The sequence below is a fragment of the Gymnodraco acuticeps genome, unplaced genomic scaffold, assembly GCF_902827175.1.
Source record: "Gymnodraco acuticeps unplaced genomic scaffold, fGymAcu1.1, whole genome shotgun sequence".
Lineage (NCBI taxonomy): Eukaryota > Metazoa > Chordata > Actinopteri > Perciformes > Bathydraconidae > Gymnodraco > Gymnodraco acuticeps.
In genome coordinates this window covers 52,324-164,426 of record NW_022991954.1, presented here as the reverse complement: position 1 = coordinate 164,426, position 112,103 = coordinate 52,324, and the positions used below count along the sequence as shown (strand labels likewise).

At 40.8% G+C, this 112,103-nt stretch overlaps 1 protein-coding gene across 1 annotated transcript; it reads left to right on the top strand.

Annotated features, from left to right (window-relative positions):
- Positions 1–16,585: 16,585 nt before the first annotated feature.
- slc49a4 (solute carrier family 49 member 4) lies at positions 16,586–82,564 on the top strand. The gene is made up of 7 exons (XM_034200647.1): positions 16,586–16,855; positions 18,118–18,247; positions 32,843–32,951; positions 46,524–46,591; positions 59,173–59,297; positions 67,040–67,222; positions 81,089–82,564. The coding sequence occupies exons 1-7, from the start codon at positions 16,633–16,635 to the stop codon at positions 81,202–81,204; spliced, it is 954 nt and encodes a 317-aa protein (XP_034056538.1). The 5' UTR covers positions 16,586–16,632; the 3' UTR covers positions 81,205–82,564.
- The last annotated feature ends 29,539 nt before the right edge of the window (positions 82,565–112,103 follow it).

Here is a 112,103-nt window from a genome sequence, read left to right as displayed (position 1 = left end):
CTCAGTTCGTACGTGCTTCTTGGCCGTTGGCTGAAGTCTTTGTGGTGTGTTCCAGTGCGACACATGGCCAAGACGCAGAGACGCGAGGCGACACAACAGTCGTGTTCCGTCGAGACGTGTTCTTTGGTGTCAGATTGGTTTAGAGGCCCCTTTTAGATGTGTTGCTTGCTATTATTGTTAAAAGTAGGAGGAAGAACATCAGTAAACAGGAATTGGTTAGTAATGCTCCGTTTCATAGGAGTGTCATGCTGTATTTAGCTTTACTGATTCCCATCAAGGTCCTGTTATTTATATAGAACTGCAACTGGATAGAAAGACAGCTCAAGTCTGTCTGAATAATTTACTTATTCCTCCTTGTTCTTTCCACACAAGAGAGCACTTTGACAGCCCATCATTGGAAAACTCCCCCCAAAAATCCCATTATTCTCAGAGTCTGATTCCCAGTTTGACTCATGAGCTCAGAGAAGGTCACTCAACTATAATGGGCTTCCTAAAAATGTAATTTCATTGAATATTATTTGAGCGGTAATCTGTCTAATGATTACCTTTGGCCTCCACAATGAGGCGGTCAAATATCAATACATAGAGGAAATTGTATTTTCGCAGAAATTAGTAGCTTTTTATTTCAAGGATTTGAGGATCTATAAAAAAAAACACATTTGGGGCTTTCAAAGAGCAGAAAAATCAATTTTGGTTTCTCTATTTATTTCCCTCTGTGTCTCTTGAGGCAGCAGAGGGAGAAGTTGGGGTGCAGTGATACAAGCTCAGTGAAATAAAAACCATCCTTTTTAAAGTTCATTGGGAAGAAGAGGTGATTCCCTTATGATAGTGCCTAAGCTGGAAAAAAAGTACAATCTGCTGTGAAATGTCAAGAGTTTCAGCTGGATCTGTGGTTTTATCATTCAGTATTATATGTTCCTCAAATCCCTTAATAACAGCTTCAAAGGCTCTTTACACAACATTAAATTAAAGACGCCCTATTCTCCCTTTCCTGTTGTGTGTTATATATGTTTTTGTGAATGGAAATAGTCTTCATAGGCTAAAATCCAGAGTAAGTTTCTCTCCCACACCCTTGACTGAAACGCCTCCATTCGACTCCTTTGTTTACTTCTGTAAAGTGACATCACTATGTAACACTCACAAATCTCTGAGCTGGTTGACCAATCACAACAGAGCCGGCCAGCTAACCAATCAGAGCAGACTGGGCTCTGGTTTCAGACAGAGGGTGAAAAGAGGTGCTGCAGCACAGGCAGTATGAGAGAAATAAAGAGCTTTTTGAACATTAAAGCATGGAGACATGGAGAGACACTACATACTGATATACACCTGAACATCAGCAGGAGAGGACTCTTTAAAGTAGAGACACTACATACTGATATACACCTGAACATCAGCAGGAGAGGACTCTTTAAAGTAGAGACACTACATACTGATATACACCCTGAACATCAGCAGGAGAGGACTCTTTAAAGTAGAGACACTACATACTGATATACACCCGAACATCAGCAGGAGAGGACTCTTTAAAGTAGAGACACTACATACTGATATACACCTGAACATCAGCAGGAGAGGACTCTTTAAAAGTAGAGACACTACATACTGATATACACCTGAACATCAGCAGGAGAGGACTCCTTAAAGTAGAGACACCTACATACTGATATACACCTGAACATCAGCAGGAGAGGACTCTTTAAAGTAGAGACCTACATACTGATATACACCTGAACATCAGCAGGAGAGGACTCTTTAAAGTAGAGACACTACATACTGATATACACCCTGAACATCAGCAGGAAGAGGACTCTTTAAAGTAGAGACACTACATACTGATATACACCTGAACATCAGCAGGAGAGGACTCTTTAAAGTAGAGACACTACATACTGATATACACCTGAACATCAGCAGGAGAGGACTCTTTAAAGTAGAGACACTACATACTGATATACACCCTGAACATCAGCAGGAGAGGACTCTTTAAAGTAGAGACACTACATACTGATATACACCTGAACATCAGCAGGAGAGGACTCTTTAAAGTAGAGACACTACATACTGATAAAGTAGAGACACTACATACTGATATACACCTGAACATCAGCAGGAGAGGACTCTTTAAAGTAGAGACACTACATACTGATATACACCTGAACATCAGCAGGAGAGGACTCTTTAAAGTAGAGACAACTACATACTGATATACACCTGAACATCAGCAGGAGAGGACTCTTTAAAGTAGAGACACTACATACTGATATACACCTGAACATCAGCAGTAGAGGACTCTTTAAAGTAGAGACACTACATACTGATATACACCTGAACATCAGCAGGAGAGGACTCTTTAAAGTAGAGACACTACATACTGATATACACCTGAACATCAGCAGGAGAGCACTCTTTAAAGTAGAGACACTACATACTGATATGCACCTGAACATCAGCAGGAGAGGACTCTTTAAAGTAATACACTACATACTGATATACACCTGAACATCAGCAGGAGGAGGACTCTTTAAAGTAGAGACCACTACATACTGATATACACCTGAACATCAGCAGGAGAGGACTCTTTAAAGTAAGACACTACATACTGATATACACCTGAACATCAGCAGGAGAGGACTCTTTAAAGTAGAGACACTACATACTGATATACACCTGAACATCAGCAGGAGAGGACTCTTTAAAGTAGAGACACTACATACTGATATACACCTGAACATCAGCAGGAGAGGACTCTTTAAAGTAGAGACACTACATACTGATATACACCTGAACATCAGCAGGAGAGGACTCTTTAAAGTAGAGACACTACATACTGATATACACCTCGAACATCAGCAGGAGAGGACTCTTTAAAGTAGAGACACTACATACTGATATACACCTGAACATCAGCAGGAGAGGACTCTTTAAAGTAAGACACTACATACTGATATACCACCCTGGAACTCCAGCAGGAGAGGACTCTTTAAAGTAACACTATACTGATATACACCTGAACATCAGCAGGAGATGACTCTTTAAAGTAGAGACACTACATACTGATATACACTGAACATCAGCAGGAGAGGACTCTTTAAAGTAGAGACACTACATACTGATATACCACCTGAACATCAGCAGGATAGGACTCTTTAAGTAGAGACATTACTACTGACATACACACCTGAACATCAGCAGGAGTGTACTCTTTAAAGTTAGAGTACACTAACAATACTGATATACACCTGAACATCAGCAGGAGAGGACTCTTTAAAAGTAGAGACACTACACACTGATATACACCTGAACATCAAGCAGGAGAGGACTCTTTAAAAGTAGAGACACTACATACTGGTATATACACCTGAACATCAGCAGGAGAGGGACTCTTTAAAACGTAGAAGACACTATATAACTGATTATACACCTGGAAACATCATGCAGGAGAGGACCTCTTTAAAGTAGAAGACACATATATACTGATATACGACCTGAACATCAGCAGGAGAGGACTCTTTAAAGTAGAGACACTACATACTGATATACACCTGAACATCAGCAGGAGAGGACTCCTTAAAGTAGAGACACTACATACTGTACTGCTTACACCCTGAACATCAATGCGGAGTAGAGGACTCTTTTAAAGTAGAGACAAACTACATACTGATATACACCTGAACATCAGCAGGAGAGGACTCTTTAAAGTAGAGACATCTACTACTGATATACACCTGAACATCAGCAGGAGAGGACTCTTTAAAGTAGAGACACTACATACTGATATACACCTGAACATCAGCAGGAGAGGACTCTTTAAAGTAGATGACACTACATACTGATATACACCTGAACATCAGCAGGAGAGGACTCTTTAAAGTAGAGACACTACATACTGATATACACCTGAACATCAGCAGGAGAGGACTCTTTAAAGTAGAGACACTACATACTGATATACACCTGAACATCAGCAGGAGAGGACTCTTTAAAGTAGAGACACTACATACTGATATACACCTGAACATCAGCAGGAGAGGACTCTTTAAAGTAGAGACACTACATACTGATATACACCTGAACATCAGCAGGAGAGGACTCTTTAAAGTAGAGACACTACATACTGATATACACCTGAACATCAGCAGGAGAGCACTCTTTAAAGTAGAGACACTACATACTGATATACACCTGAACATCAGCAGGAGAGGACTCTTTAAAGTAGAGACACTACATACGATATACACCTGAACATCAGCAGGAGAGGACTCTTTAAAGTAGACACTACATACTGATATACACCTGAACATCAGCAGGAGAGGACTCTTTAAAGTAGAGACACTACATACTGATATACACCTGAACATCAGCAGGAGAGGACTCTTTAAAGTAGAGACACAACATACTGATATACACCTGAACATCAGCAGGAGAGGACTCTTTAAAGTAGAGACACTACATACTGATATACACCTGAACATCAGCAGGAGAGGACTCTTTAAGTAGAGACACTACATACTGATATACACCTGAACAATCAGCAGGAGAGGACTCTTTAAAGTAGAGACACTACATACTGATATACACCTGAACATCAGCAGGAGAGGACTCTTTAAAGTAGGAGACACTACTATACTGATATACAACTGAACATCAGCAGGAGAGGACTCTCTTTTAAAGTATAGGACATATTAATACTGATATACACCTGAACATCAGCAGGAGAGGACTCTTTAAAGTAGAGACACTACATACTGATATACACCCTGAACATCAGCAGGAGATGACTCTTTAAAGTAGAGACACTACATACTGACTGCTACACCTGAACATCAGCAGGAGAGAGGACTCTTTAAAGTAGAGACACTACATACTGATATACACCTGAACATCAGCAGGAGATGGACTCTTTAAAGTAGAGACACTACATACTGATATACACCTGAACATCAGCAGGAGATGACTCTTTAAAGTAGAGACACTACATACTGATATACACCTGGACATCAGCAGGAGAGGACTCTTTAAAGTAGAGGACACTACATACTGATATACACCTGAACATCAGCCGGAGAGGACTCTTTAAAGTAGAGAACACTACATACTGATATACACCTGAACATCAGCAGGAGATGACTCTTTAAAGTATAGACACTACATACTGATATACACCTGAACATCAGCAGGAGAGGACTCTTTAAAGTAGAGACACTACATACTGATATACACCTGAAAAGGAGCAGAATAGGGCCCCTTTAAGAGTGAAATGCTTTTACATGAGTCCACTTCTACACACGCAGAGAAGCATGTCGACTAAACATGTTTTCTACGTGACATCTTGGACTTTTAACCTTGTATCGATCACTGCATTACATAACAAAAGCGCATCTGTTGTGTAACAGTGATAACAAGGCCTTCCTTTTATTCTGTACCAAGCTTTATATCACTCATCCTCTAGTTGTTATTGCGGTCTAGATCTTGAGGACGTTATATTTCACTGTACCTGTTCTGCGAAGTTAACCACACTCACAAACTTGGAGCCTTATTTTATTTTATGGTCTGTCAGGAATTATAGGTGTCGTTGAAGTTTTATTTTTATCTGTAAATCAAAACATAAATCCTTTAGGGGACGGACTATTTGTTTTATCTTTCACGGCCCCTTAAAAATGTACTCAGGCTATTTCATGTCGTCCTTTCGAAAAAGTTGGTCGTACATTTTAGCATCTGAGGTCAATATATCCTGACTTTTAGGGCTGTCGTAAGAGCCAAAAATACTGATCATACACTTACGATCCCTACCCAATATGATTTTTTAATCTTCCCTGACTGGTAGATGTCAGTTTTAAACTTCCTATTCCAAAGGTTTAACTTCTAGCTATGATAACTACCATCAGGGTTTATTTTCTCAGACAAGATTCCCCGAAGTCACTGCATTATACAACAGTTTTCACAAGTTAACTGATATTATATGTACATTTTATTCGTTTCCAATCGAATAATAACCTATAATTGATGGCAGTACAACATCAACTGGTGCTTTGTTAAAGCCCATGCACCTAAGCTTCATAACACCTGAACCTGTGAATGAACGATCCTGACGTGTTATATTTTCTACAGACTGTCTGTCAAGAACACACTGCACAAAATCTATAAGCTCATTTTGGTAAGATCCCCCCAGTGAAGAACAATTGTTTCTATATACAAAAAATGCACTTGAATTTTGGTTCAATTCCCCTCTTCAGACAATGGTTAATAAATAGGAAATGTTCCTGTGGTGTAAGGTATGTTAAGAGTTTCTTTTACAACCCCAATCTGCTCTGAAGTCCATCTGTTCTGCACCGGTTTCAAATTACGGCAACACTTTATATTAAGGTACACAAATTCACCATCAACTAGTTGTTAATTAACATGCATATGAGCAGTATATTGGCTCTTTATTAGTCCTTATAAAACACTTAGTAATGCCGTATTCTACATGACCATATTCTACAAGTAATAGGCCATTAGTTGAGAGTTTTTCCTCAATAACCCTCTAATTAGTGCTTATTTATTGCAAGTAAGGAAGTTGCTGTACATGAGTTTTGGTCTGAATATGCTCTGCTCAGACACAATTTACACTTATAGTTTCATGTCTTGTTACATAAGAATAGATCATATTAAGTGTTATTATGGGAGAACTACTATTCTTGTGGTACTGCTGCCTTATTAGGCCCATATTGAGCAGCGCATATTAAGACCAAAACTCATGTACAACAACTTCCTTACTTGCAATAAATAAGCACTTGAATTTGTGTACCTTAATATAAAGTGTTACCCAAATTACAAATATTGAACATGATCTGATATCTAGTTGTTGGTGTGGAAACCCAGAGGACACTAAAATGTGGGGTCTCTCTTCTGTTACGACTTGAACATTTTTAATGTTTGCCAGCATCATTGCAACGCTACTTGACATTTGTTGGATGAACCTACCCAAAACAGAGCACTCTTATAAACACGGTTGCCAACAATTGCCAGAGGCTTTTACTATAAAAGGGAAATAGAATCAAACAGAAACAGGGCTGCGAAAACACAAAAATGCAGGACTGTTGAGCGGTCAGCTGACATACACCTCAGCATAATTGAAGCCTCAGTCTAGTACAGAAACAAGTAACATCATCATGTGCTAATTCCATAAAATCCAGCCATACAAAAGCATCAGTTATTGGCGTCTGTCAAAGTTTAAGGTAGCCCAGGTGAGGCCTGTCTGCTGTTTTCCCCTTGGATGATGAGGACAACCTTTCACAGCCCTGACCTTCAGCTCAGTATTCACGGTGGACTGATCTCAACAAGATAACATGAATCACACGGCAAATGTTAGATCTGACACAGTTCAGCCTCATTTGCATCTTAAATGTAATAGGTCGAAACCCCTTGAAGCCATGTTCTAATGCAGGGGTGTCAAACTCAAACACACAGTGGGCCAAAATAAAAAAATGGGTACTAGTGGAGGGCCGGACTGGTTCAATGTTTATTGCAGAACTTATTGAAATGAACTTCTTGTACATATTAAACCTGGAACTAACAAAGCTTCAATGATTGCCTATAAAAACAACATTAAATAATCAGCTGCATTCATTTCTTATGGCTCTATCTGCAGCTTTTCCAGAGTCATTTCTTATGAGTACATTTCCCCACAGGCCAACAACAGCTTCAACAAAACTATTCCCCTCAAAGAGAAAACCAAACATGCCCTGTTGTCCTGAGAGAGAGAGTGCAGAAGGAAACATCCATTAAACTCAGTGTGCTGCTCTGTGATGCTAGCTCAGATACGTGGCATCTCATCTTGGGTGCAAGGTCATCAATGTTTGGGCTCAGGCTCTGAGCGGAGGAGACCCTCAGGATGGAGTGAAGGTGTGCGTGCAATATACCGGAGGGCCAGATCTAATAGGAATTAGAAATGATCCTGCGGGCCGAAATTAAATCCACCACGGGCCTGATTTGGCCCCCGGGCCTTGAGTTTGACTCATGTGTTCTAATGGATGCCATGGAGGATAATCCCAGTAAAGGACAGGCTGATGGGATCGTGTAGCTCCGTGGAGCACCAGGAGATGTCACTCTTTGCTTTGCAGTAGTGGAGATAAAACAGACCTGACTCAGATCTGCTTTGTTTGGTGACCTGTGTTTTATGCTGGCTCATGAACAGGATATTAAGTCATATTATGAGTACGCTTAAGATCAGGGGTGTCCAAACAGTTTTCACTGAGGGCCACATAAAAAAAATATAGGAAGGGCTCGGCCAATCACTAGAGGTGAGGTGTATTGCCTCATAAGTTACGTTATGAATTAGCGAATTCAATGAAATGTAGGTACATTCTGCTTGATAATTGAATATGCTTAAAGAAAAAAACACAATAGCTTTCCATAGGGTTTGATTTATGTTGAATGTTTTGTTGTTTTTGTTATGCAAATAAGTTATTGGGCTTTTTCTTATCAACTAAGATTTGTTGAAAAAAAACAACTTGAATTGACAGAATTGATTTGAAAAGTGCGATTGATAACACATGAATAACACTGTTATATTAAGATGTACAATATAAGGCAAGCACAAGTTTCACGTGTGGGCTATGTTCAATTATACTTTTAGAATTTGTTGCAGGCCAATTAAAATGAACCGTAGTTTGGACACGCCTGCTTTAGATAATGATGATATGATGAGTTCAAGGGCATTGCAAGAGCCATCAAACACGGCATTTGACAAAGTTTCCCCGGTTTAGAAGTTCCCTCGACAGCCTCCTGCAGATCTGCGATTGTTGCTTTCATGTTTGAAAGGCGCCTTAACTTCATTTTCTTTTTAAGACACAAGATCTTTTTTTTGTTGCAGGGAAATCAAAGAAATGTTGTGTAAGTTCCTCGACTTTTATAACAAAGTTCGGCTGTGTATCTCCCACAGTTGCTATTCTGAAGAAGTGTTTGTTTGGTGAAGTTCACATAAGGAGAGAAACGCTGTGATTACACCTCGCTGTGATTAGGTCGGCACTTGAATCAAAGATATGACATGTTTTTACCCTGCTCATTCCCTTGTGTTTGCGCGCTTTCACTCGCCGTTTTCTCTGTTCTGTATTTAAATACGTTGATAAATATCATCTGGTGTGATTGGTAAGTGTCCATCAGTGGGATCTCAGACTCACTCAGACACTGATTGGAAAAGTCCCGTCATGAGACAAACACTGAATTGTTTGGCCTTTTTGAGATGGAAACATTTTGTCTGTTGTCCTCGGTCAGATTAGTGTGACAGGGTTCATCAATACTGATGAAATAAATCATCCCGTTTGCCGTCACCACTCGTCCTCGTGGTACTCTCCATCGGTCCTCATCACCTGTCACATTAAAGGCGATCTTCATAGCCGGAGAGCACAGACAGAAACACTCGGGACTGAACTTCAATCAAGTACTGAACAAACTTTGTAATGCAGAGTTTTCAAAAGTTCTGAAAGTTCAATCAAAGTGCTTATAATATGAGTTAGATGTTCAGATATATAACCTCTAATATCACTTTTAAACAAGGTTGTACTGCAGCGTTTTGTGTTGAGGGAGCACGAAAGGATTTAAGGAGATGGCTTCTTTTGTTGCCAGGTTTTTCTTAAATCGAAAGAGAAGAATGTTTAGAAAATTGCCAACTAGATGTAGTTGGAGATAGAGACACTTCTACAAAGAAAGAAGGAGTAGGGTGAATAAAAAGTAAGAGCAACAGAGTATTTAGGAGCTGATGGTGTGTTAGTTATTCTCTGGACACTACAGTTTGTACGCTGCCGTGACACTTCAGGGGGTCCGCGGGGTCTTAAAAAGTATTAAAAGTTGATAAATCAATTTAGCGAAAATTAAGGCTATTAAAAAGTATTAACGGGCATTTTCCAAGGTATTACATTCTGTAGCTTGTTTCCAATAAGTATATAAATGGTCCAAAGAGGTTGTATTCTACAGTCTGCCTGAATGTAATCATTGCGTAGTTGTGTAGTATGATTCTGTGTAGTTTATTTATGGCATCCCGTTGGGTTTGACGTCATCTGAACAGGACATCGCACGCTCACTGCTTGATAGCGCGAAGCTCCGTTTACGCCGGTTGTTAAACAACATCGTTATGGGGAAATGCAAGTCTGCGTCCAAATGGTTGGAAGATAAGGAGGAAGGACAATCAATACTGTATAGTCAATGTGAGGTAAAGTGTGTCGCCAAGGTAACCGGTTAGAACTCCAAGTGGCGATGAGGTCTTAGAATGTATGGTAAGGGTCTTAAAAAAGGTTTGACATTGGACTTCAGGATTCCTGCATATACCCTGTTCTTTATCCTTGAACCAAAGCGACAGTGGAAAGCAAAGGTAAAGAGTTAGAGGGCAGATAAATGTTAGCACACACAGACAGTTAGACAAACTGGTATTAGTCTGCTTTAAGCCGGAAGAGTTTTATTTTTAAATGTAGTTCGGGATATTGAACATTCACACTTTTGTGTTAATGAACAAAGCTCATTGTAGAGACAATTGTCATCTGATTTCTGTCAAGATTTGATTAACCTATTCCCTGATCGCATAGTTATTGAAATAAGAATAACTATTAGCAGTTTTGGGTTGTATTTTATTCAGACAAATTCATGTATGGCTTTTTTAAACATTTACAACTCCAATTTTCTTCTAGAAAAATACTTTCCTACTTCTCACAGTGTGGTAGCAGTTTTGTATTTGTGCGCTATCATGTCAGCACAGTATTGAGTCCTGTCTGAATATAGCTGTCATTGCCACACAGGTGGATTTTCTAAATTGTCACAACGATGGTTTGACATTGATAGAGGCCAGAAGCCTGACGGTGAGTGTCAGTGAGTCTCAAATCAGTTTCATAAAGCCAGTTTTTCTTTTTTACTTAGGCCTTGTATAATATTTCTTGGTTTAATATTGTAGGGGAGTTGTCGCATGCCCTTGGATCTGAACATATTATTACATTTGTACTGATTGGTGTTATTCAGTCTTACAAATTGGTGTTAACTCGGTCCTGAAGTTAAGTTTGAATAACGTTACAAACATCCAGTCTTCTCCCTCCAGCCTGCCCACACTTATGTTGAATAAGAATCAGCTGAAGTTTTTAAGCTGTCAAATTTCAAATCTTAATGTAGAAAAACCACGGTATAAAATACTAAATACTTTAACCAAGAATCCCTGTTTGTCCTGCTTCACCCTTTTCATTTTCTCCCGTCACCACCCAGTGGTGGAAGAAGTATTCAGATGCTTTTGTAAAAGTACCTGTGGGGGAAACTTCTGAAGCAATTGGAGTCAGGACTAAAAGAGAGACACGAGGAGAGCTGGAGCTTTGATGGAGTCAGGACTCAGAGAGACACGATGGAGAGCTGGAGCTTTGATGGAGTCAGGACTCAGAGAGACACGAGGAGAGCTGGAGCTTTGATGGAGTCAGGACTCAGAGAGACACGATGAGAGCTGGAGCTTTGATGGAGTCAGGACTCAGAGAGACACGATGAGAGCTGGAGCTTTGATGGCAAACACTGACGGTTTATTTCGAGTTTCGGCCGGAGAATTCACAAGACATGTCACGGAATTGAGATTGTGGTCTGACCACACGGTTGAGATGCCACAATCAATGCTTTAGTAAAAGTACCTATTGTGGGGGAAACTTCTGAAGCAATTGGAGTCAGGACTCAGAGAGACACGAGGAGAGCTGGAGCTCTGATGGAGTCAGGACTCAGAGAGAGACACGAGGAGAGCTGGAGCTTTGATGGAGTCAGGACTCAGAGAGACACGAGGAGAGCTGGAGCTTTGATGGAGTCAGGACTCAGAGAGACACGAGGAGAGCTGGAGCTTTGATGGAGTCAGGACTCAGAGAGACACGAGGAGAGCTGGAGCTTTGATGGAGTCAGGACTCAGAGAGACACGAGGAGAGCTGGAGCTTTGATGGAGTCAGGACTCAGAGAGACACGAGGAGAGCTGGAGTTCTGATGGAGTCAGGACTCAGAGAGACACGAGGAGAGCTGGAGCTTTGATGGAGTCAGGACTCAGAGAGAGACGAGGAGAGCTGGAGCTTTGATGGAGTCAGGACTCAGAGAGACACGAGGAGAGCTGGAGCTTTGATGGAGTCAGGACTCAGAGAGACGAGGAGAGCTGGAGCTCTGATGGAGTCAGGACTCAGAGAGACACGAGGAGAGCTGGAGCTTTGATGGAGTCAGGACTCAGAGAGACACGAGGAGAGCTGGAGCTTTGATGGAGTCAGGACTCAGAGAGACACGAGGAGAGCTGGAGCTTTGATGGAGTCAGGACTCAGAGAGAGACGAGGAGAGCTGGAGCTTTGATGGCAAACACTGACGGTTTATTTGGAGCTTCAGCCGAAGAATTCACAAGACATGTCACGGGCCACGATCTGACCACACGGTTGAGATGCCACAATCAAATCTGAAGAACCCTCCTGTAGCTCCAGGTTTTAACTAGTTCAGAGTGTAATAATCAACATTCTTCAATAGATAGACTAAACAGCTGAGGACACTGAATCACATTTGTTGTCGCTTATGGCTCGGGGTCATGTACACCCCGAGAAGGATGTGTTCCAGGTGTCCCCACAACAATAACTATCTCTGACAGAGAGTTGCCCGGTCACAAGCTGGCAACAACAATGCGCCCAAGCTGCCCCTCCTTAAGAGAGATAGCAGCAATACTCAGGCCGTAGACCTGTGCCGTGGGAAAGGAGTCAGTGAAAAGAGAAAATGATGAACTGTGTCGACCATTGAATACCTACCTAAGCAAATGATCCCCCAACACCTATACATTATTGTCAAATTACTTTATTACAAGTAAAAGTCCTGCATTCAAAAAAGTACTATAATAAGTATTATCAGCTAAATGGTCTTGAAGTATAAAAAGTCAAAGCAATCATTGTGCAGGAAAATGTCCTTTAGATGTGTATATAATTATATTTATACATGTGACATTTCTAGATGATATCGTTGCATCACTTAGCATTTCACTGTTGTAGACAAACACAGTTCTGATTGACTTTGTGTCAAATGTTTTAATATCTTGAGTCTTTTGTGACTTTTTTGTTTATTTTACAATAATGAACAGAAGCAGACATCCTGGGTAAAAATAAATGCTTACTATGTTGTAGAAAATATGATGCATAATATACATACATACAAAACGTACTTGCACACACATCTATACAATCGTATACACATGTATCTCCTTAGATGCTCCAACAGTATGTGTAACATTATTTCCATTTTGAATGCCGTGTAGTCTCCTGAGCTCACAGACACTCAGCCGTGTCTCAGACAGGCCGTCTTGGAGGGATATTTTAAAGAACATCTGTCTCACACCGCTCAGTCTGAAGCTGCACAAGTGCGACTGTACTTTGACACGTGCTGGACTCTGTCTGTTTCTACCATCATCAGAAATAATTACACCTCATTTTCATTCCTTAGCATGTCATTATCTCATCAGATATTATTAAATGCTTCATTACTCTGTTTTTACGCCGACTTTGTTGTTTAACATCTGATACAGTGTGTTAGTAATAGGCAAGGCAAGGCAATTTCATTTATATAGCACTTTTCAGCACGTGGCGATTCAACGTGCTTTACAGATTCAAAGCAAACGACATTTAAGAACAAATACAGCACAAATACATTATTAAAAAGGCATTTAAAAACAGGCATAATAAGCAAAGGTAATGAAATAAATAAAATAAATAAACACAGCAGGTACAGAATACATGACTGAAAGGCATACTGTAGTGTGAGTATGGGCAGCTCAATTAAAAGCAGCGGCAAATAGGTGTGTTTTTAGTCGGGATTTAAAAATAGGAAGTGTTTCGGCGGACGTGCACGATTTGATAAAAGCTGCTTTTAGTGGTTATCCTCGGAACAGAGAGCAGACCCGACCCAGAAGACCTGAGACTCCTGGATGCTTCATAGTGATGGAGTAGGTCGTCTATATACCTCGGTCCTAAGCCATTTAGTGATTAAAACTAGCAGTAGTATTTTAAAATCAATTATTTGGCCGACTGGAAGCCGGTGTAATGATCTCAGAACCGGAGTGATGTGATCCACTTTTCTAGTGTCAGTGAGGACTCGAGCAGCGGCGTTCTGAATCAGCTGCAGCTTTCTGATAGAGTATTTAGTGAGCCCTGTGAATACACTATTGCAGTAGTCGAGTCTACTGAAAATAAAAGCATGGACAAGTTTTTCTAAATCCTGTTGCGACATTAGTTTTTCAATCCTTGATATATTCTTCAGGTGATAGTATGCAGACCTAATGACTGTTGTAATGTGACTGTTGAAACTCAGGTCTGAGTCCATCACTACACCCAGATTTCTTGCTTTGTGAGTTACTTTGTAGTCTGCCGACTGAAGCTCTGTGATTACTTTTAATCGGTCCTTCTTTGCTCCAAAAACAATTATCTCAGTTTTTTGTTTGTTTAATTGGAGAAAGTTCTGAGTCATCGTCAATGATGTGCTCAATGCACTTGCTCAGTGTTCTAATCGGAGAGTAGCCTCCCGGTGTAATTTTAAAATAAATCTGGGTATCGTCTGCATAGATGTGATAGCTTAGATCGCCCTTTTTAATAATTTCAGCCAGAGGTAGCATATAAATATTAAAAAGCAAAGGTCCTAAGATGGAGCCTTGAGGAACCCCGCATGACATATTTATCAGGGTTGATTTGTAATTGCCTGTTGAGACAAAGTTTGTTCTGTCCTTCAAGTAGGAGCTAAACCAGTTTAGAGCTGTTGCTGAAACTCCCACCCAGTTTTCAAGACGGTCTAACAATATGTTGTGGTCAACAGTATCAAAGGCAGCGCTGAGATCTAATAATACTAACACTGATATTCTGCCACTGTCTGTGTTCAAATGTTCACCTCAAGTGAAGTCTCAGTGCTGTGGTTAGGTCGAAAGCCCGACTGAAACACATCAAAACCGCCAGTTAAAAACATTAAATTACTATAGGAACCACACAACTTTTACTTTTCTGTAAAATGTGCCACAAACTTATGATTACTGATTGTATTAGTCTACATCCTCTTGAGGTCACAAGGTCACAGCACCATGTTCAGGTGGAAGATTTATTTTTGGTTGAATGCCATCGCCCATTAAATCTGTTTAAATCCCATGGCTGGATGCCAAAATGCAACAGAATTAGTTTTGAGTTTTATTATGACTATGCCATTACATAAAAGGCATTTTAGTTCTTTAAAAAGAGAGTGACCTCGAGTTGTTTTGTGTGATTTATACATCTACATATTTCCAAAGAGCACCTTAAACTAAACTTGTTCTGAGTGCAGAGAGTCCTCCTACCCAGACAATGTTTTAACTCCTGATTAGGTTGTTTTCTGAACCTTTTAAAGGCGTCACAGTCCTCCACCTGAGTGTCGTGCAACGTCCCTGCAACAGCTGGCAGCAGAAATCTCATCTATGTTCAGGGACATCGTTGAGTTAAATATCATATGGGATCAGATTTCCATTAATTTACTTATAGTAGATTTTCAAGGTCACTGCGGATGCACACAATTCAGACTCAACCTTCCAGAGACAGAAAACGTCATGACAGAAGCTGAAAGCAGCCGAGCTGAGAGAAATAGATTTGCCACATCTGGGTAGCTGTTAGACTTTAATGAGATAGATACACCTAAGTACCTTCAGTGTCTGGTGTCACCATTATAATAACCTTATTGTTATTCTTTAACATGCGGAAATGTATTTGGAGTGTGAACCCTCATTACACCATTATAATAACGGACATCGAGTGGTGCAAGGATGAGTTTTAAAACCCAGAAATGAGTCAGCATTTTACCACTTTTGGTTCCATGTCTCCCAAATCAACGGTTTTCTGAATTTGCTTTTGGTTAGATGCCTGAAATAGATCTGTGATTAACACAAGCTGAAGATATTAACGTTTTGTTCAACAACATAAAATACATCAGTAAATACCCCACTCAATATACAGTACGTCTTAAAAAAAATCAGTTGCTAACAAGTGTAAATGAGACTATTGAACGTCATCGCTCCGCACATTAGCCACCTTTAGCTTAGCTTTGGAAGTCATGTGATTGTGACTTTTATACTTCTGGTGATTTCGTTTTTAGCTTAAAAAGAGGTTTTAATATGTGGAGATTATCTTGCTGGACGTAACGTGCAAGTATCACAAAAACGTTTGTTTGGCACACATCTTATTTCTGCAATATTCCAAAATCCAATGAAAAAATTCCATTGCTTTTAGTCAAGGGACCCAGGGCAATTCTAACTGCTAATGCTAACTACAACATAAGTCGTCACTGCCACACTTTATTGGCTGTCCATTATGCAGGAGATATGTTTTTAAAATTTTAAATGTTCTTATATTTTGATTGAAGACACATAAGACATGTGGTACATTGATAGGAACCTGAGTTACAAATGTTCCACAGTTCAAAGCTACTAGTGTTCAGCAGTCTCTACTACTGTCCATCAGACTAAAGAAATGTTTTTAATATAACAACACTACTTTCCAACAACCTGGTGATGTTCTTCCTTTTTGTTTTGCTGTTTCTGGTAAATTAAAATGATTTCCTCCTCCCTCCTGTAACAGGTTGATACACGGGGGCCAGTTGCTGAATGGTTTGGCTGGCCCTACCATAATGAGCGCCGGCCCCTTCCTCTCCACCACATGGTTCGCCCCGGACCAGAGAGCCACAGCGACGGCCGTGGCCTCCCTCTTCTCCTACCTGGGGGGCGCTGCTTCCTTTATAATCGGACCTCTGGTGGTCCCGGCCCCCAACAACACCCAGACGTTCACCTCTACGGTATCAGTGGGTGACGAGAACTTCATCCGAGAAAGAATCCAGATGGTTATGTATGCAGGTACTAATGGAAAGCGAGAACTTCAGAGCAGTGGCGGTTCTAGACCAATTTTACTGGGGGGGCCAGTTATTTCATGAGGGGCACAATAAAAGCAGGTTAAAAAGACAAAGACAGTATAAAGTAATTGTGTAAAATAAACATAAAATACAGTCAATAGGCGCTTTCACACCAAGTACTTTGCCGTACTTAGTTCATGAGAACTTAGTTCATGAGAACTCTTTAGTTCTCATGAACTAAGTACAGATCGCGTTCACACCGGAATAAGTCCCTGAGGGAGGATTAGGCAAATGAAGCCGCTGACGTCACTTCTTCTTCTTCTGCTTTGGGTTTACTGGCAGGCCGCAAACAACTTCACGGCGTATACTGCCACCCGAAGTCCCCGGCCGGAAGTCCCCGGAGCTGGGGACTGGCTTCAGTAGAAGCTGCAGTTTTTTTCATTTAGAGTATTTGTTTTAGTAACTTTTTAATTAAAAAACATAAACAGTATTTGCTTTTATAAGGTAATGAACAGTTTAATCTCCACTGTACATTCGGGTCTCTGATTTGATTTAGTTCCAATAAATCGTAATATCGTAACCTTTTTTTTTGATGGGGGCCACAGGGGGGGTCCCTTGTCAGTGTTACAAGGGCACTGGCCCCTGCTGCCCCCCCTGTAGAACCGCCCCTGCTTCATAGGGCACGAAGGATCGATAGCACGTCATTTCTACATCATGTCAGCCCCGTCTAGGGACATAAAACATAAAAACAATCAGGCCGGGGGATCCAAAAATGTTGCACAAATGCCAAAAAAGCCCAATTACACTGTTCATAACCGCCCGCTGTAAAATTAGATCGCTGCGACTGTTATGCTTAACTGACTCAGAAAATTAAAAGCCCGCCGAAAGGAGAAACAAGCGCGTTGTAATAGATTGAGGCTGCAGCTTTTTGTTCAACCCAAGGTAGTATAATTATTAAGTTTCAAAAGGACAAAGCAGACACCCGTGTGTGCAACTAAAGTTTTAGAGGTCATCGAAAGAAAGATCAAAACGTCAGATTGATGTGAGGGAAAGAATAACCAATCAAAGTTTGAGAGGTTAAGAAATGGCAATGGAGCTTTTACAAAACAACCAAATAGTAAAAAAGTGTTATTAACCAGTGCTTGTCTAAGTTTCATGAGTCTTTTAGATGTAACAGTGACTATTTTAAAAGGTGAAATGAGTCTGACTGTCTTATATTTGTAATAACAAGAATGTATTTTATCTTTTGTCCCTGTTCTCCGGCAGAGTTAGCAGTGATTGCTTTGCTCTTCGTGGCCGTCCTGATTTATTTCCCGGCCCGTCCACCCGTCCCTCCCAGTGTGGCGGCTGCGAGCCAGAGACTCAGTTACAGGAGCAGCATCTGCAGACTTCTGAGGTACAACCACACACACACACACACACACACACACACACACACAACACACACACAACACACACACACACACACACACACACACACACACACACACACACACACACACACACACACACACACACACACACCTGGTGAAGGACACACAGCACACACACAGTTTTCACCTCTTTAAGACTCCAGGCTGAAAGAGTACCTAGATCCTATTTTGAGCCATTTTCTCACAACATTTCTTGATGTAAGGAAACATGCCACAAGACAACTCCTAAAATCCTTTTGTGTTTAAAGAGGACATATTATGCTAATTTTTCAGGTTTCATATTTGTATTTTGTGCCTCTACTATTTTGAGCCCTGTCTGCTCTGATTGGTTAGCTAGCCGACTCTGCTGTGATTGGGCAACCGCATAGAGATGTCCCGCCTCTTAGGCTATGTTACAGCAGTAAACAAAGGAGTCCAATGGTGGAATTTCAGGCAGGGGGGGAGTGTGTGGGAGAGAAACTCCCTCTGGAGGAAACTTTATGATTTTAGCCTTTGCAGACCATTTACATGCACAAAAACCCCAAAGCATAACAAGGCCTCTTCAAAAACCGTAGTCCACAAACCAATCATATACGTCACGGTGACTACCTCCTCTCTTTATACACAATCTATGGTTGGCACTATTATTTCCATACATTATTCAGTATGCCTTACTTGACGTGTCCATGATTACATTTGGGTTGTAGACGTGTGAAGCAAGTGAGGACTGCATTTGAAAATAATTCTCAGATGCTGTTTTGTTTTACGACCTTAGACTAAGGGAGCAGATTTGTCTTATTTGCTGAGGCATTGCGTGCTGCTTGTCTCTGAAAGTTGAAGTGACAGAGTCTTGCGCTGGAGAAGGATGAGGAATCTTAATGAAGGGGGTCTGCCACTCACCATCTGCTTGGGTTGTTATCAAAGAAACCCCAGCCTCTCCCTCTAGATTAATTACTAAGCTATAATACACTGGTTGCTTCTGAAATCAACATCATCTTCTGCATCGGGGTCAACCTTCAGTGTATTCTTAAAGCGGCACTCATGCATGCGGTTACAGAAAGAAAGTCTATGATGACAAGGTCTTAAATCCCACTAGGGATGCATTTATTGATGTTTCACAATCACCACCTTTGTTTATTTCCTCTCCGGGAAAGGCATAAGGGAAGAGCTTAGAGAGGAGGTAGAGACGGAGATTGAATCACTCTCCAGAGATACCCTGAAGACTGCAGCCTGTCACCAGGGGCGTCTATTTGTCAAAACAAGTTCACAACTAGAAGGCCTATTTTACTAGTGTGCCAAATAATAAAATATTAACCTGTGTTTCTTATCAAATATAGGCAGTGGCCTTTCTAGACCAATTCTTCTGGGGGGCTAGTTAAGGGGGACGCATTAAATGTGGGACAGAAAGACAATATTTAGGATGTCAACGCTTTTAGGTTAGTATAAAGTCCTAGTGCACAAAAGAACAACCTAAGAGACCATGATTTCATTATTGTGTCAGTAACTTAGTTAAAAAGTTATTAAAAACCAAACAAAACACATTTTTGTTGACTTCAGCTTAAAGCACACTGTCTGTTGAACACTATCACAATTGATTTAATCAGACCCTTCTTTCGGAGGGTGTTCAAAGGAGGATCCAAGTAAGTAAGTAAGTAACAGGGTTCTTACGGTCATTAAAAACCTGGAAAAGTCATGGAAATTCAAAATGCAAATTCCAGGCCCTGGAAAAGTTATGGAAAACAACATGTTTCAACTTTGGTTACATTTCCATGGACAAGTCATATAAATGTAACCGAAGTTGCATCAAATATCATTTATATTTGAGCTAATCGCCGAAATAGTAATACTATAATGATAATAATGAATACTGTATCGTATAGTAATGAAACGTAAAATGGCATTTAACTGTCGAGGTGTTTTGCTGGTGAGAGATGTTTACAATCACGCCCTCTAGTCTACAGTGGCTTTAGGAGCTAGTAAGCCTACTATTTGATTTGTTTTAGATAGGCACAACATGTTTCATATGCAGACCTTATTTTCCAGCTCACCATGTTAAAATAAAAATGTTTCAGTGGTACCGCTGAGAAAGAGTAATTTTTTTGGTCATGGAAAATTAGGTAAAGGTCCTGGAGAAGTCATTGAAAAGTCATTAAAAATCATTGGTGAAAAAGTGTATGAACCCTGAAGTAAGTAACATTTATTTATAAAGCGCTTTTCACAGACAAAGTGCTTGACAAAGCCTTAAAACATCATACGAATAAAGACGTGCTAAAAACACAATACATTGTGAAACACACAATAGAAACACAATATACAATAAGATAGAATAAAAGCACACAAGTTACCCAAACGCCTGCCCAAACAGGAATGTCTTTAAATGACATTTAAAAGAGTCTACAAGCCTAGTCCAAGACCTTGCGTAAGCCTACCTTATGCAATGAGAAGATTGTTCACATATCGCTCTTGTGTCTTCCCATAACACCGTTGAAACAAGCATCCCACATTTATTATCCATACTTTAGTCCTGGTTGCAGGTTTTTCTCAAGATAAATTACTTTGTAAGCTCGTCTTACCATTGTTTAGTTTTATATTTGTAGCTGCTCCACCGTTAGATGCTGACCCGTGTTGGAGCTAACATTCACGTCTCTTCTGTCCTTCTTCCACACTGCCACCACATTTATCCACATTATATAAATGAATCTGAATGTAGGGGACATCATAGGCTATTTCTTTTTTGTAATATATTTCCTATTGACGTTTGGCAGCAAACAATTACACAGTGTTTTTTCAAGACATAGCAATTGTACATCTTCAGTTTGTCTGTCCGAAATGCCTTAATACAATATAGTAAAAAGTACAAACAATACGAACATTAGGGAGTGATCCTAACCCTAACCCTAAAAATAAAATCTCGCCTACACAGTACATTTCTCTGAGTAAAATGTACTCAAATTGAAGAACATTTTACTCTAAAAATATTACATTTGGTCCCAACCTATATAGAGTAAAATGTACTCTTTGTTCAGAGTTGTATTTTTAGAGTTCATTTTACTCTATTATGTGCTTACATTTGACTCTGCTTAATGGTTATTTACTCTATGTAGTGTATATTAAAACAACTCTACTGCCATTTTACTCATAATAGAAGGTCATTTTACTCCCAATCGAATGTCATTTTACTCCACATAGAAGGTAATTTTACTCAGAATAGAATACATGAGCCATAATGATCTTTATATTAAAAAAGGTCAATAAACCAAAGTGCTTAAGGAACATGAGTGGGCTTGTGTGAAGCTGACAATTGAGCGGCCCGACGACCAAGCAAGGAGGCAGAGGCAGAGAGTTCAAATACAACCCGGTGTGGGCATTTATTCATCGCTGTGGTTCATGATACAAAGCCTCAATATGACTGTCTCACGTGAACACAGTCACTCACCAGCAACAAGGACCTCACACACACTAACAGGAAAACAGAACCTAAATACACACAGGACTAATCAAACCAACAAGACACAGGTGAGGAGGGAGGAGAAACACAGGGCACCAGGTGAACACAATCACCAGCAACAGACAAGACGGGAGGGGGAACACTTTTCAAACTACAACAGGAAACAGAGACAGACCGTGACAAATAGATGCATAAATGACATAGATTCACATGCTTCCTGTGCAATGTTTTAGCGTGGAACAAAGTAATATACTTCGCCAATAATGAAGCTATATAATCCGTAACGGAGACCGAGATCTACGGCTCCAGAGATCACCTCCGTTACAGCGGGTCATGGTTTAACTCCAATAGAATTTACTCTGCATTTTTGATCGCACTCTAGAAGCTATGAGTAATAAATACACTCCAAAATGATTAAATATCACTATTTCAGAGCAAAATAGTAATTACTCTGGAAAAAATACTCACCAATATTTCCTGTGTATGAGGTTTTACGAAATCAGTCCACTTTCTCCATCGTATCATTGGCTATTTCAAAGAGTGATGGGCACATGTCCCCACTGTAATTGCCCTTCACTCGTTCCACCAGGGCAGTCTTGGTCCAGCAGCCACTGTTTGCCTTGCTTGTGGAGGAATGTTGCCTATGGCAGTGGCCGCAGATTAAAGGGGAAGGACACTCTGGGTGAGGGTAGCCGGGGAGTTGGCCTTGTTGGCTACACTCGGTCCCCTGCAGAATGAAATATCTTCACTGCAGTGCCATGCGGTCCACAGTCCTCTGAGCAGCGCAGTGAGGCTTAACTCCCTGTAAGAGCTCCCTTGGAGAGATGACAGGAACCGGGCTGATAGCAACCCAATGCATGGTTCTGGACAGATGTACACGCACACACACACACACCACACACTACACACACACACACCACACACACACACCACACACACACACACACACACACACACACACACACACACACACACACACACACACCACACACACACACAACACACACACACACACACACACACACACACACACACACACACACACAGACCGGCCAACTTAACTAGGCCATGCAGCTGGGAGGGTTTCTGTTCCACCAGTGATAGGCAGCTTTCCAGTGAGGCTGTATCTCAATCCAGCAGCATCTAGACTTATAGATATCCTGCAGGGACGGAGCAAACAGAAAACTGATTTCCGAGTCTAATGTTTCCATATGCACTCATGCAGGTAGCAGACAAACCCTTTAGAAACAAAGGAATACAACTTTAAAGAGCCATGCATTTATATTTAATACTGAAAGATTGAATGGCTCGGTTAAAGGGGCCCCATTATGCTAATGTTCAGGTGTATATCAGTATGTAGTGTCTCTACTTTAAAGAGTCCTCTCCTGCTGATGTTCAGGTGTATATCAGTGTGTAGTGTCTCTACTTTAAAGAGTCCTCTCCTGCTAATGTTCAGGTGTATATCAGTATGTAGTGTCTCTACTTTAAAGAGTCCTCTCCTGCTGATTTTCAGGTGTATATCAGTATGTAGTGTCTCTACTTTAAAGAGTCCTCTCCTGCTGATGTTCAGGTGTATATCAGTATGTAGTGTCTCTACTTTAAAGAGTCCTCTCCTGATGATGTTCAGGTGTATATCAGTATGTAGTGTCTCTACTTTAAAGAGTCCTCTCCTGCTGATGTTCAGGTGTATATCAGTATGTAGTGTCTCTACTTTAAAGAGTTCTCTCCTGCTGATGTTCAGGTGTATATCAGTATGTAGTGTCTCTACTTTAAATAGTCCTCTCCTGCTGATGTTCAGGTGTATATCAGTATGTAGTGTCTCTACTTTAAAGAGTCCTCTCCTGCTGATGTTCAGGTGTATATCAGTATGTAGTGTCTCTACTTTAAAGAGTCATCTCCTGCTGATGTTCAGGTGTATATCAGTATGTAGTGTCTCTACTTTAAATAGTCCTCTCCTGCTGATGTTCAGGTGTATATCAGTGTGTAGTGTCTCTACTTTAAAGAGTCCTCTCCTGCTGATGTTCAGGTGTATATCAGTGTGTAGTGTCTCTACTTTAAAGAGTCCTCTCCTGCTGATGTTCAGGTGTATATCAGTATGTAGTGTCTCTACTTTAAAGAGTCCTCTCCTGCTGATGTTCAGGTGTATACAGTGCTGGAATTGGGCCGGTACTCACCGGTACGCAGTACCGGCACTTCTGGTTCTGACCCATGGAGTACCGGCACTTCTTGCTCAGTACCGGCATGCTGGCGGTACTCCGGTACTCATGCACCGTGCCAGTACTCAACACTCTCCCGCCGTTCTTATTATACATCCATATATATATATACAGCCGCCCGGTACTCAGTAGATGCGTCATGAGGTGCCGAACGGACATTCTCATCGCTCTAACCGCTGGAGTTTCACAGCGGCTGTCAGCTGTTTACTCCTGTCATTCAAACAGAACGTGCTGGAGAGGGGGCGGGGCTTATCTTCTCCATGTAAATACTGTGGTGGAAACGACTATGTCAAAATTAACCTATTTGACCGTGATTTAATAGTAATACACGTTTCAAAATAATAATAATAATAATAATAATGCCGAAGTAACAACATACTGAAAACTGTTAGTAAAACCATGTTTTAATGCTTTACAATTTACATACCTAGATGCACGTGTGTTGTGTTTATGCAGTGCAACTCCCACCCAGTGGGTGGCTATGTAGAGTGATAGAACAGAGCAGGCACGCCCCCGAGAGAAGGAAAGCAAGTCACGTCACAAATTAGCATTTCTAAAATGTTAGCATGGATTAATAAAAGTGCAAAAAGACAGCGGTTGTCGCCGGAAGAAACTTCAAATACAGAGAATGCTGTGCCCGTGTTGGAAATTGTGTCTGATGGGGAGCTTTCTTTGGTTGATCCTCCTGCTCCAAGTTCTAGTGCATTAGCATTAGCACTAGCTCCGCCGCCTCCTCCAGAGCCTCTAACGTTAGCTGCTGCTGGCGCAACTGCCACCACCAACACCGGGCAAAGCGATGCACCTGACTGCTGGACAACGGACCAGGTGCAATATTTTTGCAAGACCAATGCATGGCTCCTTCTTAAAGATAAGAAGCTAGGATGTCGGATATGCAGAGATGTCAAATCTTTGGGAATACACACTGGACAAGGACTGAAACTGTCAACTGAATGGGGTGAGTGTGCAGTGTCTCATTTCGGTGTTGACAAGGGCAAACAACAAGCTAGCCTGATAAACAAAATCAAAGAACATAAAGAATCACAAGCCCATGTAAAAGCTGCTGACATCCTTACATCTGCTTCACGTGAAACTATTCAACATCAAGTGCAGTCTATGCATAAATCTGAATTAGACACCACTATCAGAGTTTTTCGAACGGCATATAAAATTGGCAAACATAGCCGGCCATTCACAGACATGCCAATTGATTTGAATGTACAGAAACTGAATGGGCTGAACGTGGGCAGGGTTTTGCACTCCAATAAAACCTGTGGCGAAATCATCGACCACATAGCTCATGAGCTGAAGAAAAAAATGGCAAAAGACATTACAGAAAACCAAAGAAAACTCTGTGTTTTGGTCGATGAATCTACCACTATTAGTGGTAAAACGGTGCTTGTTGTGTGTCTACGCTCAGCATTAGCTGATGCTGAGCCCGAAACGTTTTTTTGGGAGCTGATCGAGTTGGATGGAACAACGGCTGATGACATCACAAAGGCATTAATGGAGTGTCTTGGAAGAGATTTTAACGAGGACTTTTTAGGTCAGTGTTTCGTTTCTTTTGCATGTGATGGGGCTTCAGTCATGCTAGGGAAGAGAACAGGCGTTGCTACCCAGTTGTGTAGTAAATTCCCAAGCCTGTTTGTGTGACACTGCTCCAATCATCGTCTAGAGCTGGCAGTTGGGGATGTGGTCAAGGAGGTCTCAGGGCTCAATCATTTCCAGATCTTTTTTGACAAACTCTATTCCTTGTTCCATGCCTCCCCCAAAAATCAGAGGCAGTTAGCGCAGTGTGCGCAAGCAGTCGGACAGCGTCTCCTGGTGATAGGGCGTGTTTTGTCCATCCGCTGGGTGGCTTCAAGTGAAAGGAGCGTCAGAGCAGTCTGGGAAAACATGATCACTTCACAAATGCTGCAAACGACACGAGCAGGGATTCCAGAGACAGAGCAAAGTACAAGGGCCTGGATGATGTGCTCACATCTGCAACGTTTGTCAGCAATCTGGGACTGATGTACGATGCGCTCACAGAGCTCAGCGACCTCTCTCGGCAACTCCAAAAAAGAGAGATGACACTGCCTACAGCAGATAGGCTCTTAACTCGAGAAATACGAGTTTTTGAATCCATGGTCACCATGCCTGGCCCACACATGACTACAGTTCATACAGCTATAGCTGAGAAGTCCTTCAAGGGTGTTGCCCTGCGTGAGAATGGCAGGCTTGTACAGATTCATGCAGGTCAGTTTTTCCGCAGTATGGTAGAGAATCTGAGACACAGAATGACTTCCACAACCTCCTCTCATGTCAGCACAAGAGAAATCCCATTACATGGCCGGGAGGCCCGGGACAATCAGCTAATCCAGGACATGAAAGTTATCCATCCTGGAAGTTGGCCTGAAGAGGAGTTAGACGTACAGTATGGGGACGTAGAGGTGCTACGTTTGTGCGAAGTGCTGAAAGTGGACAGAAGAGAGACTGTTCAGGGCTTTCGCGAATACAAGGAAACCAGGGCATCCCGTACACCTGCTGCCATGGAGCCTCTACTGAAAGCAGTCCGAACCATCGCTGTCTCCACTAGTGAGTGTGAGCGGGCATTCAGCTGCATGAACGATATCCTTACTGCAAAAAGGAATGCTCTCTCTGTCAGCCGACTGTCCAGCCTGGTTTTCATTAAATGTAATGGACCATCACTAGGACAGTTCAATCCGGAACAGTATGTGAGGTCCTGGCTGGCAAAGGGAAGGAGAAGTGCTGATGAAAGAGCCTGTCCAGCTCCAGCCCCTAATACTGATGTCCCCAAGGCCTTCTGGAGCCTTTTCTAACAATGTGAAGTATATTGCAAAGCAGCTCACCCAGTGAGAAGACTTTTGGCATAATGTGCCGATTTGTACAGATCCTGGAGATAGAAGGACTTCAGACCAACCAGGGAGTTATCTGATCAACTTGGTGTTCAATGTAACTCTTTACCATGGCTCAGACTTTGTTACTTGCAGTTACAGTTTCTCATTTTAGATTGTGCAAATTTTGCATTTGTTTTTACATGTTCTTTGTTCATGCTCTTTATCATTTTTCTGAGTTGGAAAGTTAGATTGCATCATAGTTTACTTTATACATATTTGTATTCTTCAGTGGTGAAGTATATTGCAAAGCAGCTCAGCCATGTGAGAAGACTTTTGGCACTTTTTCGTTTTTCGTTTTCTGAGTTGGAAAGTTAGATTGCATTCAAAATGTACAGGAATACTTAATTTTGTTAAAGCTTTTTATAAAAAATGCTTCTGACCAGAGCTTTGTTTCCGTGTCATTAATGTTGAACACCACCAGAGGGGCTCTCACCTGAAAGGTCTCTGCTTCATGTGTCTTCAGCAGAAGATCTAGACTTTGATTGCTATATTTTCAGTTAATATTGACCTTACTGAGCTTTAGCCATATCCGCTGCCTATCATAAAAAATGTTAAGTACAGTGAACCTTTCTAAAATATACAGTAGTAAAGAGACAAACCCACCAGCATTATAGTAGCCAAATTCTTGTTTGTGGGCTGTATATATAAAATTGACTTGAAAAAGTTGCTGATTTTAGAGTACTGGCACCTTTTTCATTCCAATTCAAGCACTGGGTGTATATCAGTATGTAGTGTCTCTACTTTAAAGAGTCCTCTCCTGATGATGTTCAGGTGTATATCAGTATGTAGTGTCTCTACTTTAAAGAGTCCTCTCCTGCTGATGTTCAGGTGTATATCAGTATGTAGTGTCTCTACTTTAAAGAGTTCTCTCCTGCTGATGTTCAGGTGTATATCAGTATGTAGTGTCTCTACTTTAAATAGTCCTCTCCTGCTGATGTTCAGGTGTATATCAGTATGTAGTGTCTCTACTTTAAAGAGTCCTCTCCTGCTGATGTTCAGGTGTATATCAGTATGTAGTGTCTCTACTTTAAAGAGTCCTCTCCTGCTGATGTTCAGGTGTATATCAGTGTGTAGTGTCTCTACTTTAAAGAGTCCTCTCCTGCTGATGTTCAGGTGTATATCAGTGTGTAGTGTCTCTACTTTAAAGAGTCCTCTCCTGCTGATGTTCAGGTGTATATCAGTATGTAGTGTCTCTACTTTAAAGAGTCATCTCCTGCTGATGTCCAGGTGTATATCAGTATGTAGTGTCTCTACTTTAAAGAGTCCTCTCCTGCTGATGTTCAGGTGTATATCAGTATGTAGTGTCTCTACTTTAAAGAGTCCTCTCCTGCTGATGTCCAGGTGTATATCAGTATGTAGTGTCTCTACTTTAAAGAGTCCTCTCCTGCTGATGTTCAGGTGTATATCAGTATGTAGTGTCTCTACTTTAAAGAGTCCTCTCCTGCTGATGTTCAGGTGTATATCAGTGTGTAGTGTCTCTACTTTAAAGAGTCCTCTCCTGCTGATGTTCAGGTGTATATCAGTGTGTAGTGTCTCTACTTTAAAGAGTCCTCTCCTGCTGATGTTCAGTTCTATATCAGTATGTAGTGTCTCTACTTTAAAGAGTGCTCTCCTGCTGATGTTCAGTTCTATATCAGTATGTAGTGTCTCTACTTTAAAGAGTCCTCTCCTGCTGATGTTCAGTTCTATATCAGTATGTAGTGTCTCTACTTTAAAGAGTCCTCTCCTGCTGATGTTCAGGTGTATATCAGTATGTAGTGTCTCTACTTTAAAGAGTCCTCTCCTGCTGATGTTCAGGTGTATATCACTATGTAGTGTCTCTACTTTAAAGAGTCCTCTCCTGCTGATGTTCAGGTGTATATCAGTATGTAGTGTCTCTACTTTAAAGAGTCCTCTCCTGCTGATGTTCAGTTCTATATCAGTATGTAGTGTCTCTACTTTAAAGAGTCCTCTCCTGCTGATGTTCAGGTGTATATCAGTATGTAGTGTCTCTACTTTAAAGAGTGCTCTCCTGCTGATGTCCAGGTGTATATCAGTATGTAGTGTCTCTACTTTAAAGAGTCTTCTCCTGCTGATGTTCAGGTGTATATCAGTGTGTAGTGTCTCTACTTTAAAGAGTCCTCTCCTGCTGATGTTCAGGTGTATATCAGTATGTAGTGTCTCTACTTTAAAGAGTCCTCTCCTGCTGATGTTCAGGTGTATATCAGTATGTAGTGTCTCTACTTTAAAGAGTCCTCTCCTGCTGATGTTCAGGTGTATATCAGTATGTAGTGTCTCTACTTTAAAGAGTCCTCTCCTGCTGATGTTCAGGTGTATATCAGTATGTAGTGTCTCTACTTTAAAGAGTCCTCTCCTGCTAATGTTCAGGTGTATATCAGTACGTAGTGTCTCTACTTTAAAGAGTCCATTCCTATATAACACACTACAGGAAAGGGAAAACCCCAAAAAGCATCATAGGGTCTCTTTAATTTTAAGTCTCATTGCATTTATCAGTTCCCTTAACTGATTCAAATTTAAATACTAACATAAATCCACTGTGTGCTGCGATCGTGTTTTAATTATCTCAGACTTTGAAGCCTTTAGTGTATTAATAATCACCACCAGTCACAGACAGACAGGTACAATTAAGGGATGCATGGATCCAGATTTGTCTTTTACAAAACAATACCTCGACATTCCTGATCATATCCCAGTGCTCTTTGTTCAAATGCCTCACTGAATTAACCACATTTTATTACATCACATGTCATTTATCCAAAGCAACTTACATACACTTTAATACCGGACACTATGGGGACAATTTAGGGTTAAGTATCTTCCCCAAGGTCACTTTGACATGTCGACTGCAGAGGCTGGGGATCGAACCATTGACTCTCTGATTGGTAGACGCCCATTAACTGTTATCTTTCTTTTTTTCTTGCTTGTAAAGCGCTTTGAGCTCCAGGAAAAGCGCTATATATGTAGTATTATTATTATTATTACTTGCTGTGTGACTAAAAATGAGATTTCTTCCATGATCTAATAAATGCAGCATAAATAATTTGTAATGACATTGATGAGTAAACTGTATTTAAAGTGGATTGGTCACATGTGGATGATACCTGATCTGCTTAAAAATATCAGTATGGAGCCATCGGATTGAACCAGTTTGCATCCAGGAGCTGACACTATGCTTACATTCTGTAGCCTCATCAATTACATGAGGTGGAAGCCAACTAGTCAGTTACTCTGCCTGATACACGTGTTTCTGTTCATCCATTTAGACTGTCAGAGTCTGAGCATAGATACTGGTTAATGATGTTCAGCATCATGTGTGCTTCCAGCTGTTCACATCTGCCTCCTCAGCAGCAGTGTAATTAGAGCCTGAATGTCTTTGCACGAGGTGTAAAAGTTAGCATTGTATTCTGATCACAGTGCGTGGGAATGCTCAACAGCCCAAAGCCTGAGTATTGATGATCCCTAGCCCCCTCACACTCACTGTAGATAGATAGATTCAACTTATTGTCATTACAGGTACCATGTAACGAAACGGTTTCTCTGCATTTGACCCATCCTAGTGTTAGGAGCAGTGGGCTGCCATTATGAACGGCGCCCGGGGAGCAGTGTAGGGAACGGTGCCTTGCTCAGGGACACCTCGGTAGCACTTGGTCTTTCCGGGACTTGAACTGGTGGCCTTCCAGTTGCCAAGCCAAGTCCCTATTGACTTCGCCACCACCGCCCCTGTAGCTCTGAAAGTTGTCGTCTTGATGCATTGATCTCCGACCGGGTCTGCCAAGGACAAATGGCACTTAGCTGATGACACCGCCAGCTCTGGGGCTTCTTCGGAAATATTTTATTACCATCAGGAGAGGAAAGGGAAAACACATTTCCTCTCACTTACAAGTCTGCTAGCTCACATTTGGTTATCTAAATAAGCACCCGGACTCTGCAAAAGGTGCATGGATATTGATTTCTTGCTGTTATGGCAAGGTTAATGAAAAGGGTGCAGGGAGGAGGGCGAAGAGGGTGCTCCATCACGGTTCTTTTTATGACGGTCCCTCGATACTCTCCCCAAGGCCAAGTAGCTTCAGACTGCTTAGTACAAGACAGCAGTGTTTGTTTTTCTGCCGACTCAAAGCAGTCTGCGGATAAAAGAGATTCATTGTTAGAAGTGAACCAGTGTCAGGAAAGGGAAAAGGGTGTGCATGTTTACAGCAACAGGGCTTTGTGTCTGGGGACACGTTCCCTGTGTAGTCTGCAACACAAAGACTGTCTGTAGGTGTGTGTGTGTGAACTTTATCAGTGTGTGTGTTGAGCGTTTGAAGACATAGCGGGGATGCAGGATGCCCAAGGTGTTCTCCAGATGTCCCTCATGATACTGCTCAGGATGCCGCCTGCATTATAATGACCAAGAATATAAATCTAGGGTCCATAAGAAGAAAATGGAGCAGGAAAACAAAACGATCCATGAATCTGTCGCCTGCTGTGCCAGCCGCGGCTCATTTGTCAGTCGCCCAATGATTCTAATCCTATTGTTTGGGTCGAGGAGGTGCCACTGATTTAAATCAACATGCCACCTCATTGGGCGAAGGTGATAATCGCGGGTGTTCCAAGTGATTGTAATTGGGTTGCATGTGATTGGAGGGGTGCCATAGATATGGATATGCATACATAACGAGGCATATGTCTCTTTCTCTTTGTGTCTCCTGTTGATCAGAGCATACTGTGAGACATCAGCTGACAGCTCGGATCAGACCCTGCAGCACACGATCTGCAGCCTGAAGCTGTTCATTACAGCCGCGAGGGGATGCTTATTTTTATCACCTGTTCGTACAGTTTCATTTCACCTGATAACTTCATAAGCAATACACTTAGCTAGTGTTGAGAAGATGTGCTGATTTATCAATGGGCCAATGGAAAGGAAAGTAGAACTACCTTAAGATAAGAACGACTTACTGCTTTAACCTTTATGATGTTGTTGTAAATGAATAATGTTGCGTTTTACTCATTACAGTAAGTTGGTCTAGGGCAGAGGTCTGCAACCTTTACTATCAAAAGAGCCACTTTCCCCCTCTGCCACCAAATAAGGTTTTTTTTCTGGAGCCCCAAAACATATTTGATAACACAGCTGTTGTTAAGTGAGGACAACATTGGCTGACTGAAATGTCTCCTCTAAAGCGAATCTGCATGGTATTTCCTACCTGATGCCCCTAAACAAAAATTATATTTGCAGGATATTCAATCATTTTAACCCTATCTATTTTAAACTGAAAAGATAACAGACCTTAATCTGACCAACACATGTGCACCAAGCAAATCTAAATGTTCAAATTCTGTTACGCTTAGACTCAAAGTAGTTTTAAAACTACTGACCCGACCCATTATAAGTCTGGACTGATCACTACTACTTCTACTCTAGTATAAGTAGTCTACTTCTTCTAAACAAACTTCTCCGTGTTAAATACCAAACAAGAAACTGTGTCAATTAATCATTGATGTGCGGTAAACAATGTATTGGTTCCCTGTGGAGCTTGATTTGTATACTTGAGAAGTCAAGATATTTTTACCCAGAGGACAGCAATGGGACCAACCTGCCTACACAATGATCCCAACAGTCTTTTTCACAGTGTGTGTGGATAATAAATAAACCAGAGGGGAACAACACAACAAACCAAAATAACTAGGTCCAGCTATCAACTACAGTTTGTCCTACACTTTACAGACATTCAGGAATAGTTCTTGTTTATCTCATCAAAGATGCTTTTTTATTATTTTATCTTAAGTTGTCCTTATTGTCTGTTTAAACAATCAGGATACATTTAGGTACTGTAAGAAAGACAGGCATCGTTTTGGCTTCAAGTGCGTTGACAAACTGTGAATACAATAACTTATTTGTATGTCGTTGGCTTTGGGTTTTCATCTAGTGATTCATAGGCACACCTGTTCAAAGCACTCATTCATATGGGAGAACCAGAACACAGACAATTGACTTGTAAGACTCTTTATGTGAATTGAATTTTAAATCTGTGTCTCCTTTAGTAACGTGCGCTTCCTGATGATAGCGCTGGCCTATGCTGTCCCCACAGGAGTGATCGCCGGCTGGATCGGAGTCCTGGACATGGTGCTTACACCCGCTAAAATCAGCCAGGTAAGCAGCAAACACACACACACGCACGCACACACACACATACCATGTATACATCACTTCAGGGGACATTACATTGACTTACATGCATTTCCTGGAGACTTATCCTAACCTTAACCATAACCAACACATGCCTAACCCTAACCCTTAATCTAACCCTAACCAAGTCTTCACCCTAAAATTAATGATTCCCCTCATGGGGACCTCCATTTTGTCCCCGTAAGGGAGGCGAGTCCCCACACGTGACTGTGTAAACAGATTAAGATCCCCACAAGTATAGTAATGCTATGCTAGGCCACACACACACACACACACACACACACACACACACACACACACACACACACACACACACACACACACACACACACACACACACACACACACACACACACACACACACACACACACACACACACACACGGCCAGTCCACGCCTTTACTTGAAAAGTTTACCAACTTATTTTTTGTGTCACAGCTCTCAATCAGATGTATTTGTCTTTTTAATAATTCAAAAGACAAATACATCTGATTGACAAAGAGAATTATTTATAACCTTTATCTTTTTAATATGTCCATTTTAATAAGTAGGCACTTTTGGTTTGGGGACCATTGTTTTTTGTACACATTTTGCAAAAAACTAATCCGTACAGGCAATTTCCAAAAACCCTACGATCAAAGAGTTTGAAGTTGATTGAATCGTGAGCACTTATTCTCTGGTCTTCAATTTGTTTACCCTTCAGGTGGTTGATTTGCATGACAGAGAAACAGAAGCTCCTCTTGAATATCTGCATTACACTGTGCCAGGATTTCACCGACCTTTCTACAAGTACAGTGGGGCAAAAAAGTATTTAGTCAGCCATCAATTGTGCAAGTTCTCCCACTTAAAAAGATGAGAGGCCTGTAATTTTCATCCTAGGTATACCTCAACTATGAGAGACAGAATGAAAAATCCAGAAAATCACATTGTCTGATTTTTTTAAAGAATTTATTTGCAAATTATGGTGGAAAATAAGTATTTGGTCAATAACAAAAGTTCATCTCAATACTTTGTTATATACCCTTTGTTGGCAATGACAGAGGTCAAACGTTTTCTGTAAGTCTTCACAAGGTTTTCACACACTGTTGCTGGTATTTTGGCCCATTCCTCCATGCAGATCTCCTCTAGAGCAGTGATGTTTTGGGGCTGTCGCTGGGCAACACAGACTTTCAACTCCCTCCAAAGATTTTCTATGGGGTTGAGATCTGGAAACTGGCTAGGCCACTCCAGGACCTTGAAATGCTTCTTACGAAGCCACTCCTTCGTTGCCCGGGCGGTGTGTTTGGGATCATTGTCATGCTGAAAGACCCAGCCACGTTTCATCTTCAATGCCCTTGCTGATGAAAGGAGGTTGTCACTCAAAATCTCACGATACATGGCCCCATTCATTCTTTCCTTTACACGGATCAGTCGTCCTGGTCCCTTTGCAGAAAAACAGCCCCAAAGCATGATGTTTCCACCCCCATGTTTCGCAGTAGGTGTTCTTTGGATGCAACTCAGCATTCTTTCTCCTCCAAACACGTCTAGTTGAGTTTTTACCAAAAAGTTCTATTTTGGTTTCATCTGACCATATGACATTCTCCCAATCCTCTTCTGGATCATCTAAATGCTCTCTAGCAAACTTCAGACGGGCCTGGACATGTACTGGCTTAAGCAGGGGGACACGTCTGGCACTGCAGGATTTGAGTCCCTGACGGCGTAGTGTGTTACTGATGGTAGCCTTTGTTACTTTGGTCCCAGCTCTCTGCAGGTCATTTGTAAGAGAATATTTTAATCTGATCTGTTTATAGAATCTCTTATTATTCCTTAGAGTCTGTGATACTGCAAACATCTGCTTGTAGTCACTCAAAGACTCCTCTGTAGGTTGAGGTCACAGGTCAAACGCTTCTCCTATATCCGTGGGGGGTTTGAGACCTGGCAGGATCTCTTTGAGACAAGCAGACCATTGTCTCGCATCGGCTATTGATTATACGCGGGCTTTCTGGAAGCCCGCCTCTCCTCATGTTGGTTAGATGTTTTGTGTCTTTTGGTTCAGAGATCGCTGGTGAAACACGGGACGGTGTGCAACTAAGTGATCTCCCCGGCCGTATGTAATTAATGTACTGTGATCAATAAACTCTCGGTGCTTTTGGCTAACAACGGTTCCAGACTCCTTCATTCTACCTCAACATTGCAACAACAGAAGTTTACCTTCACATCATTGACTAGGTCCCCCCGTGTGGTTCTGGGATTTTTGCTCACCGTTCTTGTGATCATTTTGACCCCACGGGGTGAGATCTTGCGTGGAGCCCCAGATCGAGGGAGATTATCAGTGGTCTTGTATGTCTTCCATTTTCTAATAATTGCTCCCACAGCTGATTTCTTCACACCAAGCTGCTTACCTATTGCAGATTCAGTCTTCCCAGCCTGGTGCAGGTCTACCATTTTGTTTCTGGTGTCCTTTGACAGCTCTTTGGTCTTGGCCATAGTGGAGTTTGGAGTGTGACTGTTTGAGGTTGTGGACAGGTGTCTTTTATACTGATAACGAGTTCAAACAGGTGCCATTAATACAGTTAACGAGTGGAGGACAGAGGAGGCTCTTAAAGAAGAAGTTACAGGTCTGTGAGAGCCAGAAATCTTGTTTGTTTGTAGGTGACCAAATACTTATTTGACAGAGGAATTTACCAATTAATTCATTAAAAATCCTGCAATGTGATTTCCTGGATTCTTTCTCCCCATTCTGTCTCTCATCGTTGAAGTGTACCTAGGATGAAAATTGCAGGCCTCTCATCTTTTTAAGTGGGAGAACTTGCACAATTGGTGGCTGACTAAATACTTTTTTGCCCGACTGTATATCCCTCTCCCAAGAGAACAAATCGCTTTCTCTTCTGGCTGCATCTTGAAGTACCTTTCAGAAATGTCTTTTGTCTCCTGCCTGATATTATCCATCTGGCGCTCTTTAATGCCAGCGCATATAAATACAGGATAGCTATTTAAAGTAGAGCCGATATACTGGAGATGTTGAGGTATAATTAACCCCAAGGCTCCTGTACTAACATGAGAAGTATATTACTGTTAAGAAAGGCCTCCAGATAGCTTAACTGTACTATTAAAAGAGTCCTCTCCTGCCGATGTCCAGGCGTATATCAGTATGTAGTGTCTCTACTTTAAAGAGTCCTCTCCTGCTGATGTTCAGGTGTATATCAGTATTTAATGTCTCTACTTTAAAGAGTCCTCTCCTGCCGATGTCCAGGTGTATATCAGTATTTAGTGTCTCTACTTTAAAGAGTCCTCTCCTGCTGATGTTCAGGTGTATATCAGTATGTAGTGTATCTACTTTAAAGAGTCCTCTCCTGCTGATGTTCAGGTGTATATCAGTATGTAGTGTCTCTACTTTAAAGAGTCCTCTCCTGCTGATGTTCAGGTGTATATCAGTATGTAGTGTCTCTCCATGTCTCCATGCTTTAATGTTCAAAAAGCTCTTTATTTTTCTCATACTGTCTGTGCTTTAGCACCTCTTTGCACCCTCTGTCTGAAACCACAGCCCAGTCTGCTCTGAAAGGTTAGCTCTGTTGTTATTGGTCAACCGCTTAGAGATGTCCCGCCCCTTAGTCTATCACGTACGATGTGTTGGAGCGCTAGCCAATAGAAACGCGAGTGTTACATAGTGATGTCTAAAGGAAAGGGAAGACCCAAAAAAGCTTGATAGAACACCTTTAACCTGTAAGAAATTTAGTTTAAAAACATTAATAGAAACATTTTCAATATTTTCTAAATGCTGCCTCTCATTTATTTAGAGCATGTGGCTAGACAAGTAGAGTGTGGTTCAGGTTAGAGAAAAAGCTCCATATACTTTTACATCTCCCTGGTCTCGACAAAGCAGAGTGTCAGAAGATAAAGGCTGCATCAGGCAGGAGAGGAGATCACACCTCCATCTTCATACCTGAGCGAGGACACGCGCATGCCAACTTGTTCTTAGATTTCATTTGTTCTTGAAAGATTTTGTGCTAGTTAAGAAGAAAGTGTGTTATAAATAATAAGGTGAGTTACAGGATATCCCCGGGGTAGAACACTTTGAGCTTAAAAATAAAACAGGATGGATGTGTTTCTAAACATAGGAGGAGGTGGAGGAGGAGGAGGAGGACTAAAGCAGCAAAAGATTTCTAACAAATGTTCTGAAGGCGTGGAGATGTTCTTTTTTAAAGTTAAACTGAGGTAAAGCAAATGCTGAACAGCCACATGCTCTAAAGAAATGAGAGGCAGCATTTAAAAATTATTGAAAATGTTTCTATTAATGTTTTAAGCAAAAGTATGGCCATATCTTACAGCAGTGGTTCTCAAACTTTTTTCAATAATGTACCCCCTTTGAAAAAAAGATTCAGCCAAGTACCCCCTGATCAGCGCAAAAACAATTTGTTAAGGAAAAAATGCCTATATAAAGAGGTACAGTAGGCCTACAGTGCTGCACCATCATTTATTAAAGCAACAACCTTGTAACTGAGAAACACTTAAATTGTTTACAATCCATCTCTAATTTCCTGGCAAACCAATTTTAACATCATGCAATAACACTAAGACGACATTAATTGCATTGAACTGATCTTTTTAATAAGTTGTACAATGTAGTGAGAACCATGGGCTCGAGCTTCACTGAGGATCTTTGTCATTCTGACAGCGAGGCAAACTGCAGTTATTACACTTGGCGTTTTGAAGTATGTGTAACTCTGTTCATATAAAACTCACACTGCTCAAACTTCTTTACTTTTCCTAAAATTGGTATATCTATTTATTTATTTATTTTGGGGCGTGGAAAAAATATATATATATACTGTATGAGCATTTTATGAGCATGGGATTTTGACCCCTCATTAAACATATGCATAATGCTGCTATACTTGCGGCCACACGCCGTTGCCAAGCAACGCTTATTGTTTAGGTGTCCTTTGATAAGCAGGCAGTCATATAATTAGCTAGAACTAGCTAGATCTGATAGATTTGGACATAGACGCGAGTGAAGTCTAACCCGACGCGAGAGAGAGATCAGAGATCAGATCAGCTGCTGCTGACGGAGAACACGCAGCTCTGCATGATCACAGCTCCGCCGCTGTGACGGACCGTTGAGTGGAGCAAAATTAAATACACTAAGAGTTAGACCTAACACACTTAGCTAGTTTATCTACTCTGGAACTAGCTATACTAGTTATACATATCGTATGTATTCTTTACTGTCGGGTCACTCATTACAGGTTCAGCGAGCTGCACGAGACTGACGGGCTGTCAGGAGAGGGAGAGGAAAAGAGAGCACCCCGTTTATTTTTCCCATTTTATTATCCAGAGTTTCTGTAAACCTTTGAATAAAGTAGTTAATCTACTATTAGCAGTTTGTTTAAATGCATTACTTATGTTGTTTTTTTCATTAACATAAAATAAATCTCAAGTACCCCCTGCAGTACTCCAACGTACCCCTAGGGGTCTGCGTACCCCCATTTGAGAACCACTGTCTTACAGGTTAAAGGTGTTCTATCAAGCTTTTTTTACATACTGATATACACCTGAACATCAGCAGGAGAGGACTCTTTAAAGTAGAGACACTACATACTGATATACACCTGAACATCAGCAGGAGAGGACTCTTTAAAGTAGAGACACTACATACTGATATACACCTGGACATCAGCAGGAGAGGACTCTTTAAAGTAGAGACACTACATACTGATATACACCTGAACATCAGCAGGAGAGGACTCTTTAAAGTAGAGACACTACATACTGATATACACCTGAACATCAGCAGGAGAGGACTCTTTAAAGTAGAGACACTACATACTGATATACACCTGAACATCAGCAGGAGAGGACTCTTTAAAGTAGAGACACTACATACTGATATACACCTGAACATCAGCAGGAGAGGACTCTTTAAAGTAGAGACACTACATACTGATATACACCTGAACATCAGCAGGAGAGGACTTTTTAAAGTAGAGACACTACAAACTGATATACACCTGAACATCAGCAGGAGAGGACTCTTTAAAGTGGAGACTCTTCATACTGATATACACCTGGACATCAGCAGGAGAGGACTCTTTAAAGTGGAGACTCTACATACTAATATGAACCTGAAAAAGAGCTGAATATGGCCCCTTTAAGCCCATTATGAACCCGCAGACCCAAATCACTTGTTTGCTATCTTCTGTAAGCTTCAGGCAGATCCGAAATCATAACAGAAAGATGTGATCCAGGGAGATAAATAAGCACTTTAGACAAACAAAAGATGGTACGTTTATATTTTTGCCTCCTTCTGTCTCCAAACCTCCATGCATTTTAGTTGCACAATTATTTTTGTTTTTGCTCTGTTCCCTCGTTCTATTATCTTTTTTCCTCAGCCTTGAAAAATGTGACTGACTGTTTCTCTGGTTAATTAAAAGTATGCGGCAAAAGCCTCAGGGCACAATGCAGTGATGGCAAAATAGCAATTTCATACTTTGTTCCTCGTGCTTTCCAATAATTTGTTCATTTTGCTGCAAATTGGTGGTTACATGCAGGTGTTCTCACAAACTGGTGTGTATACCCTGGTTCTACTTTATTTTGCAATGTATATTAAGTTATACATTGTCCTGCTTACAATGCTGTTCTTTGTGTGTAGTAGGGCTGCACAAAGTGGTACAAATTACAATTAAGGACAGAATGATCATTACTCCGATCAGCGAAAGTGAGCACACTAATAACTTTAAAACGAAAAAGTATTTATCGGCTTTTATGTGTGTCCAGAAACATTCCCAAGGTGTCATCATTTTAATCTCCTTCAAACTAGAAACATAGCATTATACAATCTCAACCATTGCATTGACCCACCTCTAATCTGGACACTTGTCTATTTTCCAATGTCTCAATAACTTGGAAGCTGTTATTAAACCAACCATAATAACATAATTGTATTTTATTTGAATATGTGGTATTTGAGATCTGTCTCTTAAAGGACACAAAACAGGAATCAACGGGATTACTGAGCCAGAGCAACTACTCAGAACTTCTACTACTTAATAGTGTGTTTTTGTAAGAGAATGGGGGGGGGGGGGTTTCGACAGGTGTTTTTTCGGTTTATTGAAGGGATTCATGTTTTATTTATTTTTTACTTTTATTGTCATTACATAGTACAGGTACTAGTAACTAAACGGTTTCTCTGCATTTTACCCATCCTAGTGTTAGGAGCAGCATTGTGTTTGTTACTTTCGTTGCAGTTGTTTTAAGTGTCATTTGTCTTGGCTTCCTATTTTGTATGGACATGCTTTTGAAGGAGAGTTAGCGCTGTTGACAGGAAGTTCTTGTTGCTATGGAAACAACGTGACGGAGAAAAGTAATATCTAGCCTACATAGAAAGACGGAGAAAGCAAACGATAAAGTTTATGGTTAAGTGTTAGCACCCCCCTAAGAGGCACAAGCTCTTACGTTGATATTGGAGATTCCAATCAATTCAATTTGGGTTAGGGTTAAAAAAAAAAAAAAACGAATGACGAAATTGAAAACCGAATACTAGGCCAACGACCGAATATTCGGATATTCGGGTACAGCCCTAATGCACATAAGCTACAGTGTAGAAATGGCAATGAAAATCTTATGACCCAAGCTCCTTGTACATTAAGACTAAATTAAATAGTGTACTTCTTGTGTTCCAGTTCACTGCTCAACGAATTTCATCACAATGCTGATGTTTCAAGACTGTTAAATATGCACCTGGGGTGTTTAACTTCTTGCAAAGATTGGTTCAGTTGATGAAAGTCAGAGAGGAAGAGGCAAAGATCAGATGGAAGAGAAACAGTAGGAGATAAGCTTGTGATCTTACTGAAGCTAGGTTTAGGTTTTGGGTGGTGCTGAACATTTTAAAAGTTGAGCGTGACTACTTATTGGACTTTCTTACGTGGTCATTGATTTTCAGCTAGTTTCAATGTGTCTGTCTTCATAAATTCAAGTCCTGTATGAGTATACATTTACTTTTAGAAACAAGCAAAACATTACTGTGAGAGTTCAACATGGATTCATGATCTGTAACAAGACCCATAAGATCCCTAAAGAGACAGTTTGAAGCCTTGGGTCGAGTCAACATACTGTCTCTGTCTTCAAAATGTCAGGAAAATGCAAATGTAGGGAACAGGGTGTATCAAGCTGTGTTCTAAAGCAAGCGTGAGAGGAATGCAACCATTGGTGGATGTCAGAGCCTAAAGCTATACCCCCAAATCAACTTTTAAAAGGGGCAAGGCAAACACCTGGGAAGGACACTAGGTGAGGAAAGATTATATTTGATGATACTTGATGTTGACATGGTACTTCAAAGGAGTGACCTTGCTTGAAACTTCTTAAAGCAGAGGTCAGGGATTGTGCCTCGATGTTCATACTTAATATTCAGGCAATGTGAATTTTATATTTGCTGTGTTTTTTAAATAACAAATGGACGAGTGCTCCCTGTTGAATGCAATCTATATGAGTGAGAGCTGTGTTTTTATACTTGGCAGGAAGTCGAGCTTTTGGCTGAACCTTTTTGTCAATGCTGTTTTTGATTTTCATGTGAATCATCCGTAGTTTAAAGCAGAGGAGTAGAGAGTGCACTCGTGATGCCTTCAGGTTTTCATTTCTGCTTTTCGCCGGTGATTTAGTCCTCTTGGCGCCTGGCTTGCACTGGGCGTCGTGTGACAGAGTATAAAGTCGTTTGGATGAAATACAGCAGCTACAAGTCCGATGCTAAATGACTCTGCCAGGTTCATATTCCCCTCTGGAGTTGCAGAGTGAGCTGCTGCCCCAAGTGAAAGAGTTTACCTCCACCCAGATAGTGTTGAAGTGAGAATAACACTGCCCTTCTCCAGGCCTTTCCCCATTGACTTCAGCCCTGCAGACATATTGGCTGCCACTTGGCCAGAAAAATAAATAAAAACAACTTAATTGAGCAGTTTTCTTTGACAGAAGCACATCTCAGTGATTGCTTTGCCAACCTTGTTTCAATTTTCCACCTGAGATTGTGCATTATTCTCAAATGCAGGCAGTCATTTTTCCTGCAGTTATTATGTTTTGACGGCGTCCGCGAAAACTGGGTCTGTGATAAGTAGGATGTGGGAATTGGGGTGAGACCAGGACAGAAGTCAGACAAACAGAAACAAAGATGGTGAAAGTAGAAACACTCAGGTGTGTAATTGTTGGTTTAGATTTGACTTGGAACTGGGATTGTTAAAGATAGTGTTAACAGGGATTTAATGCAAGTGTGACTCAGGAAACAGGTGCCATGCTGTGCTAAAATGTTTCCTTAATTAAAGGGGCCCTTTTACGCAAATGTTCAGGTGTATATCAGTATGTAGTGTCTCTACTTTAAAGAGTCCTCTCCTGCTGATGTTCAGGTGTATATCAGTATGTAGTGTCTCTACTTTAAAGAGTCCTCTCCTGCTGATATTCAGGTGTATATCAGTATGTAGTGTCTCTACTTTAAAGAGTCCTCTCCTGCTGATGTTCAGGTGTATATCAGTATGTAGTGTCTCTACTTTAAAGAGTCCTCTCCTGCTGATGTTCAGGTGTATATCTGTATGTAGTGTCTCTACTTTAAAGAGTCCTCTCCTGCTGATGTTCAGGTGTATATCTGTATGTAGTGTCTCTACTTTAAAGAGTCCTCTCCTGCTGATGTTCAGGTGTATATCTGTATATAGTGTCTCTACTTTAAAGAGTCCTCTCCTGCTGATGTTCAGGTGTATATCAGTATGTAGTGTCTCTACTTTAAAGAGTCCTCTCCTGCTGATGTTCAGGTGTATATCAGTGTGTAGTGTCTCTACTTTAAAGAGTCCTCTCCTGCTGATGTTCAGGTGTATATCAGTATGTAGTGTATCTACTTTAAAGAGTCCTCTCCTGCTGATGTTCAGGTGTATATCAGTATGTAGTGTCTCTACTTTAAAGAGTCCTCTCCTGCTGATGTTCAGGTATATATCAGTATGTAGAGTCTCTACTTTAAAGAGTCCTCTCCTGCTGATGTTCAGGTATATATCAGTATGTAGAGTCTCTACTTTAAAGAGTCCTCTCCTGCTGATGTTCAGGTGTATATCAGTATGTAGTGTCTCTACTTTAAAGAGTCCTCTCCTGCTGATGTTCAGGTGTATATCAGTATGTAGTGTCTCTACATGTCTCCATGCTTTAACGTTCAAAAAGCTCTTTATTTTTCTCATACTGCCTGTGCTGCAGCACCTCTTTTCACCCTCTGTCTGAAACCAGAGCCCAGTCTGCTCTGATTGGTCAACAGCCTAGAGATATCCCGCCCTTAGTGTTACATAGGAACTTCTGGATTGTAGCCTTTGCAGACCATTTACATGCACACAAATCTATATAACAAGAAAGGGAAAACCCCAAGAAGCCATTTAGCATCCACAGAACTTATTTTAGTTTGATCACTGCTTTCCTATTCCTTACAAAGTCACTTGTGAATTTCTTAAATACTGTCGAACTTACTCACAATGCATCCTCTGTCTTCACATGAAGCACTTCAGAGCATTTTCTGGGATAACATGAAGTGCGTTGGTGTAACAATACCATGAACAACCAAAGCTTAAGATAAGGACATTTGAATATTGGCTTGATCTGCACAGCAATACATTGAGAGAGGAAGACATAATAGCTAAAAAACACATTAACGTGTCAAGAGTATTGAGTCCTGGCTTCCCTTCACCAGTCATCTGTAAGCTTATTGACACAATCGCAATACAGCAGATATGATTACGCTTCAAATCTGGCCTCTTTTTAGGGTTCCAAGGCACAATGCGGCTTTCACACCAGCGCTTTTCCCTTTCTAGCTCCGAGCGGGAGCTTTTCTGGTTCAGCTCCGGTTTCCCTTTTCTGCTCCCGCTCTGTTCACACCGCCCAGCACCCGACTGGTGCTGCCGCTGCTGCGTCATGACGTCACCGTTTACATCGTTGATTTGCTCCCCAACGGCATTACGGCGCTCACAACAACAACAACGGGGAACTGCGTCGGGTCGATGATCGTGTTGCTTTTAATCACACGAAGCCAGATTAAATTGAATAACGACTTCTCCAACCTTATACTTTTCTCCAGAGTGCCGTGGTTCATTGTTTATTCATGTGTTTCTGGTTCATTGTTTATTCATGTGTTTCTGCAGCATTTACCGACCGCTGCAGTGTTGGCTGCTCTTCTACGGGAGTTTATTCTCCCGTTAGCTCCCGGTTAGCTCACACTGCTGCGGCCGCTCTAAAGTATTCACTGTCGGACTCACACAAGCAGCTGATACATATCCCCAGTTCCCCTTAGCCTAAGTGAATGTGTGTCAGTCTGAATTGACGCTGTTTGGTATCACAACGCTGTTATGAAAGTTCCTCTGGTATACAATGGGTGATGTTAGCATAGCAACCGAAGCTAAACTGACTACTTGCTATTGCTATCCTATTGTGGCATAAACCGTTTTCTACAGGCACATTTTACCGGCGTATTTTTATTATGATTCTACTTGTGATAGTCGGACACGACAACCTGTGCAGCCCATGTATTGATTCCATCCGATAGCTGCTATAATACAAAACAACACGTCTGCCTCTCTCCACAATGATCAATAATAATGAACGGATGGTCAAAGTAAGGTACAAATAAACAGAATCACACGAAGCCTGGTTAGTGTTGCCTGACTTTATAAAGTGTGTTTATAAGCACTCTGCTTGTAGGCAGGCATGACAGTCGACCCATGTTCAGGGGAGGTGGGTTTAGTTTCCTGCACGCCTCGACGTAAGAGAGACGTAAGCAACGCCACCTCTTAGCTCCGAAGCTCTTGCCTCTAGACCGACAATTTTTTGGAGCTGGAAGTGAACCCGATTCCGGAGCTAAGAGCCGGCGCCGCTGCGGTGTGAACAGGAAAAACCGGCGCTTTTCAGGCTCCAGCTCCAGCTCCGAGCCGGAGCTGAAAAAGCGCTGGTGTGAAAGGGGCATAAGAATGCTGCAGTTAATTAACTTACCACCCACACATCAAACACAGTCATTTGCATCCAGGAATTGAAATGGCTTGGCAAGCAATTTGCTAAATTGGTGCACAAATTGACGTGACATTATACGCCTTAGAAACCCTGGCACTGGTGCTGCTCAACCTTCATGGATAATAAGCAGCAAGTACAGGTAAAATTAGGTTGTGGGTAAAATGTTTGTGAATCAATCGTTTTTTTTCCTCCTGGCCATTCACTTCACCAAGCTGCCAAACTGAAAACATAATGACATTCATCACTTACTAATGGCGCATTTCCACTGCAGGGCCTCGCTCGGCTTAGTACGGCTAGGCCTCGTTAGGCCTGGCTCACTTTATGCTGTGTTTCCATTACAGTTTAGTAGCTGGGGCAGTAACTATAGTAACGCAGTGTAGGCAGAGCCGTGACGTCATCTTCAATGCGAACCACAAAACTAACATCAGCCGTTAGCTCTTAGCACTCAGAGCTCACAGCTCCTCATATCAGTTCAGAAACTAGACAAAAGTACAAACCACAGACTGTCTGTGTCATGGAGAATACAGTCGCTGGTTTATTTATGTCTGTATAGGCCGTTGTTGTGAGTGTGGACGGTCGGAGCATATACAACGTTAGCTTAGCCGATCTCCATTCAGAAAATACGGGCAGGCAGCACGATACAGAAACATTTTTCATGGTTTTTACTAACCGGTATCAGTATGTTGGTACTTCGGCATCATTTTGAAACGTGTATTACAATTAAATCACGGTTAAATATGTTCATCTTGTTGTAGTTGTAGCTCCCTTGTCAGCGATTCTCTCTCTAGTTTAGCATACTCAGCCCGACTCAGCCTGGTTGTTGAGAACCTCGATTTTATGGAGCCAGAAAAACTGTGAAATAGTACCCACTAGCCGGTACTACGCCTAGTGGAAACGCAACCAAAAACAGCCCGGGCACGTCACGCTTAAACCGCGCTCCGTGCTGTAGTGGAAATGCGCCATAAGCCACTAGACATTTTTACAATTAATAACTTTGGTAGTCCACTTTTCATTTCTCTATTTCCTTATAGAGTTTCATGACAGGTCGATGCAGAGCATGATTAAACAAAATGCTTCAGATCCTACTTGAGATTCTGCTCCCTCGCCGTCTCATCCTCCATCTGGTTGGATTTGGTTGAATGTGAGTTATTGCCTCGGGGAGATTGATGGGAACCAAACACCTTCACTGGCACTCGAAGACATTCTCGCCTGGGTCCTACACACTGATTGGTTGTGTGTCCATGTGTGTGTTTGTATGCACATGTGCGACACTCTACCTCATATTGATTCTGCTGCGGTCCCTTATCCATATCGTCCTTTCTCTTGACATTAAGGCCAATTGTATGCGTTGGCTTTCCTCGGTGTGAATAAGAAAGGACAACACACTTACACAGCTGTTCTCATAGTTTCACCGCTGATTGACAGACTGCTCTTGTTTTCTTTCCAGCTGTGTTGTCTCAGTACGCATGTTGAACACTGAATAACCTTCTCTTCTCCTTTCTTCTTCCACTCTTCCCCGCCCTCCTGCTTTTCTTATCTGACACACAGGTGGACGCCGGTTGGATTGGTTTCTGGTCGACTGTCGGAGGATGCGTGTTTGGAGTGGCAATGGCCAGGTGAGCAACTGCACAGCTACTTGTTTGTACTGTATTATGTCACAAGGCATGATCATTGAAGATGTTTTTCGAGTGAAAAGACGGTAAAAGGGTGATATTGTCCATGCAAGTCAAGACTACAAAAATCCAATGTTGACTTTTCAAATGACAACACTTTGGTCTGTATGCCAGAGTAGGAAAGTCTGAAACAACAAACGGCCAAAGGAAAATGCACTAAATTCAGGTAAAAAAGGACCTTATTTTTAAGACAGTAGTCTGTTTATTTAAATGTGGAAGTGCTATACAATTACTATCCTGATATAACCGTGCACCCCTTATCTAGAAAAAAAAACCATTACTGTAAAACAAGTTGTTTACCATCTTCCACAACAAACTCCTCTGACCGGGGTAACCTTTATGCAGCTTTCTCACTGAGTTGATTATGTGACAATCCCATTGTGTGGCTGTTGAATACTGGGGATATATGTACAATTAAAGGTTCTTCTGGCGTGACATACCACAAAAGACTAGTGTCTTTTTGTCCATCCTTTTTTCTGTTTGAAAGCCTTGGCTGTGCTTCTGTTACCACACCAACAAGATTAAGAGCTAGTGAATTTTCCTCACACTATTTTAGCTCTGAACACACGACCTGCACACATATTGTACTTCAGTTTCCCCACTGGCAATAGGAAAGCTGTATGGTTTATATTATTACTATCTGCACTGTCCCTTGGAGAACGCAGACCTTCTTTAAAGGGGACCTATCATGCAAAATGCACTTTTTGATGTCTTTTATACATCAACATGTGTCCCCGGTGTGTCAGGGAACTCACGCAGCGTCAGAACATAAAACCCTCTCTCTTTTCCTCCGTACCCAAATCTCTAAAAACGGGGAACAACGGAGCTGATCCAGATTTGCGTCCGATATGACGTAATATCTGAAATGTGGACCCACGGCCCAATCAGAAACGTTGCTATCAGAAACAATGCCCGACTGTTTTGGACGTAATATGGTCGGTGTTTACATTAGCATCGCTAACACTCAGAGCTAACCTGTACTGGAGAGCATGTGTGTGAAGAAGCAGGAAGTAAAAAGGAACTCACCTTGTGGTATAACCGGCAAGAGAGAAAGCCTTTGAGCTCCAGACTGTTTCAGAGAGAATCCTTGATAATCCATGATATGGCGTTTCATCACGGCAGTATTTAGTTTAGACAGTAGCTGCCGGGTCCCGCATGAGCTCAGACCCCTCCTTTTTAATTTTTTAGCAATCTTTTTTTTTTTTTAAAGCTTTATCCCCAAATCAGCACTTTTGAAACAGGAAGTGAAATAGAGGGATATGAGGCATGGCTAGAATGGGGGATCTGTTTGGTATTTTGAGCAAAACACTTCATAGACATGTTTTTTATATATCTGAGACCTATGCTATTGCCTAAAAATAGCATGATAGGTGACCTTTAAGTTGGGAAGTTATTTTTCCGACTTCAACAAACAAAATTGGAAGCTACGAAGACATTTTAAAGAACATTAATGCTGAGATTCATCAACCCCACATTGACTTTTCTCCAACATTTGACGGCAAGTCTGTGAAAGCCAAAAAAAGCCAAAAAAATAGTTTTCTGACTCATTATACATTTTCAGTTGGGAAGTCACACCATATGAATGCAGCACAAATGGCCTGTAGCACAATGCTAAGGAAGCAAAACATTATTTATCCAGATCAGCTTGAAATGTAATTGGTCCATTCTTGACCCATGCTACACCCTTCCGAGAATCTGGCCCTTACCCTTATTTTCAATCTTCTGACAAACAAACGAAGATGAAACAACAACCTCCTTGGTGTTATTAAGGGTTAAATATCATATAAATAATAGCTGTTGGATGCATTGAGACCTCTCTCTGGCTCCCCTGATCTCATGTCCTCTCTTTTAATATACGCGGTGATGCAGCGGTGATAGAGTGAAGGGAATAGATGCTAATGCAACAGCTACTTCACCTCCTCTGATGGATAGAGAGCCTCAGCGCTAAGACAAAGTGTGGACTGTGGAGTCAGCAAAGCAATGGATTCATTCCCCGCTCTGACGGATATATGTTTATCGCAGACTGAGGCCCAATCAGCACTTCCAGGCAGGCCCAGTGTTTTCTAAGAGCTGTAATCATGGAAATAAGCCCATAACTCTCACTGTTAATCAATGAAGCTGTTTGCAGCACGAGATGAAAGTGTATGTAAACAGAGCCGCTGAATTATTGGTGTTGATTACAGAAACCCTGAGTCACTGGAGGAATTGATTAGGCTCTGTTTGGGTGCAACAGTTGATAGTCAAATACAAAATCCAGCTTTTACAATTGGTCATGTCGTTTGCTCTACGTGCTGTTCAGAGGTTATGGATCTCCTGCCACTGACTATTGATTAAGTACTGCAAGAAGACTGAGAGGAATATTATTTACTTTGTTATCGTCTTTCATGCTTTTAGTTTGTAGAACATCCTCTTTTAGGGTTTGTTTTGAACGTGGAAAACTGAACGCTGACACCTCTGAGCAAGATTTAGATGTATTGTCCCAGAGGGATATTTAGTTTTACAGCCAGTACACAGAAACATAGAGATATACACAAAGCAATACATAGATATAGAAAAAATAAATAACAGCTTGCATACATTAATTTAGATATGCCAGCTTTCAATAATGAAACGCTTATTTTTAACATTTCAAGCATATTTTATTCTTCAATTTAGTTGCTATTCAGACCTTGTGTATAATGTAACTCATGCTTTTCATGTAATACAATTGTTATAATATTATGCTTTGTGTATATCTGCTAGTTAAGTATTTCAAGTGTTATTGTCTATTTATTTTTGAAGAAATGTGTAAAGTTGCTTTTAAAAAGTACTCAACAATTAAACCTTTTATCTAGTTATTTGAAATTAAGCTAAACAAATAGACAGTTATTATTATTATATTGATATATTTGAGGTTTTATTGATCTATCAAAATAGTTGAAGGTGGGGTAGGTAAGTTTGAGAAACCGGCTCGAGATACACTTTTTGTTATATTCCATGGAATGCTCTTAACATCCCGATAGCAATGAATATCTGAAGTGCTTTGACAAAAAATCCATAAAAAATGTCATCTGTGGAAGCAGTAGTACTGTAAAAAGCACGACCAATCATCTGAGCCGGCTAAAGTAACTGGATGGCCTACCTGCCTGTCAGCCTTCCATCTGTGCACAAACTTATCTCGTGCCCTCATTGGTCATGTGCGCGTTCGTGTGTGTTGGAGGAGGGGCTCTGTAAGGAAGTGGCAGAATTTCTCCGGTTGTGTATTTTCAAATTCTAGTGCACTTGAGCTGGTTTCTCCACAATTACCTACCCCACCTTTAATAGCATCATAATACAATTATAATACCAACATATGTCACTTTTAACTTTGAAATAGTGTTTTTTCAATATAATTCTTCTCCCCTACACTACAATGTTAATTTCCAGACTCTAATTGACCGTTCAAGACTTTAACAACTCTTTAATAAAAACTATTTTTTAGATCAAGCTAGTTCAGGTTTCAGAGTTATAAAGTCTCTCTGAATATTATTATACATATATCCCATTCTGTTATTTTGATAATGAACATTTCCAATACAGTTATTGCACTTATTTTATCTATTATCTCCGAATCTGAAAGGTTTTTTAATACCGTTTAAGCCCCTGTCACACTGTCCCGAAATTGACACCCGATGGACACACGAATATGGAATTGTGAATTTCGCACGAAGATGGCCCCGAACCACACACGAAGTAGTGTTAATTTCGTCAGCTATTTTTTAATTTAGTTTTAGTCTTAGTCCTGTGTTAAATTTCCTTTTTAGTTTTAGTCATATTTAGTCACCTTCATCCTGTTTTTATTTAGTCAAGTTTTAGTCGACTAAAAGTCTGAGCATTTTAGTCTTATTTTAGTCGACTAAAACAGTAAACATTTTAGTCAAGATTTAGTCGACTAAAAGTCTGAGCATTTTAGTCATATTTTAGTCAAAGAAAACTAATTATTTTAGTCTACTTTTTGTCAATGAAAACTGTTGAGTCTTTTTTAGTCATCAGATTATATAGAACATTTCAGTCAAACTAGTCTAGCCAAAACCAATAATTTGTCATTTTAGTATATATAAATAAACAAGATTATATCTTGTCCTTATTTGATGAAAAACACAGGTTGAATGATTAAGAAGCTTTGCAGAGAGTATCTGGTCAGGTTTGTGGTGTTTTTACCAGCTGTGTTTTGGCCACATTGCTTCCCTTCTGATGAAACAATGCATTCGCTTTTTTTCTCCGCCTCATTGTAGCGAAAATGGGCCCAAATATCACATCGTTTCTTTCTCCCAAGCAGTGGTGGCTTTAGACTTTTTCGTTTTCAGTCATTTTGACGGATCGTAACATTTCCGTCATAATCCATTATTATCCGTCGAGTGCACAATTTATTAATCACTCGCGCTGGCGGGGGGGTATTCGGTTAACGCGAGTGCGACCACTGCTCCCAAGCCCTGTTGCCATTTCATTTTCTGTTAAATAAGGTTAGTTAGACCATGAGTTAGACCCGAGTCTTCTTGACAGTTCATATTGTGCCGCTGCCCGGTGTAATTCAAATCTACCGCCGCACAGACACACAGCTGCTGCCCTGCAGCCCCGGAAATGGAACTGCTGGGAGAAAAAACTGACTATCAGAGATGTAACGTTATCTTTGATAATATTTCGTCTCCTCATTTTTCGTCAACGAAAGTAAAGAGAGATTTTGGCATAGTTTTTATTTAGTGAACTACATTTTCGTCTCGTCACTTTTCGTCAACGATATTGCATGATGATTTCGTTACAGTTATTGTTTACTGCCGTCGGTGCCGTCTCGTCATCGTCTCGTTTTCGTCATGGAAAAAAAGGTCGTTGACGAACATATTTCGTCATAGATTTAGTCAACGAAATTAACACTAACACGAAGGCAACATTTACATTACATTTAAGACATACAACTGCAACGAAAGCACCAACAACAATTGTGTTACAGTACTATGATACTGTACTGATATCTTCAGACTTTGTTCTTTACTTTATCCGTCTTTTTATGTAGAAAATATTACGTTTTCTCCGTAATGTTGTTTCCATAGCAACAACAACTTCCTGTCAACTCTCCTTCAAAGTAATATATTATATCCTTTTCAGTTTCGCAGAACACAAATTGGGTTATTTACATAATATGTTTACATGATTTTGTTGTGCAATAAAACAACCCGATGGACACACGATAAAGGAAATGTTCAAATTCGGCTGTGATCGTAGCAACATCGGGCCATTCGTGAGGGCATCTTAAGCCATCGTATGACCGCTGGTGGAGTTTCTCAGGCTCCGGCAGCATCTTCGTGAGTGGTGGCAAAATTGCAGAAGGACCTTGAGAAGGTTCATTTTCGTGTTGAATTCGTGTGTCAATTGTGCCCTTCGTAAGGCCATCGTGAGGGCATCTTGTTATCATCGGTGCCATCGGGCATTCGCCCCGATCAGAGTGAAGGCGAATGCCCGATGGCACCGATGATAACACGAAGATGACACGACTTGACAAGATGCCCTCACGATTGCCTTACGAACGTGCCGCTCACGAAGTTGCTGCCGGAGCCTGAGAAACTCCACCGGCGGTCATACGATGGCTTAAGATGCCCTCAGGAATGGCCCGATGTTGCTACGATCAGAGCCGAATTTGAACATTTCCTTTATCGTGTGTCCATCGGGTGTCAATTTCGGGACAGTGTGACAGGGGCTTTAACCCAAGCCCCCAGGAAGTACGCCGGACTCTGAGGAAAATATTTGTTGTGGCCAAACAGCGGTACTACACTTCCGTATCAGTCGCTGGGCCCAGAAACACTTTTTCCCATTGACTAACATTGGGAAAGAGACGTCTGTAAATCGGTGGATAATTTTTTTTAAACTAAATAAACTACCCAGTATGAACACTTGTATAGCCCTTATTAAAAACACTCGGTCCTCAAGTTGTAAAATGTGCTAATAACGTTATTCTGAGAGTTATTTTCCTCTGCATTATGAACGCTCATCTAACCCACGGGACAGCGCCGCCCGGCACGTTCATGTGACGTGTTCAGTACTACATGAGTTTTACCCTTACCCATGGATGCACAATAAAAACGGATTATATGATTATATGAATACTTTCATGACGTTTCGCTCTCTCTCAAAAGTTGGGCCATTTTGTCTTCATGCGCCAATGAGCAACTCTCATAGGAATGAACGAGGCCCCGCCTCCCACGCTGTATCCAGTTCTTATTATACATCCATGGTTTAACCACACACCTTTTGTATTGTACACCATATGTGTATAATAATGCTAGAACTTGATTTAAGTGCTTTTCTCAGTCCCTCACAACAGGAAGCAGACTCATTCATTATCATCAGGCACGGGACTGATGACTTTCTTCCCTTCTTGTCTTTGATTGGTCGTCCGTTGAGATGAGCCTCCAGTGACGAATGTCCTTTGATTACAGAAATACCTTAAAATACCCGAAGAAATTAAACTGTTTATTTAATGTATTCCTTCTCTTATTACTCCCTTAAAATTAAATACTGCTTATCTGCAGTTTTCTTCCTCCTTCTTCATTAATTTGCTGCAATATGGCTCCATTAGATTGCAGTAATGAACTGAGCAGAGAGCAGTTTTTCGTCCCTTGTCTCACCCAATGGCAGCGTTTTAAGACATTAATGTGAGGATGTGACTTATTATATGCCACTAGCTGTCCCTCAGCGAAGCACCGCACCAACGCTGAGCAAAGCTTGCCACAGGGGGCAGAAAACTACCCTCCTTTTAAATGCTTTTTGTGCTGCAGGTGTTGCAGTTTCATTTGTTAAGTGGCCTCTTGGGAAGTGTTATGTCTTGGGGGATTAGCACTTGCCCTTTGCCCAAAAAATAAACACTATCTGCTTGCAAAACGTTATATCTTGTGTCTTGCGGGTAGATTATTGCAGAAGGTTCAATTAGTAGTGGTTGCTCCGAGGTGTGGCACCCGTCATGGAAACATTTGATCCTGGAGCTGTTTAATGGTCAGGCAGAAGCTGATTGGACGATGTTTTCTTTTTACACGATGTGAGGTAGTGGGAAGGAATAACTAACCAGCAACGTCATTATCTTCCCATTACACGCCTTGGGAAAAGAGAGTGAAGGGAAACAGAACCAGGTTATTCTCCCGGTGTCAGAAAGGACAATCCTCCAGGTTGATGAGATGTGAACAAACACATTGGTATCAGCCTGATTTGTTTTCCCTGCTACTGCTCCTCATATTATTCATCTGTTTGGTTATTTACTGCATAAATTCACTAAAAACATAGATAGGTCCGGTTGATAACATCACACTGAAGATAAGATTCATCATTCCCTCGCGGGCGGAAGATTTAATCAGATTCTACACGAGTTAAATGATGCTATCTTTATGGCCAATAAATCCTGCAGAGTAAAAGATGGACTTTTAATTCAGGCGTTACCTCATCAGATGCCATGGCCCTCGTCACTCATCCAGGAGTGTGACACGGCTCTGCATTCATAGAGCCATGCAAACCTGTGGAGGGTCTTTTATTGGGACCAAATCCTATGGAAACAACAAGGCAACAACACATTATTTAAATCCCTTCCCTGTTTGTGGCAAACCCCTTTGTTTCTATTAAAAGACGTGAATATTTGAAAGGTTTTAAAGCACACGTGTGTTGTTTTTAACACTTACTACTAAAGCCGGGTTAAACGTGGGGTAGGTAAGTTTGAGAAACCGGCTCGAGATACACTTGTTGTTATATTCCATGGAATGCTCTTAACATCCTGATAGCAATGAATATCTGAAGTGCTTTGACAAAAAATCCATTAAAAAATATCATCAGTGGAAGCCGTGGCGCTGTGAAAAGCACGACCAATCATCTGAGCCGGCTAAAGTAACTGGATGGCCTACCTGCCTGTCAGCCTTCCATCTGGGCACAAACTTATCTCGTGCCCTCATTGGTCATGTGCGTGTTCGTGTGTGTTGGAGGAGGGGCTCTGTGAGGAAGTGGCAGATTTTTTCCGGCTGTGTATTTTCAAATTCTAGCGCACTCGAGCTGGTTTCTCAAAAAGTACCTACCCCACCTTTAAATAACCGTTTTTATTATAATATTTTTAGCATAGTGGGATAGGGATCTGTTTATAATGCTTTGATTACACAGGTATAACTTGTTAGTTGCCCTGATTGTTCTTTTTTATGTCGACAATAAGTAATAGTCAGCATATTGCTGTCCTTACCTTACATGTTTAGTTTGTACACATTTAGAAAAATATTGATGATAGTATATTTAAATTGCTATTCGTCTACTGTAAGCCAGCCGATTTAAACATGTCATGCATCTGACTCATCTTGCCGATCAGTAACAAAACTCTGGATCAAATGGACTCGTTTTAGTTTAGAAAATAAGCTACTTTTGTTTCTCCTGCTCAGAGTCTCAGATCGGGATTGATACGGGGGGGGGGTTGTGTGTGATTCTCTGCAGAGTGATGAGGGTTTGGCTGGGTTCAGGGTGTCCTCCCTCTCTGGCATCAAAGGAGGACGGAGAGTTGAGCCAGTCCGCGGCAGATGGGCGATGCAGATTTTAGGGGTGTAGCTGTGGGCAGAGGAACCAGACATCTCTGTGTGCAAACATTTAGCCATCTGACTACACTGCCTTTTCCTGTGCAAACGGCGACTGCAGGGAGATAAATCTACATGATAATTTATCGTCTTTCAATGGATATCGTGATACACAGTTATAAGTTCTAAACTGAGAATAACAACTAAACCTGAACTTGTTAAAAATGTCTTAAAGATTACATATTTTGCTCATTTTCTGGCTCATATTAGTATCTTGTGACTCTACTGTGACATGTCCGCATGCTTTAATGTTCAAAAAGAATGTGTGGGAGACAAACTTTTGGATTTTAGACTTCACAGACCATTTACATGCACCAAAACCTATATAACACACTACAGGAAAGGGAAAACCCCCAAAAGCATAATACAGGGGTGTCCAAACTACGGCACGGGGGCCAAATGCGGCCCGCAGCTCATTTTGAATCGGCCCTCAGCTAATTCAAATAGTATAATGAAATATGGCCCACAAATTAAACTTGTGCTTGTCATATATTGTACTAATTTAATATTTATGTACACATATGTATCACAGTATTCATGTGTGGAAACATTTTCAAACTAATCTTAGTTCAAATATTTTTATAATCAATCTGAAGCTTCTGTTTTAAGAGCTGCAAACTCAATAAAGTAAACCCTCTGGAGAGCTGTGATGTAGGCTGTTGTGTTTCTTACAGCATTTTCAAGTATCAAGCTTAATTTACCTTCATTTGATTGATTTTGCTAACTTATAACTTAGCATATGAGGCAGTATACCCCACCCTTTATATATGTTTCTGTATGTGGTCCTCGGTGAAAAAAGTGTGGACACCCCTGGCATAATAGCCAGTCCTCTTTTAGTCACGCAGGTGTAAACACAAACAATGTGATCTCATACAGAATTTCTATAAAGTTCATTCATGAAGACATGCTTATATCAAGATACATATTGTAATGGAGATTATATTATCACCTTTACAGGGATGAAAGATCTTAGCAGTATTGTCTAACCCTACAACCAGCTTGTTCTTAAAAACAGAATTATGCCGACATCGATATACCTCATGTTATCCTCTGTTACCTGTAGATGGTAGAAAATGGCGGCTCAGGTAGAAAATGGCGGCTCAGGTAGAAAATGGCGGCCCAGGTAGAAAATGGCGGCCCATTGAACCCCAGAAGACATTGATGTTTTCTTAAAATGCGAACGTGGAATGTCTGAGTGGAGAAGTTCTCCTTATCCGTCCACAGGATGATTTCCCTCCTCCCCTGGCCCTCAGCATGCTGACAAACCTTTCATCACCTAGCTGAACTAATAAGCCATTTCCAACACTTGTTTCTTATTCAAGTTAATTGTCGAGTTCAGCCTTCTCTTTCTCAAGCATCTTGTCTGAGAGCAACAAAACAAAAGTAATTAGTGTCTTCCTTTTGCTTTGGGGCGTGTGTAGCTTCATCTAATCTTTCACGAGCGTACCTATGCATACCCAGAGGAGCAGAGAGGAGTTAATGAACTCTGAAGGTTTAGGAAAGGCTACAAAGAGAAACCGCAGTGCTCCAAAGAGACAGTTTGGGAATGGCCCAGTGGCTTGTCTTCAACGATATCTTACAATGTGCCTCTCAAGGCCTGCCTGCTTAGCTGCTGAAACTAATTAAATCAACAGTCGGAGAAGTGTCCCTGCTCGTGTGATGACAAGTACAACTGAGGCATCCAGGAACAAGTGGGAGTCAGGGAATGATCTGGCTTTTCTGCAAAACAATGCATGTCTCCAGTAACAGATTAGGACACAGAGAAAGCAGACGTTTAGAAATGAGGAGACGCCTTTTGTTTCTGAAGCTGCTGGCTCGTCTCACTTTGTGTTTCAGGATCAGTATCTTCAATATGTTGTGTTTTATTTCTTTATCATTATGATAATAAAGCTTTTATTTGTAAAGCACTTTCAATACACCAGGTGCAGCTCAAAGTGCTTTAACAACAAGGCACACGTCACATTACATTAAAGGTCACCTATTATGGAAAATCCTCTTCTTCATGTCTCTTCTACATCAACATGTGTCCCCTCTTCTTCATGTCTCTTCTACATCAACATGTGTCCCCTCTTCTTCATGTCTCTTCTACATCAACATGTGTCCCCTCTTCTTCATGTCTCTTCTACATCAACATGTGTCCCCTCTTCTCCATGTCTCTTCTACATCAACATGTGTCCCCTCTTCTTCATGTCTCTTCTACATCAACATGTGTCCCCTCTTCTTCATGTCTCTTCTTCATCAACATGTGTCCCCTCTTCTTCATGTCTCTTCTACATCAACATGTGTCCCCTCTTCTTCATGTCTCTTCTACATCAACATGTGTCCCCTCTTCTTCATGTCTCTTCTACATCAACATGTGTCCAAGGTAACCCCCCCTCCCCCCCTCTTATCACCTGAATCTCCTCCTAGAGCACCATTGAGTTCTTTGTAACCAAACGTCTCTCAGAGGGGCGTGGGGAGGGGCTCCTTATTTTCATCTAAAGCAGGGGTTCTCAAAGTGCGGCCCGCGGGCCAATGGCGGCCCTGGGAAATGTTTCTGGCGGCCCGCGATAGTTAATGTGACACGCTGAAATGCATGCGTTATATTTTAATCCTCCATGGTTCGTATCTAGTAATTTAGGTTAACTTCCTGTTTCGTTTGCATGCTTTTATTTTGAAGGCGAGATAACGTGTTTGACAGGAAGTTGTGGTGGCATTGGAGACAACTTGACGGATAAAGTAGTGTCTTCTTTGTAACGGCAGAAGAGGCCACAAGCTCTTACGTTGGGTCTGGAGTTACAAATAAATTCTGATTCATCAGTAAAGTAAAGCCTACGACCATTATTCGGAGGGAAATGCTACACTGTCATTTTTGCTAGATCAAAAGTCGAAAGTTGTTTTGGATGAGTCACTAGTTGACTGGTAAGAAATTATATGAGAAGCCGCTTTGCATCTGATTACAATGCCAGAGAAGATGTATACTCCAAATGATGTTTATTGTAAATAGGAGGTGAATGGCAAGATATGTACACAAAATGTATGTGTGTTTGTTTGTAGCCTATACATAGGTATGTAAAAAGGCGTGTGTGTGATTGTGGTTATTTGCGTGTGCGTGTTTGCGTGTGTGGTTAAGTATATGAACGCACACAAAAGTCCGCACTGGAAGCATGTCCCAAAGGCGGCATTGTGTTCACGTGAACAGCCCGTGGCCCAAACCATCAGTCCTTCGCAACAAAAGTTGTTGGAAGTTTTCGTTGTGTACAGTGAGGAGAAAAGGAAGTTCCAGGAGAAATAGAGCAACGCTTACTTCGTTTTACCTCAGGGGTCGGATAAAGTGATATGCCTCATCTGCAAGCAGATGAATGTAATGCTCAAGGAGTATAACATCAAACGCCATTATGATACCAATCACATTAGACAGGAAATCCACAGCATATCACTCACTCCAGCACAATACTCTCTCTCTCTCTCTCTGTGTGTGTGTGTTTGCAAGGCACTTTTGAGACAAATTAATGTTTGATTAATCTTAATGTATACTGTATGTATAATTGGTTAGTACAATAAAGAAAGGATTTGTTTTGGAATTATTTTGTGTTCCGTTTTTTCTTGGGCGGCCCTCCATCCAATATTGGGTACCTAAATTAGCCCTCACTCATCAAAACTTTGAGAACCCCTGATCTAAAGTAACAGACAGCGAATCAGCACTTTGGAAACAGGGCTGAAACAGAGGGGATTATGGGTAATGCTGCAATGATCTGATTGGTGTTTCAGCCAATCGGAGACAGGCTCTGGATATATCTGAGACCTGTGATATATTGATGAAAAACAGTATAATAGGTGACCTTTAAAAGTGGGTGTCGGGATTGAAATGCTCATCTAAAAAGACGTTTATTTTGCCGTCTTATAGCTGTCTGTTTATAAATTGATATTCCTCGTTTTCAGGTTTGCAGACTCCATTCGGGGGATGCTGAAGCTGATCCTGGTGCTGATGCTGGCAGGAGCCTCTCTGTCCTCCACCTGGTTCAATCTCACCTGTCTATCATTCACTCACCTCCCCTCCACCGCAGGTAGGTCCGCAGCAGCCTCACTGTCAAGGTGACTTTACTTTACTCTACCTGTAGTTAGAGCAGCCGGCAGAACGACTCAGAGAGCGAATCCATCTCAGTGGGCAGATCAGGGGTCAGTCTCTGGTTGCCAAATACAGGAGAGTGTTCACACTTTTTTGACACATAGTTTTTATTTAAGACTTTTTTCATTACAAAACATAGACAAAAAAAAATGTACAATGTATTCAGGGATAGAGAGACAATTCTAAAATAAATAAATAAGAGTGGGTTCTCGTTTAGCACACCAACATTTGAATTGATGTCGTCAGAGTAAACAGCTCCTCGTATGGAGGTGAAATTATGAGAGGATGGGAGGTCACATCAACGACCTCCAGTCCTATTCCAGCAGATACACCAACCATTTTTTCCATCTGGCTAAGTACAAATATTTGTTCCAATCTTAGCAGGAAGGTCAATCTTTCCATCTCTTGAATATCCCTAACAATTTTAAGCCAATTATCTATAGTAAGTATATCTATCTGTAGAGAGTGTTCACACTTTCATCTGATGATAAGATAAGAGGTACTTTATTGATACCAAATTGGGACATGTTTGCGTTGCAGCAGCATAAAAACTAAAACAAGGCATTAAACATAAGTAGAAATTAAAGAATAGAAATACAAAATACTAGAAATTAAAGGTGGGGTAGGTAATTCACTTCAGAAACACTTTTTGTTATATTCCATGGAATGCTCTTAACGTCCCGATAGCAATGAATATCTTAAATGCTTTGACAATAAATCCATAACAAAATGTCATCTGTGGAAGCCGTAGCGCTGTAAAAAGCACAACCAATCATCTGAGCCGGCCCGGCTAAAGTAACTGGATGGCCTACCTGCCTGTCAGCCTTCCATCTGGGCACAAACTTATCTCGTGCCCTCATTGGTCATGTGCGCGTTCGTGTGTGTTGGAGGAGGGGCTCTGTAAGGAAGTGGCAGATTTTTTCCGGCTGTGTATTTTCTAATTCTAGCGCACTCGAGCTGGTTTCTCCAACATTACCTACCCCACCTTTAAGCATCTCAAAATAGAATTAAAACAGCATTACAAAAGTTCAAAATATACAGTAGACTGTGGAGATAAATAATCTATAAACTGTGACAATAAAACACTATTAAAGGGCTTTGGACACAACATAAAGCAGGATATTATTTACATTAAGTGTGTTGAATTAAATATTGGAGTTATCCAAAGAAAAGCTATGTATCAGTGAGTTCCCTGCCAGCCAGAGGTGGTGTAGGATTTGTCTTGCTTTACTTCCTTATTTATAAGGGATTGGATGTCAGGTGAGAGTAGAGCAAATGCAGGACGTTGAATCGTTTGCAGAAACAATACCTTTTAATGGCAGGTAATCCACTGAGATCAGGGCAAGGCAAAACGAACAGTACTATTGTATGAAGGATCTGACAAACAGTGACAGAAAACCAGAACCTAAATACATGCAGAACCAATCGTAAGGATAAGACACAGCTAGAGAGCGCAGGGAAAACACGAGTGGAAAGGATGTGATTATCAAACAGGTGGGAAAACACAGAGAGAGGAAGAAACAGACAAAAGACGGGATGACTACATCTCAAACAAAAACAGGAAACACTGACAGATCGTGACATTAGAAGTTGAACAAATAACTTCAAAGAGAGAGTCTCTGACTGTGGGTATGCATATCCTTTATTCTTGCGTCATAATATATGATTGACAGGCATTACTTTTGAATAGATCCATATACATAAATGCTCCATATCCTACCTTTAACATTAACACTTCTATGAGAGGCCTTTCTTACTCCTACCATCTTAAAGTAGTTATTGTTAAGTGCTGTCCTTTTGCACGGAGACATCCATCACATTATATAGCCTCCAGAATAATATACATGTTCCTTTGTCCCCCTTTGTAATTGCCACTTAAACTATGTAGTTACTGTTTGATTTCAAGTGCTTGAGTACAGAGCCAAGACGATAAAAAAAATACTTACACACTGCATATATGTAGGTGTATTTGGTACCTATTTAGCAGAAGCAATCCATTAGTGTTTAACCCAACAGTGGACTGTTTCCAAAACAATAATCCTACCTGCACCGGTCGTCATCATCATCGTCATCATCATCCATCATAATTATGTGCGTCCTGGCTCTGCTCTCTTTCTGTCTCACACTCCTCCAACTTCATCCACCTGCCATAACATACAGGAGGGGGATACAGTCTGCCAAACACCTCATTATCTGGGTATGGCATGGTCAGTAGCTCACACACAGATCAGTGTAATCTATGCTCTCTGTGGCGGCTCAATTTCCAGTTCAGTTTGAGTCACCGAGAGGCTAAGCTTGGCTATAAGCTGCGACGCGTTTACAAAGAGAAAGTCCATGCTGAAGCAAGATAGTTTTACAAAATGTAATAAGCAAAATCAAAATGCAGTAACTACGGACAAAACGGTCAACAGAAAAAATGACAGCACAAGCTCACACTGTCATCCGCACTCGACATGAAACAGGCGACTTATATACACAACCCACACCCATGTGCAGCGACTCGTCTGGTCTTCAACCTTCCTAAATTCTCCCACACCACTCCGCTCCTCCGCTCCCTTCACTGGCTTCCAGTAACTGCTAGAATCCACTTCAAGACACTGGTACTTGCGTACCATGCTGCGAATGGATCTGGCCCTTCCTACATCCAGGACATGGTTAAACCGTACACCCCAGCACGTGCACTCCGCTCTGCATCGGCCAAACGGCACGCCGCACCAGCACTGCGAGGGGGACCCAAGTTCCCATCAGCTAAAACACGTGGGTTTGCTATCCTGGCTCCAAAATGGTGGAATGAGCTCCCCATTGACATCAGGACAGCAGATAGCTTACACATCTTCCGGCGCAGACTGAAAACTCATCTCTTTCAACTCCACTTCGAGCGATAGAACTATTAACAAAGCACTTATATACTAATAAAGGACTGGCTTATCTAAAGCCAGTTGAGTAGCACTTGAAATGTTTGGCTCTATGAAACCTGATGTACTTATATGATTCTGTTTTCTTCAAGTTTGTATCTTCTTGGTCGAATGCACTTATTGTAAGTCGCTTTGGATAAAAGCGTCAGCTAAATGCAATGTAATGTGACAATTACCGGAAGAGCTCAACAAACAAATAAAAGTCACGTAAACAAATAATAATAATGATACAAATAATGAACTTGGGCTAAGTAGCATTATGGCACCTACACTCTCTGTGAACAAGTTTAAAGGTCCCATGACATGCCCATTTCTACTGATCATAATTCCATTGTTGAGGTCGACTAGAATAGATTTACATTGATCAATGTTCCAAACTCACATTGGTTTCTCACAGCATCTCTGTCTAGTGTGTGTATTCACTCTCTGTCCTAAACGGCTTGTTGGAGCTCCTGCCCCCCCCCCTCCCTGTGAGCCCAGTGGCCGTCTGCGAGACAGCGAGACACAGCAAAACCCAGCCCGAACACACACCCACACCCGCAGCCTGGCTGGGAGTTTGTGTGTGTGCCCAGGCTGAGTTCCGCGGTGTCTCGCTGTCTCGCCGACCCCACACCAGTGAGCCAGCTCACTCGCAGCAGCGAGCCTCGCAACGTCCCGCCAAGTGTGTGTGTGTGAGGAAGTCCGCGGATTGGTCACAAAATACGTCACTATACCCAAGAACAATGCAAAAAGAGAAATCTCCAACGAGGCGTTCTGGGGCAGCACAGACAGGTCTTCTCTGTGTTAGAGTTTTACTCGCTACAGGGTGTACTTTGAGGGTTTGTGACTCTGCAGACCGTTTACATGCAGAACAACTTTCATAACACAAGGGGACGGGTAACAACCAGAAAAGCATGACATGGGACCTTTAAAGAAAAACACAATTTGAAATGATTTGCAGAAAATTCAGGTTCTTTCAGACTTTTGTAATTGTTTCAAAGTGGTTCTATATAAGGCTGCACGATTACACGAATCACAAAAAATGTTTTAGCTTTTGCATTTATTAGGATACGTTTTTAGTTTGTCTGTATTTCTTGAGGAATACACATACTGTATTAAATTGATCAGTAGTCTGTCCATTTCTTTATTATATTGCAATCGCATATCGCAGTACTTTCCACCAAAATCACAATGGGACTTTTTCGCACCAGATTGTGCAGCCCTACCCTTATATAACATCCTTGATATCCTCAGATCAACTTTATATGATTCTGAATTATCTGAATTATCCAAATTGAAGTCAAATGAATATATTAAATTGTTGTTTTTATTATCGCGACTTAATGCACATTACATTTCTCGTAATATAGTGTGTTATAAGAAGTACTAAAAGGAAATGATTACTGTACGTTCAGCTCTCCACACTTAAACATTAAGAAACCATACTTAAACATATAAGATAAAAACTTGCACATAAGAACATTTAAGAATATAGGATGACATTATGTACCTTAATTTAAAAGCATCTCTGCCCCAACATATTTTCTCTAAGAAAAAAAATCTTCTCTTGGAGCAAACATCTCATGATCCCCTGCTGCTGTGATCTCCACATGTTCTCTTTCAAAGACATCTCTCTCTGCCCTCTGGGATTCAGATAACCTTATTTGATAAGATGGTTAGAGCGCCATGAGTGTTTGATATCAGAGCTCCATTAGAGGGGAATAAAGACGGGCAGGGGGACGGCTGCCGGGCGGCGAGGACCCCGGAGGATCTGAGATTAAAGAGACTTGCAGGCTAATGGGAGCTCGTTTGGACCAATCTGCTGTGATGAGGGAGATGGAGGGAGCCGTGATGGCTTAATCTGCGAGAATATCCACTCTCACACACAGTCACACGTCTCACTTCAGGCCCCTCCTGCTGGGATCAGATCCACACACAGCGAGCATGTGAGGGGGTCAATATGAGGTGGAAATATCAAAGCTTTTGACTGGAGACATGGGTCATTAAAAGCGCTTGAATTTATGTTGAGGTTGATTTGTTAAAGAAAGACTGTAATCCTTGGTAAAGCCTGTTAGTTTCCATTATAATATCCATAAAAGTACTTTTAAACAACTCAGTGTAGTAACATTAGAATATGTTCCCTCAGGTCCCTGTGGGGGGGTCAATGTGAGGTGGACATATCAAAGCTTTTGACTCGAGACTTGGTCATTAAAAGCGCTTGACTTATGTATTTTGTCGAGAATCAAAATGGAGGTTGATTTGTTAAAGAACAAGTTAAACAAGCGGGCGGACAGTACCGTGCTTATATATGGGATGTATACAAATGTTGGCAAAAGATTAAGACATTACTTTTTTAATATAGTGTACAATCCATGACATGAGTTGCATCTTAATTCTGTGACCTAAAAAGAGCAATATATCACCAAAAGTGACATTATAGTTAAATTAAAAAAGTCTCTCGTAATGTAGTGTGTTTTAAGAAGTGCTTGGTTTTAAACGTTGATGCTTTCTTGGTACGAACTCAGATCTTGTTCTTAAGAAAAGTAGTAATAACACGGTGTAGAAAATACTCTGTGACTCTGTCCTGCAATTGCTTTTTGACTTACTACTGCTGAGAAATGTCATCAAAATACACTTTAAGTACCACAACTCTAAATATTTGCTGAGCAGAAGGGCCCATTCCCTAATGAATGTTTACTATACTACTACTCTTCATCACTTTAATTTTGCAGCTGGTTTTATACTGCCATGTATTCTGAATCCATAATAAAACATCATCATTTCTAAGCTGATATATATATATTTAATATTAGAAACCTGAAGTAACTTATGATGTAAGCCACACGTGTCAAACTCGAGGCCCGGGGGCCAAATCAGGCCCTTGGTGGATTTAATTTCGGCCCGCAGGATAATCTTTAATTCCTATTAGATCTGGCCCCGCCGGTATATTGCACGCACACCTTCACTCCATCCTGAGGGTCTCCTCAGCTCAGAGCCTGAGCCCAAACATTGATGACCTTGCACCCAAGATGAGACGCCAAGGGTGCGTTTCACTTCTCTTATTTTTCATTTCCTCGCTCCTCGGTCTCGGTCTCACCGGAAGTTGATTGGTCTGCGCCATCTTGAGTAGCGTCCCAGTGGCCTTATTTGTGCCCGAGGATCGAGGATCGAGGAACCACCAGACCATCCTCAGATGAAATCCTCATACACTCGCCCCGCCCCCTTACTGTGTATCGCTCACTGATTGGACGATGCAGTGCATGCACTGATCTGATGCTTCTTGACATGAGAGCAGAGTGAAGAAAATACATTAACCTCACGGGAGTCACTCCTCAGTTTATACCGTGTTTTGTTTCAATTCATGTTTCATTTAGTTACAAATATGTGATATATCTGAACAACAAAGTGGTCAAAAATCATTTTATTCATTTATTGGAAACATTTTCATGATCGCTTTTTTCGTTTTACATTTTAAGAATGGCGTTTATCTTTTTTGAGAATGAGTTCTTATTTTATTTAATGTATTTGGGTCTACAACAGATGATACAAATGTTTGTGTCAGTAAATGTGTGCTAACAGATGCGGGGGGGTGTGTGGAAACAACGGGGACAGAGCTGCTGTCAGACGAACAGCTGTGTGGCGTCATCACAAAACGGACGTCGCTTCACGTGACGCTCCGGAGGAAAGGACGTCCCATTGCTCTTAAAACTCATTTCCCTGCTTCTCGTGGTTTCCTTGCGTCCCTCCATGCTTCCCTAGTGGGAGGGACTAGACGCAGGGAAACAACGCAGAAATCCATTTAACCGAAGTGAGACGCACCCCAAGTATCTGGCTTGAACTAGCATCACAAGGTTCAAGGTTCTTTATTTGTTAAACGAACATAGCTACAGTGTAGTTATGTCGATGAAAATCTTGTGTCACAGGCTTCTACAACAGAGCAACACAAAACACAGATCAACAGGGCATGTTTGGTTTTCTCTTTGAGGGGAATAGTTTTCTTGAAGCTGTTGTTGGCCTGTGGGAAAATGTAATCATAAGAAATGACTCTGGAAAAGCTGCAGATAGAGCCATAAGAAATGAAAGCAACTGATTATTTAATGTTGTTTTTATAGGCAATAATTTAAACTTTGTTAGTTCCAGGTTTAATATGTGCAATAAGTTCATTTCAATAAGTTCTGCAATAAACATTGAACCAGTCCCTCCACTAGTACCCATTTTTTTATTTTGGCCCACTGTGTGTTTGAGTTTGACCCCCCTGATGTAAAGACTAAAAAGTAGAATATTTTCCTTTACATTTTTATGTAGTAGAAGTATAAAAAGCATACAATGGAAATACTCAAGTAAGGCTTAAATACCTCAAAAGTGTTCTTAAGTACAGTGAGTAAATGTACTTACTTTCTACAACTGTATATGCATTACTGATAACCACTATAAACTGAAGCGCATGGTGAAAGGTGAGGGTGGCGTTCGGGAAGGATGTTGTTTTGTTTGCCAGCTGGCTTTTTTCCATCCGTACACCTACAATATTTAGTTTTTGTGCCACCTTAAGGGATTCTAAATGAAATGTTGTTTCAGGTTGAGGGTTATTCATAAATCTGCGCTGCTGAGAACAAATGGTTCAGCAGGAAGCCGTAAATCACCTCTGCTGTTGCATAAACCTGATGGGTGTGCCATCCCTTTTAAAAAGAGTTGCTCCCATGGGATTTGATTCCCATATTCCATCACAGCTCCTAATTAAACTGTGACTTATTGTTGTTTAACTATTTTTTTCTATATCCTTTCACAGCCATCCTGTACACTTCCTGCATCCTGGTGGGCATTTTCATTAACAGCAGCGTGCCAATATTCTTCGAGCTCTTAATCGAGACTGTGTACCCGGTCCCTGAAGGCATCACCTGCGGACTGGTCACCTTCCTCGGGAACCTGGTCACCGGCCTGCTGCTCTTCTTCCTCACCTTTTACTGTACAGGTAAGAAAACAAGACTCCCTGTTGCTGTAGTGTTTAACTATGTAAATATCTAAAAGGCATCTACTTTATTTTACTGTGTTTTTAGGATGCATGGTCACCATTTTCATCCAAAAAATACAATAAATGCAGGACGAAAAAGACAAAGACAGTATGAAGTAATTGCGCATAAGAAAACAATGCAATACAGTTATTGGTACACATATATATTTCAGATACTTATAGTTACAGTTTTTACGCTCTAATGGGTCCGACTAGAATGACAAATAACGTTAGTTCCGCCTATTCTGTCAGCCAAGTAATCGTTTCATCATAAACTTTTCATTTTCAGGGGGGTCCAAAGTCAGTGTTACGGGGCACTGCAAACGATCATTTGGCCTCATATTTATCTTCCAGTTGGCAGCAACATTTAACATAATCATTTAGTCATTCTCTGCCTCCTCTGGCATTCACGGGAGAAAGCTAAATCATAAGTACACTGTGTGTGTGTGTGTGTGTGTGTGTGTGTGTGTGTGTGTGTGTGTGTGTGTGTGTGTGTGTGTGTGTGTGTGTGTGTGTGTGTGTGTGTGTGTGTGTGTGTGTGTGTGTGTGTGTGTGTGTGTGTGTGTGTGTGTGTGTGTGTGTGTGTGTGTGTGTGTGTGCGTGCCTGCCTGTCTTCAGTTTCATTAACCTTTGCAGTGAGTTAGGCCCCAATCAGACACACTCCGTCTGTTTGCTTCAGTAAATAAGAGATATACTTTCTCAGCCGTTCATAAATATTCATGAGCGTCCTTCTGAATGCTACCAGTCTCCTGAAAGCTGCTCTATCTTGATCCTGTATCCTAGTTATTCCTGTCAGTGCAGGTGGATATTACCATTGTCTGAAATAAACAGCCGTTGGGCTCAAAGGCCCTCGGGGCTCGCTAGTAGAAATGACAGCCAGCATGTCCTAATGAAATGTCTCAAACAATTGAATGACATGCATCCAAAAATACATCCATATTGACACTGCTGCAACGTACGGTTATGTTCACCCTCTGTCTCAAACAAGCTCTGATTGGTTAGCTGGCCTGTTTATATCAAACCTTTTTTGTTGTGTGAAAATCATGCATTTTGTTGTTCACAAATGTGGTGATTTCTTCAACTTAACCAATGGCCATTCTATTAGCTCTTTAGTTTTTTTAACTGCCCACCTTTGAAATATGCCGGCTCTGTTGTAATTGGTCAACCGCTTAGAGAGGTCCCGCCCCTTAGCCTATCACGTACAATGTGTTGGAGAGCTAGCCAATAGAGACGAAAGTATAACATACTTAATTAATACTCTGTTAATTACTTAACTCATATGCACTTTATAGCTTTTAACGCCGTTGTTCTTAACTATTATTCCCCCCTGTATTTGGTTAACGGTCGTCTGTGCTACTGCCGTGTTTTTATTATTGTTTGTCTGTTGTCGTTTACTGTGCACTTGTGACAGGGTAACTCCAAATCTTGTTGTATATTTTTGTACAATGACGATAAAGGCTTTGTATTCTATACTGATGTCAGGGAACACAGGGATGTTAGCCTTTGCAGACCATTTACATGCACTAAAACCTATATAACACACTACAGGAAAGGGAACACCCCAACAATTATAATAGCCCGCCTTTAAAAACCAAAGCAGATGCAGGTATGACTGAATAAGTTTAACAAGGGGAGAGTGAAGCTGGAGGGCTGTTGAGTGGAGGACTGTAATTGAGTTATAGAACAGTAGGGGTGGTTAGGGCACAAATACTCTGAGCAGCGAGTCCTGTGTCGATTCCCAGCTGTCCCAGTGTCAGCCCACCCACTCTCTTTACCCACAGTACCCCACAGTACCCGTCTCTCCTCACCATCACTATCAAATAAAGGCATAAGGACAGTAGCAGTGGGATAACTCAAACTGTCCAAAAATGGGATCCAGATGACAAGCAATGTATTTTTAAATCCCTGAGCCGATGGTATGTCAGAGTGGTGATAAATCATAGATTAGATAGAGATATATGCCAGGTGTGGATAGACAGAGCTTAAAGTAGATACACACACACACACACACACACACACACAGTCACAGTCATAAAGAATACATGAGGTATCCTCCGCTGACAAATCTCCCTCAGACTGCTTGGTATGAATGTGTGTTTGCATCTGAATGTGTGTTTGCACTTTGTGTTCCTGTGTGGGTGCACAGTTGTTTTTGAGCGTCAACACAGATGTGTGTGTGTGTGTGGGCGAAGCAAAGTGTGTGTGATGTGCTGAGATGGATCCTGACAGTTCCCTGCGACAGAAGAGAAGATCAAGCTGAGACGACGGAGGCTTTTGCTGCTCTTTCCTTCACTTCCCCCCCTCAAGTCGTCTCAGAGAGCACGATGCATCCGTCACAGAGTTCAACCTGCTGCAGGCGATGAAATGAGTGTGTAGAAACACTACCTTAGTGCCAGAAACTACCTACAATACCTGCAGCAACTAGAGTAGAGAATCTGCAGGTACCAAGTTGTTGAATCTGCTTGTTCAGCCCACAGTGTGCAGGTTAGAGCTGTTAGAGCAGAAGACTCATGTAGACATCATAATGTGAGGTTCAGTAACTTGGACATTATAATAGCAAGATATATAGTATTTAAGGATTTGCCTGTTTTTTCTTTTTGTCAGAAGATTCCATAAAATGACCCAAAACCAACGGTGTTAGACTGTCTCGCAACGCTTTCCATCTGTGTGTCTGTTTCAGCCCAATTATTGATTCTAGAAAACAGGTTTAGCCCTTGTGTACACGCTTGGGTTTTTAAGTATTTTGTGAATATTACAAATATCTCTGATTATATCAAACCTTTTTTGTTGTGTGAAAATCATATGCTTTTTTTTTGTTGACAAATGTGGTGTTTACTTCTACCTAACCAATGGCCATTCTATTAGCTCTTTAGTTGTTTTAACTGCCTACCTTTGAAGTATGCCGGCTCTGTTGTGATTGGTCAACCGCTTAGAGAGGTCCCGCCCCTTAGCCTATCACGTACAATGTGTTGAGCACTAGCCAATAGTGTGTTACATAGTGATGTTGTTATGTTCTGGAAGTAAACAAAGGAGTCCAATGGAGACGTGATAGGGCCTCTTTAAACTATAGTCAAGAAATTATATAGTGTATTTTTTTTAATTCAAATTAAAGCAGTGTCCCGCCATGTTTGAATCCACCATATAGACGTGGTTTGAAGTGTCCAGTTCGATGTGTCACAATTCGTCACAACGGTGCGGTAAAGCGACTGCAGTACCGCTCCGATTCTCCGGCCCATCTCACGCTCCATTGTTCCCTCACTCGAGAACAATGGAGCGTGAGATGGGCTTTTTTTGTATTACTTTTAATATAGTATATTTTAACATTGGTTAATATTGTCTGCTATCTGTATTATTGTGTTGCATTGTTGGAGAAGCCTGTGACCTAAGATTTTCAACGACGTAATTACTCCGTAGCTATGTTTGATAAAGAACCTTGAACCTGAACGAACACACACACACACACACACACACACACACACACACACACACACACACACTTACTTCCCATTTTCTAGCAACAAATTACAATTGATTCTAGAAAAGTCTTCAATTCCCATTGAAGATGAAAAAAACTGATCGTAACAGAGTATAATTTTTTTCCCCAAGGTTTTCTGCAAATTCCCCAGAACAGCTGGGCTCTTTATTTTTAACCAACATTACTCAAACAGGTGTAAGTAGAGCATTTGTCTCGGACTGTTGTCAGAGGTAGATTTATATACATTTGGTGTTGTAGTGAGTATTTCAAGCTGAATTGATTACAGTGCTCAGACTTCAGGCACTCAGACAATATTTGGTGGTAGGATTAATTGATTGTTGTCTCGTCTTTTCGTGGTATATATCAAATATAGTCCCCCTTATTGTTCAAATGTTGTCTTTTCTAGCTCGTCTGGGCTAGCTTAATTGACCGTTCTCAATACAATGAACAGTAAATGGTACTTATTTTGTAGTGAGGATGGTGAATCGTACCCTGACTCCTTATGTCGAAGTGGCCTCGGGCAAAACACTGAACTCAAGTCGACAAATAGACAGCAGCTCGGTTAAATGCTTTTTCTGTGGATATAGAAAAGTGCCATACAAGGGCAGTTATAAATAACATAATGATATTTTTAAATTGCCAAATACTAGATAACGATAGCTTTATTAGATGCGAGTTTATGTCACTTCATAAAAAACTAAATCATTTTAGGAATTGTTTTTTAATTTACAGTCGAAATTGAGTTGCAATCGAGTTTTTTCATCTGTAAAAAATCCCGCTTAGTAGATTTTGTATTCTAATCTTGTTTTCATTGGACTGTAATACTTTATAAACGGTATCAATTAATTATTCAGTGGTGGATATAGTCATGAAGTACATTTACTGACGTACAATTTTTAGATACTTTTATCTGAGTTTTTTCAGTTAATGCTACTTTTTACTTCAACTCTACAATTTGTAAGCCGATAATGATTTGTTTTGGTCATTAAATGTGGGAATCCTGTTGAAATGACATTACATATTGTTGGTTTTCCATCTGTACAAAAATCCAAGTTAGTACATATATGTTGTATTCTTAAAAAACAAAATTAATCCCAAAAACGAATTGTAGTTTTGAAAAAAACAACTAATATTGTATTAATTGTACTGTGCTTACCCTTTATCAATACGATTATGCAAGGTTCCTTTAAGATTGTCAGTATCACCCATTGCTCATTTCCAGCTCTTTCTTATTATATTTATAACTATTTGGACTAAATGTATCGACACATTTTGATAGAAATATGATATATGCATTGTATTCAGTTCAGCCTGCAGAGATCGCTCCTGAGAAGTTTAATTTGATTATTATGTTAATTCCCATTGGAAGTGTTCTGCCGGGTCGTCTCATTACTGTAATTCCCTCTCTCTGGTCCCATAATGGATGTAGCAAATATAATGCAGACTTTAAAACTGATGAATTCTGCATGAGCCTCGTCTTTTCAAATCCCTTCCACCTCCAGATATTGAGAAATTGGCAGCCCTGGCTTTTTTTATTGTAAAGATTTCCAGTTCATTTGAAGGGGGTTTTCCTTTTGGCTGCCCGCTTGCCTTCTTATGAATTCTTGTGGAGAGGCGTTTATGAATTTACCTGCTTGTCCATTTGAATATCCATGAGAGGCCGGTCTTGGTTCAGTGCGCTCTACAAGAACCCTCTCGACTCTGTTGTCCTGTTTCTGAAATCCCCTAACTCTCTGAACCATGTGACTCAGAAACATGAATGGAGCCTCTCCGGCCAATATAGCTGCGCTTGTCGCTCTTTTTCGATTTCATCTGCTGTCATTTAGCGCGGTGCATCGGGCAGAATACAAAGCAGCAGAGGTATTGTGGAGCGAAAGAGCCTCAAAGGTTTTGTAGAGGGGGAGGAGGAAGATAGGGAGGGTGTTCAGCTGTGAGTTGTTAGAGCCTCCATGGGGGGAATTATTCAGCTCAGAGAAATAATTGCCACGTTTCTTTATTCCCCAAAAGTCTTTTTTTTCCTCTCTGCTAAACTTTGCATTCTCGTCAGAAGTGAAAATGCCTTTGCAGAGCAACTTTTTTCTACCCCCTGTTAAGAGTGTGGAGGTGTTTAAAAACAAACAGCCTCTCTTTGTAGAGCTATGTCTCTCCGGAGAGAATAAAAAGCCTTTTCTTCCTTTGCTGTTTTTGTTTTTTAGAGACATTTTTGAATCATGAGTGAGAAGCAACACATTAACTCTTCTTGTTACTTCTTTGGTCATCAGGAATCAAATGGCCACTCTAATGGCGCATTTCCACTGCAGGGCCTCGCACTTGTTAGGCCTGGGTAGGCCAGGCTCACTTTATGCTGCGTTTCCATTACAGTTTAGTAGCTGGGGCAGTAACTATAGTAACGCAGTGTAGGCGGAGCCGTGACGTCATCTTCAATGCGAACCACAAAACCAACACAGCCGTTAGCGGTTAGCACTCAGAGCTCACAGCTCCTCTTATCTGTTCAGAAACTAGACAAAAGATAAACAAGTACAAACCACAGACTGTCTGTGTCATGGCGAATACAGTCGCTGGTTTATTTATGTCTGTAGGCCGTTGTTGTGAGAGTGGACGGTCGGAGCATATACTGCGTTACCTTAGCCAATCTCCATTCAGAAAACACGCATTTTAAAGGGTTTTTCGCCTGCCGTCTATCTGCAGACTCAAAGCGTTAATTCATGGTTTTTACTAACCGGTATCAGTATGTTGTTACTTCGGCATCATTTAGAAACGTGTATTACAATTAAATCACGGTCAAATATGTTCATCTTGTTGTAGTTGTAGCCCCCTTGCCAGTGACTCTCTCTCTAGTTTAGCATACTCAGCCCGACTCAGCCCGGTTGTTGGCCCGGAAAGAACCTCGATTTTGGAGAGCCAGAAAAACGGTGAAAAAGTACCTGCTAGCCGGAACTACGCCTAGTGGAAACGCAACCAAAAACGGGCCACACACACACACACACACACACGACACCAAATATATATATAATATATTGTGTAAAACTGCATTAACATGACAAGTGTTAAAATGGCTTTGTACTGAAGTTGCGTTTCTATGGAGAGAGTGGTGCATTTCTGCATTTCGTTGTGCAATGACAATAAATATATAAATATATTATATATATATATTTAAAAAGTGTCCTTGATCAAGCTCTTCAACAAAAATATGTTTCCTCTTCACAACAAACCATCTAGAGGTGTGCATGCCACACACTTTCTAAGCATACAGTTCATCCTTACACATTTTGGACTGCATACAGTACCATCATGGCGATTGGCGACATTGGCGTCTCGGTGAACCCTTACATCTGCCATGCTATTTAAAATCACACACTACTACAGCACTTTAAGTTTTGTAAAGAATCATTTTCCCTGCGTTATTAGACCCTCTCTGTTAAAGCAGCTTTGGTGATGGATGATGTCTTTCTTTACACAAAGCTTATCTTAGTATCTTGAGGTGTGACGGCAGTCTTCTCAGAGACCGACCCACATTCATTATAACGCTGCATTGACCTCAATTAGGAGCGATTTAGGCCATAAGACGCCTGTCGGCCCGCGTCTCTGTCTTCATCTGCAGCTCGTCTCTGTCTTCATCTGCAGCTCGTCTCTGTCTTCATCTGCAGCTCTGTGTGTGCTGAGGCTGGCAGCCGCAGTGATGGGCTGTTAATATGATGAACTGTTAATATGATGAACTGCTAATATGATGAACTGCTAGTATGATGAACTGTTAATATGATGAAGTGTCCGGTGTAACTCTGACGTCCTCTGATCACGTGTATATAGTCTCTGTGCGCCGGTGTGGACCCAGTGATCAATGGATTTGTCATGAATGGCTGATGGACAATTGTTATGGTTCAGTTTAAAAATGCACCATGGTTGTCGACGATAAGTAAAAGTTTGTGGATTCAATCGCTCCATGTTCTCCCCCAACTTGCCTAGCTTTACAATATTCTATTTTTCTAGCATAGCATAAATACTATCTGCATAATATATGATCTGAATATTTCATATCTGTTTGATTTCCAACTTCTTTTTGATGATTTACAGCAACAGTTGTTTGGAAGTTTTAGTTAGATATTTATGGTTAGAGTGACCCCTTATTTGCTTGAGTGCAGAATATGGAAAATCAGCTTTTTTTTAAGCTTACAAATCAACTTGTTTATTAATAGCGTTCGCCAAGGAATTACGATTTAGGGTCCGTTTGTTTTTGTGTGCCAGATTATGAAAAAACAACTGTCCTGATTTGTATGGAAACGTGAAGCATGGGCCAAGGAAGAACACATTACATTTTGGAGAATATAGGAATCATATAGAAACATTTAATTTTTTAAGGATATTTAACATTTTGATACTGGCCATTTGTTCTGCATTCACGTGGTGTCGTAAAAGTGTGTTGACGACTGAGAAATGTACTGTTAACGCCGGAAAAATAACATGGAAACCGCTAACCAGGGACGGAGTGGCGCAGTGGGCTGTGTGTTGATCATCAGCTCAAGGGGGTGTTGGGGAACTCCAGTTCGAAACCCGCCCCCGCCGCCACTGCGTCAGGCCGTTGTTTCCTTGGGACACTTCACCCGAATTTGCTCCTGTGGGTACTGTCCACAGTACATGACCGTTACATGTATGATATGTGTGTAATGTGTGCTTGTAAAGCGCCTTGATGACTTTGAGGTGTGAAGAGTGGCGCAGTGGGCTGTGCGTTGATCATCAGATCAAGGGGGCGTTGGGGAACACCAGTTCGAAACCCGCCGCCGCTGCGTCTGTAAAGCCGTTGTTTCCTTGGGCAAGACACTTCACCTGAATTTGCTCCTGTGGGTATTGTCCACAGTACATGACCGTTACACTTTTTTTAAACGTTTTGAGCAATAATATACAATATTGTTTGCAGCGTCCATCTTGTTTCCATGCTATGACTTTAACCTCATGAACACACTAAAGCTGGAAAAAACCCTTTCAAACTCTGGACCATCTTGGAGCATGTAAACGCCATTTTAGTTTTCCAAATGACGCCATCGTCAGCGCCAATTTGCAAAAGAAAAGAAAAATAAGTAATAATAAAAGTCTTACTTTTATCAATCCACCTCTTATTAATCAGCCATTAATAAAGCTCTTCAAAGTGCTTAAGCAATCAGTGTGAACCCTAATCATTACATTAATTAAGTAAAAGCAGAACATAGCACAGCTCAAGCCAGATATATCTGCCCTTTAAGAGTGATCATTATAATCCAATACTGTAATCACATTTAAGGCAGAGTGGTGAACTGAGTGGCCTCCAGAAATCAGAGAAAAGTGACTTCTCTCTTTTATCTAATTTGCTCTAATCTTCTCCCTTCATCTCAGTCCGCTCAAACTTCAACTGTTCCCTCCAAACTTCGCTCCAATCGTGTCCCTCAAAGATCAGAAGGAGAGCAATTCCACCGCCCGTCCAATTTGATCACATCAGCTGATTGAATTACTAAAATTACCCAGCTGGCCATTGGCATTCGTTTGAACCGACCCAGGCTGTGTTCTCCAACCTTTTTACGAGTGTTTGCATGTGAGAGAGTGAGACGGAGAGAGAAGATGGCGGGTCAGATAAACAACTCAATTAAACCTGCTGTCCGGCTGCATCTCTGCTGATTAATGAGGCTCCTTCAACACCTCCCTCTCCTCTGCACCTCCCCTTCTGCCTCCATTCATCCATTTCTCTCATCTTCACACCTCTCACCCTTCATTCCTTCAAGCAGCAAAGGATCAAGCACAAAGGCTTCTTGCCAAACCTCTTCATTTACAATCCGAGCAGCAATCTCTTCATGCATTGATCAGGAACAATCTTCAGGCCTGGGTTGGCTAATTGAGATTGGTGGAGCCGGTGTGAGTTGAGACACATCTGGTACAAACACTCATTACTGCCGATGTCAATCAAACAATCAAACAATCAAATGTAATGTTTAATTTAAAGGTGTCCTATCATGCAAAATGCACTTTTTGATGTATTTTTTACATAAATGTGTCCCCGGTGTGTCGGGGAACTCACGAAGCGTCAGAAAATAAAACCCTCTCTCTTTTCCTCCGTACCCAAATCTCTAAAAACGGGGCTACAACGGAGCTGATCCAGATTTGCGTCCGATATGACGTAATATCTGAAATGTGGGCTGGCTTTAGAAACAATGCCCGACTGTTTTGGACGTAATATGGTCGGTGTTTACTAAGGGTGTAACGGTACACGTACCCGTACCGAAATTATTCGGTACGGGCCCTTCGGTTCGGTACACGTGTGCACCGAAGTGTACCGAACGAATATAACGTTAAACGTAAAAAATTGAGAGCATTCACAGTAATTTGCTCACATTGCGTTCAACGCGTCATAGAGCGACCAAGTCATTTCATTGGACGAGAAGCATACTATGAGAACTGGTCAGAGGGATGCGTTCAAATTTAGTCAGTAATTTGAGGAACAGTGGAAATGGCGAATGCAGATAAAGTTGAGCTGAAAATCCTCCAGCATCATTGAAGTCTCCGGTTTGGGAACATTTTGGTTTCGCAGTTACGTACAAGGATGACGGACAAAGACAGGTGGACCGAACCAAAGCTGTTTGTCGGCATTGTTCAACTAACATTGGTTACGCTGGCAATACATCAAACTTGCACACTCACTTGAAAAGGCATCACCCGAACGTGAATATCACCAGTACCAAAAGATTGAAGTGCAAACCCAACTCCCGCTAGCATTTAAGCCTCCACCAATCGCAAAGAGTTCAGACCGAGCCAAAGCTATTACAAACGCCAAATATCCTTATGTTGCCATGGTAGCAAAGCGCTACCTGGCTGTATCTGCTATCTCTGTCCCTAGAGAGGGTTTTCTCCACAGAAGGAGACATTGTTAGTGCCAGCAGATCTGCCCTTTCAGCAAGCAATGTGGACAAGTTCATCTTTCTTTAAAAAACATGAAAATACAATGACAAGCAAGTCCTAATGTCAAACTGGCTGCTTAGGTACAGTACAGTTCAAATACAGATTATTTCAGTTCATCGAAAAGCTGCACCTTAATGTTTATTTTATTATATTTTGTATTTATTTGAGTGAATATTCAGTTTAATAATAATTAAAAACCCAAAACTAATAGTTTATGTTTTGTGAGTACTAGTACAGTAAAGTTCAAATACAGATTATTTCAGTTCATCGAAATGCTGCACCTTAATGTTTATTTTATTATATTTTGTATTTATTCGAGTGAATACATTATTCACAGTTTAATAATAATTTTTTTTTAAATATGTTTTGTGATAATTTTTTCTGCTGTACCGAAAACGTACCGAACCGAACCGTGACCTAAAAACCGAGGTACGTACCGAACCGAAATGTTTGTGAACCGTTACACCCCTAGTGTTTACATTAGCATCGCTAACACTCAGAGCTAACCTGTACTGGAGAGCATGTGTGTGAAGAAGCAGGAAATACAAAAAGGAACTCGCCTTGTGTTAAACCCGCAAGAGAGAAAGCCTTTGAGCTCCAAACTGTTTCAGAAATAATCCTTGATGTGGTTTCGAACATATGCTGTTTAATCCCGGCAGCATTTATTTTAAAGCTTTATACCCAGAATCAGCACTTTAGTAACAGGGCTGAAATAGAGGGATATGAGGCTAGAATGGGTGATCTGTTTGGTATTTTGAGCAAAACACTTCATAGACATGTTTTTATATATCTGAGACCTATAATATATGCCTAAAAATAGTATAATAGGAGACCTTTAAGTGTCGGCGATGGCCATAAGTTGTCTGTGTACAAGTCAAAGTCAACTTTATTGTCAATGTTTCAATTTGTGTGTACATACAGAGAGATCAAAATACCGTTTCCCTCAATCCTGAATACAAATATGTATAAAATATGTATATCCTATATATATATACACAATCAACATACACATTTCTACACATGCACACATTAAGATAAAAACACAACAATCAATCTATACAAGTATATATTATACGTATACAGGGATGTGCAGGTAGTGTAAGTCATGTGTGAATATGCCGTTGTCTTTGTCGTGTACTCTGTAGTATTTATGATTTATTATCTTCTGTTGAACAAAGGTGTACATAGTGCCTGCAGAGTGTTACCACCTGATTCCTCTGAATGTAGTCGGCCTCGTTATCGAGCAGCTGCCGGCTGTCAATGTCCGTCGTGGCTGAGAAGTTTGGCCCTCGCCGCACACCGTAGATTCTGCTTAACTTCTCTGTCAGGACCCAAACACCTCAGACACCTGCGAGTGCTGCACTGCGAGAGACACTTAATGCATTTGAGAGAAGAAGAATGCCTATTGATTGGAGTTTGTTTCTGTCCAGAGAGAGATGTCGGTGCATAGGGAAACACAGGCTGAACAAGAAGAGCTTTCACGATTTCAAAGGTTTTATTGTCATATGCTACAGTGTAGAAAACGCAATTAAATTATTCTGACCTGAGCTCCTCCAACAATGCAACATATATAATACAATTCAAAAATACAAAATAGTGCAAGAAGTCTATATACATGTAAATAAAATATGATATGTACAAGAACAGAATTTGAAATATAGGTGATGGAAATTAGTTGACAAGGAAGACAGATGCAAAGAGATTGGTTTGAGTTTGCTTTTAAAGGAGTCAACGGAAATAGCTTTGCGGATCTGAAAGGAAATGGAAGTCGATTCCAAAGGAATACGGTTTATTGCGGTGAAAACTATTCATATAAATAGGTAGATTAGCGTATTTGTCTGTGTGCTGATGAGTTGAGATGCCACCCAGACTCAGCATTACTGCAGCCAGAGAAGCTCTCCTGTGTTTAATGGAGCCTGAACAGAGCTGAGAAAACAGAACAGCTCATTCTGCACCATGCTTTGGTTCAAGAGTAGGTCAATGAAAATGAGGAACACGGCCGATAGCATTGAATTATTCAGAATCGCTATGAAAGACGGCTTGTGAGGCGGTGCTTATTTACTACATGGTATGCCAGGGATTGATTGTCCATCAGTCCTATGTGATGCTCATACATTATTCAATGTCACTTCATAGTAACTCTCATTAGGTTTCTCTAAGTTATTGTACATGAACGTATCTATGATTTCACCGGCTGAATAATTCATTGTGTTCTATATGTCTGTTAACACTGAAGTGAGCTGAATCTTATGCACATGTTTGAGTATTAGATATTTTGTTTATTTACATAATACTCTGCACTACTGTAGCGTGCACTTTAAAGGTATACTGGTATGCTATGCAGGATTTCCCCCAAAAAACCCAATATTGAAATGTTGACCTGCTGAAGTGTTTTTCAGCAGGATACTGAAACATACCTGCCCTCACAATATGTGTCAAACTCAAGTGGTGGATTTAATTTCGGCCCGCAGGATAATCTCTAATTCCTGTTAGATCTGGCCCTCCGGTATATTGCACGCACACCTTCACTCCATCCTGAGGGTCTCCTCAGCTCAGAGCCTGAGCCCAAACATTGATGACCTTGCTCCCAAGATGAGATGCCACGTATCTGAGCTAGCATCACAGAGCAGCACACTGAGTTCAATGGATGTTTCCTTCTGCACTCTCTCTCAGGACAACAGGGCATGTTTGGTTTTCTCTCTGAGGGGAATAGTTTTGTTGAAGCTGTTGTTGGCCTGTGGGAAAATGTACTCATAAGAAATGACTCTGGAAAAGCTGCAGATAGAGCCGTAAGAAATGAATGCAGCTGATTATTTAATGTTTAATGTTGTTTTTATAGGCAATAATTGAAGCTTTGTTAGTTCCAGGTTTAATATGTGCAATAAGTTCATTTCAATAAGTTCTGCAATAAACATTGAACTAGGGCTGCTCAATTAATCGTATTTTAATCGCAATTACGATTATGTCTTGCAACGATTACGAAATCAACGTAATCGAAATAAAACGATTATTTTTTTATTATTAATTTTTTTTTAAATTAATTTTTTCAGTTGAATTATATTTAAAGTTCAGGGTAGTCAACTGTTAAAAACATACTGTTACATTTTTTTTTAATAAATGGATGTTTTCAAAGTAAATGGATCATCGTTTTTAATGATCGTGATATCAATTATTGACCCAAATAATCGAGATTATCATTTTTGCCATAATCGACCAGTTTTGGCCCACTGTGTATTTGAGTTTGATACCCCTGACCTTAAAATCTAACCCCACATCTCTCTCTCTCTCTCTCTCTCTCTCTCTCTCTCTCTCTCTCTCTCTCTCTCTCTCTCTCTCTCTCTCTCTCTCTCTCCTCTCTCTCTCTCTCTCTCTCTCTCTCTGCCTCTCTCTCTCTCTCTTCTCTCTCTCTCTCTCTCTCTCTCTCCTCTCCTCAGACCTGTCGTGGTTGAACTGGTGTCTGACCGGCTCGTGTCTCTTCAGCCTCGTCCTCATCCTCTTCTTCAGGGAGTCGTACGACCGCCTCTACCTGGACGTCTTCGTCTCCGTGTGACACTGCTGAGGACAACAACAACAAACAAACAAACACTTAAGGACTAAATAATTAATCTTGCACAAAGAGGAGGCGAAGGGAAAGTGGAAACCCCCACACTCTTATTTTAGATTTTAGGACGTAAATGTATATTGCTAACAGTGGTGATGGATTGTTTACTCTTTTACGTCTCGATGCCATGTGACTGTTTAACACATCATTTCCTAACAGGCACAGCACGACGGACTGTTAGAGCCCGTTGTTTACACATCATGTCATATTTCTTTCATCGTGTTTTCGAGCCACTTGACGCTGACAAACACAACAAGCTTCTGACTCCAGATCAGCATCGAGTGTCGACCCCTAACGAGGAAGTAAAGCTTCATCAGCCAATCAGCAGGCCTGGATTTGTGCTGAGTCGGGGCTAAACGGGCGCCCTCCTGCTGTTTTAGTGCTGCTCCAAACCTCTGAGACTGTCATTGAGAGGCAGGTACTTGTATCATGTTGTATGGCCCTCTCTAGATGAATATTATGCAAAAATGATTTACCAAATTCATGACTGGATGCTGGCCAAGGAAAGGAGAAATATTCTGAACTGATTATTATGAATAATCGTGTCAATTGTTGGGGAGATTTGCTTTTAAAACTTTTTTTAACGGTCTTTTTAAACGTTTTACTCAGTATCTTGCCAGTATTTATTGGAAATGTCTCAACACTAACACAGTCGCTGAAACTGGATGTTTGGTGACGATTTAATCCTAAAGGAAATCACTTTATTAAACAGGCGTGAGGATTACGTCGTAATTGCCGAGCTGCTCCTCCTCCTCCTCCAAAGCACCAGCAGGTGTCTCCGATGAGAGTCGACGGACGACGAAACCTGAAGGGGGAAAGGAAGTCGCTTTTTTCTTGGATTCCTCGACTGACAAAACTGGAGCGGTGACAAAAACCAGTTCCAGACGAAACCACAAAGAAACACATGAAGGCGAATTCAAAACGGACTCTCTAACATGTCCATAGTCTGTCTTTGTCTCGTTCAGCAGCTATAGGACGTGTTTGCCGTGTGTCCCTCGGGTCCTTAACGTCTTCCCTGGTGCTTGTTTTCTATTTTTTACTCTCCTTGTACAGAAAAAGGTTGTCTTTGTACCTTTTTTGACATGTTGCCTTAATTGCCTAGTGCTGTGCGTTCAGCCCCCCCCCCCCCTCTCTCTACCACACTGTGACTCTTTTATCTGTATATATTGTTAAAGGTCATGTACTTGTGTCTTGCAGCACTCTCTCTCTCTGTGGTTATAAATGTCCTTGTTCTGTGAAAAAGGAAAAAGAACAAATGTGACTGTTGAATATTTCCAGCACCTTATTAAAATAAACATTTTAAGATTAACGCTGCTGTGGTTCTCCTTGTGTCGAAGGTTATCGAGACGATTCAGAGCAATCTGAATTCTATACCCTCCTTTAACTTGTCTTTCTTAGCTATTCTTACACATTTTACATGTCAACTAGAGCCTTTTATTTAATGCCTTTCATTAAGGGGAATTAACTCTAATCGTTGCTCAAAGTTGTATCATGCATTGTTCAACAAATGAAGCTCAGCATAAGTTCAACCAGGAAGACCGTCTTTACTCATTAATTTACTATTTCCATGTAACTACTCTCTCTCTCCTCTCTCTCCAGCTTAACCAATCACTTCGCTCTATTCCCAAGAGCCTATCATAGCGCTCTGCCAAACCTTTTAAATCTGCTCTCCCCCCTCTGACAGCTGTCATTTCAGGTGACTCGACACAACCCTCCTCCCCCCCTTTCACCTCCCGTCCCTCTGAATCCAGGGTCAAGCTAAACCACTCCTCTTCAGACCGACCAACTATCCATTCACCACCACCAGGGTCTAGACCCAGGGGGATTTCATCGGATCGGTTCTCCCCTCCCGAATGATACTTCCTGCACAACGGGGCCTAATCGCCAAAACTCCATTACATTCATTTGTGTATCTCTGCAATAAATATGTGTCCTTACATCAAAACCGTCCCTCCTGACTGAAGTGTGCATAGGAGAGTCGTAAACACTCAAAAAACAAACTGAAAAATCATCCGTTGTGTTAAATACAGAGTTCACAAAATAGATAATGTTTCACCGTCCTTTATAAGACTGCCGCACTTGCAACATTTCCCATAATGCAATACATATCATCTTACCGGTCAACTTGATGCCGTCATTTTATGAGCTCCTCTAGAGACACAGAAGACGTCATGGAGCTGATTTCACAGGATGAGTAACACTAACTATCTGCATTAGTCTTTATTTTGGCCCCATCAACATTACTTACTGTATTTCCCCAAGTTACATTGTGACTGAATGTGAGGATAACTTGATGGTCTTTCGTTCCTAATCACTACAAAGGTGCAAGAAACAAATGATTATTTAAATATATTTGATAATGATAATAATGATATGGCAAGGCAACGTGATTGATGGTTTAAAAATGTTTAAATCGATGTAAAATCATGAATAATCGTGATTGCAAACTCATTAAAATGATCACAATTAGTTACCCAAGCATTCAGCTCTCTTCCCATTATCACTGCAGAGCTCCTCCTGTAAAGCACGATGCATGCTAACGATAGCTCAGCCTGCGTTGTGTTCTACTTCCTAATGATCCGTTTACTTCAGAAGCGACCCCTCCTTCCTGCCCTGCAGTTTAACTCCTGTCCTCTTCATCCTCATCACCTCACCTTCACACCTGTCACTCCTGCAGCCTCCACCACCATCCCCTCTCTGTCAGATCGTCTACTTCTTATTCTGCCTGCCACCTCGATGCTCTGCCCCCGATAATTTTGATTTTTGTATCCGCCGGCTTGGTTTTCAGACTTTGACTGCAGGTAAAAACGTGAACTTTTTACCTGACCCTCCCCTCTCTGAGAAAGACACACCTTCAAAGCTGTTTACCTGCTGAGTCGTTACAGCTGCAGTGCATTTTGTATATGTTTGATCTCTTCAGAGGCTGTAGTTTGGGGGGAAAGTGTATGTGTGTCTCACTTTATATTAATTCCTGTCAAAATGTCTGTTGATATGACTTAAGATCCAGGCGTTCTGTCACTATGATCCTTCATTGGTTAAAATCATACAGTTAAAAAAGTGCATTTATGACCAAAAATGATGACGTATGCAAAAAGGCGGGCAACACTATAACGACCAAATTAAATGCACCTTCACCTATATTAAAATGACCGCTTTCTCTAGGGTCGTAAATGGTTTGAATATATAGGATGAATAATGCTCACAAATAAAAAATATATAAAACACAGATTTTGTCATTTCTTTGATATTCTAGTGTTGAGATGTTGCATATCATATCTTTAACACCATGAGAAAACAACTAACTTACTGTATTGTTAAATATTTAGAGTTCCCTGTGTCAAGAGGGACCTGTACTGTATGTGGATTTGAGACCAAATTAAAGGTTTTAATCTGTGCATTGTATATATATTTGGACCACAGTCTGTCCCTTTAAGCAGCAGATTACATCATACTTCGGAGGAGCCTGAAGTCATTTTGTGTGTTATTTATCAGCTCAGTAATGTTCTAGCACTTAGCAGGAGTGGAGGAAGCTCTCAGACACACCTGCTTTCCCAGAAGCCTCTTTGTTTCCTGCTTGTCCTTTATAGAGGTGGGAAGTAGTGGAGTACAAATACTTCGTTACTGTACTTAGTATACATTTTTCTGGTATCAGTACTACTCCACTACTTATTTTTCTGACAACTTTTTACTTTGACTTCTTACATTTTGAACACAAATACCTGAACTTTCTACTTCTTACATGTTGAACCCAAATACCTGTACTTTCTACTTCTTACATGTTGAACTCAAATACCTGTACTTTCTACGTCTTACATGTTGAACTCAAATAACTGTACTTTCTACTTCTTACATGTTGAACACAAATACCTGTACTTTCTACTTCTTACATGTTGAACACAAATACCTGTACTTTCTACTTCTCACATGTTGAACTCAAATACCTGTACTTTCTACTTCTTACATGTTGAACCCAAATACCTGTACTTTCTACTTCTTACATGTTGAACTCAAATACCTGTACTTTCTACTTCTCACATGTTGAACTCAAATACCTGTACTTTCTACTTCTTACATGTTGAACCCAAATACCTGTACTTTCTACTTCTCACATGTTGAACCCAAATACCTGTACTTTCTACTTCTTACATGTTGAACACAAATACCTGTACTTTCTACTTCTCACATGTTGAACACAAATACCTGTACTTTCTACTTCTTACATGTTGAACACAAATAGCTGTACTTTCTACTTCTTACATGTTGAACACAAATACCTGTACTTTCTACTTCTTACATGTTGAACCCAAATACCTGTACTTTCTACTTCTTACATGTTGAACACAAATACCTGTACTTTCTACTTCTTACATGTTGAACACAAATACCTGTACTTTCTACTTCTTGCATGTTGAACACAAATACCTGTACTTTCTACTTCTTACATGTTGAACACAAATACCTGTACTTTCTACTTCTTACATGTTGAACACAAATACCTGTACTTTCTACTTCTTACACTTTGAACACAAATACCTGTACTTTCTACTTCTTACACTTTGAACACAAATACCTGTACTTTCTACTTCTTACATGTTGAACACAAATACCTGTACTTTCTACTTCTTACACTTTGAACACAAATACCTGTACTTTCTACTTCTCACATGTTGAACTCAAATACCTGTACTTTCTACTTCTTACATGTTGAACTCAAATACCTGTACTTTCTACTTCTTACATGTTTGAACACAAATACCTGTACTTTCTACTTCTTACATGTTGAACCCAAATACCTGTACTTTCTACTTCTTACATGTTGAACACAAATACCTGTACTTCCTACTTCTTACATGTTGAACACAAATACCTGTACTTCTACTTCTTACACTTTGAACACAAATACCTGTACTTTCTACTTCTTACATGTTGAACACAAATACCTGTACTTTCTACTTCTTACATGTTGAACTCAAATACCTGTACTTTCTACTTCTTACATGTTGAACTCAAATACCTGTACTTTCTACTTCTTACATTTTGAACCCAAATACCTGTATTTTCTACTTCTTACATGTTGAACACTAATACCTGTACTTTCTACTTCTTACACTTTGAACACAAATACCTGTACTTTCTACTTCTTACATGTTGAACACAAATACCTGTACTTTCTACTTCTTACATGTTGAACTCAAATACCTGTACTTTCTACTTCTTACATTTTGAACCCAAATACCTGAACTTTCTACTTCTCACATGTTGAACCCAAATACCTGTACTTTCTACTTCTTACATGTTGAACACTAATACCTGTACTTTCTACTTCTTACACTTTGAACACAAATACCTGTACTTTCTACTTCTTACATGTTGAACCCAAATACCTGTACTTTCTACTTCTTACATGTTGAACACTAATACCTGTACTTTCTACTTCTTACACTTTGAACACAAATACCTGTACTTTCTACTTCTTACATGTTGAACACTAATACCTGTACTTTCTACTTCTTACATGTTGAACTCAAATACCTGTACTTTCTACTTCTTACATTTTGAACCCAAATACCTGTACTTTCTACTTCTTACATGTTGAACTCAAATACCTGTACTTTCTACTTCTTACATCTTGAACTCAAATACCTGTACTTTCTACTTCTTACATTTTGAACCCAAATACCTGTACTTTCTACTTCTTACACTTTGAACACAAATACCTGTACTTTCTACTTCTTACATTTTGAACCCAAATACCTGTACTTTCTACTTCTTACACTTTGAACACAAATACCTGTACTTTCTACTTCTTACATGTTGAACTAAAATACCTGTACTTTCTACTTCTTACATGTTGAACTCAAATACCTGTACTTTCTATTTCTTACATGTTGAACCCAAATACCTGTACTTTCTACTTCTTACACTTTGAACTCAAATACCTGTACTTTCTACTTCTTACATGTTGAACACTAATACCTGTACTTTCTACTTCTTACATGTTGAACTCAAATACCTGTACTTTCTACTTCTTACATGTTGAACTCAAATACCTGTACTTTCTACTTCTTACATGTTGAACTCAAATACCTGTACTTTCTATTTCTTACATGTTGAACCCAAATACCTGTACTTTCTACTTCTTACACTTTGAACTCAAATACCTGTACTTTCTACTTCTTACATGTTGAACACTAATACCTGTACTTTCTACTTCTTACATGTTGAACTCAAATACCTGTACTTTCTACTTCTTACATGTTGAACCCAAATACCTGTACTTTCTACTTCTTACATGTTGAACTCAAATACCTGTACTTTCTACTTCTTACATGTTGAACCCAAATACCTGAACTTTCTACTTCTTACATGTTGAACTCAAATACCTGTACTTTCTACTTCTCACATGTTGAACTCAAATACCTGTACTTTCTACTTCTTACATGTTGAACACAAATACCTGTACTTTCTACTTCTTACATGTTGAACACAAATACCTGTACTTTCTACTTCTCACATGTTGAACCCAAATACCTGTACTTTCTACTTCTTACATGTTGAACTCAAATACCTGTACTTTCTACTTCTTACATGTTGAACTCAAATACCTGTACTTTCTACTTCTTACATGTTGAACTCAAATACCTGTACTTTCTACTTCTTACATGTTGAACACAAATACCTGTATACTTTCTACTTCTTACATGTTGAACACAAATACCTGTATACTTTCTACTTCTCTCATTTTCCAAACAGCTGGTTCCTTTAGTCTGAATGTGTGTTTGGTGCGTGATCATTATTCTTTAGAGTCATTGCGTGCCTATTGATTTGAACACGATCCGTGTATCCATCATTTCCTGGTCTTCTCTAAAGAAGAGGGACCAATGGAAACGTTGTCATGTTGCCGTTGTTCAGCATGGAAACATTCATTAGCTAACAATGACATTATTGTTCTATTGATATAAAGGGAGGTCAGTCAATCAATCAATCAATCAATCAATGTTTATTTATATAGCCCAATATCACAAATGTTACATTTGTCTCAGTGGACTTTACAGTTTGTACAAAATATCAGTATGACAATACGACACCCTCTGTCCTTAGACCCTCTGTCCTTAGACCCTCTGTCCTTAGACCCTCACATCGTACAAGGAAAAACTTCCGGAGAAAACCCACAGTTTAAAGGGGAAAATGGGAGAAACCTCAGGGAGAGCAACAGAGGAGGGATCCCTCTCCCAGGACGGACAGATGTGCAATAGATGCCGTGTGTAAATTGAAAAGATAATACATTTGCAACATAGGTAGTCCAAATGTTTGGAAATGCATGTGTGTATAATAGTAAGATGAATCCACGAGGATATCCATCCAGGACCTATGATCCAGGACCACAGCCACGACTCAAGATCCAGGGCTCGCGATCCAGGACAGAGGAGCGCAGGATCATCCATGACTCCGGATCCCGGCGTATATAGACACCAAAAAGAAAGACATTTGGGGAAGCTGGGTTAATCTGAACATGAGAGTACACAGGTATAGACAGAGAGAAGGAAGAAGTAAGATGTCCCCCGACAAACTAAGCCTATATCAGCAAAACTAGGGGCTGGATCTAATCAGCCCTAACTATAAGCTTTATCAAAAAGGAAGGTCTTAAGCGCACTCTTAAAAACGGATAGGGTGTCTGCCGCCCGAACACAAACTGGAAGCTGATTCCACAAATGTGGAGCTTGATAAGAAAAGGCTCTGGCTCCCATTGTACTTTTAGAGACTCTAGGAACAACCAACAACCCTGCATTCTTGGAACGCAATGCCCTAGTAGGACAGTAGGGTATAATGAGTTCTTTAAGGTAAGATGGCGCCTGCCCATTAAGGGCTTTGTAGGCGAGAAGAAGAATTTTAAATTCTATCCTGTGTTCTATAGGGAGCCAGTGTAAGGCAGCCAGAACAGGAGTAATGTGGTCACTTTTCCTAACTCTGGTTAGTACACGAGCCGCAGCATTTTGAATCAGCTGAAGCCACTTGACTGACTTCTTGGTACACCCTGATAATAAAGAGTTACAATAATCCAGCCTTGAAGTAACAAATGCATGGACTAGTTTCTCTGCATCGTTTTGAGGCAAGATATGCCTGATTTTTGCAATGTTACGTAGATGGAAGTAGGCGGTCCTTGAAATTGATTTTATGTGGGCGTTAAAGGATAAATCCTGATCAAATATAACACCAAGATTCCTTACAGTCTCACTGGAGGCCAAATTAATGCCATCCATAGTTAGTATATCTTTAGATAATTTGTTTCGTAGATTCTTCGGGCCAAGTACAATAACTTCAGTTTTGGTCGTGTTTAACATCAAAAAGTTTAAGGTCATCCACGTTTTTAAGTCCTTAAGGCAGTCTTGAGGTCAGGTACTCTTTAAAGCAGCTGCTAGTTATGGGTACTTTTTACTGAAGTACACTTCAAAGCCTCTTTACTTTTACTTGAGTAAAGAAGTTTAGTCAGTACTTCTACTTTTACCAGAGTATTTTTAAACACGAGTATCTGTACATCTATTTGAGTAAAGCATGTGGGTACTTTTGCCCCATCTCTGGTCCTTTATGGGTACAAATCTGGATGAACATGTATGACCCGTTAGCATGACGTCTCTGTTTTCTGCATGTTCAGTCTCCGTCGTCACCCTCTTCCTCCGGTGGTCCAGCTGCAGATGAGCTCATCCTCTGTTGAAGTCTCCAGTCTGCTTCCCATTAGCAGTGTGTGTGTGTGTGCGTGTGTGTGCGTGTGTGTGTGTGTGTGTGTGTGTGTGTGTGTGTGTGTGTGTGTGTGTGTGTGTGTGTGTGTGTGTGTGTGTGTGTGTGTGTGAACTACAAGACGCTGGAATTGATCTCACCTCGTCTACAAATAATGATTCTGCTCATGATCCTTTGAACTGATGCCGATCAAGCTCCTGATCCGGGCCAGGAATTAAATGACATTAAAATGTAATGACTCCGGCCCGGCGTGTGATCTGAATGGATGTTTTTAGATCTTAAATGATTGCATAGCATTTGGAAAAGCAGGCCTGATTCGAAGTGAGCTGAACCCACTGTTGGTTTATGGTGGTCTGTTTGGGTTCAGAGGAGCTGTCACATGTTTTTGTCACGGCTCCTGCAGAGAGACGGACCTCGCTTTGTTTTGGCTTCTCAGTTTCAGCTTCTTCCTCCTCCTCTCTTCCTGCATCTGTCGCCTGTGTTCTTTCTTTCAGTCTTACAGATTACAAAATAACAAATAACAAATGTGATAAACAGAATACCGTATTGTTATAATACAGTATTTATCCACATTCATGGTAATATTTGTATATTCAACAAAAAAAAGTCTTCATATTGATAATAAATCATATGTGTCCGAAAGGGAGTAGGAGGAAGCAAATGCTTATTAATTCCCACCCCTTACTTGATCAATGATTGTCCTTTAAATCATTATGCAAGTTATTCCTACATACATTTACATTTATACATATACAATCATTTCATCTTCAATCACCTTTCTTCATTCTCATATTTTTCCAAAAAAGTGTTTCTGTAAGGCAAGGCAAGGCAAGGCAAGTTTATTTATATAGCACTTTTCAACACAAGGCAATTCAAAGTGCTTTACAAAAAATGAAAGAGATTAAGAAAATGGCATTTAAAATCAGTCATTAAAAGAAAAGCTAATAAAATAAACATTAAAAGAAAAAAATACATGGCAGTCAATTAAACATTAAAAGAAAAAAGTACATGGATAAAAGTTTCAGTGCAGTCTAAGATATGAATAGTTCAATTAAAAGCAGCGACAAAAAGAAAAGTCTTCAGCCTGGATACATCCTTGTACATCCTTTTAAACTGAATGATGCTTGTGCTTTGTTTTAACTCCTGCTCCAAACCATTCCATGAAATCACCCCACAGATTGTTAAACTCATACTTCTCAGAGTTGTTCTGACCTTGAGTTGTTTCAAATGTAGATTTCCTCTCAAAGTATACCCACTCTCTCTGTCTAGGAACAATGTTTTTAATTTCCTAGGAAGTAGATTATGTCTTGCTCTGTACATGATTTGTGCCGTTTTAAATTTAACCAGATCAATGAACTTCAATATGTGTGACTTCAAAAATAATACATTAGTGTGTTCAAGATATCCAACATTATTGATAACTCTTATAGCCCTTTTTTGTAATGTGCATAACGGCTGTAGGTTGGTTTTGTGTTCTCTCTGCTCTACGATAAAAACCAAACATTAAAAATGTAATGGATAAGATAACACTGGAAAGGCGACTCCTGCATATAAATGAACAATGTAAATAAGCCAGGAGATTAAACAGCGCTCTGTTGTTAATAATGGATGCATTTAATCCATGGTTTGTTTGTGTTTTGCTGTGACGAAAATACAACAAATGGTCCCAACAGAAAGGTTGTTGAGTTGCTTCAGCCAGACAACGGGAAGTGTTTAATATAAAACCTATTTCTTTATGGGACTTTGGGATGTTGTGTCCTCGAGGGTTTAAATTCTTAAACAAAATAATCTCATAAATAAACTTTAACCTGCAACAAAATCTGTTGATGTATTTTATTCTTTCATGGAAAACCATTCAATTAGATAAAGTACACTTTACTCATCCCAAATGTAGATTGTTTTGTACATATTAATAAAGTATCTAGGGATTACCAGATATATGTATGACAGAATAAGTTAAAATACAGACCAATCTACTAAAACAAAAATATAAACCAAGAATGCTAACATTGTGAAGTGTGCAAAGATATAGTGGCATATTTTAAGGTTTCACTTATTTGAAGAGGACATATTCTGCTGATGTTCAGGTGTATATCAGTATGTAGTGTCTCTACTTTAAAGAGTCCTATCCTGCTGATGTTCAGGTGTATATCAGTATGTAGTGTCTCTACTTTAAAGAGTCCTCTCCTGCTGATGTTCAGGTGTATATCAGTATGTAGTGTCTCTACTTTAAAGAGTCCTCTCCTGCTGATGTTCAGGTGTATATCAGTATGTAGTGTCTCTACTTTAAAGAGTCCTCTCCTGCTGATGTTCAGGTGTATATCAGTATGTAGTGTCTCTACTTTAAAGAGTCCTCTCCTGTTGATGTTCAGGTGTATATCAGTATGTAGTGTCTCTACTTTAAAGAGTCCTCTCCTGCTGATGTTCAGGTGTATATCAGTATGTAGTGTCTCTACTTTAAAGAGTCCTCTCCTGCTGATGACCAGGTTTATATCAGTATGTAGTGTCTCTACTTTAAAGAGTCCTCTCCTGATGATGTTCAGGTGTATATCAGTATGTAGTGTCTCTACTTTAAAGAGTCCTCTCCTGCTGATGTTCAGGTGTATATCAGTATGTAGTGTCTCTACTTTAAAGAGTCCTCTCCTGCTGATGTTCAGGTGTATATCAGTATGTAGTGTCTCTACTTTAAAGAGTCCTCTCCTGCTGATGTTCAGGTGTATATCAGTATGTAGTGTCTCTACTTTAAAGAGTCCTCTCCTGCTGATGTTCAGGTGTATATCAGTATGTAGTGTCTCTACTTTAAAGAGTCCTCTCCTGCTGATGTTCAGGTGTATATCAGTATGTAGTGTCTCTACTTTAAAGAGTCCTCTCCTGATGATGTTCAGGTGTATATCAGTATGTAGTGTCTCTACTTTAAAGAGTCCTCTCCTGCTGATGTTCAGGTGTATATCAGTATGTAGTGTCTCTACTTTAAAGAGTCCTCTCCTGCTGATGACTGAGGACTTCAGGTCGTGGCTGAACCTGTCTCTGCGGTCCTGCCTTGGGTCTCGTCATGCTGCTTCCCTGATGGCTTCCACAGGATTGTAGCTGACATCCTCGTGGATTCATCTTCTTATTACAGACACATGCATTTCCTAACATTCGGTCTATATGCTGTAAAATGTATTATCTTTTCAATTTACACACGGCATCTATTGCACGTCTGTCCGTCCTGGGAGAGGGATCCCTCCTCTGTTGCTCTCCCTGAGGTTTCTCCCATGTTCCCTTTAAACTGTGGGTTTTCTCTGGAAGTGTTTCCTTGTACGATGTGAGGGTCTAAGGACAGAGGGTCTAAGGACAGAGGGTCTAAGGACAGAGGGTGTCGTTTTTCTCATACTGATATTCTGAACAATCTGTGCTGTTATATTTGCTGTAAAGTGTCTCTACTGTAGGCTATTTTTATTATATGTACAGCACTTTGGCTCGACCAAAAATCGTTTATAAATGTGCTACATAAATAAAACTTGATTTGATTTGATGTTCAGGTGTATATCAGTATGTAGTGTCTCTACTTTAAAGAGTCCTCTCCTGCTGATGTTCAGGTGTATATCAGTATGTAGTGTCTCTACTTTAAAGAGTCCTCTCCTGCTGATGTTCAGGTGTATATCAGTATGTAGTGTCTCTACTTTAAAGAGTCCTCTCCTGCTGATGTTCAGGTGTATATCAGCATGTAGTGTCTCTACTTTAAAGAGTCCTCTACTGCTGATGTTCAGGTGTATATCAGTATGTAGTGTCTCTACTTTAAAGAGTTCCTCTCCTGCTGATGTTCAGGTGTATATCAGTATGTAGTGTCTCTACTTTAAAGAGTCCTCTCCTGCTGATGTTCAGGTGTATATCAGTATGTAGTGTCTCTACTTTAAAGAGTTCTCTCCTGCTGATGTTCAGGTGTATATCAGTATGTAGTGTCTCTACTTTAAAGAGTTATCTCCTGCTGATGTTCAGGTGTATATCAGTATGTAGTGTCTCTACTTTAAAGAGTCCTCTCCTGCTGATGCTCAGGTGTATATCAGTATGTAGTGTCTCTACTTTAAAGAGTCCTCTCCTGCTGATGTTCAGGTGTATATCAGTATGTAGTGTCTCTACTTTAAAGAGTCCTCTCCTGCTGATGTTCAGGTGTATATAGTATGTAGTGTCTCTACTTTAAAGAGTCCTCTCCTGCTGATGTTCAGGTGTATATCAGTATGTAGTGTCTCTGTGTCTCTACTTTTAAAGAAGTTCTCTTTTGCTGATGTTCAGGTGTATATCAGTATGTAGTGTCTCTACTTAAAGAGTCCTCTCCTGCTGATGTTCAGGTGTATATCAGTATGCAGTGTCTCTACTTAAAGAGTTCTCTCCTGCTGATGTTCAGGTGTATATCAGTATGTAGTGTCTCTACTTTAAAGAGTCCTCTCCTGCTGATGTTAACGTGTTATATCAGGATGTAGTGTCTCTACTTTAAAGAGTCCTCTCCTTGCTGATGTTCAGGTTCATATCAGTATGTAGTATCTCTACTTTAAAGAGTTTCTCCTGCTGATGTTCAGGTGTATATCAGCATGTAGTGTCTCTACTTTAAAGAGTCCTCTCCTGATGATGTTCAGGTGTATATCAGCATGTAGTGTCTCTACTTTAAAGAGTCCTCTCCTGATGATGTTCAGGTGTATATCAGTATGTAGTGTCTCTACATGTCTCCATGCTTTAATGTTCAAAAAGCTCTTTATTGTTCTCATACTGTCTGTGCTGCAGCACCTCTTTTCACCCTTTGTCTGAAACCAGAGCCCAGTCTGCTCTGATTGGTTCGCTGCGCATGAGTTCCCTCGACAAAAGAGCAATGGAATTTCTCCATAGGATTTTGGAAAATAGCTCGAAACAAAGTCTGTGGAGAACGAACCTGTTAGATAAATACACGTTTTGTTCAGCCGGATAATCTCCACATGTCTACCCTACTTTTATAATGTTCGAATCGTAAATCTAGTCGCCAGAAGCAAAATGCTAACGTTATGCTATAAAGGAACTACATCAGGGTCGCTGCTTCAACGTCACGCCAACTTAAGATCCATATTCAAAACTAGAGACTCTAAATGGTACGAGTTGAAGTGTTTGTTTGAACAGTGTGCAGGAGGCAGGAACTTGCTTTCAAGCAGAACAGGGCAAACAAACTTAGAGGAGTGTTTACGTGTTTGGCGTAATGACGTAAAACGGCCTCGACAACTTCTGTAGTCCTATTCAGCCACTTGTTAACAACCATCGTTTTTCAGACACGTCAACTCTTCAGAAATCACCAGTGGGGTCACTGCTGATGTATTTAATGTCGTAGAACAAAACGTGATCCGTCTCTTCAATGTGTCTCAACCACAGACCTTATTTCCAGCTATTTTCCTAAATCCTATGGAGAAATCCCATTGGCTCTGAGACGAGAGAACAGGAAGTATTTTACCCACGAGCACGTCGGGTGTTTTAGCTTTTGTTGTCGCTGCCTGTCATTGCTATATAAAAGCAGCTGGCTGGCAGAAAACTGGTGTTGCTGTCACCGTGTCTGGCGTTGTTAAACCCTTTCTTTTGTCTCCTCCTTTTATATGCTGCTCCTAACATTTCCCCGTTGTGTTTCTGTTGAGTCACTACTTGTTTTTCTTCCTCCTGTGGCTTTTTTGTGTGTGTTGTCGCACCTCAATGTCTCCTTGGGTGTCCCAGAAGTCCCTTAATTGACTTCTCCATGATTGTGAAAAACGAGCCGTGCTCTCAAATGGCTCATTTAGCAGCAGTGCGATCACAGAGCCTGTTACTTCATCTCCAACATATTAAAAAGTGCTATCTGCTTCAGATTAGAAGCGATGGGCTGCAAAAAAATCCAACCTGCCGCCATTTGACAGCTGGCAGCTAATTTGCCAATTCATCACCGGTGAATTTGAGGTATTGCCGCTCCTGTGGGAAAACACACATATTAAGGTGTAAATGCTCCAGCAGCATTAATAATAACCAGGAGTCAGGCACACACTTAGGTGGTGGATGTATTGCTTACAGAGCGTTTTGTTTACAGGGCTGTGACAGTTATTGTATGACAGCAGTGTACCCTAAGGATCATATAAAAGTCACACATGCTCATTAATGACATGTTACATGCCTAAATACAGCAAGCTAAGAAGGTGCACTCTGCACACAACACTATATCATAACCAGTGTACTCAAATGCATTAATTAGTGAGCATGGTAACCTGAAAAAGATTTCCAACTTCCTGTAGTTTCTTTGATGAAAACCCACTTCTTTTGACTGCAGTTGTCTTGCCTAAAAATGTAAAAATAAAAATGCTTCTCGTTTTTCATTTGGTTTGGGTTATTATTGGCTTTCCATGGAAATGAAAGACATGTAGATACAAAATGCACCTGCAGGATTCTTGCTGTTGAATGTGCATCCTCATTGTTCATTGCACCCAGGGCCGCCCCTTGCCAACTTGGAGCCCCAAGCGAGATGAGCCCCCCCCCCCCCCCCCCCCAACCGACAGGAGTGAAAAAAATGTTTGCAAATATAATTCCTGTTTATTATTATTATCAACACAGTTACTTTTTTATACAGTGAGGTAAATGTGCATGTATGTCGTTCAGTATGCGTTTACAGGTGAATACGTCTGCATTTCCTGCCAAATACTAGCCTCAAAAAGATTAAAATATAATGAATGCAAATAAACTACTTCTACTAATAATGATAATCATAATCAATTTAATAATAAAAATAATATATTGTTTTATTATAATATGGTTGTAATATAGTCAAGACAAAACATGCTTATGACATGCTCAAAAACTGATATTTCTTAAATCTGTATTCAAATGTAGTTCCCTCTGTCAGCAATGTATCAACAACTACACACACATCAGTATTTCTCTGTGTTGTAGTTGACATGATGATGACTGCAGGAGTTATTCATTACAAAATGAATAAAAGGGGGAAAAATGCTCCATGTTTTTTAGGCTGTAAACTTGAACTGTTATGTAAGCCAACTAAACAGACAGTTTATCACTCTTCCTCCTGTATACATTAGCAGATCAAAGGCATCACATACTTGAATGGTAAATAAAGAATGCTGGAAATAACTGCATCTCCATTAGCCTATATGCTCTGCAGAGACCTTCTTCATGTCATGAATTGCAGCTGATGTTTTAAGATGGCAATTGGCAATTTGACGTATACAACATTCGCAAGTTGTACATTTGACTCATACAATAACCCACCTTCGAGTGATGCTCTAGTTTCTTCATGTTTTGTTTTTTGCGCCGGACTGAAACTGTCTTTTCACCGACATCTCTTCACCTGCACTAGTGGCCGTATCAAAGCCGTGATTGGTCAGATGTCGATTCATTGCAACGGTGTCGGGTTAGAGACGTGCTCCCCTTGTCACCTCTCACTCTCACTCTCGTGGGGGGTGCGCGGAGAACTGAGCGGAGAACTGCGCACAGCAGCTGAGGCCCTCTGGGCGGGGCCCCCTGCGCAAGACGGGGCCCCATGCAGCCTGCGTGATTGGCCTGTAGGGAGGGGCGGCCCTGATTGCACCTCTGTAAGATTGTATGTCACTTTGGATCTCTATTTTGATCTTATAAATTCAAACCACTGGTCATTTCTAGGTCAGAAGACTTCCTATAATCTTAGTTTAAACTTGGCTTAATATGTTTGAAACATAAGAATATTTGGTCGCTGGGTTAAAGGATTTCAACAGGGTTTTATTGAATGTATTTTTATGAGCCCTGACGCATGCTTAAAGGTCCCATGTCATGGCCATTTCTACTGATCATAATTCCATTGTTGAGGTCTAATAGAATATATTTGAATTGTGCAATTTTCCAAACTCACATTGGTTTCTCACAGCATTTCTGTGTAGTCTGTGTATTCACTCTCTGTCCTAAACGGCTTGTTGGAGCTCCTGCCCCCCCCCCCCCCCCCCCCTCCCTGTGAGCCCAGTGTGCTCTGATTGGTCGGGACGTTGCGAGGCTGGACAGGCCGGACAGGTTTCCGGGTCGGCGAGAACAAGCGAAACCCATCTTGAGCACACACAAACACTCACAGCCGAAGTAAAAACAATAAGTGTGGCTTGATATTGAGAAAGAAAAAGGTTTGTAACGCTGTGAGAATGGGTCTGCTGCGGAGAGCATTTCTCCGCCATCCCAACTCGTCTATTACCAGCGTTCAGGGAGCTCTATGCAAGTCAATGGGACTCCCTGTTAGTTAGCCAAGGGATCCTGGTGTGTGTGAGGTGCTCCGCGGGTTGGTCCATTTGGGCCAATCCGGTCATTCGTTGTTGATCTGGGTGTTCATACGTCACAGAGCCCAGGAAGCAAACAATGGAAAAAGAGAAATCTCCAACGAGGCGTTCTAGGGCAGCATAGACAGGTATTTCCTGTGTTAGAGTGTTACTCTCTACAGGGTGTACTTTGAGGGTTTGTGACTCTGCAGACCGTTTACATGCATACAAACCTTCATAACACACAAGGGGACGGGTAATAACCAGACAAGCATGACATGGGCCCTTTAAATAGAAAAAGTATCTGAATTCTACATCTAAAAAGCCCAGATACTTGCATATCAACAGTTTCAGTGCTTTCTGGTTACCCTTTGCTCCCTGCAGCATTACCAAAAGACTACAAAGTAACTTTATAAACTGGTTGATTTGAACATTCATAAATAAAAAACGTTGCCTTGTATTTACTCTTAAAGACCTGGCAATAACAAATGTGACACTCTTCTCCAAATACTTTTAAATTGAAGTTATCAAATACGTCCCAAGGCTTAAAAGGTGACTTCAAAATGTGCAAGTTTGGCGAGTCACTGCTATGTTCAGTCAGCAAAAGGTAACATGGAGTTCAACTTTTTTTCATTGTGTGCTTCAGATAGTCAACAAGATCGCAAACATATGCCTAGATTCATGATTTTAAGAAGACATTTATTGTTTAAAAAGGACTATCATGTGAACCAGAAGTGGTGTTAAGCCATGCTTGAGGTATCTCTCCCACAAACTGAACATAGCTGATGCTACGGAAAGATTTTGAGAATTTAGTATAAACTTTTTGAGGTTTTTCCATCACTAATAATGTTCATTGCAACTCTTATAGCTCAAGGTCACCATCGCCTCTGTTAACTGGGAAGTTTTACAACTTTTAAACCTGTGGGAGACAGGTTTTACATTCATTAGATCTGGGTGGAGTTTAAAGAAAGTAGCATTTAATTCTTCAAAGGTCAACGCACATTAGAAAGGTCAAGGCTGGCAAAAATTGATGAGCCATGATGCTGCCGCTGATGAAGTACCTTTTTAGTATTCCTGCGACTACCTGTGTCAAAACTTCTTCTTCTTGCTCTGAAAGCATCGAGTACCTGCAGAGTTCTGCGTGGCTCCTCAGCTCTAATGCAGCGAGACGCGGCCCTGACGGAAGCAGCATGCCCTCGGAGCGAGAGCAATTATGATAAGCATGCAAGCGGAAAGGCTGCAGCATGGAGAGCAGCTTTGATCCGGCAGGCTGCCTATTCAAATCACCACTCAGATGCCATCCTCCACTAATGTAGAGTCTGGGCCTTCAGCAGGCTCCTGAGGGCTCCTCTGTCATGAGATGCAGCTGTTTCGCCACTTGAAACATCCTTTGTTTTCTCCATGCCCTTCCTCCTCATCAAAGGTGAGTGAAGGTGCTTCTGTGAGGGCCGACAGCGGAGTGAAGTTTCCTTTAAACGGATATTTGTGGACGCACAATTAAGCGCCACAAAGGCTCTGAGGGAACAGTGAATGTAACTTTCTGTCAGAACACAATCCAAGTGTTTGAAGACATCCAGACAGTCAACACAGTGCTATTCAAGCTAGAAACAAAACATCTTAATTGGAGTTTAGAGAAAAAAGACGGATCATACTCCGTCTGACCCAGGTTAGTGTCACACTGAGGGGAGGAGTACATGAGCTGCGTCAGATGAGAGTAAAAAGGACACATATCATCTCGACTGTACTAGCAGACCTTGCATTAATGCTGTTTCTAAGTTATTTCACACATGCAATTAATAAAGAGGGCAGACTAAACATAATCTTATCAAAGTCACGGTCTTTTTTATGCAGTTGCTGCTGTTATGCCGGCTGTGGCACAGTGGGGTGGTGCGCTGATCCTCAGAGCTGGCGGGGAACCGGTCCAATCCCGCCTTGACGCCACTGCTGTCAGCATGCCGTTGTGTCCTTGGGCAAGACCCTTCACCCTATATTGCTCCTATGGGGATTGTCCACAGTATTGATGTATTACATGTCTGATTTATGTAATGTAAAGCGCTTTGAGCACTTCTAAGAGCGCTAAAATAACTAACTGCAGCTTCCTGATAATGATGATGTCTATCTCTGTGATGCAAGGCCCTCAGAAAAAACAATGACGTGATGTGATGGAGTTGGTGTCATTCTTTTATCTTCTTCTATTATTTTGTATCATAGGGATTGACCAAGATGTTTTTTCAAAGCTGATACCGATTGTGAGGCATCTAGAGACCCATGACTGATATTAGGAACCAATATACATTTGCAGGAAACACTGAAATATATACAGGTCGAAATTTTGAATCAACATTTGTTTTATTGGGACATGGTTGTTTGTTTGTAGCTTTTATTTAACCAGGTGAAAGCCCCTTGAGAGTTGTGTTCTGAGGGTCCGAAAAAACAGTTAAATGCACCTATAATTGCTTTGACATCAACGTGTCGTCAAAAAGTAGTGCATGGATTGAATTAAGGGAGACATTATTAGTGTTCAGATACCAGAGGTGGGACCAAGTCATTGTTTTGCAAGTCCGAGTCAAGTCTCAAGTCTTTGCGCTCAAGTCCGAGTCAAGTCTCAAGTCATTGTTTTGCAAGTCCAAGTCAAGTCTCAAGTCAGGATGGGCAAGTTCAAGTCAAGTCAAGCCCTACACTTTGACAAAACGAGTCATAAACAAGTCATTATGTGTTTTTCACCAAATGTAATGACATCGATCAACAGAATAATACTTAATCAAATTGCTCTTTATTAGTCACATTAATAATTTAATAATCCATTTTCTCTCTGCTGGTAAAGTAACGTGTGTTTTTCTAATTTAAGAGGGATCAGTAAGGTAAGGCTACCGTGACGGTTTGATTCAGAAGGAGTTTAATGTATAAGATCCCTGATGTTGAGGTAACCAGAATGTTTATTTCCACTGTGTACAACATGTTATAAGAGACCTATGGGGAAAAGAACACCTGAATCTAGATCCCTCTGCAGGTGGTACTTTAACTATGTTTTGATGCTAATACTTTTCTACTTTTACTTGTAACATTTTGAATGCAGGACTTTTTATTGTACAGGGTTCCTGCAGGTTTCGCCAACTCAAATGTAAGACTTTTTAACACCTTTTTAAGACCACTTTGAATAGGATTTAAGACCTATTTCACGGCAATAAAGTATGAAGGAAAATGTATATAAATAAGAAATACGTCCCATAATCACTTACAAAGTAAATGTATTCATGTTCAACATAAGAACAATGACTGAACACAACAGCATAACAGTACAGAACTGTGTTAGCGTGTTAGACAAAAAGTGTGTATGTGTGTGTGTCTGTGTGTGCTTGAGTGTGTGTGTGTGTGCGTGCGTGTGTGTGTGTTAGGGCTGTGCAATTAATCATTTTAAATCGTAATTACGATTTTTGGCCTGCCACAATTACGAAAACAACATAATCGTAAAAAACGATTATTTTGCTTTGCTAGGTTGTGACAGTGCACCACAACATATTTGATCTAATGAATTTTTTAGTAATGTATCATTTATTTAATTAATTTTTGTATTGGTTTTTCAGTTGAATTATACGTTCAGGGTAATCAACAGTTAAAAATATACTGTTCAAATTATTATCTGTTTTAAAGTTCAATAAATGGATGTTTTCAAAGTCAATGAATAATCATATTTAATAATCGTGATATTAATTATTGACCAACATAATCTTGATTATTGCCATAATCGAGCAGCCCTAGTGTGTGTGTGTGTGTGTGTGTGTGTGTGTGTGTGTGTGTGTGTGTGTGTGTGTGTGTGTGTGTGTGTGTGTGTGTGTGTGTGTGTGTGTGTGTGTGTGTGTGTGTGTGTGTGTGTGTGTGTGTGTGTGTGTGTGTGTGTGAGTGAGAGAGTGACAAGAGCTATATTCAGAGCTCTGCTGCCTTGGCTACACTATTTCATCTTTGCTGTTGTATGATTGGTGTTTAGCTGCGGTATTTAGCGTCTACAGCACCTCCGCTTCTAGGGTTGACGTAGACCCAAACTTCGCCCGGAGGTCCCCCGGTGTTGTTGCGGGAGCTGCTGCACTAGCTAACGCTGCATTAGCAAAACAAACACTAATTTCTTTTGCAAAAGGTGCAGCGGGCTTCAAACACGTTCCCCTCCACTGGTTTCAACCAAGCACTAAATTAGATGTTTTCCAACCAAATACGGTTGAACTGACACTTCCCCATAGTTATTTGTAAGTAGATTCGAAGATAGGCTACATGAGCTGAAGCTTGGTTGCTAGGTTACTAGCTGGGTGTTCTCCAACAAGGGGCCGGGGGAAACAAAGTTAGTGATTACTGGTTCCATGTTGATTTAATTCAATACAAATTGTTGGGGGGAACTGAAAGGCTATTACCGTACTGGTTACTTTGCAGCCCGGACATTTCCCCCAAAACACATTTAGACGCTATCGCAACACAGAAGTACCTTTCAAATCCGATAATTTTTAAGACCTTCTGAATCATATTTAAGACCTTTTTAAGACCTAAAATTCTGATTATCAAATGTAAGACTTTTTAAGACTTGTTAAGACCCCGCGGGAACCCTGATTGTAACTTTTTTAATTGTCTGAACTTCTCCCACCTCTGACAATAAATCCTGAGTGGTTACCAAAAAAAAACCCTGCTCTGAAGGTTATTTTCATTTTACAAATCCTGCACTCAGCTTTGCTTTCTCCAATATCACTGAAATGCAGCCAGATGCTGCTTCTTTTTTCGGTTTTCGCTCATTTCTTGACCTTTTCCGACGCGCTTGCATTTAAATCCGGCTCCCCGTCGCTCTGTGCAGCTGGCCTGTACCACTACACATGCTGTGCCCCCCACCCTTCTTTCACATAATGGTATGATCCTAGTGTGTCCTCGCATATGATTGGCCGCATGGTGGCCCAGCTAAATAAAGACCCGCCCCTGCATGCAAGGATTCTCAGCAAGAGTAGGAGCGGCTGAAGATTCTGCTTTCCCCGACGGGAGTCTGCTCTTCTAGCGGCAGCTCGCGATCGGCGTGTTGGAGACCTCTGAATTAAAGTATCAAGTCACCTCAAGTCAGAAGGCTCAAGTCCAAGTCAAGTCCCGAGTCATTGGTGTTCAAGTCCAAGTCGAGTCGCAAGTATTTTGTGATGTTGTCAAGTCGAGTCTCAAGTCATAAAATGTGTGACTCGAGTCTGACTCGAGTCCAAGTCATGTGACTCGAGTCCACACCTCTGTCAGATACTAAGGCAAAACACATATTTATGGTTATTTACTTCATAAAAATCGGACTTGGTACCAGCGTATATCCAATATGAAAAGGACCAGAATCAAAACTCTTTATATGGACGATTGTCGCTCTCCCATCTGCGATGACCTTGGTTTGTTCCTGTGTGGAGGACGAGGTCAGAGTCTAGACACCAAACAACAGTCTGTCAACATAATAGCTTTACAATGTGAACGGGCTGACTGGATTACGATCAACTGTCTCAGTGCTGGAGCAAAAAGATATCACAAGATGGTTGACTCTCTGCGGTCGTGACGAGACCTTTGGGTTTTCCTTTGATTCCCACAGTCCAGAAAGGAAAGGTGTGTGAGGGTCCATGCTGGGTTGGAGGTGCCGCCGGATAGTGACGTCAGAAAACTGCAACAACCACCTGAGCTTCACAGAGATATGTGTTTGTTAGTGAGAAACAGAGAAGGCTGTGAATATGTGTGGGTGATGAATACTGCAGGGAGAAAAGGAAAATTGAGGTACGATTAAGAGCCAACTCATCCGCCCAAAAGACACTCCACTGGGTCTTAAATCTCCTGCTGGAGAGAAGGAAATGGCTGCCTTTCTTTCTCTCAATTGTTTCCTTTTATGCAAGCACTGAATGAAACTGATTTCATAGCATATTGTGTCAAACACATGCTTCTGGAAATGGAAACGGAAAGGATAAGAGGATCAGTTTTCTACCGTTTTCTGCATCGTACAGTTTATGTGTCGTTATTTTGTCCACCTTCCTGTAGACACCAAACATGTGCACACTCATTGCCATAAAGCATTTTAAAAGTGCAGTAATCTGTGACCTTAGCTCCTTAAATGGTAACGCTGTGAAGAGCACCCTAAACGCACTAAACCAAACTTTACTTTGCAAGTTTGAAACCTGAAAAAGTCTCTTTGAAGAAGTCAGAAATATGAGTATACAATCGCACACACTCAGACACACAGCAGGCTTTGTAAATCCATCTAAATTCATTTGAGTCGTGTAGTTCTTCATTTTCCCCACCCTGTGCAGTGACTTCACAATCTGTTGCTGTGAAGGTGCTATAAACCTGTAAACCTCCTAATCCCTCGGCCAACAGGCAACAAGACGAGCGTAAACATGACGTCGCCTTGAGGCTGTTTGTGGGGGTAAACACATGGAGCCATGATTAGAGGTGGGGAGTAGTGGAGTACAAATACTTCGTTACTGTACTTAAGTGCATGTTTCTGGTATCAGTACTACTACTCCACTACTTATTTTTCTGACGACTTTTTACTTTGACTTCTTACATTTTTGAACCCAAATACCTGTACTTTTCTACTTCTTACATGTTGAACACAAATACCTGTACTTTCTACTTCCTTACATGTTGAACACAAATACCTGTACTTTCTACTTCTTACATGTTGAACACAAATACCTGTACTTTCTACTTCTTACATGTTGAACCCAAATACCTGTACTTTCTACTTCTTACATGTTGAACTCAAATACCTGTACTTTCTTCTTCTTACATTTTGAACACAAATACCTGTACTTTCTACTTCTTACATGTTGAACACAAACTACCTGTACTTTCTACTTCTTACATTTTGAACACAAATACCTGTACTTTCTACTTCTTACATGTTGAACTCAAATACCTGTACTTTCTACTTCTTACATGTTGAACACAAATACCTGTACTTTCTACTTCTTACATGTTGAACACAAATACCTGTACTTTCTACTTCTTACATGTTGAACACAAATACCTGTACTTTCTACTTCTTAACATGTTGAACTCAAATACCTGTACTTTCTACTTCTTACATGTTGAACACTCAAATACCTGAACTTTCTACTTCTTACATGTTGAACACAAATACCTGTACTTTCTACTTCTTACATGTTGAACACAAATACCTGTACTTTCTACTTCTTACATGTTGAACACAAATACCTGTACTTTCTACTTCTTACATGTTGAACACAAATACCTGTACTTTCTACTTCTTACATGTTGAACTCAAATACCTGTACTTTCTAACTTCTTACATGTTGAAACTCAAATACCTGTACTTATATCTACTTCTTACATGTTGAACTCAAATACCTGTACTTAACTCTTACATTTTTTGAACACAAATACCTGTATCTTCTACTTCTTACATGTGTGAACACAAATACCTGTACTTATCTACTTCTTACATGTTGAACACAAATACCTGTACTTTCTACTTCTTACATGTTGAACACAAATACCTGTACTTTCTACTTCTTACATGTTGAAACACAAATACCTGTACTTTCTACTTCTTACATGTTGAACACAAATACCTGTACTTTCTACTTCTTACATGTTGAACCCAAATACCTGTACTTTCTACTTCTTACATTTTGAAACACAATACCTGTACTTTCTACTTCTTACATGTTGAACTCAAATACCTGTACTTTCTACTTCTTACATTTTGAACACAAATACCTGTACTTTCTACTTCTTACATGTTGAACACAAATACCTGTACTTTCTACTTCTTACATGTTGAACACAAATACCTGTACTTTATACTTCTTACATGTTGAACACAAATACCTGTACTTTATACTTCTTACATGTTGAACACAAATACCTGTACTTTCTACTTCTTACATTTTGAACACAAATACCTGTACTTTCTACTTCTTACATGTTGAACACAAATACCTGTACTTTCTACTTCTTACATGTTGAACACAAATACCTGTATTTTCTACTTCTTACATGTTGAACTCAAATACCTGTACTTTCTACTTCTTACATGTTGAACTCAAATACCTGTACTTTCTACTTCTTACATGTTGAACACAAATACCTGAACTTTCTACTTCTCACATGTTGAACTCAAATACCTGTACTTTCTACTTCTTACATGTTGAACACAAATACCTGAACTTTCTACTTCTTACATGTTGAACACAAATACCTGTACTTTCTACTTCTTACATGTTGAACTCAAATACCTGTACTTCTACTTCTCACATGTTGAACTCAAATACCTGTACTTTCTACTTCTACATGTTGAACACAAATACCTGAACTTTCTACTTCTCACATGGTGAACTCAAATACCTGTACTTTCTACTTCTTACATGTTGAACACAAATACCTGTACTTTCTACTTCTCACATGTTGAACTCAAATACCTGTACTTTCTACTTCTTACATGTTGAACCCAAATACTTGTACTTTCTACTTCTCTCATTTTCCAAACAGCTGGTTCCTTTAGTCTGAATGTGTGTTTGATGCGTGATCATTATTCTTTAGAGTCATTGCGTGCCTATTGATTTGAACACGATCCGTGTATCCATCATTTCCTGGTCTTCTCTAAAGAAGAGGGACCAATGGAAACGTTGTCATGTTGCCGTTGTTCAGCATGGAAACATTCATTAGCTAACAATGACATTATTGTTCTATTGATATAAAGGGAGGTCAGGTACTCTTTAAAACAGCTGCTAGTTATGGGTACTTTTTACTGAAGTACATTTCAAAGTCTTTACTTTTACTTGAGTAAAGAAGTTTAGTCAGTACTTCTACTTTTACCAGAGTATTTTTAAACACGAGTATCTGTACTTCTACTTGAGTAAAGGATGTGTGTACTTTCTCTCTGGCCTTGATGCACCTCTGCTGTTAGAGAGGGCTTTTCAGATATGGAAGTTGGTGCCAGCTCCTCCTGCGATGCTCACAGCCCAAAATATTGCAGCTATTTTCCGGTTTGACTGATTTCACAACTGGGATGCAGAGCAAAACTGTGCACAGCCAGACTGTAATTCTACGCATTCATGCCTCCCAACGCCCACCTGGAGCGCGGATCACACAGGAGAACAAGAGGGGGAAAGAAAGCTGTTTTTCCTCCACAAAACGGGCCCAGCTACAGCATGACTCATTTAAACTAAATCCTGTACAGAACATTTGAGTTATTAGCCGGGAGAGGAGGCAGTGGAGGAGTGAAGCTATATTAGTACTGCAAGTAATGATGCCCCGAGGCTGGGAGGAAAGAGCGATGTTGAGAAATCACCTGGCACTCCTTCCATTAGCACGTCTGTCTGTGCAGCGTCGTGGAGCTTTCAAACAGCCGTCAGAGGTCAAACAAGTGCTGCTCTCTGCGTAAACACGCTGCTGTGAATACTATATATTGTTTTGTCTTGTCTTTGTAGGCTCTGCATGATTAAAATGTTCCTTGTAATCTGTCTGGTGTAGCAGTGTCTACGTTTTGAGGGCACGGAGGAGAGAACACTTTCCTCACCGTCTCATGGCGGCTTTTTCTTTGAAAGAAGTCGTCAGTAAATGCAACACAGCACGTGTGTGTGTGTGTGTGTGTGTGTGTGTGTGTGTGTGTGTGTGTGTGTGTGTGTGTGTGTGTGTGTGTGTGTGTGTGTGTGTGTGTGTGTGTGTGTGTGTGTGTGTGTGTGTGTGTGTGTTTCAATGACATTGCAGGCGAAGGCATCAAACAGGCACAAGGACAGGGAAATTGCTTAAAAGCCTGTCGGAGCGTGTGGCGAATGCGTAGCCGGAAAACCATTTGCAATTACTTTGTCACTTTGTCATTTTTTGAAACTGTAATACCCATGTTTGCCTTTTTGTTGTTTAAGCTCTTTGAAATTCCCATGCTTAACATGCAGCGTTATAAACGGGGATACGCTCAAACTGTAATGTAGAACAGAAGCTCTGGGCTTTTTGAAATGATTCACGTCAAACTACTTGTGACCACTTGAGATCGAATGTGAGTATACATCTCTTGTGTTTCCCGATGTGTGTTGAACGCATTTATCCTTTCACAAGAAGAGTGGGCGGGGTTCAGGTTGGATATAAATCAAGGAGCATTTATGGAAGACTGTGTGTCTGAGCAAAATGTCAGATAGCATCAAGTGAGCAAAAATCGTATAAGCAAATATGAGTATACAGAATAAAAGGAGGGGTTGGGGTCCTTCTTAACATGATCCTCCTGACACCTAAGAAGCAGGAAATCTTTGAGGTTACTCTACCTCTCTTCACACTTAGTGGTACCAGTGTCCCCATCAGTATTTCTGAGCGGTCAGCACTTTTATTTACGACACTGTCATCAATTCTGCCTCCACTCAGTGCAGCTGCCAGCCTTTACAACCTCTGTCAGCTGGTTAAGTAGATTGAATAAAACTTAAACGGTTCACTCAAATCTGCGTTGTGCAACTACCATAAACCCTAATGTTCTCCGTCTATGAAACAGCTCCCCCCAACACAGCGGCTACTTTAACGGTCCAATGTGGACGCTGAGAGAGGGAGGCGTGGAGGTGATTTAACCTCGTTAGGTTTCCCCTCTTAGGAGGAGGAGAGGCGCTCCATCACTGCCGGCTGCCTCTCTGCCTCTCATCTCTCTCTGTCTCTCTGTTCACTCCTGCCATCATTAACCCCCTCTGTGTTCTTACAATGAAATGCAAGGAGAGTGTCCTTAGTGCTTCTTCAACTCCACGACCTCATGACCTCTAAGACTTGTTGACAGAGGTGAGTCAGTCTTAGTTTTGGCCTTAATGTGAGTCCGAATGTCTGCCTGATTTCTGCTTAATGAATGCAAACTTGTGTGATGCTGTTTGTATTAACGGCTATGTTAAAAACGCCCTATTATGCTTTTGGGGTTTTCCTTTTGCTGTAGTGTGCAGGTAAATGCACAAGCTCAAATCCCTGTGTTCCCTGTGTGTGAAACACCTCCATTGTTTACTTCCATTACAGTGACATCACCTCTTACAATGAAATACAAGGACAGCGTCCCTAGTGCTTCTTCAACTCCATGACCTCATGACCTCTAACGGCTGCTTTCTCAAAGACTTGACAGAGTTGAGTCAGTCTTAGTTTGGCCTTATACCTGTCTGTTAATGTGAGTCCGAATGTCTGCCTGATTTCTGCTTAATGAATGCATGTTAAAGAGGTCCTATTATGCTTTTTGGGGTTTTCCCTTTCCTTTAGACCAGGGGTTTTCAAAGTGTGGGAAGGTGAGCCTCCCCTCAGAGAACATAAGAAAAGCGTCGCCCCCCCCTCCCAATTATCATTGCTATTATTATTATTGTTGTTGTTGTTGCTATAATGCAGGGGTATTCAACTGCATTTCAAAGATGTCCAGTAAGAGAAAATGTCATTAAATGCTCTGTTTTGCTGTCTACTTTTCTCTTTTTTGAGCACGCCATTTGAAATGACTCCGACTGTTTCTCTCCTGTTATCTCGTCTCTGTGTGTGTGTTTGAATCTGTCGTGCTGACTCACTGACTGCACCGATTTGATTGGCTGAGTAGCGTTTGGATCAAAGTCAATAAGGAAAACCCACACTCACACAGGTAGGTGGAGGTGAAGGGAATGAGCACTTTTACAGCCTTTTTGGCGAGGTGGGGGAACTCGGTCTCCACAGACAGCCAAAAGTGTGCAAGCGACACGTCTTCTGCCAGACGCTGTCTCCTCTCTCACTTTAGGTAACTTCACTAAAAATCGATCCATGTTGCCGCTCGCACAAAGTTAACTAGAGTTAACGCTAGATTTCAATGTTTCTCGTTATTTTTTGCTGACGCTGTTATTTTTAACATCCCACTGTTTCCCTCCACACACACTCCCTCCCCATTTGTTCACTTCCATTACATAATGACATCACCATGTAACACTCAAGCCTTTATTGGCTAGTGCTCCAACACATTGTACGTGATAGGCTAAGAGGCGGGACATTTCTAAGCAGTTGACCAATCACAACAGAGCTGGCCAGCTAACCAATCAGAGCAGACTGGGCTCTGGTTTCAGACAGAGGGTGAAAAGAGGTGCTGCAGCACAGACAGTATGAGAGAAATAAAGAGCTTTTTGAACATTGAAGCATGGAGACATGTAGAGACACTACATACTGATATACACCTGAACATCAGCAGGAGAGGACTCTTTAAAGTAGAGACACTACATACTGATATACACCTGAACATCAGCAGGAGAGGACTCTTTAAAGTAGAGATACTACATACTGATACACACCTGAACATCAGCAGGAGAGGACTCTTTAAAGTAGAGACACTACATACTGATATACACCTGAACATCAGCAGGAGAGGACTCTTTAAAGTAGAGACACTACATACTGATATACACCTGAACATCAGCAAGAGAGGACTCTTTAAAGTAGAGACACTACATACTGATATACACCTGAACATCAGCAGGAGAGGACTCTTTAAAGTAGAGACACTACATACTGATATACACCTGAACATCAGCAGGAGAGGACTCTTTAAAGTAGAGACACTACATACTGATATACACCTGAACTTCAGCAGGAGAGGACTCTTTAAAGTAGAGACACTACATACTGATATACACCTGAACATCAGCAGGAGAGGACTCTTTAAAGTAGAGACAATACATACTGATATACACCTGAACATCAGCAGGAGAGGACTCTTTAAAGTAGAGACACTACATACTGATATACACCTGAACATCAGCAGGAGAGGACTCTTTAAAGTAGAGACACAACATACTGATATACACCTGAACATCAGCAGGAGAGGACTCTTTAAAGTAGAGACAATACATACTGATATACACCTGAACATCAGCAGGAGAGGGACTCTTTAAAGTAGAGACACTACATACTGATATACACCTGAACATCAGCAGGAGAGGACTCTTTAAAGTAGAGACACTACATACTGATATACACCTGAACATCAGCAGGAGAGGAACTCTTTAAAGTAGAGACACTACATACTGATATACACCTGAACTTCAGCAGGAGAGGACTCTTTAAAGTAGAGACACTACATACTGATATACACCTGAACATCAGCAGGAGAGGACTCTTTAAAGTAGAGACACTACATACTGATATACACCTGAACATCATGCAGGAGAGGACTCTTTAAAGTAGAGACACTACATACTGATATACACCTGAACATCAGCAGGAGAGGACTCTTTAAAGTAGAGACACTACATACTGATATACACCTGAACATCAGCAGGAGAGGACTCTTTAAAGTAGAGACACTACATACTGATATATACCTGAACATCAGCAGGAGAGGACTCTTTAAGTAGAGACACTACATAATGATATACTCCCTGGGCAATCAGCAGGAGAGGACTCTTTAAAGTAGAGACACTACATACTGATATACACCTGAACATCAGCAGGAGAGGACTCTTTAAAGTAGAGACACTACATACTGATATACACCTGAACATCAGCAGGAGATGACTCTTTAAAGTAGAGACACTACATACTGATATACACCTGAACATCAGCAGGAGAGGACTCTTTAAAGTAGAGACACTACATACTGATATACACCTGAACATCAGCAAGGAGAGGACTCTTTAAAGTAGAGACACTACCATACTGATATACACCTGAACATCAGCAAGGAGAGGACTCTTTAAAGTAGAGACACTACATACTGATATACACCTGAACATCAGCAGGAGAGGACTCTTTAAAGTAGAGACACTACATACTGATATACACCTGAACATCAGCAGGAGAGGACTCTTTAAAGTAGAGACACTACATACTGATATACACCTGAACATCAGCAGGAGAGGACTCTTTAAAGTAGAGACACTACATACTGATATACACCTGAAC

Coding starts and splice junctions, on each gene's coding strand:
- slc49a4 (XM_034200647.1), top strand. CDS start 16,633: ATGAGCGCCGGCCCCTTCCTCTCCACCACATGGTTCGCCCCGGACCAG. Junction 18,248..32,842: donor AGCATCTGCAGACTTCTGAG/GTACAACCACAC, acceptor TGTCTCCTTTAG/TAACGTGCGCTTCCTGATGA. Junction 59,298..67,039: donor TCACCTCCCCTCCACCGCAG/GTAGGTCCGCAG, acceptor ATCCTTTCACAG/CCATCCTGTACACTTCCTGC.